The 144,179-nt window shown below is 40.4% G+C and overlaps 4 protein-coding genes across 8 annotated transcripts; 3 read left to right on the forward strand and 1 right to left on the reverse strand.

Annotated features, from left to right (window-relative positions):
* Positions 1-27,959: 27,959 nt before the first annotated feature.
* HABP2 (hyaluronan binding protein 2) lies at positions 27,960-52,195 on the forward strand. Of its 2 annotated transcripts, none has more exons than XM_079313090.1 (14): positions 27,960-28,116; positions 36,877-36,913; positions 41,846-41,974; positions 43,058-43,165; positions 43,647-43,763; positions 44,073-44,192; positions 44,800-44,971; positions 45,396-45,484; positions 45,614-45,845; positions 46,809-46,951; positions 47,281-47,415; positions 48,897-49,042; positions 49,977-50,177; positions 51,124-52,195. In XM_079313090.1, exons 1-13 carry the CDS (start codon positions 28,048-28,050, stop codon positions 50,151-50,153), a joined length of 1,674 nt encoding a protein of 557 aa, XP_079169216.1. In that variant the 5' UTR covers positions 27,960-28,047; the 3' UTR covers positions 50,154-50,177; positions 51,124-52,195. The 2 variants fall into 2 exon arrangements, with proteins under 2 accessions (XP_079169216.1, XP_079169215.1); XM_079313089.1 differs by having other exon boundaries at positions 51,616-52,195.
* On the reverse strand, positions 50,752-98,549 carry NRAP (nebulin related anchoring protein). The gene is made up of 42 exons (XM_079313085.1): positions 98,289-98,549; positions 97,926-98,020; positions 97,104-97,191; positions 94,082-94,186; positions 93,483-93,587; positions 92,692-92,799; positions 91,790-91,894; positions 91,151-91,258; positions 90,071-90,175; positions 87,238-87,342; positions 85,399-85,515; positions 83,941-84,045; positions 82,911-83,018; positions 82,103-82,207; positions 79,504-79,602; positions 78,893-78,997; positions 77,658-77,765; positions 76,744-76,845; positions 76,019-76,216; positions 75,694-75,798; positions 73,365-73,463; positions 72,236-72,340; positions 71,679-71,786; positions 70,765-71,076; positions 69,773-69,877; positions 67,845-67,943; positions 65,928-66,032; positions 65,426-65,533; positions 64,884-64,997; positions 63,369-63,566; positions 62,066-62,170; positions 60,947-61,045; positions 60,014-60,118; positions 59,539-59,646; positions 57,647-57,958; positions 56,788-56,892; positions 56,034-56,132; positions 55,815-55,919; positions 54,211-54,318; positions 53,236-53,547; positions 52,852-53,004; positions 50,752-51,675 (listed from the first exon to the last, which is right to left on the reverse strand). The coding sequence occupies exons 1-42, from the start codon at positions 98,358-98,360 to the stop codon at positions 51,574-51,576; spliced, it is 5,214 nt and encodes a 1,737-aa protein (XP_079169211.1). The 5' UTR covers positions 98,361-98,549; the 3' UTR covers positions 50,752-51,573.
* Positions 98,550-105,200: 6,651 nt separating this feature from the next.
* CASP7 (caspase 7) lies at positions 105,201-125,240 on the forward strand (the record flags this gene model as incomplete). Its single annotated transcript, XM_079313147.1, has 6 exons — positions 105,201-105,313; positions 119,747-119,895; positions 120,749-120,877; positions 121,356-121,531; positions 122,850-122,991; positions 123,694-125,240. The coding sequence occupies 6 exons, from the start codon at positions 105,201-105,203 to the stop codon at positions 123,915-123,917; spliced, it is 933 nt and encodes a 310-aa protein (XP_079169273.1). The 3' UTR covers positions 123,918-125,240.
* Positions 125,241-126,670: 1,430 nt separating this feature from the next.
* On the forward strand, positions 126,671-142,471 carry PLEKHS1 (pleckstrin homology domain containing S1). 4 transcript variants are annotated; one of them, XM_079313093.1, is made up of 15 exons: positions 126,696-126,846; positions 128,449-128,568; positions 128,992-129,083; positions 129,175-129,281; positions 130,574-130,708; positions 131,845-131,920; positions 132,559-132,666; positions 133,331-133,426; positions 136,478-136,591; positions 137,557-137,672; positions 138,973-139,176; positions 139,401-139,502; positions 139,869-140,004; positions 140,756-140,851; positions 142,460-142,471. In XM_079313093.1, exons 2-14 carry the CDS (start codon positions 128,538-128,540, stop codon positions 140,822-140,824), a joined length of 1,386 nt encoding a protein of 461 aa, XP_079169219.1. In that variant the 5' UTR covers positions 126,696-126,846; positions 128,449-128,537; the 3' UTR covers positions 140,825-140,851; positions 142,460-142,471. The 4 variants fall into 4 exon arrangements, with proteins under 4 accessions (XP_079169220.1, XP_079169219.1, XP_079169218.1 ...); XM_079313092.1 differs by having other exon boundaries at positions 140,756-140,847; XM_079313094.1 differs by lacking the exon at positions 142,460-142,471 and having other exon boundaries at positions 126,671-126,846; positions 136,481-136,591; positions 140,756-140,908.
* Positions 142,472-144,179: the final 1,708 nt, after the last annotated feature.

Here is a 144,179-nt window from a genome sequence, read left to right on the forward strand (position 1 = left end):
GGTAAAGTGCCGGCATCGCCGCTGAGGCCCGGGCCACCTCTTGCTGCATGTGTAGTAACCCCAAATCTTCCCAGACAAATGGCTGAAAGAAAAGAATTCTGTTATCTTTGGCTTGCAGGCAGAGAGCTGAAGTGGGGAGCAAGCAGGAGATCCATCCCAGTCCCTGGTAGCAGTGATCTGGGCTTCCCCCAGCCACAACCCCTTACCTCAAGCACGATTCCCTCCTCTCATCCAAAAGAAACTCTCCACCTGATGCCTTTATCTCACACAAAGAGAAACATTTCATCAGATTAAAATGAAGAAGGATGAGAGTCATAGGTAAGGAGATCTGAGAAGGACTTACTAGTAGAGAGCAGCTATTAAATGTGAAAAATCAAGATCTCACCAGTGTTTCATAGAAAGATGACCTTGCCCAGCCTGTGCCCACAAACACCATGTGGGAGATGAAAATAGTTGAATGCATCCTCTTCCTCAGTCTCCCAGCACTCTGGGTGCCTCCCTGGTGTTCATCATCCCATTCTGCTGTGCCCTGGAGCATCAGTGCTCAATGCTGTGTGGCCAGCCTCTGCTGAAGGACACACACCTGAATGCTGTTCTCCTGTGGGCCAGTGTGCAGCATGGCCAGCTGCTGGTTTACAGCCTGGGACTGCAAACACCCTCACCTCTCCTGCTGCACCTCATATAAAGGGCAGCTGGCTCATTCCATCCCCTCCCATCCTCTGTGGTGAAGCATCAGGATCCTGTTTGATCCTCCTTCCTCACTGGGATGGGATTGGGCAGCTCCTGAACCCTTTCTAACATCCTCCCTAACGAGAGCACACTGCAGATTCCTGCTGCTCCAGGGGGCTGGTGGCCCAGACTGGACATGTCTTTACGTCTCTGTGGAACACATTACTCATTCCTCTTTTGTAACAGTCATTCACATGTGAAAGATTTTGCCCTCTCTGCCTTTTTCTTTAGTTCTAGACTGAACAAACCCAAAGGGATTTTGCCTCTGGTATGTGTGGGGATTCTTGGAGCTCAAGTGCTTCCACCTGTCACCTCTCCATCACTGCAGAGCCCATGTCCCATCCATGTCCTTCCTGTACCTCCCAAAGAGGTTAGGCTCCCCCCACCCTTCCCATTTTGTAAATGCCACCAAGGACTTGTGGAGAGGTCAATGAAAATATTTCACAGTTTCTCTGGAAAACCAGAGAATAAGCAGCATTTGTCAATAAGAACAAAAGCAGAATGTCATGTTCCCTTTCCTATGGGTGTGGAAGTGTTAAAGGCATTTAAGCTCTGCTGAGGACAAGGTAAAAGAAGTCCCCAGCACGTCTCTAACAGTTGCACTGATGCCTGCAGGTACATGTGTTATCTGTAGCAACACAATACTTTTGCAGAGGGCTTTGGGAAGTGTGAGAATGAAACAGACTCTTTTTAATCTCGTTTATTTCCTCAGGCCATCTGGATTTAGTAAACACTCAAGACGACTGACAGGAAAAAGTTGAACCTTAGCACTAACAGGTTCATATGTGCATTAAAAGCCAGGACTTTCTGCACTCCAAACATTGGCTGGATCATTGGCTTGCTATGAAGCTTTAATAGCTTTTCTGCAGTTTATATGTCTTAAAGTGGGCCCAGCTCTGACTTCTTGCCTCATGGGGTGTTTGGGAATGTTTTTTACTTATTGCTGAGAGTGGACAGCATTCCTGAAAAAAGCTATGGGTCTCATCCAAGGCTCATTAAAACCTTGTGAATTTGGCTTGTGCAAAGTCATTCTCAGGAGTTACCTGTTGAAGTTGCTTTACACCTTCTTGTGTGAGAATGGCAGAGCTGAGCCTTTCAAATGGTTTCCAAATGAATCTGCTCTAACTGTGGTCAGGAGAATCTTAAACTGGTTTTGGTGGGATATGGTCCAAAGTAAAAGAATCAGCACTCTGGGAGTTTGAATGAAAACTAGTAACTAATAAATGGAAAGTACTTTTGTTTATCCCTGCTGGCAAGCAGCCTGTCTGTAGTGGGAGCAGCAGTGCCCAAGTATGTTCTTGATCCCTTTGGATTTATATGATGCTAAAACAGGAGCCTGGCCAAAGCAGGAGGTGCCCCTGCCACAAAAAGAGCCATTTATGAAATTAGTGTGAAAAAGAGCTCCAAACTCCATGAAATCTCTCTCTTTGCCTGTTCCTGTTTGTGTCTGCCCAGCACAGACTTCATTAAAGGTGCTGCTATGCTGCTGAGCTCTGTGCAATGCTGAGTATGGTGTGAGTATTTGGATGTAAATTGTGCAAAACATCAGCTAGAGGCCTGGATGCTTTTTTGTCTCATAGTCCTCTAAAGTTCCTTCACTGGGAGGATTCTCAGATGGTTTAGTCAGCTTAGCTCTTTTACTGCCTTGAAGTAGCACCAGGTGTCTAACCCACCAACACTTTTGTGACCCTGTACCTACCTCTCTACTCACTGGTGTCAGAAAGGGGATGAGTAAACCATAAGTTCACTTATGGTTTCTGGGGTTTAAAAGTAAACCTTAATTTATTTTGATGTGAAGGCAGCAGAAGGAAGGTTAGAGTGATATTTTTCCAGTATTGTCACCTATCTGATGCTTACCCTTATCTATAGTCCTGCTGTGAGTCTTGTGTAGTTTTATTGAAATTTGTGTTATGGTAGGTTTTATGAGAAGGGAGATATTCCTCTTTATTGTTCCTGATCCAGAAAACTGAGGATGCAACTGTTCTACTTAGACATCAAATTGTATTTTAACATTAAGAGAAAATGTTTTAACATTAGGAGAACATTAATTTAACATTTGGATAAAATGTTTTACAATTAGGAGAAAATTAGGAGCAAATTAGGAGCCTTTTCTTGGGGTTTACAGTCAAGATACTGGATTAAATTATAAAATTTGGTCCAAATACTGTATGAATGAAAAGCTGTTGGAGGGAGTTTTGAGGAATCATTCAGCTGAGCCACACCTTAAATATCTTCCTGATTTTTGTGCCTGGGCACACTAAATACAAACACTCCCCCTTCCCCTCTCCCACAGTTGAAACTTGTGTAGGACATTTTATTCAAGTCAGGATATCTTAATAGCTGCTACAGCATGACACAATGCAGTGATAAGACAATCTCTAGCTGCAACATCATGGAGGGGCTTTTTAAATTGCAGACAAAAACCTCCCACCTATTGCAAGGCATCTTGGTCACGTTCTCCACTGGAGGGGGAGTGGGTGGTTTCATGCAGGCTGGTAAATCTGAGCCCTGGTTTGACACCACCTTGTCTGAGGTTGAGCCATTTGAATTTCAGGGGTATGCAAAGTGATTGGGATGGAAGGTGTGGGGGAAGAGGCTTTCAGCTAGTTAGAGCCTTGCACTGCTCTTGGTATGATGCCTCCTGATGGGAAGCAGTCTAATAAAGCTTCCATTTTCAAGTTGAGATAAAAGCATTACCTATCCAATAGATCTGTGTGTAGAGACTAATGCCTCTCTGCTTTGTTTTCACGTATTATATGTACAACTGGCATTAATTGTTACATTTTCCTTATGTTTTTCCAGTATGTTTTTAATCTCTGCAGGCTGTATTGATTTTTTTCCTGTGTTGCTTCTACACTTGCCACCAGGACCTCCTTGTAGATAAGGTGTTTCAATTCAGTGTGTGATATTTCTTGGTAAAACACTCTAAAACACTTTTTCTTTTTCTTTTTTTTTTTTTTTTTTAATGTGTGTTTTTTTTTTCTTCTCTCCCCCCTTTTGCGATGTATTAAAAGGAAGATGCTGGAAAAGAATTCAGAGCACAAAGCAGGGACTTGCAATGCCCTTTCTCTTTCAGCAAACTCTTTTATTCTACTGTGAGGAATGAAACACTCCTGTTACAGCAAACACAGACTTGTGTTTTACAGCAAAAGCTTTTTAAAAGGTTATACACAGACTGTACACAGAGTTGAGCTTGGTAACAAGAGTGTTTCTGTGTTTCTAATATTGAGAAGAGACCACTTATTCTGAAGTCACAGTTGTTATGGAGGGAACCTTCCTTTTAGTGCTTCTGTCATGCCTTTAATTCAGAGCTGAGGGATTCTGGATGGAGAGCTAGGAGTTAAGGCAACATGTTGGGCTGTCACAGAACTAGGCTTGGGGGCTATGAAAAGGGTGTCCTTGGCTGCTCCTCTTGCCTGATGGATGATAATGTGGGATAAAGTTTGATGTGGGGTGGGTAAATCCAGCAGCCCCAGAGAGAGAAATCACAATATTTTGTAGGTTGTTAAGGTTCATGATGGATTCCTTAATAAGAATTAAATATTAAAATTCTTCATTTACCTCAGCACATACAAACAGCAGACATGAAACAGTCTGAAAACACTGTGGAGGTGGACTCAGCTGCCATCTCCAGGCAAGCAGAGCTGCCAGAGATGACTTGTGGTATATTGTGGTCACCAGTGCTGTGCAGATGTGATTTACATCCCTGTCACACATCTGCCACCACCCCACCATCCCAGGCAATCTGAGGGGTTCTCAGCTGTCCTCTCAAGCATGCTGCCTCTCTGCTGCCAGCCCCCACCTACACCCTCAGCTGCCCAACCCTCACCTGAGTTGTTGGAGTTTGGTATGAGCACAATTCACCTCAGCTCAGCACATCTAAAGAAATGTGTCATGAAGTCCAGCCCCAGCCACCCTGGCTGTGAAGGTCCCACAGAAGGGCAGTGCTGCTCCTGTTGCCCACCCTGCTTTCCCAGCCAGCTGCTGTGGCAGCCCTGATCCAGGGGAATGGGACTCACATCATTGACCAGTCCTGGGGAATCTCAACCACTGCTCAGTTATAAACTGAGTGGTCTCACTGGTGTCAGGAGTCAGGATTTTTCTGCTCTGTGCACTCCCCTGGACCCATGGCTGCTGCCCTCTCTCTTTCCTGGTGTGGACTGTGTGAGCCTGCTGGCTGGACAGTGTCCTGCTGCTTTCTGGATATGGTATAAACAGGCTAACCCACATTTAGCAGTTAGAAAACTGTGCTTGGAGCATCATGCTGTGCACTTCCCACAGCCTGTATGATGTGCAAGCCAGCAGCCTTGTCTGCCTCAGCCATGCATCATTATCTGGGCCCTTCAGATCCACTGCTCCTCATTAGGTCTCTTTCTTTAGCACAACAGTGCCCACCTGTGCACCCCCAAACTGTCAGGGACCCTCCTGGCTGGTGCTGCCATGGTGATGGCACACACACAAAACCAGTGCTCACCAGAGGTGGTTTTGGTAAACCACTGACTCCTAGCTCAGCTCCAGACTGATGCTGCTCTGGGGAATGGAGGGCAGGGAGACACAAGCTATTCTTGCTGCCAGGTGCAGTAAAACTCAAACCTGTTTCCCTCCTCTGTCTTTCTTTATTCATGCCCTGTGTTTGGATGTGTTTTGGCTGCTTATAGACCCCCCCAAAAAGTGTGCTGGTGGTGACTGCACTGCATCCACTACTTTTGCCAGTACTTATGTGGTGATCTCACTGCTCTGGCTAAGTTCTCAGTGCAAGATAGAGCAGAAGAAACTCCCCTTCAAAGCTCAGGGTTCAAAATCAGACCAGTAACTCCCACAGCACTTTATTGCCTGGGAAGCCAATCCCAGCTGTGCCTCATACACCATCAGCCTGAGATGCTCCAGCACCCAGCCTCCCACAGGCAGGAGAGGGAGAGGAGATGAAATTCCATCAGGCACCAGGACAAGGGAAAGAGCAGCAGCCAGAGCATCTCCCAGTGCTGCTCATTCTTTCATGTGCAGTGAAAGAAATTGCCAGAGTAGGTCAAAGAACCTATGCTCTGTTTTCACAGGCTGTACCTCAGGCAAAGCACTGCTGAAGGAAGAATCAGAAACCTTCCAACCCAGTCAACTTGGATCCTAAGCAGAGTGAACATTGTTACAGCAGAGCTACATTTCCATCTGATGTCCCTAAATGCAAGAGATCAATTTAGAAAATAATTTAATATTAAAAGTTCAGCCACCTTAATCAGAAATAAGCCCTGATTCAACACAGATGTGCAAAAAAATGAATTGAATTTTTAGGTCTACACCCCAACCCCAGAGAGCATAATACTGAATCATCACTGCTCTGAAATGCATGTTGTCTCCTGGAAAGTTCTCCAAAAGGTGAAATGTGCTGTGGTTTGTTTTGCTTCCAGACTGATCTAACTAACTACTCAAACTTTCAAAGAAACTGTGTAGGAGTCTGACATTTAAAGGGAAAAAAAAAAAAAACAAACCAAAAAAACCAAAACAAAACAAAAAACCAAAAAATAAAAACCCCAGCATGGGGGCAGAAGTTGAATTTTCCTTGTGAATTTGAAAAGATGTATTTTCTGCCCTCTCTGCTGGGCTGGCACTTGCTCCCAGGGCAGATTGCTCCATGTGTGTTCCCAGTGCTGTGTCAGGTTTGCCTGGCTGGGCACTCTGGAGGGAGGGAACCACTCAGGAGAGCTCTCCCTGCATCGTGAGACGCTGCTGGAACAACAGGAAATGTTTGCAAACACTTTATGGGCCATGGGAGATTCAAAGAAAACACAGAGCATGCTGCAGACTGGTCATCTGCCTGGGAGCCAGACGAGTCTTGTACTCCCTTGGTCAGTACAACCAGGAATTTACTAAACTAAACAATTTCCAGTGTGTTGTTCCCCCTCTGCAGTATGCAGAATTTCCATGTCTGCATGCACATGCAGATATACAATGGAATCATACAGAATATATACTGCTGTGACATATGCAAGTTGTTTTCCCCATCTCTTTAAGTATTTCTTCTATATTTTGAGACACGCTGTGGATGCAAATCAGTTGTTTGGAAGCACAATAAAAAATTTGCCAGAGCCGACATGTAAACCATGAAAAGGTGTCCCTAGGTAGAAGCTTTCTGAAATTTAGCATAAGAGAGAAAAACCTGCTTTTTCCTTAGGAAACCATCACCAGGCAGTACATATTCTTAGAGAAAGCTGGTTTTTTTTCTTACCATACTGGCATAGACAGACTCACATAAATGACCTTATTTAAATAAAAACTCCTGAGGTCTAAATGCTGGCATACAAATGGCAAAGTTCCCTGTAATGCTGTTGAGCAGGTGACCATGGGATACTCAGCACAGCTTCCCTCCCAGGACCCTTGCAGCTCCTGATGGAAGGTGCAGGTCCACACTGAGTGCCAGAACAATGCTGTTATGACTGGTGAGAATTTAGCTCTCAGAAACTGAAATAAATGCCTTGTTCAGGCAGAAAGTGTGGATGTTTCTGAGGCTCGTGGCCGTGAGGTGTGGAAACAAATTATTAAGGTAAAGTCCTCTCCCTTGTCAGCACTAGATGTGAGCTGCTGTCCTCCAAAACTGTACTCCCACTAATTCTTCTCACTTATGTCATGCTCCCCTGAAGTAAAAATCAAACAGTCCCCTTTACTGAAGTAAAATCAAACTCCAAAGCTATTCCTTTCTGTGAGCTTCCCTCTACATCCTGTCTCTTTTGTTTCTGACAGAGGTTGGGAATGCAGGCTGTTCAGGATCGCAGCTTTCAGCACCAAGATTGAACTGAAAATTGTGCCTTACTGGTGAGGTGAGAGACAAAAAATATCAGAGATTAAAAAACACATTTTCAGGGAGAGAGTATTAATTGATACAACTATCTGCAAAAATTGTTTTTTAACTAAGTTAATATTTTGATTTATTTAGAAATTCAGATCAAGATATCTCTTTCCTAAATAATTTCAATTTTAACATTTTTCTTTCATACAAGAAACCTGAAAAAATCTCCTGGTTTTTTTTCTTTGTTTTTCCTCACAGTAAGGTGAGCTAAGAAGCCTCAACAAAAATTTAAAAACAAACTTAATTTACATGAAGTAAAATAAAATGTGTTCTGTAAAAACAGGACAGTAGCAGACTCTCTTTTCATTCCTTTTTTTGACTTTTGGTTGTCTCTTGGAAATTTTAGGGGTGTATTTTGCAAAAATCATTTCAGTACTTACATCTTGCATATTCCAGTTCCATTTTAAAATATTTTATATTATCTTAGTGGCATATTTTCAGTTATCAAGAACGTCAGTCTTTCACTTCTGCTTGTTTTTAATGCTGGGGTTTCTTACATCTGGTTTATAGCTAGCAAAAAGGTGTGAACTGATTTGCACCAAATTCCCTCACAACAGCAATAGTTTATAATAAAAAGTGATTGTGAAAGTGAGGGAAGCATTAAATATAATGGCAGAACAATTCTTTTAATCATTCAGAATAGGATAAGCATGAAATGCAGTTATAATATGAATGATAATCTGAAGGGGGAAGTAACAGCTGAAAGACTGAAAGAATTTCAATTAAAATATATTAAGCTTAACTGATTGTGCAGATAAAGCCCACCGATACAGCAATGATGGGCACTCCACACATGCCAATGTAGATTCCCCGAACACACCAAACAGTTTAATTAAAAATGAATTTCGATACAATTATTATTTTAGCCTGACAAACAACCTCAACAGAAAGTCTCATTTCATCTTACGAGCTGCCGGCGCACAAAGCGTTTCATTGTCGGGTATTTACCCAGCCCGGTTTTGTTCCAGACCCCGTAAGGGACACTCGGAACGCGCCGCAATGACATATCCTTGTGTCGGTCCTTTGTTCTGGAATTTTATCTAAAGATATAATGAGGGGGAAGGCGGTGGCACAGCCGGAGCCCCGCTTGGCGCAGGAGCCGAACGCGCTCCATCCCTTCGGCTGTGTGTCAGTGCCCTCTCGTGGCTCGCTCCGCGGGGACAGGGGACACTGCCACCCGGGGATGTCCCACACGGGGACACTGCCACCCGGGGATGCTCCATGAGGGGACACTACCACTCGGGGATGCCACACACGGGGACACTGCCACCCGGGGATGCTCCATGAGGGGACACTGCCACTCGGGGATGCCACACACGGGGACACTGCCACCCGGGGATGTCCCACACGGGGACACTGCCACCCGGGGATGTCCCACACGGGGACACTGCCACCCGGGGATGCCACACACGGGGACACTGGCACCCGGGGATGCTCCATGAGGGAACACTGCCACCCGGGGATGCTCCATGAGGGGACACTGCCACCGAGGGATGCTCCACGTGGTGACACTGCCACCCGGGGATGCTCCACACGGACGGTGATTCAGCACACGCTGCAGGGCACAGGGAACCGGGAACCGGGCACAGGGCAGAGCCCGACACCGCAGCCGCGGGTTCGCTCGGTCCCGGTCCCGTTCCGGGGCTGGCTCCCCCTGTCCGGTCCCGGTTCCGTTCCGGGTCTGGCTCTCAGTGTCCGGTCCCGGTCCCGGTCCCGGTCCCGTTCCGGGGCTGGCTCCCCCTGTCCGGTCCCGGTCCCGTTCCGGGTCTGGCTCTCAGTGTCCGGTCCCGGTCCCGGTCCCGGTCCCGTTCCGGGGCCGGCTCCCCCTGTCCGGTCCCGGTCCCGTTCCGGGTCTGGCTCTCAGTGTCCGGTCCCGGTCCCGGTCCCGTTCCGGGGCTGGCTCTCCCTGTCCGGTCCCGGTCCCGTTTCGGGGCCGGCTCTCAGTGTCCGGTCCCGGTCCCGTTCCGGGGCTGGCTCTCCCTGTCCGGTCCCGGTCCCGTTCCGGGTCTGGCTCTCAGTGTCCGGTCCCGGTCCCGTTCCGGGGCCGGCTCGCCTGTCCGGTCCCTCTCGGCTCGGTGCCTTGCTCCTGCCGTGTCCTGCGCATCAAAGGATGCTCCATCCCGAGCGGTACCTGCCGGCACGGGGCTTCTGTAACACTCAGGGGTTATGGACTGTGTGATGGCTACTTCAATACTTAATCGAGCATTTCAAAGTTCCCCTGTGATCTATACATACGTGCCGTTTAAAACACCTTTCATGTCTGTTTTGTTCTCATAACATTTTTTTTTTCCCCCACCAGCTGCTGGTTTCTGCCCCTTGCTCTGCTCCCAAACCGAGCAGTTCTTCTCCATCTGCAGTGCTTAGTGCAGGGCTGGGGCTCAGGAGCAGCCCAGAGAGCACCCCACACACAGCACAACTTTCCCTCAGAAATTAACTTTCTGGTTCTCTCCTAGCCCCGATTGTGCTGCCAGTCACACTGATTTGTACCAAACTGTGCAGTACACGTGCTCTGATACAGAAAATTGTGCCTAATTCTGAATCTCAGTCACTCATCTAAGACTGGTTAGGAGTCAAGCTGTGACCATTACATTCAGATCACTTATGACACAAACTTGATTTAAACACGTATCTCAAGAAGCATAAACCTGTGTCTTCTGACTTTACCACAGTTTTAGATGATGGTAAAAGTCAAAACCACCACCATAATTACCCATCTATTTCTCATTGTGTTTTCTGTAGTGCCCATCACTGTAAAACCTAGGATATGATGTTTGAAAGTTAAATAAATGATGTGAAACTTAGATCTTTGTTTCAGCTAGGCATTTTTTACAGCTTCAGAGCTCGAGTGCAGACTGTAAGCCTTGTCTGTGCACCATGTCTTTTATTGCTTCCTTGCTTGTACAGTGCAGCTTGGGAATTTTAAAGCAGAGGAGGGTGTATGAATTGCACAGCTCTGTACCACAGATGGAACAGATCCCTGATGTAATTCTGCTGAAGGTAGGAGAGCTGTAAATGAGAAGGGGTTTTGCTCAGTGTTTAGTATATCCATTTCACCAAGCAGTGCTCTGCCCAGCCCCTGAAGCCTCGTGCTGAGAAAGAGACAGCTGGTGGAAAGCGCTTGTAGGTTTTAAAAAAAATTAACTGAGCAAGAGTCATATTTCCTTCTTCTATTTTTTGTGCCACTGTGAGACTATGTAGACATCACTTTTTATTTTCAAGGACACAGCAAATCAAAGCCATACCAGATCTGGGTAGAGTTTTTCCTCTGATGCCCTCCAAAGGTGTGGGAGTCTCCCCTTAAGATGTTGTTGAATCATTGGTTTTATCTTCTGCTGATACTGAACTGATACTCCAAGTGTCAGGAAGTTTCCTATAAATATGTTTTTGAAAAAAAAAAAAAAAAAAAAAAAAAAAAAAAAAGAGGCACTGTGACTCTCCATGTCTCTGTGGGGTTTTTACTGGACAGAAATTTTGTACCAGTGGAACTGAGGCAGCTCATGCAGGTAGCTGCTACTTCTGCCTACTTTCCCAACTTTTCCAGCCATGTTAAAAAGAAAAGTATCTGGTCTTTGAAAAGGGTGGAGGGAAGCAGATGGGGTCACAGGAGCAGTCAAAACTTCTACTGGAGCTATCCAACATATCTGGTCAGACAGCTCTGCTACATTATTAATATAAAAGTGTGCACACACAGTTCTTAATCTTGTGTTTTGTGAATCATTAAATGGTACCTTTCAGTACAAACTAGGATACCTTCTTTTCAGTCTTCAGTATCTCTAGAGACAGAGATACTGAGTCTAAAGATGTGGAAAGAAGAATTACTCATCTGCTTTGTAACTCAACTCCCAGAGCACCAAGGGCTAAGAGATGCTGAACACCATTTCACCAACTGCAGACCTGCAGTTCCTGCCACACAGATGTCAGGTGTGTGCCCAAGGGTGGGAAGAGTTGAGGGAATTTGTGGCTGCAGCCCCTTGCTGTGACTGTGAGCTGGAATGCAGCTCTCACTGCACAGACAAGGCAGTGAGAGGGAGTTTATTTGCCTGGACTGGGGTGAATTCTGTGTTGCCATGATTTTGCTTTTCTGTGATTCCTGTCCTAGTGAACTCTATTTTTTTCCTCACTGACATTTTCTTGAATGCAACTGTTACAGTCAGAACAAAAGGTGAATGCTCAGAGATGTTTTTGGAAGCTGGTTGCAAAGGCCAGGTTAATGGTTACTTGTGTGCTAACACAGACTCTGACCCATATGGTGCAGCCAGAGTGGAGGAGAGCATTGCTATCATCTGCTCACACAGCACAGGATGGCACAACACAGAGACGACCTGGAGTAGTGCTGTCTCCTCACTCTGCCTCATCTCTCATTAGCAGCAGCCTCTACAGCCAGAGATGCTTCTTTCAAAACTTAAAAAGTGAGCGTGAATGCTGTTCAAAAGCCTGCTTGTTAGAAGACTAGAAATGAGTGGCAGCCTGAGCCAGAGAGATATAGAAGACTTTAAATACATATATAAGAATCATATATACCAGCCTATGAGCAGGGGTGTATAGAGACTGACCTTTCTCTTTCATCACTGCAGAGTAAACAAACTGCATAATTTGCTCCATCCATGTGTACTTGTCCCCTCTATGCTGTCTGTCCCAATGTCACATGCTGCAGCTGCATTTGGCAGCTTGACTCCCTCCCTCTTCCCTCTGTTCCTTCTGTCAGCCAGCACAGCAGGGAGCCCATTCCTCTATCTTCCCTGTTTCTTCACCAAAAATGTGGTCCAGTCAGTTCAGGTGCAGGGGTTAGCCCTGATCAGAGGCAGTGTAGATCAAAAAACACAGGAACACCTCTTAGGAGAGCTGCCAAAGGAGTCTCAGTTTCACTGGGACAGACAGTATGTCTGTCTCAGATACAGAGGTTTAGGTGGCTGGATGCTCATCTGGGAAGACACAGATCCTGCTCTTGGTGGAGGAAAAAAAGTTATGGCCAAGGAGAGAGAGAACAATGTAAGTGCTCCACATGAGTGGAGCCCTCAGACCTGGTCTAATACATGTTCAGGTATCAAGATTTGAGCTCACACTCAATGTCAACACATTTCCACTGGCTTTTTTGAGGATGGATCTGCTCCAACTTGAAGAAATTCCTCAAGAGTAGGTATGGTTTTACATTGTACTCCCCAATGTTGGGGCACTTTAAGATTCAGCTGGAAAAGGTGCTGGGGCATGTTGTCTAGACTGTGTTTTTGCCAAACAAAGATGTCCCCTTCCATCATGGTATTAATGATTCTATGATTTCACGTTTTGCTAGCAAAATTGCACCAAAAGTTCATGTTCTCAAGGCTCAAGATCTACATTTATTTTTTCCTTGAGGTAAGCAATCTCCATCAGAAAAAAATATGTTTTTCACTCACAGAAGCAAACAAATATTCTACACAAAACTGATGCATAAAATAAGCAAAGAAAGCACCCTCCTGTGAGTGCAGCAGCCTGCTAGAAGTCCTGAGTAAGCAGCATTAGAAATCTATTACTTCATGGAGGCTGGAAAAGGTTTGCTTAATATTTTTAGCCCAGTTGACAGTTTTGCTAACCTCTCTCCCTTCAGACTATTTTTCGTGTAAATATTTTCAACAGTAAGTATACAGAAGCAGAGTGGTAAAGGAGGAGGGAGACACTAGAGGAGCACATGAAACTGGCAGTGCAGGAACTGAGACCTGTGAAATACCAACTCTGCAGCCTGATCTCCATCTGCTCTCTAGTGGATGCCTGCACAGCGAAACTTCAGGGTTCTCCTGCCTACAAATAAATCTGATTTCTGAGCTGCACACACACACTGCCTACACACAGCCCATCTCAGTGCATTCAGCTGGGAGCTCTGGCCCCTCAGTCTGAAACTCTGAGCCCTGCACATGGCTAAGAGGAGCCCATGTGTTGCACACACACACCTCAGTGGTGCCTCTGAGCACCAGATCCACGGTGCCTTTGTGGCCAGCTCCAAAGGGCCCAGGTGCCACTCAGGATAACTGGCTTCATTTCAGTGTAATGCTGAGATCTAGGCATAAAATAGGAGTGTGAGCTCTTTATTTGTTCTTGACTGCTGATTTCAGGTATTCACTGAGGGATAACAATCCCAGAAGGTGATAGGCAGTTATTTAATCAGCCTTTTTCTCGTTGTTCCAAATGAGATTATTTCCTATAAGTTTCCAGATAAAGGTGAAACCATAACCACTGAGAATTACAGATGATAGAAAGGTCAGGCTGCAGGATCACTCCCACCTGCATGCCCTGAATCCTGCACAAAATATTTCCTGAGACTAAAAAGCAGGAAGAATGGTAAAGACTCGCTGTAATGGAAATTCTGGACATGTATTAAACCACTGGGTGTTAAGGGAGGTTTAGGTGATGGGGCTGGGGAAAGGCAGTATTTGTGGGGAAGTGATGGAAAATTCATCTTTGTCCCTTCCTTTGTGCTGAGGTCCAGCCTTGCAGCAAGATCAATGCTGGAGGGGGCTGTGCCAGGAGGCTGTGACTCCTCCACTGTGAAATGTCTCACAGATCCAGCTAGAGAACATTCCAGCAGTGCTAGGGCAGGGGACAGCTTGATGAAAGTCACAGGAATTTGTGTTATTTGCTGTTTTCTGTCACACTGGGTTGTTGGATGATTCAGCTGTGTTTAAACCTCTGCCTCCTCCCTGTTGTAACATCAAATTACCTTCACTTCTCCTCTCTTCCTTCCTGTGCTGCTTATTTGGATGGAGGTTAGGTGACCTGCCATCCTTTATTCATGATAGGAGCCCTGTAATATATGTACATTTGTTCTATGTTCATGAGGTTAATTTATTTTTGGCAAAAAGTGCAAAGAAGCAGCCCTGAAGATAAAAATCCTGTATTTTCCTTCCCAGGAACAGAGGTGTTGTCCACGCTGCAGAGGTTGTCCTGCAGAATTTCTCCTGCCTCATCTTGAGCACCAAAGGGAATTTCAGCTGCTTGTACAGTCCTTGGCCTACTGAGATCAGGATAACAGTGCCAGCCTGTTATTCTAACCTGGTAGATTTTACAGCTTCCCCTACCTCTTCCAAGCTATAAATTGGATTGGAGGAATCAAATTTTTTTTCTCTGGGGAACCACAGAGAATCACAGTTGGTAACTGATGTCATCCCATTCTCACTACCCAGCTGTAACTATATGGGCAGAAGATTTGTTGGCTTCAGCAATTAAAAGGTCATTTAAAAACTGGTTATTTACCCCTCTTATAGCAGGAAGTATCTCCAGTTTAATTGTGAAACTTAACACTATCAGAAAACCTGTTTATCCACATGAGCTATTATAGAACTTCTGAGAAAGAAACTGCATTTGTCACCAGGAATAATAAGTCTTATTTATAGAGTAGCCCATGCATGAAATCCTCTGGGCAACTAACAAAATACAGTTTGGCTTTAAAAAAAACAGCAAGTAAAGTCTGAAAAAATACCCCCATGTAGTCCAATAAATGCCAAGAGGGGTGAAATAGTTTCTCAATGTTTTTATACCAAACGTGGTCAGCAGTAAATGAGTGCAAATGGATTTTTAACAGACATTTTCTGGAGTTGCTTGGCTATCCTCTTCCAAACAGTTGGTGGCTGTGTGGGATGATCAGAAAAAGAACAGAGAATACAGCTGAAGAGGTGATGATGTCTTGACCTTCAGCTCATCAGAGCACCCCTTCTGTCTCTCAGCAACTTTCATCTGAAACCACTGAAAAAAACTAATACAGGGATGGCTCTGCTGAACACCAAGTGACATTAATTTTACCCTCAGATGTGGCAAATTAGGAGAAGAGGCAGCCAGTTTAAAATATTTCCTGGTGAATCTTGAGGTCCCATCCCAAGGGATGAAATTTGGGGTTTTCCCTTCAGTTCATGTGAGCAGGGCAGGCCCATTCTCTGAAGGGCTGAAGGCACAAAGGGATCTGAGGGCTGCTGGGCCACCTTGAGCATCTGCTGGTCCCCATGCCAGGGCTGGCTGTCACTGAGCATTGCACTGAGACAGCACTGGGCAAAAGTGAGAGAAAGGACAATAACATCCACACCCTTTTCACCCCTGGCTGGAATATGTGTGAAAATCCAGAGAACAGGCTGGGGACCAGAGCCAGAGGTGCTCTCCATGTTAAGATTCTCATCTCTACTTGCTTTTTGAGGAGAATAAGAGTGAATTCAGGATGCTATCAAAAACCAGATGATAATTTATGCAGGTACAATACATCTCTTAATATCTTCCTTCCAACCACATTTCCTGTATGTTGCAGCTTTTATTTTAATTATTGCATTCCAAATGACTTGCCTTTCAGTCAGCAAGACCGAAAGATCTTGAAAGACCCCAGAAGTAATTTATGAGCAATTATCTGATTTTCATTTTTAGCAGCCTGTACTGTTCCCATTTCTGTCACCTTGGAATATTCTTCGTTGCAGTGTAGATAATTTAACTAATAGGAGGGACACCCATTTAAAAGGGGGCTTTCTAATGACAGGCCCTGCTGAGCCTGCTGACACTGGTGCTGGTAGTTGGAATTATTATGGTGATTCTCAGCATTTTCATTAATCTCTTCTGCATTCTCTGGGGTTTTTGAGTTGAAATTTGCCAGGCAAGGTCTTAGCAAAGTAACAACTTTTATTCTCTGTCCTTAGGGCCTTTTTTCCTATTGTGGGAGTCTATTAAATAAGTTAAAAGTAGTTCACAAAACTACAAATGGAGATGGTGACAACAAGCTGAAGGCCTATACAGGGAGCAGTGAATTCCCCCTTTCTCATACCCTCCACTTGAACATCTGGGTCAAGGAGAGCACAGTCACATCCTTTGTTCACTCTCTCTGTCCACCAAGTGGCCACTAAGTGCTGGAAATTGTCTGGTCTGACAATGTTTGACCAGCCCTGGAAGCCTTTTCCCATTCTCCTGGAAGAGCTGGTGGAACCAAAGCTCTTGCACTCCTGAAGCACAGGGGCTCCAAAGGGTTCCCTCTTGGACAGGGACCCCCATGGAGGGGGTGGCACCCAGGCACCATCACACCACCACTGGGGAGGGGCTGCCCACAGCTCTTACAAACTGAGTTAGGAGAGATGTCCTGGCAAAATTAGCATTTCCTTATTCTGGTCACTAACAGAAATAATCTGTTTTCATCCCCCTTGGGTTAAATTTGCTTGTTGAGACTGCTGGTGATTCAGAAGACAGGAAAATTCCACTTTTTGCCTGTACAGCATTGACTGCAGGAGGCCCCATTTTTGTGTGGAGCATTTGGGCACTACCACAATCCAAATCACAAATAACATTTTTGTGTTTATCTCGTCTTTCCTTTGATCTTTCCCACACTGTGATTGCTGATAGATTCAGCTAGCTTAGAAACAAATATTTATTGCAGCTATGCTCTTCCATAAATAGAAATTGTATACTTTATTTTTTTTTTAAGTGTATCTGGAAGCTAAAGGGAAGGAAATCACAAGCATTTAGAGAGGCATGTAGGCATGTGCACGTGTCCCATGTCTGCACTAGAGCTGAGCACAAATATCACTGCTGTTCTCAGCAAACATCAGAGTCTTTAGACATTTAAACATTCAGCATGCAGAGGAAGAAAAGGCATGGCAGCCACCAGCTAACTGGGAGATTTTGTTTTATTTCTCTCTCTGTTCCTCTTGAACGCCCTTAGAGGGGGTGGCTCACAGGATTCAAACTTCCTTGCTTGCTTGTAGGGAAAAAAAATCCATCCCTGCTTTAGGAACCCAACTTCTCTAGCCAAGTAGGGAGTCACAGATGTAACACATCAGTAGGTAAGAGAAATGCTCACCTCGCCCCCACCCTGGCACATCAGAAGTGAAACCTAGGTCAAATCTTTTCATGTGTTGCTCATAGTTTCTTTAAAATAGTGTTTCCACTGATGCACACCAATGTGATGAACATTTTTTTCATGTATTATTAATGCATTTCTTTGTACCATGTTCCAAAAAAAAAAAAAAAAAAGTTTTGATTTATTCCACACCTTAAACCCAATGTGACAAACTAGTGAGATGGCAGCAGGCTGCCTCTTTCTTTCTCCAAGATTTGAAAACTGAACTTAAAAGTCTGGAATTATACTCAAATGCATTCCACTCTTGTAATATTAACATTTTTTTTATTACCTGAACTATTTTCCCTGTCTCCCTTGACTCCCACAGCAGGGACTCTCATATTATTTCCTGCAGTGTTCCACCCCCACTTTCAGAGACCTGGATTTGAGGAGCTGCCCTACCGTTTATCAAAGCTTTTCCCTTGGTCATCAGAGAGACTCTTGTCTGGTTTGGGCTCTATGAAATTGTCTGCTTCTACTTTTTTCCTTGCTTTTTCTTCCTCTTCTTTGTATCGAGTTATCTGTTCACAGCTGAGTAATCTCAGTAGAACTGCGGGGATGGAGATCTTCTCGCCTCACGTCAAAGATACAGAACCTTTTTCAGCTGAGCCAGGGATTGGAGATGCAGACAGGTATTTATAAGTGCTCACACAAAGTGGGCATGAGGTGTCTGCTGTGGCAATTCCTGTGCAATATTGTATTGATCATATACACCTCTGACCTCCTTTCCTGCCCTCAAACCGTGCAGTTCACCTCCACCAAGACTAACTGCTTTCAGTCTTCTTTACTGCTTGGTGCCTCTCAAGCAGCAACTGTCTTTCTGGGAAAAACAAAAGGAAAGAAAATAAAACCCAAACAATACACATAAATCAGAAAAAGAGGGTCTTTGTTTCTTTTCTTCAAGATGTAGGATTTTCTCCCAAGTCGGGGTTGTAAAATATATAATATCCATTCCTAGGTGAGCTGATATATTTAAATCTCAGTGGATTGTAAAACACATTAAATCACTGTATTTATCCCACAGAGATTTGGAAAGCATTTGTTTGACAAGAGAGGAAAAAAAAATTAAGATGGAGGTAGGTTATGAGATAATAGACTTGAAATTGCCAGTATTGTGGTACAGAGAAAAATCACAAATCATTTATCAGTGAAACCATTGCTACTAAATTTGTGGAAAGAGTCCATCATCAGTAAATATTTTAAGGATACAATATTATTTTAGGTGATCCAACTGCAGAGTGGTGTGATATGACTCAAAGGAAACACTTTGGTTAAACTTGCTTGGGGGCTAAATTCTTTGTGAGCTTTCAGCTCTCCTGCTGGTGATCTTTTCCTCACAATGCAAAGCCCCTTCCCTGCCTGTGCTTTACTTCTGAAACATTTCTCCCTGCCAGCCTTTCTGTGGTGCAGGGAGTTCACAGAGGTGGAAATTTCGGCTGTCCCTAATCTCTGTCCATTTGTGTGATGGTTCCCTGCATGGGAGCTTCTCAGAATAGAAATGAGTCTCTCCTTCCTGAGAGTTTGGAAATCATCTATCTAGCCCAAATCAGCACCTGTGATAGAGATGCTGACACCAGTGTTGCAATGCCTATTATTTATTTATGTTCTTGTAGCAGGGTAATAGAGTGCTCTCACCTAATATTAATAGAAATATTTTCTTACAGCAAATATATATATATATATATATATATATATGAATACAGATAATGAGAGCATTATAAACTTCACTATCACGTCCTCAAATATTTGCTTGAACAGAAATCTGAATCTACTTTATCTCTATTTGTTTTTCAGCTATATGGGGAAAGAAAATAATTTCCCCCCCCCCCCCAAATATGTTTGCTTGAGGTCCTGAGGTATAGAAAGTAAATTCAGAATGCTAAACGGAATGCAAGGAAAAAAATCTCATTCTGAGAGTAACACTCAGTCTGCTGACCTGACAATAACAAGGAAACCCACATGAGCTGTATATTCCTAACCAAGATTTACCAGCCTGGCTGGCTCAGTGCACCCCTACCAGAGGGTAGCAGGAGACTGTTTTGCTAATGGTTACAGAACACAGAATTTGCAAGGTATTAGTGCACGTTTTGTAAGTGTAAAAAGTGGGTGAATCTATAGAATAATTTATGCTTTTCCCCACTTCTTTTTTCTGACAGCGTAACTCTGCCCATACTGTGCTGAAAAAAGGGTTTTCACAGATTTGTGATGTTAACTGTTGAATCTATATTTATGAGTTTCCATGATGTTTCTGCAATAATAAGATTATTAACGTCCTTTTTACTTAGTATGAAGCACTAAGGCAATCAATGCATGAAACTCACCCGCCTATAACTGTGGCTGCTTCATTAGCCAGGGACTGCTGTAAAGACTGGGGTGAACATTAAGGAGTCTGCATTTATTTTTAGCAGGGACTCGATATTCTGTGCAAATCCAGCATGAGAAAGGGGAGTGGATTTCTCACTGGCAAAGAATCCTTTCCAGAATGGCCTCATTCAAACTCTTTTTATCTTTCCTTTCTGGCCCTGCACCCTAAGGTGCTGGTGAAAAAGCATGAAAAGCACAGAGAGAGTTTTTTGGTGGAACTGTCTTCTGTTTTGAGTATTATCCTCTGAGTGTGGTTCCACCAACAGCTGTGCCCATTTAATGCTTTGTCTAGTTTCCATTTTGGGCAATCAGCTCACAAGAACATCATGTAGGGTCCTTTCAAAAGACTCACATGGTCTTCAGACATCCTTGCTCGTGTTGAATTCTGTTCTGCCCTTAGTATCTCTGCCCTTTTCAAGTGAGACCAGGTTAGATGTGAAGGCAGCTCCCAAAACCTGGATCTTGCACCCTCTTGAGAATCCCAGACCCCTTGGTGGGCATTGAGTGGATGTGTGGCCAAAAATGCCCTGATTCAGCACAGGGATCCCTCCCTGCCACTGCACACACCGACAGCTCAGGGCTGAGAACATCACTGACAAAAACAGGTTGTGAACATATCCAGTTCTCAAGCTTTAATTAATCTGATTGGAAGTCCACGTGCTCAACTGAAGAGCTTGCAGCAGCATGTGAAAGTGACAGCTATGGAAAATGCCATCATTAGGAGGATTTCCATAGTGTTCATGGCTCTCCATCAGCAGGCAGGCATCCCAAAGCAATGCACACACTATTTGCAAATTAATATAAAGTGTGTATGAGTGGCCTTTATAAGTTTGCTATATATTCAGGGGAAGCTCAAACTGAGGCTCTGACCTGAATTTGGAATTGAGTGCTACTTTCAGTTAAGTAAAAGCTCATTTTTCATGACTAGAATCCATTTATTAGGTGAACCAAAAACCCCATAAGCAGACAGTTTTAGGATTTCAAAGTGCCTTCACACAGGTTCTAGGAAACAACTTGCAAAACATGCAGGAATTTATACAGAGATGTTTAATAAATCAAAGAGACACTTACAACAATGAACATCACTCAGTTTAGGTGATTAGTTCTTTACAGTCATTAGGATTGGAGACCAGAGTGTGTGGACTAGTCTCTTTTTATGGATGATTGATGGGATGAGAGAGATCAGAAACAATATTGTAGACAACAGATGAACAGAGAATATTAAAAAAGCAATGGGGGGAGGATTGAAGCCCTGCTGAAAGATTAAAGAATAGAAAGAAGTACAAATGAGCAAATCAATTATTGTGTGAAGATTTCTAGGATGTTGTTTAATTCATATTGGCCTGTTCTATATTTAGTTTCCTCACAGTTTCTTTTTTTATTGATGTTTCTTTTAGTTCCCTCTCTGGAATCTGATTCTAAGATGCATCATTGAATCATCCTTTGAGGGGAAATGTTACAAAATGAGACCCAATCTAGCAAACATTTTCTGACATGAGCCGTCCTGCCTTAACTAAGCAAAATTCAATGATGCTGTTCCAGGGTGTGAAAATCACTCAAAGAATCAAAAAGTTTGGAAATATGGCCCATCTTCTTTGGGAGGGAAGGGCAGAGAAAGAAGGGGAAGGGGTAACTTCAGGCATGCTTTTCATTCCTCTGGAATTTACTTGAGAATCCAATATATGGGGCAGGTTAGCGGAAGGATGGACCAAAAAATGTCCAGTGCAAAGGGGATTTATGTGCAGTGTCTGCCTGTCAGACAGACTGTCTGTCTGTCATCCCCTTGCTGGATGCAATGTCAGGAGCTGGGCAGCCCCCCCATGGGAACAGCTCTTCAGGAACAGCTTCAGAAAACAGGGAAAATGGGTTTTCCTGCTTCTTCTCCTGCCTGAAGCCTTCTTTTCCAAAGCATCCTGTACACAATGTGAAAAACTCTTCCCTCAAAGGTCTTGTTTGCTTTGGTTTTTGGGGTCCCACTCACGTGCACAAATGAGGATATCAGAGAGGAGAAATCATTGTACTAGGGAGTCATCACTGTAGAGAGAAAAGGGAAAATAAATACGGATTTAAAAAATTATATAGTGTTATAACAAATCACAGACTTTAAAATAATGTAACCATATTACTTTGCTGTTCTCAACAAGTCACTAAGGAGCTGAGATCAGGCTGTTCAGGAATCAGTTCTACTTTGGAGCACACTTGCACTAGTTGTAACAATAAATTATTCAGTTTTTCAATGCCTGGCTTAGGAATGATTATAACATCACTGTAACTACTTTTAATGTAAACACTGATGAATACTGCCACCCATACCAGCACCTCCACATTCAAAATTTACAGTGAAAACTTGGGGGCCTGTCTAAAACTACTGCAAGAAAAGTGCTGCTTTACACACAAAATATCAACTTTTTCTCAAAGAGTTCTTTTTAACAGCAGCCAAAAGAATTCACTGATATCCTTCTTGTGAAAAAATTCATAGGAATATGGTGACTCCAGCCTCTTCTCTTCTTTCTGGAAGACTATGGTATATTACAGGAAGATTGTCAACCAGGATGTTCAGGTTTTTACCAACAGTTAGGAAAGAAGGAACTTGTCAGCTGCAATGAGAACAGAAAATGGAGATGGAAAAGGTAAAAAAAAGGATATCTGGTAGGTGCTTGGTCAAAGAAAGGCTGGTTGAAGAGGAAGCAGGCAAACTGTGTTGAATGTAGTGAACTAGGGGGAAGAGCAGTGGTTGAAGATTTCAGAGTATGGTAAGGATGAATTAAGTGGAAATGGGATACAAAATCCCTTAGGATCTGTTCACAATTCCAGTGACTAGTTTACAAACTATTACCCCTGCAGTTACTGATCTGGTGCTCACATTTAGCACTGCAGCTCAAGAGACAACTTTCTCATCCAAAAATCTGATAAAAACCATAATCAGTTTTCCTTGTGGTTGCCACTGCTACATGGAGAAAAGTGCAAACCATGTTGTGCTGCTTCTTTTACAAGTTTCAGAATCTTAAATTAAAAAAAAAAAAAAAAAAGTGTGACTCCAACTATGTTAAAAATGAGCTTGAATACTAGATCAGTGTCTACAGAAAAAACAGGTTTTCAGAAAGAAAATCCAGGTCAAAGTATAGATCTGAGATGAGGGAACAAAAAGACGAATTGTAACCTGGGGAAACTGAGCTTGAAATTAATCAACATCTTCATGTTCAATCAAATTGGCCCTGATTATCACACCAGGCTAGCCACGTTGAACTTGAAACCAAGATAAACATGACACAAGGCTGCTCATGTCACCTCCTCCACAGGGAGAACAAGAATCTTAGACAGGCTCTACCACCATGTACAACTTTCCAGCTGGCCATTCAAATGAATGATTTTGTTCCTATGCATTAATGACCATTACACAATATACGAAAATTTAAAATCTGCCTTATTTAGTGTGCTGCACAAGGAAGCCTAAACATTTTAAGAGGATGAAATACTTGTATAGTTCTTACTGAAAATCCTTTGGCTCTGTCAGAACTGCATAGCTGTGCTCATGACACTTGTGCATCTTTGCACCTGAAGTTACTTGTCTCTGTTATTGCAGTCATTCAGAAAATTCATTGAACACCATATTAAATTATTCTGCCAAAGAATTCACAGATATGCAGTATGTGTATTACTGTATGATTACGTGTTGGAATTCTTTCCTGAAAATAAATGGTGACTTGATATATGTATGACTCCTCTTTAAAGTAACAACATTACAGCAAAAAGGAAGAAAAAATAATTTTTAAAAATTCAGTAATTATTATTTAATGATGTAAGTTGGAGGCACTTTTTGGAGTTTTTAAAAACTGAGGTGTTTTCTAATTTGGGATTACCTCTAAATGCATGCAAAATAACATATTTTGGAGGTCATATTTTATTACATCTTTGCTTGTAGGAGTTCTGTCAGATTAACGTTCCTGCTCTCCACTTTGTCTGGAGAATGGGTTTGTGGAAAAGGTAACTGGAGCAGAGAGACTATAATTGCTCTACCTTTGCAGTCTAAAAATATCTCTGTTTTAGGATGGTTGGACAGAATTTGGCCCTTGGGATTTGTAGCCTAGGCAGGTTAAGTGAGTGGTGTGCACATTAAATGCAGACTTTGAGGTAGGCCATCGCATCTCTCCTAAAATGATGTTACCCTACGGTCAGATTTTGTTTGTTTTTAATACTCTGTAAATTTACTACAGGGGCTTTGATGCATGTTTTTCAGCTTGAAAGCAAAACTGTCTTCCTTCATCCAGCAGTTTACAATTTTAATGCTTTTAGCAGGCAGCTCCAAGACACAGAAACAAGCTCAGAAAGCAGCACAGTTAACAGAATATCTGGAGCTGTTCTAGGAAAGATTTAAAAGAACACCCAAGAGGCCAGAGGAGGACTGAAAATCTTTTAGCCAGGTGTCTGTCAATCTTTGCCTGAGCACAAGGACAGAGCTCCACTGTGGCAGGCTGCTTTTCCAGGTGATGTTTATGCACCTTCAGAGGAAGAGTTTGGTACCAATTCAGTGTCAGGGAGAGGCTGCTGGTCCTGCTGAGCATCCCTGGGGTGGGATTGCCTCCCTCCAGCCAGCTCAGCTTTGTGCACCAGCTTTGAGCTTGCAAAAAGCCTTTGATGGGTGATCTCTGGGTTACAGCAGGATGGACAAGGCAAGAGCCCTCTTGCAAGTCCAACAGAACCTTCTGCTGCCTGCACTCATTCTGGGTTTTGTTTGCTTGATTGCATTGAAATTTTTAATTGTGCTTTGATCTGAACCCAAGAATTGAAACCATTGCTGGGAACGTGCTGCTAGAGAGAATTATGAAGCAAAATGAAACCACAACACTTTAAATGTTGATTTAAGGGATGTCTAGACCTCATGCTGGCTCTCTGCACCAAGATGAATTTCTCATAGAGAATACCCCTCCTACACTTTCCAGATTTTATATTAAAAGTCAATTCCCTCTACTCTTTCTCAACTCCAGTTCTTCTATATAAAGAGGAATAATAAGGCTTCTGCTTTCTCATTTTTTTTTTGCAGCTTGGAAAGGGTTTGTACTTAATGGAAGCGGAGGGAACACTAAAGAGGAAGCAAGAACATGTATAGGGTGTTTGAGTTATTGGGTTAATTAAAGAAAGCCACAAAATGGTAGCAGTGTAAAAGACCAAGGTCAAAGCATCCATGCATGGCCCATGGCATTGCTATAGAATCTGGAAAAATATGTTCTTACCCTTGAAGGGTCTGGCTTGTGCTCCTGTGGGCTGATGCTAGCAAGTATTTCTAGAACTTCTACTTTTGTTAGATTCACATAGTAGATGTTTTTATCTTGTTTTTATCTTTGGAATTTTCCTCTCTTCCCTCACAGCTGCGGTGATTTGTTTATTCTGGTGTTAATGACTAGATCTGCAGTTAGTGCATCTAACAGCACAATAATCCACATACACCAGACACAGAGAGGTAGATCCAGCACAGAATATTCATTTGTGTTGGAGGATGGAGAAGAGTTATCAGCCAGGAAGGATTTGAAATGCCTCCCAGGATCAGAATTCAAGTGATCTGTACAGTGGCAGAAAAAATATCCAAGAGTAATATTTTTCAGTGGAAATTCCCATTTTAGGGGGGAAAAAAAGGAGCAAGTAATGTTTCTGCTGTTTATTCTGGCAATCAAAGCTGCTCAAGCATTATAGAGTATAATACTCAGTAGTAATTCCAAATAAATCATTTGAGACTACAGTCTTTTAGCTTATTTTTTCCTTCCTTTGTAGTAGACATCACAGCTAGGACAGGGCATGTCTTTTGCCTGGAGCTGCTCATTAATACAAGAAAAAATACTGAGCCAGAAGAGTTTATTATCTAAACAGACAGGAAAGTAGAAGTTCCTAGCCACACTCTTGTAATGGGAATGAAGGATTATTTAGAGAAATGATTTGTTCAAGGCAGTATTGACAGTGATGCAAGAAACCCCAGCCCACAATAGTCCTGATTCAATATTTTTAATTTTTTTTTCATCTATTTTTTCTCAATTTAAAAGGATTTGATGGCTTTTATCTTTTTTTTTTCTCCAGGTTTACTGTTGCACGACACTGAAATTATCACAGAGAAGTGTTTTGTGTATGGTGTGCAAGCCAGGATCACTAGGATGGGCTTGGAGATGTAAGAAATAGTCAATTACAAAAAAAAAAGAACACCTGTACTAAGTCCTGTACCACCCTTGAAGCCTTCTGCCATGAACAGCAATATATATACTTTATGCATTCCCATGCCCAGGAGGGTGTGACCATATTCTGATGGTCAAGGAAAGCAAGCTGTGCTGTGGGCTCACAACTTTGAAATATCAGAATGGTTCCAAAGCCTATTTTCAGTTTTTTGAAGCTTCTTCTTACTGATAAAATACTTCTGTATATAGGAAAGCAAAAGAAAGATTTTCACTTGTTTAAACTTCTTGTATAAACTTTGTCTAAACAACTCCCAAGACCAGAAGTTGCAGGGAGGTTTGCCTTCCCATTGGGTCTGACATGAGGATCACTTTGCCACAGGGAGCAGAATAAAATCAGATCCACTGGACATTCTCACTGGTCAAAATCCTCCTGGCAACAAAGAGAGATCAGCAACCTTGTGTCTTGCATCTTATTGTGTAGATTTATGTGGCATAAGAGGACCATGAGCACTGTCCCAGCTCTCTGCACATGGCAGGATTTCACTCAGCAGCTTGAGAAGGTCAATTAAGTATTAAATAGCACCCAGGATAACAGGGTAAGATCACTAGGTGCCATGTAACATTTTTTTTACATATCATGAGCTGTGCACAAGGGCATATCTAAATAAAATGCACAGGAAATAGCATCACACAAATATGATCTACATTTTTTCTTGATCAAAGAGGCTGAGGGAAAAAATAATTAAAAAGTAAAAGCCTTATGCAATGAGATTTAAAAGAAAACTTTGGAGGCTGATAAGACGCATCTGGCACAACTTCAAAGTCCATCAAAGTACATATAATCAATGTTTGTCAATAGCAGTTTTGCATCCTTTAATTTATCTTTCATGGATATAAAGCATGATGTTATTAGGATCCAGTCCATACCTTAATTCTGTTTGAGATTTGATGAATCAGGCCTCTATTAAAATTCAGTGCAAATCAGCTTACTCAAGGACACATTACATAAAGTCGTGTGCTGTCCAACTCCTTTTATCTTGCTGTCTTTCTAACTAGTTAAAGAATCTGGAATTTCATAAACTTGTATTTGTGGCTGGCCCCCAACTTACTGTCCCAAACACATATTGTTTGTAGGCACCTGTTTAAGGTATGCAAACGTGGCATAGTCAGGATACCAAAATTCTTTGTGCATTTTTTTGGTGTATGAAATCTCCTTTAGGAATGTTCATGTGTCAGAGTAAGGAATCGCCAGAAATAAGGTCCCCTGGCATCCAAATTTCAGCACCTGTCACTGTAATCAAGTGCTCACAACTTGATTTTTTTCACCACAAAATCACATTCAGAGTGGGAAATTTTGAAGATCTTGGGATTTCACTGTTTTCTTCCTCATATTTCAATATGTGGACACTATTTCTATCACCTTCTTCCTTTTCAGGTTCTAAACTGTCTCAAAGACAGAATGGTCATTTCCTTCGTTATTGTAACATACAGCACATACAATATCCAGGAAAAGTTTGTCAGCATTTCCGCAACAGAAGGTTGTTTATTTTTGCAGTAATACTCTGATTTCCTGAGTTGCTACTGTTGTTACAAATGCTTCAGCCTCAGGAGAATTGAGGTTACTCAAGAATTTGGATTTTTTATTTAAAAAAAGAATAAATCCTGGTTCTCACATTAATGGACAAAAGCTTGAGAACATGAACTCTGATTCATGTCTGACATTTAGGAAATAATCAAATAACACAGTTTGATACTTCTAAAAGTCATATGTTATATAACAAGAACTCACTGTTTTTCAGGTGGGAGAGAAGTATGATTTATACCTTTTTTCCTATTTGAAATAATAGTTGAAAGATAATTCCAATACAAGGTAAAAGCTTGTTTTTATTGTTAATTTATACAGTTCCCATCCTTGTTACTTACTGAATTGAAACATTTGCCACTGGTCAATGCAGTGACTATCTGGACAGGATGCATTTATTTGATCAGGGCAATCTGTTGAACATTAAACAATATTTGAAGCACGGTTAATTATTTGCACTGAATTAGTTGGCCTCGAAAGATTGTGGCTTGTCTGAAAAAACATAGGCAAGAAGAAAAAGCTGATTTCAAGAAAAAAACCAAGGATGGTTAACAGTGCTTTGAAGCTTCAGGTTCTTCCACTGGTTATTGTCCTAGGGACCACATGTCTGGGCGTGAGTATGTTTTCATTCTCCTTTTATTCCATGTGCCAGCTTGGTGACCAAGTTAATGCAACATAAAAGGGAAACCCCATGGGTTTTTTTGAAGGAGATATCTACAGTGTCAAGGAATGGCTCTTCTGGGTACAATGAGTGGCCACATCACTCCTGGTGGTCTGTGGTGGGGACTGGGATACCTCTCCTAGCCCTGGGCACTAGGAAATGCCCCAAAACCCTGGGCTGCAGCATGGCAACACATCATAAAATCATTGAATGCTTTAAAGATCATCTTGTTCAACCCCCTTGCCATGGACAGGGACATGTTCCACTAGAGCAGGCTGCTCAGAGCTCCATCCAGCCTGGATTTCAGTATCTCCATGGATGGGGCATCCACCCTCTCCCTGGGCAACCTGTGCAGTGCCTCACCACCCTCACCATAAAAACCTTGTTTCCAGTCTTTATTCTGAAGGGGCTAAATATCAGATTAAACAGGTCAGGTAGGCTCTCCCTTGGCAGTTTTGAAACCTCTTCTGTAAAAGGTAAAAATTCCCCCAGCCATATGTTTTGATTGACTGAATTATGGGTGTTGTTAATGTGGGAGGAAGGTTAATGGCAAAATATTCAACACAGCTAGGGGTGACCAGAGCTCTGCTCTGGCAGAGCTTGATATACTTACCTACATCTATTCATCTCCTCTTTAAAGAAGAATGGAAGAATGACTTGTAATCAAAGGAAAGTTAAAAGTCAGTTTTAAAAAAATTTCTTTTGTTCTTCCAAGCAATCAAGTAGATTTTCTCAAGAAAGAATCTGAGGTTCTTTTAAACATCTGCTTTCCTAGTGACTTTTCCTGTGTGTACAGGCTCATATTTACTGAAATGCATTGCAAAAATTCAGATGTTGACATGACTAAATTGAATGCATTGGGAAAAAATATATAGTGAAGGGACTTAATGTGGCATAGATTTTTTAAGAAGTCTGAAATTTGAGATCAGTGATTTTCACAACTCAATAGAGTGATTATTAATTAGTGTATCACCAGGAACCATACCACACTTGGTCCAGTAGTACATGTAGCATCTTACTGAGGGGATCACCTCTAGGGTACTTAAATGCCAATTTTACAGACTTTGTGGGAACACAATCTAATACCAATAAGCTCATCATGAATTTGGCAGTGTTAATTCATGCTCAGTTAGGAAGGTGTGAGGATAGCCTTAGACAACATGAAGCCTTGCTCAGTTTTTTTCTAACTACTTTTAAGTTTAGATTGACTCAATGCTTTGACAGTCCTAATCTGACTTTGCTTTAAAAATTGCTATGGAAAATGTAGACCATATCTCCCCCCACCCCTGAAAATTCATTAACATTGCTAAAATGCAAAAGCAATTCTGCTGTCACTGAAAAGCAGCACGACAGAATATTCAGCAGGCTAGTTTTTAATAAAACATGCTTTTTCTTCATAATTAATATAACAAGGCTTTCTGGCTTAGCATTTGGCATGGATCCCAGGAAAAAGAAAAAAAAAAAAGAGGTGAATGAGTTGCCATGATGTGACCATGGCATGACAAACAAGTTATGAGAGGATATTTTTGTCTTAATGATTTGTCCTGAAGAAAAAGTTGAACTAAAATAGTTGAAATGAGAAAATAATAGATGCTGTGCTTTGCTGAAACCACAGAAAACTCCCTTAAATTCCAATTTCATCCCCTTCTAGAACTAACTATCTTCATAATTTTTATTTGAATCTGGTTTGAGAAGTTTTTGTAAGTAGTTTTAGCTGATGAAGAGATATTATTGGTGAAATATATCAGAAGCCAAACATAGGTTTAAGCAGTAGTTAGTTCATGTTGAGTCAGTCACAAAAGAACAAGAAAATACTTGGACATTCATGGATCTGGCAGGTTTGGAGCAGAACCCTAAGACAAAAATTCTCATTCAGTTCCTGAAAAGAAACTGATTCCATCTGCATGAATCCAAAATATTTCCATAAAAGACATAAAGCTGCATGGTAAGCACTGAATTTGGTCCTTTACTTTATGTGATATACATATGTGATGCAACTGCACCAAAGATTGTCTTGAGATATGGCAGGTCTTCTTGGGTTGGGGCTTTTCCCCCCTGCTTTTCATTTCTGCTTAGCAAGATACTGTAGTAGAAATGTGTCTGCCATCAAGGTATTGTGTTAATTATTCCTTAATTAGTAAAAGAGAAATCCAAATAACTCTGCTGCAACTGAGCTGTGTATCCTTAGTTATCCAGACTTGCAAATTTTCTGGAATGCACTCAGATTTAAATGATATGCTAAAATGTTGTTCTGGGTTGGGCTACAGAAATCTGGAACAGGACAATAGAAATTTGCATCCCACAACACTCTAGTGACAGACAGCTCTTACTGTACACCAGGCTGCAGCTCCCATTAACACTGCTCTAAAGTTCACAGGAAAAAAAGGTTATTTTTAAATCTACAGGTGTTCAGGTCAGGCCTTTTCCTTGTATCAGATATCCCTGCAAATTCAATGTCCCTGGCAGCAGGCAGAAAGACTTGCAAGGGTGAGAGCAGCAGAAGTGGCTCTTCACTGAATATTCTGGATCTTCAGAAAATTGATGTCTGCTTAGTTGTGATGGAAAGTGTTTTGAAATCACAAGCCCTGCCCAATCCAATAACAAAGTGCACTTAGTAGTGGAAAGGGAAGGATAAAAGTATCACATTAAGATCAAACAAATGCAAAAAAAGAAACTCTTATCATAAGGGCCAATCTCCCTCCTGGCTCACAGAGAACAGGATACCGTGCCAGCAGTGCAGGTCTTTCCTTGCCTCAGGCACTTGGAGACCAACATTTTAGGGTGTTCCAAAGTCAAGCCTGACATCTTTTTCTAACCCAAATGGATCCAGTCCCGGTGTAAACTCCCAGTTCTGCTTCCCCTCCCTCACTGCAGTGCTGCACCGTGCACACAGGGGCTTCACACTCCCTGTGCTGCACACCCACCACTGAAGAGAAGGGAATGCTGCCAAGCCCTCCTGGACCTGTGGCCCGTGGGGTGTCAAACCCTTCTGCAGAGCTCGCCTAAATTTGCCTGATGCAGCAGGAAGGCAGCGAAGCGCTGGGAGCGCCCCCAGCTAATTTTGCGCGGCGCTGCCGGCGCGGGAGGCGCTCCTGGCCGACCCCCGGAGGCGATCAGCTCATGCCCTGCAGCGTGCAGGTTGAGATCCCCTGTAACTAAAGGGACTTAATGACTTTGCATAAGCTTTAAGTCTAGCAGTATAACCTGCATTCCCAGGCTGCAGGAGTGTTTGATAGCACAGGCACTCTTGTTAGTGTGACTGGCTGGCTCTTGCAGCCCCCTGGAACATGTTTGGCAGCTTCCCTGTGCTGTGGCATCCAAGGCTGACCCCATTTTTCACCTGAGTACACTTCAACCACCAGTGAGCTTTAAAAACATGCAGCTGCTACCAGGCCACCTCTTACAGAGCAAAGATTAGTTTGGAAACTTTGATTACTTGGAAAACAGGAGGAAGTAACTTCTGAGCAGAGGACCAAGCCAGTTCAGCATCTCCTCTGAAGGATCTTCTTTTTTTCCTGGATTCCTGTGAGTTTTGTATCAGGAGCCACCACTAAATGATCAGCAAAATAAAGATTTTAAGTATGAACTTCTCTGGGTACTCTGGGACTGGTTGATAAGGAACCCATTTATTCTGATGCACACATAGCAGTTTAGTGGGGAGGCAGATGTCTTGTTAGCAGAGAAATGAAGAACTCAGAGGTTTTGGTGGAATCCTTTCAGAAAATGATTTCCCAGGCTAAAAACACAACATGTGTTGCATGTGTGCTCCAGATGATAATATGCCCTGCTTTCATTATACTGCAACCATGGCCTTGGCTGAGAAACACAATGTCATTGCTGGAAAAGCCACTTTCCCTTGAAGTTCAAAGACTGTCGCTACCCAAGATGGTTGCAGGCAAAAATCTGGCCGATTGTGAGAGCATCAGAACTGTCGATTCCCTCCTCCTTTGGCAAGCAGCCCAGACAAAGGTTCCTACTGAGAGCTGTCAGCAGGATCAAGGGGTTCACTATGAGAAGGCAGTAGCTGTGTCTGCCCTCGTGGCTCCTTCATGGCTTGTGTCACTTGTGGATGGAAGTTGATCAAATATCCATCTTCATCCTCCAGTTCTACCCCATCCCACCTCCTTCGTGGCTGCAAAGTTGTGGCTGTACAGATGAACAAATGAAAGCATGATCTTTGTTTTTCTGCCACAGAGGCCACTTGGTGACAAGCTGCAGGAGAATTTGCAGGACTTAACACAATTGAGTGAATAAGCCAATTCCTACCAATGCAGTTTAACACTGGAATTCCTGCAGTGCTTTGTTGCAGTGTGTGTGCATGTATAGAACTAATTTTCATCTCTCTTGCTGCTCTGTTATGCCAGCTTGAGTGATTACACTCTTTTCTCTGGAAGTCAGTTTTGCACACATGTAAATTCACAACATAACCCTGGGCTGTCACCTCTTTGCTCTTTTTCTCCACCTGCTTTTTGTGTTTCAGTGATTGATTTTTATTGTAATAGAGGTAGAAATGTACCCAAGACACAATAAGGAGTTCAATTGCAAAATGCCCTTGACAGCTGTAAATAATTTCCCTTGAATTTGGGGTCAAATTTTCCTGACTTTATTCAGAAAGAATTGCTAGAGTTTAACTGGACATTTTTGTCTGAGAAAGAGCCATAGGATTCCATCCTGAAATAAAGAAAGCTCATGGTTCTGTCATTCTTGTTTGAAATCTATTACATTTCATTAGTCTCTCTTTCTAAAGGAGTTGAAATGGAAAAATTAAGTGTATTGTGTATCTGCAATGTTTAATATTAGTACAAATTGCGTTTAACAGAATTTGAAGATTCTTTGGAGGAATTAAGTTTTAGTGAAGTGCTAATCATTGAAGTGACAAAAGACAAGAGAGGTCAGGTGAAATTAGGACATCTGAATTTCCAAATTTTTTTGGGGAGTTCAATAAATGTAGTTGTCTCCACAGTCAGCAGTGCATTGGTACCCTTGTAAAATGTCCCTCCAGCTTTCTTATTACCTTTTTTTTTTTTTTTTTTTTTGGTGGGGTTACTTTTTTATGAGCTTTAAGTAGTAAAATTTAAAATTGCTCTCTGCAAATTCTTCCAGTTCTGTCCCTCATCACAGCAGAATGATCAGAACCCAGTGATTTTATTCCCTCTTGAGAGAGCGCACAAAGTACCAGTGTCGAGCTGCAGCAAGGAGAGCGTTTGGTGAAGCCAGCCCCAGAGTGTCATTTCTTGTCCCCCAGCCCCCCTTCCTTTTGTTCAAGCCCTGCTCCTCGCTGGGCTCAGCGCTGCACCTCGTCGGAAGGACAAGATCCTCCTCTGCTGGCCACGAGCAATACGGCACTGCCGGCAGGAGGCCCTGCCTCCCCTGCCCCTGCCGGCACTGCCTCCTGGACCCCAGCCCTGTGCACTCCTCCTGCAGCCTTCTGCATCCACGGCCATCATCCCACATCCTGCATCCTGAATCCCTCATCCTGCATTCTACATCCTGCATCCTGAATCCCTCATCCTGCATCCCGCATCCCACATTCCACTTCCTGCATCCCACATCCTGCATCCCTCATTTCGCATCCTGCATCCCACATCCCACATCCCGCATCCTGCATCCTGCATCCCTCATGCTGCATCCTGCATTCCATATCCCGTATCCTGCATCCCTCATTTCGCATCCTGCATCCCACATCCCGCATCCTGCATCCTGCATCCCTCATGCTGCATCCTGCATCCCACATCCCGCATCCTGCATCCCACATTCCGCATCCTGCATCCTGAATCCTGAATCCTGCATTCCACATCCTGCATCCTGCATCCTGCATCCCGCATCCTGCATCCCGCATACTGCATCCTGCATTCCATATCCTGCATCCTGCATCCCACATCCCACATCCCGCATGCTGCATCCTGAATCCCTCATCCTGCATTTCACATCCTGCATCCTGCATCCTGCATCCTGAATCCCGCATCCCGCATTCCACATCCTGCATCCCACATCCTGCATCCCGTATCCTGTATCCCACTTCCTGCATCCTGCATCCCGCATCCTGCATCCCGCATCCTGCCATATCCCTCATACTGCATCCTGCATTCCATATCCTGCATCCCGCATTCCACATCCTGCACCCCTCATCCTACATCCTGCATCCTGCACCCCACATCCTGCATTCCTCATCCTGCATCCCGCATCCCCTGCAGGAGGGATGAAGGGAGAGCTCCAGCACACAGGAGGGAAGTAAAGAGCTCTTCTTCCTCTTCTGCTGCACAGCACCATGGCAAGCTTCATGCCAGGAGTCAAAAAGCTAAAGTTTGGCCCTCTGCTGGCTAGCAGGGGTGAAAATGCTTCAAAACCAGTGTGGTCTGGTGAGGGGTCCAGGGGACATCAGGACAGAGGAGAACACTCTCCCTGCTGAGAAGTCAGCTCTGCCAGAGGTCTTGTCCCCTGTGGCTCTGCTGCTGCAGCTTGTGACAGGCACACAAGGAGGGAGAGCTGCAGCACAAAATGAGATACAGGAGCCTTACAGTAAAGATTGTGTTTAACTCCTGGGCTCTCTATGCTTGGTACACCAGAAACCTTTGTTCCCAGTAATATTTATACTTTGGCAGCAGGCAGAGGCTTTCATCCAAAAGCAGGAATCAAAATCTGGGACTCAGTCACCAGCCACCAATCCATTGGTTGCTCTGAAGGATGATACTGTAAACCTGCACATTGCTGAGGGTACCACCTCATTTTCAAGAGGGAGTTGAGGGTAGCTGCCTTTCTGTGGTCAGCTCTCCCCATGTTTGGACAGAGCAGCAGGTGGATAACCTGGGAAAGAAAGTAGTGTAGCACAATGCTGCATCTCTCATCTTTCCTATTTCCTTGGGGTATGAGCATTGTGAGACTCTCATCTCCACCCTACAGCTGGGGAAACTGAGGCACAGAACAGCCTGGTGCATTTCACTCAGCCTGAGCTGAAATCCTCCATCATTTCCTGGGGTGCCAAGGGCTGCCTCGAGTACAGGGGCAAGATCACTAAATCAAACCTTTCAGACTTAAACCCTTTCCAAGCCCATAAGGCAAACACCATAACAGGGCAGCACAGAGAGCTGGAGAGTGAGATGAAATGCTTCTTGCATCATCCTGCTCCCAGTGCTGCTTCCTTGTTCTTTTGTTTCATCTGCTCCTCCAAAGGAAAGGAGTACATTTGCAGGGTTTGTTTTGGTCTGTGTTTATGGATGAACGCTATCACTAATTGTAAATGGAGCAATTAGACCTTTGCTTTATATAGTCTCTGTTGGGGTCTGGCAAAGGATCTGACAAATGCTGTACCTGCACTCAAGAAACATGTACACCAAGGACAGAGCTTTTACAGTCTTCTCATTTACCATCATCTCTGCACTCATTCAGGAAGGGCAATTGTGTGAGGATGTGTGTCCTTCCAGCTGCAAAGGATTTAGTTCTGTATGTGTGTGGCTCACTCAAATGCACCTGGGAAGGGGCTCTACTGAGTGGTTCAGGGGACATTGCTCTCATTAAAGTCAGTGGGGAAGGGGAGAACTGAAGTGTCTGTTCTCCCTGGCTCAAACACAAGAGGGATGCAAACATGCCTGAAGCAAAAGCTCATTTATATATTCCAGATAATATTCACAGACGTGAATTCTGAGCTTTTCATTTTGTCCTGTTTCTTATTCATTGCTTCTCATTCATTTGTTCTTAGTCTCAACCAGCATTATCTGAGAATGTCTTTCCTCTATAGATAATGTGAGACTAAACAGGGCATATATTTACAGTCAATTGTATCTGTAGCAATGCATAGGTGCACATAATAATTGTGTGTCTATGTATGCTGTCCTTACTATGTCTATTAAATTGTTTGGAAATGCATTTTATTCCCTAAAGTTATGTGAGGGATGAAGAACAGCAACTTCAAATCTCTTTTATGCCCACTTTTAGCATGTGTATCCTCACTGCAGGTGGGTAATCCTGTCCTCAGCTGGGATTTAGAGCAAGAAGGAAAGCAAACGGAAATTGTCACGCTGGGGATGCGTCCTGGTGTAGAGTCAGTGCCTTTCCTTTCAGACAAACCTCACTCACATTCTTCAAAGGCTAAGAGCTGTTTTCCTTCTTCTTCTGTTCCCTTTTGTTGCTTGCCCTTGATCATGAGCCAAACAGGAAAGGCTGGAGCCCCACGTTGGAGGTGGGACACATGGCATTTCCTCCTGGAGAGTGCCAGAAATATTCTTCCACAGACAAAGATTGTTGACAGTCTTCTAGCTCAGGGGTCCAGGTCCCACTGGGTGCACCAGGTGTAAGGTCCTGGCCATGCTGCACTGCCCAACATCCACTCTGCTGTGCCTGGGCACCTCCCAGCCCCTGGATTTGGCAGCCAGCTGGAGCACAGCCTCTGTCACCATCTCAGAGAAGACGTACAAACAGCCAGTGTGTCATCACTTCATAAGCAAAGAGACAACTTAACTCATTCAGGGCAGGTTTGCCCCAAATCAGATCAGCACAGCTTGGAAAAGCCAGACCTCTCCCATGGGTCATTGATGTTTTGTTACTCTTTTCAAAGAGCTCTTAAAACCTAGATGAGTTAGCTCCAAAGTGAGGAACAGCCTTATCTGGATGTCCAGCACTAGGGGCAAACATAATCTTTGTACTGTAAGCAAAGCTTTGTGTTGACTTTGGTTTTTATCCAGAAAATGACTCTCTGACTTTCATTATCTCATGCAGGCTTCCCATTTTTCCTTCTGGGCCAACCTGATGAATGGTAAGTGGTTTCAGTTTCTTCATTTAAACTTCTGGCTGCCACAAATCTCAAAGTCTGGCAACCTGGTTCATCAAGACCCTTCACTAGTACCCAGTGCTGAATTATATTAACTTCATGGAGAGTCTTGCTGACCTTAAAATACAGCCTATGGTAAAGTAGAAGGTCTGTTTGACTTTGGACAAGTAATATGGTGAGTGCTTTCAGACCTTCACATGTGCTGTGTCAGTGCAGGAGACAATGTCCCAGCCAGGAGTGTGTCTGACACACTGAGCCAAAAACAGAGCAGCAGCACCAACGTGGAGCTGATCACAGGGTTCTCCTGGACCACGCCTGGAACTCTCAATCCTGTCCCAAACCAGGACTTTTCTGCTACTCACACAGTGGGTCATGGTCTAGAGGAAAGATCATGGTGATGGGCTGCAGACCTCACAGAAGGATAAGCAAAGAACTTAGCTGGGGATGAAAACTGGAGGCCAAATAAATGAAGGCTGACTTTCCCCAGCAGCATGCAGCCAACTGTGGAACCTGTTTCTGCAGGGCTTTGTCCCAAGTGCTAGAAGATTCACAAACAAGCCCATGCAAGTAAGAAATCATTAAAGGCTGTGTCGCATTAAGATGTTGATAAGGGAAAAGCTGTGATGAATATTGTGTGGGGATGTGTAAGATGTGTGAGGATTTGTATATCCTTTCACAGCCTACGTGGTTTTATTGATAAGTTTAGTATTTTTGCAGGTAAGCCCTGCTCTTTCTTTTCTTGATTTCAATGGCTCTTACACCTGAGTTTATAATGCATATCTAATGAAATATTACAATAATTTTGCTCATTTTTCTGAAAAAAAAGTAAGGTGATATGCACTTATTATTCATCTGCATTCCTGTTCATTCCAGTGGTATTTGGGTTTTCAGGTCAAACCAGAAATCTTGTTACTCATACAGCAGTGCCCTAATCAATGTTGCTGTGCTAACAACATGGGTGTAGAAAACAAATTTCTAAATCATTTTTGTGTCTGAGCTCAGTATTTGGGTTCTGCAAATATTTGGCCATAGTCATGCACTTGATTCAGGGTTTACATACCTGTTTACACAGCCTTGTGCAAACTGGTTGGTCTGCCACTTTCACAATTTCTGAATTCATTCTCTGCCTTATGGTGTATGGTCCTTACATCTGTCCTTCCACTGTTCCTACAATCTCCTACTTCCCTTCCCCCTTAAATTCTCCACTCCTTCAGCCATCAAAATTCCCCTTCACCCAGCATCCATCCCTCTGAGGAAAAAAGTGCTGCAAAACTACTTTTAAGTAACAACCACAAAACTATTTGAAAGGCTTTCTGGCTTTGTTGTTAGCTGGTCTCCCTTCTTTCTGAAGCTGGAGCTACTCCCAGCCACAGCCTGCTTGGAAGGGAGGAAATACTGTGAGGTCTCATCTCTGCAGAAGTAAATGGGGAATATCTCATTATTTAAAATACAGTCAGGATTTCAGCCTCATAAAAATAACACTGCAATAATCTGAGAGCTGGGGACAAAAAGTATTTAGGGGGATGGTAGGAAAACTCATCCTGCTTAAATTAGGCCAGATTTCAGTCAGCCTCCAGAGGTTGAGAGAGCTGGAATAAATGCTGGGTACTTTCTGACACCCTTGATGTGTGTTGGCAATAGGCTTTAACTCTGCACATCACTCATCCTGACAACTGCAGTCCAACAAAGTTACCTGGCAATTCAGGTCACCCGATGGCATGGCAATGCATCACTTTCCCACTTGGAACATTAGTCATCACTTGATCCAGGGAAGGTTTTGAAAACAGTGTGACTGTTGGCATTGGGGTATCTGTTCTCTCTGCAACAGAGAGCCAGTGCAAGCTAATGAACAAGGGGATATTGATCAGAAATCCATTGCTTGATTGACAGCTCTTGGCAATGTGAAAAACTGCAGATGAAAGCTCGTGCAGTTTAAAAGATCACCCAGACCTCAAAGCTGATTTGAAGCTTTAAAAGTCAATCTCTGTCTATCAATTATGGGGGGATTTTTTGTACTACACAGAGGAAAGTTATTCTTTGAAAATTTGCATGCAGGATGTCTAATTTAATTTCATGTAATAGTCACATTTCAGTGACAAATGTCAGATCACTGCTTTTTTAAAGCATGTTAAGGTTTTCCAGCACTTACAAAGAACGAACACTCTGATTTAATAATATGTTTAAATCAACCAGTGTATCAGACTTTGTGCTTTAATTATGTGCTCAGATAAAAAAAAGTGTTGTTTTTGCTTTACTAAACCTATGGCTTGTTTTGAATAATTTAAAAAAATGGAATGGGAGCACTTCTTAAATAAGAGATGTGGAAGCCAAATAGTTATTTAGTGTCAAAACAGTGATAAATAAGATGACATATTTCAGTTTGATATCATAAGCCCCAGTGAGGGTTTTCTGGTCTTTGTTTTTCACTGCTTCATGCAGCTGGAGATGACACAGAATAGCTGGGAGATGGGAAACATCACTCCTGTGACCTGTAGGAGCTATGTCAGTTTTTCAGTTTTGTGAAGAGGGATAGCAATGGGGAAAGCAGGACACTGATCATTTCTCACATCTGTTGCACTCTTGCATCACCTTGGCTGGTCTCCTGGCCAGTAACCTCAGCTTCCTGACTCCCATATCCTCATGGGCTTTGCTGATATCTTCTGACCCCTTTCCACACACCCCCATAACTCCATGCCTTGGCCTTTAAATTCCTTGAAATGGAAATTGCCAACCCTTGAGGGGGTTGCTCAGGGTTGCTTGCTTCACTTCAGCCCTGACCACCTGAAGTTTCCCTCTTGGAGGGCTGCTGGGTGCCAAACTGGCCTCAGGTGTGCCATGGCCTCTTCCAAAACTGCCCCATCAGTGCACATGGGGGATTGTGCCCCAAAACCTCTCAGAGACACCAGGAGCAGGTCTTGCAAAACGTGAATTACATTTTGGCCATCTTGTTTACAGAAGAGCTGAACTTAAAAATAGTTCATAACGCACCAAGTAATTACATAAGTGTTCTTAACAAATGATTAATCTGTTGCTGAGAAATCATGCCAGACAAAAATCAAGTGACAGTAGCACCATTTCTTAACAACATGCATTAAGCAGCTCATTTAAAAACTAGATGATTATACAATGGCTGAGCTATTTGTGCTCATTCAGGGCACTTCTATTTCCTCTGTTGGCTCAGGAGAGTCCTCACCAGCCTCTGTAAAGCATGCTGGCATGTTTGCAGTCTGCCTTTCACTGCCATCACTCCCCTCTTCATCCTTCATAACTTTAAGCAGCTACATTTTTCCATAAAAAGGGATACCCCATCCTTCAGACTGCATTGGTGGAATAAAAGCCAGCATGTCCCTCTAAGACTCTAGAAATAAACAGGGGATACAAAATCAGACTACTTCAGACAGTTCCCTCAACCTAAAGTCATTTGCAAAATCTCCTCTCCAACAAAGTGAACTTGGAGGCTGCATTTCAGGCAAAACTTCCTTTTTGTTTTTCTTCCTTAACTACACCACATTAAATTTAATTTTGTTCAGTGTAGACAATGTCCTTATCTTTCAGCAAGATCCTTCTGTTCCTCAGCAAGGCGTACACTTCTGCAACACTTGCACATAGTCGAGACTCAGCTCCTCTGGAAATAATGAGCTGAGGAAAAGGAGTCTTGACTTGACATAGCAATAAATGAGGTGAAACTTTCCTCTATTTTTTTTTTTATGAGAAACGAGAGTTGTCATGTAGGAAAAAAAAAAAAAAAAAAAAAAAGAAAAAAGATGGTTCTATTTTAATATGAAATATAAAACACCCATTGTATAAACGTGGAATTTCTTTCTTTTTTTCAGAAGCAAAGAAAGAATAAAGATAAAGGCTGCAAGTGAATGAATGAGGAGAGAAAACTAAGATAATGCAGTCGATAATCAGTTCAAGGCAGAGCATTATCCATGGGGCCATCGGTCCGGCCCTAGGGGAGAGCTTTTTAAAAAGTCTCTGTGCATAGCTTAGCTTTGCTCATTACCATAGCTTGTCTTTGAAACACTGGAGTGGCTTCCACTGGCAAGGGCTGTACCTGTGCAAGGAGCCCCCAGTTCACTTTAATCAAAACCCCAGCATGGCTGGCCAAGGCACGGTCCCCTGGGCTCCATGGGACACTGGCTCCTGCCAGGGGAGGACACTGGTGACACTGGCTCCTGATGGGGAGGACACTGGTTCATGCTGGGGAGGACACTGGTGACACTGGCTCCTGCTGGGGAGGCCATGGGCTGGCAGAGGCAGGGATGGGCTCCTCAGCAGTGTCTGCAGTGCTGGGCTCTTGCTCCTCAAAGGCTGTTTTGTGGGTGAGAAGACACAAAATCCTGCAGGTGCCTGGCACTCTCTGCTCCCCACAACTGCTCTCAAGATGGGTGTTGGTGTCCCCACACAGAGCAGGGTCCCTGTGCTGGGAGGGCCCTGCCTCATTCTGCAGCACTGCTGGGGATGGTCAGCAAAGTAGCTGGGCAAAGAAAATCCCTTCTTCTTATAGGAACCTGAATCTATTGTAGTGCAGGTACCAGCCTCAGTGTCTGCCCTGGCTGTGGTACCACACAGGGGGCTCCTCATGCCTGGAGAGCCCTGACCTGCAGCCCCTCTGGGGCATCCTGACCATCACAGCACCCAGCTGGGCAGCCACAGCCCCAGGGCCCTTCAGGAGCATCCTCCAGGGCCAGCTGTGCCCAGGGTGCCCATGCTGAGCAGAGCTGAGCTCTGTCTATGCCAAGGAAGAGATGAATAACATCTTTGGTCCTCAAGATGGTCACTAAACCCATTGATATCCCAAATGAGCTGAAAGAGAAAAGTACTGTCCATCTCAGGAATAACTTCTTTCATAACTTGTCTCCTTCCAGTTTTAATTCCTCTGTTCCTTCACTCTCTTCTCACCCCTCCCTGCAGATGAGGCTGATGACAATGAGAATTACTACTACGACACAGAACTGAAGCAGGACACCAACCCTGAGCAGGAACTCTGGGAGGAAATTAACTGGTTCGAGACATCTTTAGGCGACTTCTTTGTCAGGAAAGGTACCTCTCAGGGGTGGGCAGGAAGGCAAGGAAGGGGTAAAATCCCAGCCATGTGCCTGAAGCATGAGTGTGGCAGACCTGGCTGCCAGTCTGCTCTCAAAATGCCTGCATCAAAGGCATGAGTTAGGAGGACTGTTTGCAGTGTTCTTCTTTGTATTTCTCTTGTAAGGATCTTGTGTTTTATCTCCAGGTTTCACAGGATGGATTCTGATCATGCAGAACATTTCTGATTGCTACTACAAAAAAGCACAGGCTTATTTGTCTATAGACACTGTAAGATGTAATTGCTGTTTTCACAGGATATATGTTCTGTATTTATGCTAGGAACCAAATGTAGAGCAGGTTTCTTTTTTTTTTAATTTTTTTTATTTTGTCCTTCTTTTATCAGTTGCAAGGGTTTTATTTCCTTTTCTCTTTTGTGTTTTGCTAAACTTCAGGAGAGCAGGAAAGGATCCTTGAGATTGCTCAGGGGACTCAAAAGGAGAGGCAGGGCAGTTACCTGTAACATTCCCTGAGTTATCCCCTGGTACAAAGCCAGCAGAGCTGACTTGGGGCTGTCTCCAACACCAATTGCTCCTGGCAGCCTGGACTGCAGGGGAGATGTTGAGCACAGTGTAAGGAGCAGCACACGAGTGACTTCCAGCAGGTGCCAGCTCTCTTGAGGCACCCAGGGGTTTAGTAGAGTCTATAGGTAGGGGATGGCTTTTCCAGGAGAGGTTTCATGCTATGTTCCAAACAGGACAATGCCAAATCCACATCACTCCAGACTCAGTGAATGTAGACAGACAGCCAGAGTCAATGCCACAGAAGCAAATCTATCTCTGGTCAAAGGAAGAGACCTCATTACTACTCTGTAACAGGGCAAGGGGAGTAGAGGATCTCCAGACTCAAAGCTGCAGCTTGGAATAAACTCTGCAGCAACTCACACTGCTCCTGTGGGTGCTGAGTTGGTGCATTAGCACAGCACTTGTTACACAGGATGCTGTGCCCAGGAAGAGAGACTCCTGCAACCACAGAATGCAAAAAGAAAAACCAGGTGCTGAAGGTTGAGAGGTTGAAAGATCTCCATCCTTACCTCTGCAGGCTCATGCTCCTCTAAGCCCTGCAAGAATGATGGCATTTGTGAAGCCAAAGGAAGTGGCTTCATCTGTCACTGCCCCAAGCCATACAGTGGGACTACATGTGAAAAAGGTAATGGCTCTTCTGCTAACCTACACTCCTTATTTTGGCAGTTAGTGCTACTGTTGCAACTTTATAAACCCACTGTTTGCTGAGCTGAGTGTTCTGACTGCCTACAGCAGTCACATCCACAGTTCTTAGGATCTTACCCACGCCAAAGTCTGGCTAAAGAGCATCCAATAAAATAAACTGCAGGAGTGCAGAGTGCTCTTCTATGCCCTGCAAGGTGGGCAGTGGGGAGCTGCTCATTGGTACCACAGATTTTTTGCCACAGATACTGTGAACAAGAAGTGAGATCCCAAGTCCACACCTGCCAAATGAAAGCATTCTTGGAATGTCAATGGAAGGCATGTTCCCATGATCTCTGCAAAGGCACAGCTCTTGTGCACACAGAAATGTGGGTGATGCACTTCATGTTGCGATGATCCCTGCAAGGCACAGCTCTTGTGCACACACAAAAGTTGATGATGTACTTTATGTGTGTTTTCCACAGTGGAGGACATGTGTCTGGAGAAGAAGTGCCACTTTGGTGACTGTCTGATTACATTATACCCACCCTATTTTAAGTGCAGCTGCAAGCCTCCCTACAAGAGACCCTTCTGCCAGCGTGGTGAGCATTCAGCTGGGCACAAATTGTGGTGGGGACAGCACCATGGCCAGCCTGCAGTGGGAAATCACCATGTCCTAGTCATGCTACAGCTGCCATACATGGGCCTGGAAGTGATGGGTTATGCTTGATTTGCAGGGTGGTGGTTCAGTCACTGGTAAAACCCCCAGAGATATTGATTTTATGAGATTTCATGAGAACTCAAAGCCAACAGGCTGAGTGGGAGCTCTCCCCAGTTTCCATTGGGCGTGTGGGTGGCTGTGTAGTGTTCAGCACATTGACAAGGCTGTTCTGTGTTTCCCACATTGACAGCATCCAAACAGTGCAGTCCAAACCCTTGCAGAAATGGAGGCAGCTGCATACGGAACAGATACAGATCAAAGTTCAGCTGCGAGTGCCCTGAGCCTTTCAGAGGGAGATTCTGTGAGATCGGTACGTCCCAGCCCTCGGGGAGAGCTGATCCTCCAGAGAGCCAGGGGCTGCCCCTGCAGCCAGACTGTCTGATGCTGCCCCTGTGGCATCCTGTGATGCTCCTGTCACTGCTCCAAGAGCCTGACTACACCACGAGAGAGGGTCAGAGAAGAGCCTGACTGCTGGAAAAGGGGCTTGAACTGTTCCCATCTTGAAGTTTTCTTGGGGTTTTCTAAGTGTGCTTTGGCTAGGTCCCACTGGTATATAATAAGGGAGCATATATTTCCTATAGGTCACACATGTCACAAGGGGAAAAATGTCAGGTTTTCCTCGAACATTCAAAATCTGATGTAGTAAAGATTCCTGCCCAGTCACCTGTGTCTCCCCAGACTGAAGGGACTGCTTCTGATGGGTGACACTTGAAATCAATCAAGCTCAAAGGTGGAAAGATGTTGGGACATTATTTTAATTTCTGGCCTGTGTACAAAAGAAACATAATTACTTGGCCCAGTAGGTTCTTCTGATCCTCCATAAAATGAATGTAGGACAAGGAAGAGAAGGAAGAGGAACCACTTTGAACAAGGAACAACACAAAAGTCATTTTCCTATGAGCATTGTCTCTCTGCAGGACCAGATGATTGTTATGAAGAGGACTCCTCTATGTATAGAGGAAGAGTGAACCAAGCAGAAAACGGCAGGACCTGCCTGCACTGGAATTCCCACCATCTCTTGGACCACCCTTTCAATGCCTTTATGGAGGATGCTGATTCACATGGCATTGGTGAACACAACTTCTGCAGGTAATATTTTGAAAAAGCAGCTGTAGAGGTCTGTATCAAAGACATCCCTGAGGACAAACTGCTCATGAATTTGAGAAACTGATGGTGTTAAGATCTCACATCTTTCTAGGCACTGCCTGCCCATAAAACACCAGAATGTTAGAGATGCCTTCTCTAACCATGCTGATGTGGGGCTTCCAGAAGCTGCCTTCTTTGTTTTGAACCAGTCCCACATTTTTCTCATGGCTAAGATAGGTATGGGAATAGTAATATGGAAGTACTGTATGCCTCACTCAGTCACTTCTTTGTCAAATCTTATGAAATATTGTCTTTGTTCATTTCCCAGTTAGAAGCATGAGGCTTCTCCTTAAGAAGGAGAAGGGTCCTCCTTCCCTAGTTTCCTGGAGATTTCCCCATTCCTGATTCTTTTAACTGTTCCCTTTAGGAATCCTGATGATGATGAAAAACCCTGGTGCTACATCATGAAAAATAAGGAGGTTGATTGGGAATACTGTGATGTTTCACCCTGCTCAGGTAAAGAATTAGGAGCAAGTGATTTGGCAGCATGTAGGTGGTCTAGAGCAGCAGGTGACTCCCTGTTGCTTCACTCTTCCAGTCTGATATTAACTCTGCGTTATACACCTGCTGCCTCTTCCAATGCAGATGAAGAGACCCCAACAGAACCTCCTACAGAGCCCCCTGAAACATTCCAAACATGTGGGCAGCCAGAAGTTCGTAGGACACTCAAGAAGATCTATGGTGGATCCAAGGCTACAGCTGGAAAACATCCCTGGATGGCATTTCTGGATATTCACACTAGAGATGGGAAGGAACACTTCTGTGGTGGAGTGCTAATCAAATCATGCTGGGTTCTTACTGCTGCACACTGCCTTGAGTAGGTGCATGTCTTATCATTAGGGTAGATAAATGTGTAAAAATCAGGATGGTTAGGAAAGGCAGCTTGGTATCCAAATTATCTGCAATCAAAATGATTGCTGGGTATCCAATTGAAAGAAAAACATATAAGTGGACAGAATAAAAAAAGGCTGCATACGTAAAAATATTTATATACTTGAAAATGGTGCTTGCTGAAATAGCAAACTTAGGCCCCACTCAAAATGACCTTAAGAAGTTGTGTGAGAGGAAAAAAGAAGGCAAGTAGCAAGATTTTGCCATGTGTAAAAGAACTCTATTAAAAACTCAGGGAATATTGGGATGCCATAAGCAATATCACATATTCCAGCAGAATTAAATTCTTCAAAACAGTCAAAATATGCACTTATCTATAATTTTTTTTCTGTGTCAGCTAGCTTAGAATATTACATTTCCTCCAATATTTGTATTGAATCAGTTGGAAACCACCACTCTAGGAAAAGGTAAATTACACACTGGAAATCATTTCAACATGGATGATTTTAAATATGCTCAGACAATGGCACGCAGCTCTAGTCCCATGGCTACATCAGCTGCCACCCATCATCACTGCCCCAGCAATAGACTGTGTGCACACTGCTACTCTGCCCTAAAATGCAGAGAAAACCATGTACATGCAGCTTTAAATCCCTTTATTTCACCATTGCAACAAGGTAAGAGCACATGTATTTTCCAGCACCACTGCTTTCCTATGCAAGCCTTCCTAGAATAGTTTTAGGAAATCTTCTGGCCAAGCTCTACAACAGGAGGAAATACCTTGACTTCTTGTTACTGAAAGTGCAGGTTTGCTCCACCACTGATAAAAAATGTTTATAAATGTATATAAAAAATTCTATAAATGTATATTAAAATGTCTATATATGTATATGAAAATGTCTATAAATGTATAAAATTGTCTATAAATGACTTTTTTCTTTTTCTCCAGAGAACCAGTAAAAAAGATCCAAGTATCCCTTGGAAAGCAAAATCTTCAGGAGAAAGAGGATCATGAGCAAATATTCGATGCAGTGGAAATAATTTTACATGACAAATACAAAGACAAGGGTGATGTCCTATACAATGATATTGGTAAATTATTTGATATTCTCGTGGCTCAGCTCCAACCTTTGTTGTTTGAAGTGACTCTCTCCCACTAAAGTCAATGTAAAAATCTCATTGAGATTATACTCTGGAGATATTAAGGCCCAATTGTGATCTAGACCCATTTGAATCCTGGGATGTAAATTGTGGTGGCAGCAGAAGTCACTGTGTAGGAGAAGCCAAACAATGGGAACAGGTCCAGCACAGGGAGGCAAATGGAATGTTGGGGTCACACAGCTTGGCATGATAACAACTGCTAAAAATAGGGATCAAAATTAGCTCCGAATAAATTTTGTTATTGTTTATCTCCTCTCCAGCACTCCTTAAACTGCAGTCTGTTGATGGTTACTGTGCAGTGGAAACAAAGTATGTGAAAACAGCATGTCTCCCTGACTTCTTCCTTCCTGCTGGGACATCCTGCTTCATTTCTGGATGGGGAGAGACAGAGACAGGTACCTGTGGGCTAGCTGGATTTTGCTGGGCTGCCACTTCCAGGAGCAATTGCCAGACCCAAATGAGGACCTAGGTACTAGTGAAACCAAGACATGGAATTCAAAAATAAGGTCAGCTAAAACATGTCATGCAAATTACTCATTAGAAGAATTCTCCAACTGCTAAACCAACCAAACTGTCAGAGTTCTGATAAGATGCCTGATGCATTTTTTTGCCTGCTATCTGACTCTCCATGTCATGTTCTCATGCAAAGCCAGCTGCAGAAGGAAGTATCAAGAGAGGTTATTGTATAGCTTGTGTGTTTTAAGACAGGCCCAACAAAGACAGGAATTTTCACATGGTTTTCCAGCCCATTGGGTCAGATAAAGCTTTTCAGAAACAGCATCTGGACCTTCAGATATACTGAAAAATAAAAAAACAAACAAACAAAAAAAACAAATCCCAAGCTTTTCAAGTTCAACCAGCTCCATCCAAAAATCTTTCTTGCCCATGGTAAATCCTAAGGGGAGAAATTATTATATTTAAAAAGAGATAATGGTAGTTTTCTGAAAAATGCATTTTCTCATGTTCTGGTTGGTGTGTTGTTGTAAAGCAGCAGAAAGAAAACCTGTCACTGAGGCTGCAGTAGGTGCCCTAGTGCTTTGTGACTGATACAACCTGATCTGATACATGGGACCAAATTCTCTCTTTTGACATAAATCCCATTGAAGTCCACAAGAGACAAGTGTGTTCATTTGATCAGAATGAGCCAACAGAAGTTAATGGACACTTTTTTAAAAGTTCCAAATAAAAATTCTCCCTTAAAGATGGTCAGGGGGATTCTATTGGTTTTTCCCCCCAATAAAGAATATCAAGTACCCTGTACGTGTTCAAACAAGATGACTCCTTCTTTGAGCAGAGCTATTATTAGCATTTCAGGAAATCACTGCAGAAATGGAATATTTCCTGAAACTCTAGCAGAACCAAACTTATAAACCACCTTTAATTATCTACAGATGTAGTACTTTGAAACTAAGGCTATTGCCTTTAGATGTCAAGTTATGTCTTTAGATTCACTGTAATTAATCATTGCCCTTAAATATTGTATGATTTTCAGTTTTCATCTGTTTCATTAGCTTGCATGTTAAATCATCTAATAGTACCAGTCTGAGAAGTGCTGAGCAGCTCAAAGTCCCGTGGGGACCTCTGGGAACTGCAGACAACCAGCAGCTTGGAAAAGCAGGATTACACAGGCAGAGCTGATTGCAACAAAATTCTGAATACCTGACTTCACTTTTATTCAGGCAGCAACTCTTTCCTGAGCGAAACCCTGGGCTCCTGGTCATTGGAAACTTATTTCAGGATAGTTCTTTCAATCCCAGACTAGCACATGCATCCCCCTGCTCTTCTCCCATCCCATCTGTTTGTCAAGCAATAAAAGACAATGCGTAACAGGAATGGGAAGAAAGTGACTCCATTTTTTTTGGTGCACATCCCATAGATGACTCATCCCATCAGCTGTTAGATGCCAATGTCAAGCTGATTTCCCAGAAGAAGTGCAATGAACCCAAACTCCACGATAACTCACTGGATGACAGCATGTTTTGTGCAGGAAAACTTCGGAAACCCGGAATAGATTCTTGTTCGGTCTGTTGATTTTTCTGTACTTGGACTAATTTTTTGTGTAAAGAGTCAGGCTGTGCAGGGATTTTGCAATGTGCTGCACGTGTATCTGCTCTCACATCAGTGTATTTCAACACCTGTCTGCAGCACACTTTGAGCTGTACATCCTTAGAGCTAATATTGCCACTGTCACCTGCAGGCAGGTCTGTGGAATCAAGAGACCAGTCTGGAAAGCTTGGCTTCTCAGGCAGTGTGTCACAATAACCTGAAAAATTGCTCTTTTCCCCATCAGTTTTGTTATGGCCTCTACCTTGAGTGCCAATTCTAATCTTATTTTCACTATTAGAGCTAAGACTTACAGGGAGTCAGTATTGATGTTTTTTTCATTACAGCTAACACAAATGTGAAACAAGTTCATACTGTTACCATTGAAAGGTAGGAAACAGTTTGAACAACACTTTCTAAGGTGCAAATTACCACTGTAAAGCATATTTTGCAATGGAAATCAGAAATAAAACAAAAAACAAAAAAACGAAACAAAACAAAAAAAAAAAAAAAAAAAAAAAAAAAAGAGACCTAGCAACTCAGAATGAGGCTGTTTTGAGGAGTGTGAGACAGCTTAAGTTTTCATTTATGCCAGGGATCACATCTTTATCTTTGTGAGTTCAGGCTGTGAATCCCTGGTACTTTCATGCCTGGGAAATTTCATGTGACCTTGTCAGATTTATGTCACAGACTGGAAAAAAAAAAAAAAGAAAACTTACAATCCAAATAGTCTGATATCATTTGACCTGGTGACAGAACTGCAAGTCCACTTAGGGGCTAAGCAGCATCTGATGGTACATCTGTTAGGAAAAAAACACCATTACAGCTTCAAAGTCTTGTAGTGAGAGAGATCATTCTGATTTTGGTTGTTATTTTGCTTCACACTTTGATCATGTGTGCTTTCCTTCATCAGGGAGACTCTGGGGGCCCACTGACCTGTGTAGAAAATGGTTCCTACTACGTGTATGGCCTTGTGAGCTGGGGTGAAGGATGTGGGTTAAAAAACAAGCCAGGAGTTTACACCCAGGTGACAAAATTCACCAGCTGGATTAAAGATGTGATTCAGTCTTCATCAAAGTCACGTCATTAGGAGACAGCTTTGGAATGACAAATGGTAAGATTGAGAGTTTTATTATTTTTATTGATTCCCTAAATGCCTCATCTTTGACCAAAAATATTACTGAAATTTTCTCATGGCCTATATAGAGCATCCTTCATTACTATCTTGAAAATAGCTTTAAGAGTGTTAGCTGGAATGTCAGTAAGAGCTTTTCTGTAATGGGCTCTGAAATAAGCCCACATTTGCAAGATAAGCAGATCACAAAGAAAAGCTACTCCACTTCTTCCCCAAACAAATCAGGTTTCTAGATCTGCTTTTCAAGCCATGAAAATTCTCCCAGCTCAGCTGCTGCCAGACATTTCCTCTTTCCCTTCTGCTCCTGTCTAAGGTATTTTTTTTTCTGCACTCATTGGACCCTGACACCTCAAAGCTATTGGTGTGGGCTCTAAAGTACTATTTTTTACACACATAAGAATCACTACTGGTTGAGTTTGCAAGATTGCAGCCATTGGAATTTCATGAGGGGGGAGGATCAGGTAGGATAATTATTTTTTAAAGCACTTCTGTGCGTAAATAACTAAAAATTTTATTAATGATGCATCCAGATTGAAAAAACAAACTTTCAGTAACTAGAATTATCCACTTTATTGCTGACTAGAGAATAATTACATGTTATGCTCCAGATCTACAATGGTTTATATGTGCTTAACCAGTGAGACCTAATGGTACCAAATGTGATTAAAAAAATCTGTCTAAAGCCATTGGATAATTTGGGGGTTCTCATAAGATGTACCTGTCAAGTTGTGTAACTTTTGCCCAATGATTCTGCACAGAAATTTGAAAAATAAGGGATTGGTACTCAATCAGGGTATAAAGAATAGATTGGTTTGTGAAGAGTTAACTTCTTAAAACAGTAACGTTGCTCTCACTTGAATTCCAGGGTTTACAACCTTCTCTAAGCAGCAACCTTAAACCACCTGAACTTTTTTTACTCTCTTAGGTCAATGATGCCAATATTCCAGGAACATAAAAATCTCCAAAAATTACAAACACGGAATAAGAGTCACCTGATTTATTCATTACAAATTATTTCTTATTTTACCATCTGTGGTACAAAGCTGAGCCTGCCAGTTATCTAGTACTAATTTCATTTACAGCTTTAAATAAATAGCAGATAAATGGATAAATCACAAAGTATCCACACGAAAATAAAATGATGGGTTATGAATTGCAATGTTTGGGTTGCTTTTAAAAACAAAAAATTCTTAAATGCCATCTATTGTGTTTCCCAGAAAACTGGGAAAGCTACAGGATTTGCAGGATAAGATGAAAATCTAGTTATGTTATGTTATGTTATGTTATGTTATGTTATGTTATGTTATGTTATGTTATGTTATGTTATGTTATGTTATGTTATGTTTGTTATGTTATGTTAATGTCATGTTTCTGTTTACTTCTGATAGAGCTGCATTTGCCTTCTCTTGACTTGCAGAATTTCTGAAGCATCAGGGTTGACTCCAGCTTGCTGAGATCCTTCTGCCTCCAACTGGTCCTGTAAAATCACGCCCAAAAAACTTGTGAAACCAGTGGGTAAGGGAGGAATATTGTTCTATAACAATATTTTCATATTAAATTCATATTATGCAGCTGGCAAAAAAATGAGGAAAATCTAAATCACTGTTCTGCACTGAGCAAATTTCTGCAGTGGAGAAGTGCAAAAAATGGACCTGTTCACTTAAGTTAGATACCTCACATACCAAAGGACTAAATGTGCTCAAATCCTAGTTCCTGTTTTGAACCCTAAATAAAAGCAAACCAGCAATCACCTGAGTTCCACATGGATTGTACACCTGTAAATTTCCTTGGGACCATCAGATCATTATCATTCCTTTGACTTAAGAAGATATTGCCTGTAGTTCCCACTGCCTCTGTTACTCAACCATAGTTTTCACTTATTTCCCAGTAACTTTCCAGATGGGAATGAAAATCATGGATGTGCACCGTTTCTTTTGGTCTGGATTATTGCTTGACTTCTTACCAGAGTTACAAATTAAATGATAGAAACACCTGAAGTGCAGTGCTTCTCTTTTACTGTAGCTGTATGCTTCCTAACTCTAAGGGCTGCAAGATTCCTGTATGGATTTCTGTTCTCTTATGCTGGGACACTGTAGACTGGGAGTCATCCCTGAGGAGGCAGGCAGAAGAAAATCCTGGAAAACCCCTGCTTGTAATATCTCTAACCTTGAGCTGGACAGAGGCAGAGGAGGCTGGAGCATTGCCTCTTTGCACAAAGTGTCCCAGAGCACATTTTAAGCTGTTAGAGCCACACTCAGCCTGTCAATACAGCTGCCAGTGGCGATTACATGGCAGCATGGAATTGCATGGCAACACGTGGCTCCAGATGAAAATGGAAAAAGAGAATGGGAGCTGCATTGGGAGTCCCTTCTACCTCTGCTTTCCTCAGAGATACTAGGACACTTGGAGACCTGGCATCATCCACAGGCTGGGGAAAGCACATCCTGACATGACACTGCTGGCACTGCTGAATTCCCTCCAATGGTTCCCTCAAATGAAGATGTACACTAAGGCACAAAGGTAGTGCACATATCCTGTTCAGATAATAGGGAGAACTGTAGACTCCAGGGAGCATTCAAAAGTATTAGACAGGTGTGTGCAGGTAAGGAGCAGAGCTGTTGGGACTAGTGAGGAGAATGGTTGCTCTACTTACAGCTGCAGGTCTGTAGTGAGCAGAAGCACGCAGCAATCCCATTTCCCGAAGGTATGCCAGCTCAGCAGCTCTCCTTGCCATTTCAACTTTGTGAGAACCTGGGGGAGTCCAGCCAATGCCTCTGAGCCAGTTCAAGTCAGACTTGTATGCCACCTGAGAGAAGGAAATATGCACCAGGGTGTTTTATTTTGCTGAGCTCTAACCAAATCTCATGCCCTGGGTATTCAAGAAAGAGCAAATAAAGGAGCAGCAGAGTCAATAATAAAAAAAATTATTCATTTTTGGCAAGCAGACTGTGGTCTTTTCCAGGTGATTTTGTTGCAAAGGAGTTTGCACAGACAGCCCCCAGCCCAGGGAAGGACAGTGTCACTCAGCCACACTTACATCACTCTGCAGCTTGTAGGCTTGCTTTGCATGTTTCACATTGAGCTGCTCAGGGTCACAAGTGTATTGGTGCAAGGGCTGCCTGTAGTTAACATTGCTTGCAAGCTGCTGGCTTCTCTTGGCATGAAGGAATCCTGGCTGGTTGAGGTGACTCTGGAACTGTGCCATGTTTAGGGCATAATCATTCTTGTACTGGAGGTCGCTCTGGAGTTTCCCCACTCTGAGGACATGTCTGATTTTGGGATCATCATTTGCACTGAGGAATCCAATTTGCTGGCCTCTGTCTCTCAGGAAGGCTTCTCTGTATTTGTACTGCAGGAAGTGCAGAGGAAATCTCATTTTCACATTTAAATTACCTTCAAATTCTGCCATAAAATAACTCATCCTCCCCTAGCTATCAATCATGTTTCCTGTAGTGCACAAAGAACAAGGGTTTGTTTGATATCAAACTACATCTCCTAATCTAACAAGACACTTTAGAAGAATTACCTTTGTGTTCATTTTTAAAGGAGTGGAAAGACTTAGGGGGCCCAAAATGCTCGTCTCTCAAAAGTAATCAGAGATCCTCCTACTGTTGCACTCTTGGGTACACACAATACACAGCTCAACCAATGAATCTCCTCCATCTTTAGCTTTCTTGCCAGCTGTGGTCTTCTGTGTTCAAAGATAACCCACTTTATCCTAGACCATGTTTTAACTATTCATAGCCTAGTACCTATTTTATTTCATTAAATCATAATATGTCTTCTCCCCAAGAAAAACTCTTGGGAGGTAAGACAGAACAGCCTTGTATTGGACAGAACTAATGATAGCCCTTAGCTGGAAATCTTTGCACTTAACCAGCACTTCGTTCTGTTGGATCATCAATTTTCCACTCCAGAAAAAAGTTCACTTGTGTCAGACTTCACCCATTTTCACAGGATGGGGTGGCATGGAAGGAGGGTTGGGAAGTGTTTGAAACAGAACAATTCTTACATCACTAGCAATCTCTCTTGAAGCCTTTGCTGTCTGGAATGGGATAGCATCAATCCTGAAATCATAGCCAGATGCCCTTGTCTGCTCCCAAGATGTTTTATACAATTTCTGTGTTGAAAAGAAAAGAACAAAACAGTCATTTCCCCCTGCAGTTTCTTAAATGCAGTCCCATAACTGCAATAATAAATGTTTTATCCTACTGGGCTTATTTGTATCAAGAGTCATCAGTACCATCTCCAAGGTTTTGATCCAGTTCTGTAGCACTTCAACTTCTTTTCTATTCACCATAATGATAAAATGCCTCATCTGAAAAGTGCCACCAGGGTTTCCTTTTGTACTTGAATGTGGTTGTTTTTGATGTGATTTAATTTCTATTAGAAACTGTGATGCATCAGTCACATCAATATTGCATTGATATTGCCCTTATTCTCTCTTTTGATGCATCCACTCACAGTGTCTTGGGTTTCCTGGCATCCTAATTTCAATACCAGTTATTTCAAGCTTTTCAAATGATCCTCGTCTCTATCCCCAGCCACATGTGGCTTCATTAACTCATGTGGAATAACAGCCAGTTCTAATGTGACTTTGAGGATGTGAATCACATTTACATCCTGAAGAGAAATTGCTCTAGATTTGGTTCTTCTTCCATTAGTAGCTTTCTTAAAATAGCTTCCAGTCTGCAGGTCCTGTTACACAGCCATGGTATCTTAGCTGACACTTTTGGCTGTCCCTTTCTGATTTTATTCATTTGCTTTCTATAAGTCTTTGATTTACCCCTTCTAGGGTTTGTGACCATATGAAAAAAAGCACAAAATCCACTCCACAGTTTAAGATAATCTTCTGTTTCACCAGTGAATGTAGTTCTAGGTGTTGATAAATTTAAAAGTAAACTGAGATGCCAGAAATCCTGCAAGACAGCCAGGGCAGAAACAATCACTGTATACCCTGCTAACAGGGCTGACCTTTCACTTGTGTGTAATCCTTGCCTTTTAAAATTTTTCTCTATTGCTTCAAAAATGTAATTTCTATTTGTTTCTTTCACCTGTCTTAAAGCTCCTTACAAACTAAGGTCATTGTGACCCTACAAGTAAAGACAACAGCTTTTTAGCCAGGGAACAGGACATTAGGAGTAGACTGAGTTCCTCTGTATGAGATAATGTGGAAACAAATTCTCTTTAAACTACTTCCACTCACTGATTCAGTCACATCCAGATTGATGACAACTATACCTAAGGGATCAGTTCAACACAGTGTTACAGCTTCAGAAAGGTAGAATACACAGTCCAGGAAAGAGGATTCTCCTCCTCCCTCACCCAAACAAAACCAACAAGATTTTAATTTGTAAACTAATCATATCTGTAATGAAGATTTGAAATCCTTAATAATGGTTTACTGCCCTAGAAAATTGAATGAATGCTCAAAAGGAAAGTTAGCAGACTCTTCCCAATTCCTCAGTCCAAACCTAGCAACACATTGGCAGTTCACTTCCTCTGGCTTCTTTTAGCTCTGGTCAGGCTCAGAGAACTTGGCTTCTACATACATGAAAGTTTTTATTCCCAAACAAGTTTACCAAGTCAGGTGCCCAAAGGAGAGGGTTTGCTTACATCGCTGATGTAAAGTGCATTCTGGCGGGCTCGGATGAAATCCGGATGATCAGGAGGGAGGGTGAACCTGTGCCTGTCTTCAGAGCCTGCAGCCTTGTACAGCCTCTGTGGGGACAAAGACACTGAATGCAGATGATGCTGGAAGCAATCTCAAGATCAATTCTATTATGCATTATGCAGCAGAAGTTAAGATCACTTATGCATTAGAATGTAACCTACATCATTGCACTGGAGGTAGCTGTTTTTGGCATGAATCAAACTTGGAGAGTCAACCACAGCAGTGAACTTCAGACTTTCTGGCTTCTGACGGTACTTTATCTGAGAGGGGCAGGAGGCAACAAAACCAAACAAAGGGAAAAAACACAAGATGTTTCTGTTAATGATATATAAGAATTCCAAGAGTGTGATAACTGGGGTAAAACATAAAAGACTCTCTTCTGAAGCTGCTGTTCTGCTTTAGTCTCAGTTGTTCTTTCAGCTAGGGACTGGGGGTGCCTTTGTACCAGGCACAGAACTTTTTTTGTGCGTGTGTCTATGCAAAGGACTTCCCACTAAAAATTCACATGCAAAAAGCTTTTGAACACTACACTTTTGACAGCTCATAATTTTTCTCCATTAATGCATGATACTGAGCAGGCAAATGCCCCTTCAGTGTGGTTGTCAGTACTGTATCTTTCTATGCAACTTCCATAACCACCTGCTTAGAATTTCATAATGGAGTTTCCTGCATCTATTTATTACTACATGTTTTGCTTATACTCTTGTGTTTCATTTGGAATGGAAAATATTCAGCAGGTGTCACACAGTGGACTTGCATCTCCCATACTGCTTCTTGGTAACTTACACCTTGTATAAACAGGCTCCCACATCAAAAGGAAATGATAAGCTACATTCGTAAGTGTCATGTAACGAGGAGCCTTGATGGTAAACAATTCCTACAGACTTGCTATCCCATGAAAGATTTATCAGTTACCTCACTGATGAGCTCTCCAGCCTTCTTTACACTTTCTATCTGCGGAGATCTCAGAGCCATCCAACCAACTCCTTTCATGAAGTTCAGGTCTGATTTATAGCGATGCTGTTAAAAATGAAAATCATTAACTATCAGTTTTGTATCCACAGCTATTAAGGTTTTTTAAAAAACTCCCTGGTTCATATTCACATTTTGAGGTTTTTCATTTGCCATGCACATATCAGATCGTAAAGCCAAACTGTTTGCATTTGTTCGTTCCACCAGGAATTAAATAATGTATCATATGCAAGTTACAAGAGAAGGCCCCACGAGTGAATTAGTATGACTCAAAGCAGTAAGTAATAACCTGTTTGTACTGGGCGTAAAAGAACCTCTTTTGAAATAATTTTATGAGGTGAGTTCAAGTCAGGAATACTAATTATTTTATCTGGTTCATGGTTCCTCGTTAACCCCATTTCTAGGAGGACACATTACTTTCTTTACTCACATTAAAGGCTTGCTTTTATATCCTAATCTATTAAAGAAAATCAGGCAGACCCAATAAAAAGTGAGAGTCGGCAAAGTGCCTGCAATTCCAACAATCCTGGCTTCACTTCAGAGTCTCACTGTCTGACTTTAATCCAGCCACCCATTCTTCCTTTTTGTTCTCCCCTACATGTTAAAAGGACGTGACAATCAGCTAGCTCATGTGTGCTGTGCATTACCAGGCAGTGAGGGCATGAGGCAAAACCATCATCACCATTTGCCTGCACTGCTGGCTTGGGGCTCTAAAGGCAAGAGCCAGGTGCTGAGGTTCTCCCTGTCCCTCTCTAGGCAGGCTCAGCAGTACATGCTGGTAGGTCCAAAATATAGATTTTACCTCACTCTGTAGCATGTGGGCTCTTTTGGCCCACTTCATCTTCATGTCTTCTGGGAGTGCTGTAAATTCATGGAGTCTCTTTCTGTAATCTTGGTCACTCACTAAGGCCTGGGCTCTCCTGGCATGGACAAGATTGACCATGTCCATGGGCAGATGAAACTGAGACCACACGTCCTGGGATCCCTTCTTGTACTCCTGCTCACTCTGTAATTTGGCAGCGTGCAAGCAGTGCAGCAGCCTGGCATCATCCAGAACACTCCTGGCACCAATGCATCTTCCTCTCTCCATCACAAAATTGTGTTTATATTGGTACTAGAATTTTTAGGAAAAGGGAAAATGTGAAAATGGGCCAAACTTAGACTGGCTATTACAGACAAATAACTGAGGATAAATTACTGAAACATCTATGTTTTCTGTAAAACCAGTATGTATGTAGCACTACAAAGCAATTGTTTGAATATCTCATTGCTCTCAAATTTAAATACCACAGGAAGTGCGACATAGAAGTTAAGTGCATCTCATTGCATTTTCTGAATACACCCAAAAATTGATCATATTTAACCTCAAATCACGTACTCCTATTATGTCTCTGAAAATTCTATTCCCATTGTTAGGATTGAGAATGTGAGAGAAACAAACAAAAGACAGAAGGAAAAAAAAATCTGTACAAAAGCAAAACACCATGCACTCTGTAGCCTTCAGATTTGCAAATGCCACCCAGCTATTTTAAAGAGTAAATTCAGTTTTCCTGGAAAGAATAAGAACCAGCAACCCCTCATTCTCATCTTAGCTGGGACTATGACTCTCCCTGTGATCTTGCATTTATCCTCTCTGTGAAATAGTGATGATGATGATAATGCTTATTTATACAGCATCAACAGGGTGCTTAGAACTTTAAAGGAAAGGCCTGGGCCCTGAAGAGTTCATAATGCAGTTGAAATGGGATAATAACACTTATCTACCACACAAGAGAGTTGTGGGGATTAAATTACAGCATCTAATGTTTATAAAGTGCTGTGAAGATGAAGGGCCAAATTCAGATCTGCTGTAAGTGGATGTAATTCTATTATGGGCTTGTACCCTCTAGAGTAGATCTGAAGCTGCAACCAAAAGCACTCTGCAAAACATGGTTAAGTATATATTATAAATTACAGCTAGAAATGGTTGCTTCATTAAACACACGTGAAATATATACATGCTTTTTCACATTAGAGACAAAGTATGCAACTAAATACTACACAAAATGAAGACTTTCTCCATCTTCCTAGAATTTATTACATATCTTGTGAAGAAGGGATGAACTTAGGCATTCTGAGAAATGGGTACCATCATGTACATGAAAATCCAAATGATAGGATATTTATAAAGATAAGATGACTTGTTTCCTCTATTTTAGAAGTTAAGGGGATACATAGTTACAGGAACTTGCACTGATTTTTGCTTCCTAACCAGACAGGTAACTCCAGATTTTTGGGGATTCAAAGAACTCTCAGCTTTTTATGACTTCATTTCAATTTGAAAACATTAAACACTTCCAAAAGTCAGTTCAAAACAGAGTGGACAGAGTTACTGGGCACTTTATAATATAGGGAGCCAAAAGCCTGAAAAAGAGCAGAATTTCTGTTTTTTCTGTTTGCAAATACTTTAATTCATTTGCTATTTCCCACTGGAAGATGTTTAACCTGGCTTGGTTCCCTATTAGCAGCAATTCTTCCTCTTCTTTTTTTTCCTAATTCACATAAAGAATCTCATTCATAAGTAATATATTCTGTCTCACACTTGTCTCACATGGTTATGGAGTTGCTTTAATTCAGTAAAATCTGCTTTAGACATTGTTTTACATGAAGTTAACAGAAATTAGGCAAGAAGGGAGGTTGAATCATTCAACTCACATCACTGGCAATTTCTCTGGAGGCCCTGGCAGTCTGGAATGGGAGTGCTTCCATTGTCAGCTTGTAGCCTTGAGCACGTAGGTTATGCCAAGATTCTCTGTATTTTGCCTAAAGTGGGAAAGGCGCATGTAGAGTGCTGCTTTACTTTTAAATGCACAAAGGAACAAACAAAGGAACCTTCTTTCATTTGTTATTCTGTGTTACAGTCTCATTCTTTATAATCAAAGGCTTTTTTTTTTTAAATTATCTTTGGGAAATCCTACTAACTCAGACAAAACAAGTCTCGTTCTTTATGTAGATTTAATTTCCTCACAACCGTACATATGCTAATGGAGATAAATATCATTATAATCAAATCAGGCAAAGCATAAATAGAATAGGCCTCAAATTTCCTCTACTTATCCATCTTCCTTGCCACTGCACAATTCATCCTGCATCTGAGATCAATTGTAAGGAATACAGAACAAATTCTTACATCGCTGAGGTTGGCTGCATTTATTCTTGCCCGTGTAAACTCTGGCAGACCCAGGGTTGGTGTGTAGTGGTGCTGACTGTCCTCTCCTGCTGCTTTATACAGGCGCTGGCAAACGGATCAAAGAGACAACTGAAATTAATTTTCTCTCTTGTTTCAGTAATACAACAGCAGTACTTAAGTTGTTAATGGTTGTGACAGCTGTAGTCAGCCATCATTGAGAAGAGCTGAGTGTATCATTGAAATGGCAAAGTTTTTTTCTGGGCATAAAGATGTGGGGCTTCTGCAAGGCATAAAGGACATTTACACTAATTCCTATAAATATATGATGATGCCAAACCTCTACATTCTCAGCCTTGCTCTGTTATGTTCCCAGCAGGGCAAAAGTAGACCTAAGAATGTCAAGGGCATTATGAATGTGTGGGAAATAATAAGGCAACCATTTCTGTGAGACTGGGCTTATTTTCTAAGTTGAAAATTTTTTTTCAAGCTATTATATATGATTTTCATAATTTTCTATAGGTTTTGTTGTGTTTTTTTCAGAATTTAGAAAAGTGATTCTTTTCTAGAAAAGAAAAGGCTTCTTGAGGAGCCCTCAAAGGTGAATCATACTATGCAAATGAGATCCCTTTAGAACACCCCACAGTCTTGATTTTTGAGTCTGTTTCATGCAAAAAACTTGATAATACAACTCTGTTGTATGGATACTATGTGAGCTTTTTGAAAGAGATTGGATTGAAAATGGAATTAAATATTTGAAAACCAAAAAAAGAAAAAAAACAGTGATCTAACTGTGAAAAAGCACCAATCAATGATGAATTTGCTTATTTCGATGCATTTTGCTTTCAGAACAGGGTTGTCTCTTTGCCAGTTCTCCATCCCCAGCTTGCTGCATTTTGAAAAGCGTGTTTTGTGAGCCCTGTTAGGAGAGCCTACCTCATTAGCAATCATATTGCTGAATTTTGCATGAAGGAGGCCAGGAGAGTCTGTCACCGACGTGTACTTGAAGGAATGCGGCTGCTGACGATATTTACTCTGAGTTCACACACAAAGGAAAACGAGCAGAATAAGGAAATTGCCTTGTCAGATAAGGGATTTTTTGCAATTCCACTGGTCTAGTACTGCTTCTTGTGTTTAAAACTCTAGTTTGTCTATTAATCCTTTGACTAATTTATCTTTTGCTGTTCTGAGTTAGGTGCATTCAAGCCTCACAGGGGAAATTAAAAGTAAGTAGGGAATAGTGGAAGAAAATTGCTGCTGTGCTGAATATGCTGAAAACAGTAATGAGGTTATTTCATCCATTGGTGTCATTAACCCAGGGTAGTGGAATTACAGCATAGGGAATCCAGTCCAAAGAGAGAAGGAGCTGAACATGCCCATTGGATTTTTTTGTGAGGAAAAAAAAAAGGTTTCACCTGGCCTGTGGCCCAATGTCAATTGTGAACAAAACAATTGCAAGGCTACTGCAAGCAGGGATTTGTTCCCTAGAACATTCCTACTTTTCCTTGTTTCACATCTATGTGAATATGGGCAAAAGATACAAGATTTGAAACTAGGAGAGACTGCACGAAGAGTACATAACAGATGAAATAAAAGTCCAGCTCCAGAGGGAGAAAAACAATAGCACACAAAAGCAGCAGGTGAAAAACAGACTGACTGTAAAGGAGGAGCAGAGATGAGGACCCTCTAATATTCTGGGCACTGCAGAGCTCATTCTAATTTCAGACAAATAGTACCAGGTACTTACTACAGATAGGCACAGCTTTATTTTTAGCTTAAAAAGCCCATTTAAAATCCTAAATAAGTTACATAAAATAACCACCTGCTGGGTCTGAAACACAGGATAAAAGATCTGCAAAATAAGTTAGCAAAGTTTGCAAAGCCTAAAACTCCATCAGCTTCACCCATCTGCAGTTAGGACACGAGCAGAATGATCAAACGCAAGGGGAGGGAGTCTGGCATTATCCTGTGAGTCACTTTGCCGGCCCAGTCTAATAGAAAGACATCTGGCAAACTCTTGTTCATAGTGGAGAAATCAAAACCCTCTTTTGTTACCTCGCTGATGAGTTCAGAAGCTTTCTTCTTCCCTTCAATCTCCAGGGCCCCCGGGGTAATGCAGCCAACACCTCGCATCAAGTTCATGTCAGACCGATACAAATTCTAAGGAAAACCAAGCAGAGGTAATTACGAGTTTGAAGCTGAGATACTCTATATTTATTCACCCAAAAATATACAATAAATCCATTAAAATGAGTATTTACCACAGAGAGTTCATGCACATTGCCCTAAGATTTTGTGTTTATGAATGTGTCTGTGTGGATACAGCCCTGACAGGATTCTGAGGACTACTGAGCCTCATGAGCACCAAATGCTGCTTCAACTCTTGTCTTGCACTTGTAACCTTGAAAAAACCCTTTCTAGGTACATAAATTTTCTTCATATATAACACATAAATCACAGGTAGATATTATTGATTTATAAATATACATAAAACCAGTTTATAAAAACATAAGAAAATATGTTTTTTTCTTTCTCTTTCAAGTAAGGGAAACTGCAGACAAACTAGCCTTGATTTTTAAGAGTTCTGAATGATCATAATACAAGCAAGGAACACTAAGGAAAAATAGCACTGCATATACTTCATTAAAACATTTTCTGGACCACCAAACCTAGCAGTGACTCCCTGTAAATACTAATTTTTCAAAAGTTACCCATAGGTTCCTGATAAATACATTACAATACAATACAATTACATTTCATTTGATAATGGGAAGGGTGAGGAGTAGGATGGATGGAAACCTGCCTCAGAATCTCTGATTATGTGTGTTCACCCAAATTGGGGTAACACAACTGGCATCTGATGTTACACTTCTTTGGACACTGTCATCTCCAAGTCTGTTGGCTAAAAGTGTTAAGGTGATAAACAGTAGCATTTTGAGCATTTTGTGGACAGGTATGTTTTTAAGATTCAGCCCCTCCTAAGGTCTGCAGAGGAATGTGATCTATGAAAAACACTTTGTTCAAGGCTCTGCCTACAGATTTGTAAGGCATTCTTTTGTTAATTTTACTCAAGAATACATAAGGAGTTAAGCTTATCCTTAGAATGTCAGTGGATATGTCTTGGGCCAGAGCTTATAATGTACTACAAATCAAATCTTTCTTGTGAAAGTACACATAAAATTTCACCCAGATCCAAACCAAACTACAAACACCAGTTGGTAAAGGGTTTTCACTGTTAGAAAGACCTTAAAAAGAATATTTTTGCCAACTGTCCAATCATCCTCACCTGAAAACCCTTCTCTACCCAATGATTAATACTTTATCTCTCTAACATCCGAGGTGGGCACTTTGTCATTACCTCACTCTGCAGTTTGTAGGCGTTCTTGGCACACTGCAGCCTCAAATCATCAGCCAGGGCAGTGTACTGGTGCAGCAGCTGCCTGTACTCCTGCTCACTGACCAGTGACTGGGCTTTCCTGGCGTGCACCAAGTGCATCATGTCCAGGGGCAGGTGGAACTGAGACTTGGTGTCCTCAAAACCTTGCTTGTATTTCACCTATCAAATGAGATCACATAGATATCGCAGCAAAGGAATTAAAATTCAGGTTTTGATCAGAAGAGATGTTCCTCATATTTCTTCCATTTTGCAGTATAAATTATTAACACAAATTCCCTAATTTGTTTAACCATACTGTGAAAGATCAATAATTATAACTAGAATATGTGGCAGCCTATTCTTCATCAAAAAGTAGCCATCTATATTACATTCAATTAAGCTGAGATAATTTATTTAGTTAGTTTTTGTTAAAACTTGATATATTAAACCTATAAAATCAACCAAACTGGCAAGAGGAGTGCTAATTCACTGCATGTTTAGAAAGTTCCACAAAAAGAAGCAGCTACTGCCTGAGTAAAACATGCAAGTAGCCTTATCTATATTATAATTAGAACAAAGCCTCAGGTCAAAATATTTGTTGATTTGTCGAGTTTAGCTTCATAATTTTAGACAAATATTTAGTGCTGGGTTGGTTTATTTCACTTCTTGTCTCTGTCCAAGAGAAGAAAGATGCTGAAATCTTTAAAGAACTTTTTTCACATGACAGATCTTAATTAGATTATGCAAATTGAGATGTTCAGGCTGTTCATTGGGATGATGAACAATCCAGAGTTATTGGTGGTCATCAAATGACTTAGAGTAACCTGACAGATGGATGAATTCTTCAGACACTATCTGTTACCTGTTTGTCTAAGCCTGCCATCACTACAAGACCAGCACTTTTGAGAACCATGAGCACACTCTCATATATTTCATTGCTTTCTGCATCAAGCCACAGCCTTCAAAATGCACTGAAGAGTTACAATTCTTATAAACAAACAACAAATTATGTGTTTTTTAGCACAGGTCAAGACCAGGTAGGAACCATTCTCCAACTAAAAAAGTCCAACTCGAAATTCTATAGACTCATTCATCCTTTGGTCTTTCAGAAAAACAACAAATTGAAAATAAACACTGAATAACTAATTCAATTTACTTCTGTACAAAGACCAGTGCTGATTCTCAGTTGGACATGCATCTGAGTGATGCTTTCACAGAGTAAAATATTCTGTGATAGCACTGGTGGTGTGAAGCGGAGGAGTATGCCAAAACACAGGCTTCTTTTACTGTCAAATTAATGTTACTGTAAATAGTGTAGAAGAATGGCAAGAATATCATGATTATATTAAAATATCTGGAAATTGGGACAGAAAGCCTTTAGTTTAAAATAATAGGCTATTCCACAGCTAGTCCACAGCTAAGTGCATCTTCCTTGAGGAACTACTCATGGTTAGGAAACCTATTCAAGGATGCCCCCCTCTTCTTCCTTGTACTTACATCACTCTGCAGAGATGTTGCATGGACTGAATGAGCAATATGAATGTCACCATCCAGGCCACACGAGCCAGCCATCTGCCCTTTCATTTTCTGGAATGCCTCCTTATATTTGTGCTAAAAAGGAAATAGGCAGAGAAATGTGGATAGGAGTAAACAGAAGTATTCGTCTGGCTGTTAAAACTTGAATAAAAGGGTTTTCATAATACATGCATTTTTCATAATACAGTAAATTCTAACAATATTGAGTATGATAATAAGTCTGAATGAAGCTTAGTGGGTTCTAGGAAGACCTCACCCAGCTGCAATCCCTGTGACTGACCAGTCTGCAGCAGGCAAACTGCTCAGCTTTGCTTTCTCCAACCTTTGCTTATTTGCCAATAACACCTCACTGTGGCTGCTCCTCCAAAAGCAGCACTAACTAGTCTGAGGCCAGATGTCTCCCAGGTGCAGAGCTGGCTGGACATGCTGTTTCCATCAGGAGTCACTGAGCAGGGCAGGTGACTGACAGGTCACTGGACAATATCAGCAGGGCGCTCACGTACATCACTGATGATTTCACCCCAAGCCTTGGCTGCCTTGAAGGGGATGGCATCCAGTTTCAGCTGATAGCCACCACCTTGCATCCTTCTCCAGGACTCCTTGTAACGACTCTAGGGAATATGGAACAGAAATAAAGAAGGTTTGCTGTTCAGGGGGTTGGCATCACTGCATTATTGATATCCCAGAAGTGTTACCACATGAGTTTCGTTCTGTTCTAATGCAGAGGGAAAACACAAATGAAACTATCAATGCACAACAGGAATTAATGCAAGACAAATGTCCATTATAAAAGACTATTTGTTTGTTCATTGCTAATCTTTCCAATATAGGTGAAGTTGGGTAAGAAGTTTGATTTCCTGCATTACTTCAGAAATATTTAGACCACAGGATCATCATGTACTGGGGAAAGGAATGAAATCTAGTATGATTTCCTGTTTAGAACAAACAGCAAAGCACTATCAACATTTTCACTTTCCTTTAAAATATTAAAGGTCAGGTTTATACCTCACTGATATTCATAGCATTTAATTTGGCTTGAAGGATTTCAGGAAGATCTGTTGTTGGTGTATACTGATGCTTTATACTCTCTCCATGTTCCTTGTACAGCCTCTGAAAAGAGAGATGAATTTCAGTGGTAAGTACTCTACATGTTCAATCATTAGTTCAAACAAAAACATTAACAATTAAGTTTATGGAAAGCAAACACTACAGAAAAGCAGCAGAGGCATAAATAAATACAGGTAATTGTATCTGTCAAAATGGATTCAAAAGGCTTTGGGAGTCTGATACACTTATCAGCTGGAGTATGCTAGAGAGGAGCTCCTTGAAGTTCTGAGTGTGTAAATCAATGTATATGAAAATTCAGATGTTTGAATATTAATTTGATAAATCTTCTAACATATGTGAGTGGGGAGAAGAAAAATAAACAGTAGTAATTGAGAGTGTGCAGCAATGAGTAGCCCATTAACACTCTGAAATTCCACAAAAATACAGGGAGTTGAAGATCAGAACAAACACCTCTCCAAAGGTGTTCAGTTTTAGCAGATAAACGGGATGGTAGCTCTCTGTGCAATTGCTCCAAAATATTTTCTAGAATTAATTGCAAAGGGATCCTCAATAGCCAAGGAGAAGAGATTTAAACACTCTCAGAAGGTGAATTATCCCATCATAGAGGAGGTGTCTGTGTGTGCCACTCACATCAACCCTTGGAGGAAGAACACAGAGCTGGCCCAGGACAACTTTCAGATGTCTGCAGACAGGTAAGAGGAGTTCTATGCAATTCACTGGAACTGGAGCTTCCCCTGCAATGGCTATGCAGAGTTCTCCTTCTCTTATTATCTTTCTTTGCCAGCCTAGTTTTCTTCTTACATGGGCACCATAACTTTGTGTGTGGGTACAGACAAACACCTTTTCTTGGCCTCAGATATGACCCATGTCTGCAGCCCCTTCCCCAGGCTGTTATTTCTGCAGGAGAGCTCAAGACCCTCTAGGTTATGATTTACCCCTCCATTCCACCCATCTGACACTTTATAGCAGCTGGCCCCACTTGTGTTGCAGCCCCATGAGAGGAAAATTAATGAGAGCTCCATGTGTGAAGAAGTAGAACACCAGACTGATTTTGACTGTGGCTCAGTGGAACAAAATGACTTATTTTATCCTGCCTGAGATGTAAGCCTTTTGGATCTTATTAATTAAACCAAAGGCACAGACACCAAAAGTATTACAATAGCATGTGTTTTACACAAAGTCTTTCATCTTCTCCTTCACTTTAAAAATATCTATTTTCACAATAAAACATCCTCTCATGTTTGAAACTTGTCTTTTTTGAGTGACTTTTGCTTATTATTCACTTCTGTATTATCCCAGTTAAGTCTACAATATTTTTAAATCGCTCTTCTATTAAAAATAAACATGTTTAAACACCAAACAGCCTCAATTCTTCCCTTTAAGGTTTCCCCTCCTGGATTTCTCTCTCAGCAGGATGACAGCTTGAAATAATTTATTTTTCCTTCCTTGTCAAGCTGCCTTACATTTTGTTTCCAAAGAATATGCAGAAACTGAAATTTGAAAGATCTGTTTGAAAAGGGGAAAGAACCCCAAACATGTTCTTCCATAATAAATATTAAAAGTCCAAAATCCTTTTAAGGTCAAAGGCCAGTCTTATTCCTAAATTTTACTTCTGGAAATAAATGGAACAGAAAGTGCTTTCTATATGAAAATCCCATTCACTTCTGTGGGATCTCTTTCCAGTCCAAGTTAGAAAGATGCTCTTTGTGGGATGCACCACACCAGAATACAGAAGTTTCATGGTTCCCAAGGATAATCTCAGAGAAAGAGAGAGAGAGAAAGCCAGTGCTTCAATCAGGTCGTTCAAAGAGGATACCACTCTTATAATCATAATGTATATACATTATAACTTACATCCACAGCCTGGTTATAACTAATTCTAGCCTGGATCATCTCAGGAGTGTCTTTAATACTGGTAAACTTCAAAGCATATGGATGCTGACGGTACTTCTTCTGTTGAGCAGAAAAAGATCAAAGCTGTGAATTTTGTGCTGCTCTTTCATGCTATTTGAAAGAGAAAAATCATAGGTTGCTGGAGATTAGAGTGAATTTGTGAACATAATTATTATTCCTCTTTCCTCATCTTTATGTCCTAGGTACTTTCAGATTAATATTTGTTTCAATTTAACAATAACCTTTTGCCAATTAATATTAATCTTTAAATATAAGAAAAATATTTCAAAATCAGGTTCTGCTTATCTAAATACTCCAGAACTCAGGATTTTAAAATATTTTCCACGTTATTTCAAATAGACTATGACCAATTGTATTTTTAATTTATAGTTCCTTTAAGCAAGAAATGATAGACAATTATCTATCTATTTAACTTATTGTTTAGGGTTTGGGTTACCTCCTTAAACCTGCAACAAATCTGTTCAGTCATTGACACTGTACCTAATTGTTATGTCATATCTTCTAGATAATTATATTCATTTTGCTTGCTGCTAAGGACTCATAGCAGCTTCTGAGAGCTTCTTGGTCTTGTTATATATACATAATTAAGGTGTAGGCAGCTCAATGAAAAAATGACACTTTTTCCATTTGGCCAGGTCATAAAAGCTTCCCTTCATGCAGGAGTTGTCTTAAATCCATCAATACCCTTATCACTTCTCCAAATAGCACATACTAAATTTTCCAAATGCAAATTCCAAAATTTCCAAATGAGATAATCTCATGGCTTCTCATTTTCCTTTAAACTGAGCTGTGACTTACAGAAGTTTATTTGAAGCAACATCTTGACCCTTCAAAGACTAAAAATACCAATGTAAGCACTTCAAAGTATTATAAGCTTATAAGTAATATTTTGGCTTCCAAAAGTAATATCTTTAAAATGAGTAATTTTACTGAGTTTAATAGGGAACAAAACTGGTTTATGCTTTGTCTTAATCAGATTTGATTACTGTACCAGCTTTTATAAAGCCACCTTGCTTGACACTAGCTAAAGATCTCATTTATGGTGTCTAAAAAAAATGCTTGTTCATAATGGATGATTATATGGGGAAAAATAATGTTACCAATCAGACAGTTGTGAAAGGATGACTGGTGTTTTTCTGAGACACCACAGACTGAATAGACACATTATTTCTGCATCATAGTTATTGAAAAATCACAGGATTCAATCCCTCACAGCAATAGATTTGGCCAGCAGGACTAATTCTGAAATAACAAAAACAGAATACTATGAACCTTTTAACCATTTCCAGCAGAACTTCATTTGAAGGCCTGATGGGACAGGCACAAAGTATTCTGGAGTTTGCCTTCTCCTGATATTGGTTATGGGGAGAAATAAGGATGAAAACTGCTTAGATAGATAGATAGATAGACAGACAGATGGATAGGTGATAGATATCTCTACAGACAGATATATCTATATGAATTTCCATAGCTAACATGAATATATTTGAAAAACGAGCAAGAAGGAAACGTGTATCTGTTACAAAAGAAGGTTCTGGGTCCAGTGTCTCCATCTTTTCATCATCTCTCCTGTTTTGGTTCATTAAAAAGGTAGGCTAGTGGGTAGCAATTGAGCACTGTTTGATTGCCATTATTATTCATAATATCATTTGTCACCTACTTTGTTTTTGCAAAGGCTATATGGACTCCTACTGGCATGTGTTTGGTATCTGGTTTCCCTCTAATTACCAGTCCTATCCCTGGTTTTGAGGGCTTTCATGTAGTATGCCTTTTTCTTTCCCCTTTGAGTGGAAATTATTTTAATTTTATACAGACATTTTGCACACATTATGCAGCAAATTCTGTTACATGCTGTCATGAAATCTCACCTCACTAATGAGTTCTCCTGCCTTCTTAGCCTGTTCCACATTTAATGACCCAGTGGCTATCCATCCAGCTCCTTTCATCCAGTTCAAATCTGCTCTGTATCGGTTCTGACAAAGGAAAGAAAATGTCCTATTGTTGGTATTCATACACTTAAAATGCCATTAAAGGGCTCAGACATCTCTGGAACAACAATGAAGTCAAATTAGCTCCTGCTTTTGTTTTATTCACTATTGCATAGTTGCAAGGAAATCAAATAAAAACAAAAAAAAACACCAAAAAACCAAAAACAGAATGAAATAGAAATATAAGGACACACCAGCATTTGTGCAATATGCCTTGCAAGGTAATTTTTAAAGGTGGTCTACACCTTACTGTTGCTTGCAATTTTTACTCTAACTTCAGTTTTATTGTATAGGAGCACTCTTTAAAAGATCATCCATGACTAGCAATGAAAAGAAAATTATACTTAGCATTTCACAAAACTGATTTCTCAAAGATTCACAAAGCCATACCTCAACAAGGCCTGTACACATTTCTATTCAGTCTCCTTGAAAAGGTCTGACTTACAACTTCAGAATGGAAACTCTAACTTGACTGAGTACAGTATCAGACAGTTCATCTGATGGTTACAGCTGAACATGTGGTCTTCATATGGAATTTTACCACCAATTTTATCACCATACATTATTTAACCTCCCTGCACATTAGGAAACAAAAATGAATGTACATCATATAGGAATCCTAGTGCTTTATTAGCACCTGAAGTAGGCTTTGAAGAAGCCATGCTCATAAGTGGAGTTATAACCCTCCTCCAAAACACTGCACAGCTTAAACATAACCCTTGAGGAAATAAGTGGTTAATATTTACAGTTAATATTCACTGTTTAATAGCTGGAAAACCAGGTGCATCAGGATGTCATGGCCTTACAAGCATGAATGCCTGGAGCAAGCCTGCCCTAGGTGGGGCAGAGGATGGGCTGAGCTCTGCACTTACATCACTTTGCAATCCATACGCCCACTTGGCCCATGCCACCCTCCTGTCAGAGGGCAGGGCTGTGTACTGGTGGAGAGATGTCTTGTATCCTACATCTGTGGCCAGGTTCTGAGCCTTTTTGGCATGAACAAGGTTAACCATATCCATGGGGATCTGGAACTGACTCTTTGTGCCCTCAAAGGCCTTCTTGTACTCCAGATCACTCTGCAGCTTTGACATCTGCAGGGAATGAGCCATCTGGGAATCCTCCTCCACAGCTTTCACTCCAATGAGCTTACCCTTCATCTTCTCATAACCTTCCTTATATTTAACCTGTGAAGAAGAAAACAGACCAAGAGTGAATGATTTCAGCTGCCAAACTGACAGCTCTGCTGGGAGTAAAGCAATGGTCTGTCAGTGGTGTGGCATGCTGGTCCTCATACAAGCAAGATCATTTGCAAAATAGAAAGGAATGCCTTAGAAATCAGTGTCTATAAAGAATAAGCTCTTTCTTGATAATAATATGTTCACATAAACTGTAAGAAATATTTTCTTTTTGGTTCTCTCTAGGAAAAACAACATTCTTTAGGAGGTCAGAAGATTCTTTCAGGAATTTTCTGGCCAGGCAGATGTATTAAGTATGATGTTTCACAGGAGATTTCCACTTCATTTTGAGTTCTAAAATTTCCCTCAGGTCAAAATGAGAATAGGAAAACACAGTCAGCATGTGGGGAAAAGCTCTGAATTGCTCAGAGCAAACCTTCTGACTAATTACAGAATGCCAATCACCCAGACAACTCCTCCATCACTCCTTAGCATGAATCCAGTGAGGGTGGCTCAGGGCACAGAGACATATGTGACACATCCCAACACTAGCAGCAGCCTGGACTGTCAGCTGTCCTAAGGAAAAGAAGGCTGATGGAGTCCATACTCACATCACTTGCCAGATCCCTCTTTGCCTTAGCTGTCAAGAATGACAGAGCATCCAAACGAAGCACAAATCCTTTTTCCTTCTGCTTCTCCCAGCTACTCCTGTAGAGTTTCTAAAGAGATGACAACAGCACAGTTTCTTTATTACTATCAATGCATTCTATTTGTTCTGTAGTCACAGTGAAAGCTCTCAAGTAATGAGTCCCTCCTACACCCCATGCTCAGAAACCACATGGCTACAGATCAGATCCTGGTGTCATCCTTTACATCCTGCAACTGTGGATGCTCTGAGTACTGCAACCCCAACATCTCACTGGCTCCAGTGAAACTGTCAGTGTGCTGCTTGCCTGGGAGCATGGGAAAATGCACAGCTTCCAACTCCAGAAGTGGCAAGCAGAACAGCAGATGTGATTACTATTTATTAGGAGCGTGGAATTAAATTTCAAATTTTTATAGGTAAAACATGAGGATGTTCTCTGAGAAAGAACATATGTTTTACCTACAGAACAAGAATTTCACAGCAGCTGTAACTATTCACAGGAGTGAGGGAATCACACAGTACCTCACTGATGTTGGCAGCATTTGCTTTGGCCAGCATGAAGACAGGGTCATCTTTACTGATGGTGTACTGATGAAGAAACTGCTCTTTCCCTGACCTGTAGGCAACCTGTCCACAGGAAGCAAAGCAGGGTCAAAAAGCAGTAGTCCACATTTGATGTTGAAGGAATACTGGTTAAAACACCCCAAATATTCAAGGGTTTGTAACAGTTAATTTATTTGGGCAAGTTATTCTTTAGCATCTTGAGCTTTTATGTTAAATATGGAGTTAAAAACTGACCTACAAACTACTCCAGGTCAAATTTACAGGAAGCTTTGAAACAGCACATATATCAGGATACTTTAATTTTATCTCTCAAAGTTAGCTACTTATCTTTATAGCTGACAGCAATTCATACTCTACAAAATGCATGCAAGGACATATTTCCCCCAATGTTAAACTGCTGCTACTTGTTGGGTAGAATGAAAGCCTTTTATAGGACATAGAAACAGAGAATTCTAGGCATTAAATGAAGGACACAAAGCAATTGAATCTGCAGAGAACATTTGTGACCTAAATGTAATTGCTGACACAATATTCCAGTGAGGACTAACATTACAACTTGGAATGAAAACATCAAGGACCTTTTTATAATCCGAGTAGAAATCATCCCCATTTTATATCCCAGGGCTTCAACAGCAGAGAAATTAACTGCTCTGTTTCAGCCCATGAATTTCTTGGAGGAGCTGTTGAAAAAACTATAAAATATGCCCCATTTCACAAAGTGCTATGTTTCTTACCTCCTACAGAAAGAGAAGTCCCTACTATAAATCTCTAAATCTGTGGTTACTATTCTGATTTCAGCACACACAGAAAGGCAGCTTGTCCAGCACACAAATGCTAAGTAACAAGAGTCAGGAGCCCATTCCCAATGGGCTTGATGCTTCTTGCTGTTGCTCTAGTTCAAGAATTCCAGGAAAAAATTAATCAAATAAACAAATAAAATCCCTTAGAATGAATCTGAAGAAACTTTATATATTGAAATGCTTCATGGCTGGGATCTCTCTTACCATCACACTGGTGTACAAATGTCAGGAATGACCACATTATGCCTAAGTTGGTTGCAAAGAGACAAATTCAGTCAAGGACTCACATCACTTTGAAGTTCCTGGCTTTTCTTGGCATGCTTGATCTGAGAGCTGTCAGCCACACTGGTGAACTTCAGAGCATCAGCCTTCTGCCTGTACTTTTTCTACAGCAAATTAAAGCAAGTTACACAAAATTTTCTACGGTACTTGCCCTCCCCCAAAAATGTATCACTTTTTGAAAAATACATGAGTGATAGAGCCAGAAGTGGCCTGTAAATTCCCAAAAATGGTTTTAGCACAGGTATCAACAAGATAAGCTTCCAGGTACTGCCCACTGCTGATATTTTGGGGTGAGGAGGGCACTGCACAATGTGTGCCAAATGCACTGTTGCAGTCACTACAGGCAGGGGTATCTTTGGTGCCAGATGTGCTGTCTATATATCTTACAGGACCTAGGTGTCTCACCAACCTGATGTATGATTTTAGTCAGGACCCAAGAGAGCTGATAAACCACAGTCAGGGTTATTATCTCATTTCCTTACAAGAGACTTCTCAAGCACATGCATGGGTGATTCAAATCACTGAACTTGTGTTACTGAGATATTTTTAAATTATTAGGATGATAATTAAATTAGAGTGAACAATTTCAGAGTTCTGAAAGTAACTTGAATTCAAAATCTTCCCAATCTTCCTCTTTTCAAAGCAGAGCAAGGCATAGACATTGCAGTCAAGCCTTTCTGGGATGAACAGCTATCAGAGGCCTCCACAAGGCTCAAGTGTCAGACATGGGAAAAAATATTGTTCTTAATTCATCCTCTGGTGCCAGTACTTCTATAAAATCCATTTGAATTGACAAATGTGTTAAAAATCTAGTATTTTCAATTTGGTAAATAAGACTGTCCATAATTTCATTTCATTTTACATTTTGTTTTACATCTGAAACACACTGAAGTGAATGAAAAACTTTAATTGACTTCATAAGGCTTTAGAACCTGTTTTTAGTTAATGTCTTTGTCTCAACCTTTTGCACCACTTATTTGAGAGTGAGCTAAGCATCCTTTCTTTCTTTGAGATAGTACAAAGAAATGCAGGACTCTGTTTCAAGACCACAGGTGACAGGGGAGACCAAGCAAACACTTGTTTACTTTAATTGAATTCTTATTCTGCCAGTTCAGTCATGAAGTGGGGCATTCAACCTAGAAAGGGTGTAAATGCATTTTTTTCATTATCTGGCATTTCAGGAGAAAAATTCTTCTGTTTGAACTGATGGGTGAACAGATCAGTTTACACTGTGTCTCTGCTAGGAGAACACAAAATAGAAGTTAAAAAAGCATGCAGCACTTCAAAGAGATGCTCATTGCTTTATTTTAGAAACCTGGAAGGGAGGGAGGCAGATTAAAACCAGCATGTTTTGTCACATTGCAGGGAACACAATGTAGTGACATCCTGCAAAGAAATGACAAAACACCAGCCTTTCTATGGCAATAGAGATCTCTGAAATAATATCCACCAGTCTCCAGGTGACTGTCAGCCATCTCCTGGCCTTGCACAGCCCTGGAATGAAAAGGCAGATCATTGTGGATTAAATATTTGTGGAAGTGATTATTACTACAGCACTCCCCAGAAGCAGATGTCAGTCTGCCCATAGCAAAACACCAGATCTGAGGTAGCTGCTCTTGTTTTGTTTCTAAGATGTATTTTTCCCCTTGTAGGAGTAGTGAGAGGATGTCAGAGACCCAAGTGTGATCACCAGTAACTAACTGGCTTCTGTTCCTCCTTCCAGAACTAAGTGGGATTTTGTCCTTCTTGTCAAACTTCCCCTAATTTATTCTTCTCTCTGGTCTCTAGTTTTCCTAGCTCTAGTGAGACTGCTCTGCCATAGCTAAGAAGCTGAGGAAGTTTACTTCCATAAGGTTAATGGCAGTGCAAAGCCATGAATTAATAAAACAAAAGCAAGGAAAAGCAGGGAAAGCTGAAGCTGCCAGTGAAGTCACAGCCCCTACTTGCCAAGGAGCAAGGAAATTTTCAACCATGGCTAACAAAGATCTAATTTTTCTACTGCTCCTTAAAGCCCCTTTGTACTTCATGCAGCACATGAAAGTCAATGGAATTTCAATGCTGCTCTGCAAAATGGACAGGAGAATGAAAAGAGATGGAAACACAACCACAGGGATCTCACCTCACAGATTATTTTGGTAATTACATAAAGGGAAAACATAATTTTAATCTCTAACCCAGAATCTTCTAAACTATAGAATAACTAAATTATGCCCATCAGTTTTTCCATTTCTCAGGTATTCCTTGTTAGGAATCCCTTACCTATTCCACACAATGAAATAAGTATGCATGACCCTTTGAACAAACAAGAGGCAGAAGCCTGAGAACTTTGCTTACCTCACTGACTAAATCTCCTGCCTTTTTGGCCTGTTGTATATTGAGACTTCCTTCTGTGATACATCCAGCTCCTTTCATCCATGTCAGATCTGCTCTATATTGGAGCTGCAGGGGAAAATTACATTTATTGGCACAGGGAACACAAGTTTAATATTTGCAACTGAACACGTGCACTCTTTCCAGTTTCAAAGCCATTGCAAATGGCATTTTAAAAGCCATAGTAGAATCTGACAGCGCTCATACAAAACAAGAATTAACCCCAAATGGAAAAATTATAATCTCTTGTACTGCTTTTAGCAGTGAAGCTGGGTGAACACCATCTTACATCACTCTGGAGATCATAGGCCCTCTTTGCCCACTTGGTCTTCATGTCTTCTGGAAGCACTGTGTACTCATGGAGCCTTGTTCTGTAATCCAAGTCACTGGCAAGTGCCTGAGCCCTCTTAGCATGCCTCAGGTTTATCATATCCATGGGCAGATGGAAATGGGCCTTGCTCTCCTCAAAACCTTTTTTGTAGGCAATCTAGAAATAGCAATGAAAACAGATTGTCTGTGTCAGATATCACAAAGCTATCAAAGTTACCTCTCTTGTTTGGGCCCTTACACAGATTAGGCAAAAAAACCCCAAACACATGTAGAAATCAGGTCCTATAAGGGACAAAACAGATGCCAGGATAAATTTTCTAGATTCTAGAGACATTTTCTCTACTACACTACATCTTTCTTTTAAACATACCTTTACAGACTTGAAAGTTCTATGCAGAAGTGTTTATATGGAGTTTTTAATATGATATTTTATTCATGATTTATGATATTTTGTTGTATTTCATATTAAGGTTTTAACCGGATGTTATTTTCCTGCCCCAAAATAAGGACACTATTGCCCAAAATCCCCTGCTGTGCAATCATTGCAGATTAACAGATGGTGAAGGAAACAAATTTTGTTAAATGCTTCCAAGAATTTCTTACAGTGAGAGCAGTAACAGTTATAAATTGCATAGGGTTGCTCAAAGTTACATAACTATGAAAAACATAAGAGAAATAATTTACCTCACTACTCATCTTGGCCACCTTCAGAGAGTGCAAAAGTCTTGAATCCTTGGTTTCAGTTGCTTTTCCTTTTGTTTTTTCATATTCTTCTTTATATTTAATCTGTCCAAAATACAGCATAAATCTAAGAATATTTCTGATTACCCATGAGACAAGAAATATGTTTTCACTGGTGATTTGGATGGTCAAAATTTAGAAGAGCTCAGTCTGATTCCCTCATAGTGACCTCAAATTTCCCAGATTTTCTCAGAAATTCCAAAGATGCAAGGTCAGTCTCATTTATGAGGTCTTTAACCTCATTGTCTAAGGCTCAGCCCTCTGAGGTGCATATGCTTATGAACTTTAATTCTTTTGATTAGCTAAATTATCTGGCTATTAGAGGCAAGGTAAGGAATCAATCCAAGCAAGGAATTCAAGACTTTATTTTTTTAATGAGGTGGGATTTTAGAATCCCCACTACTGCTAAACACTTTCCAGCTGCAGAAAATGTGTCTCACTTTTCTGCCTTTCCACAGGTTAAAAATTTTTACATAAGTTGCTTAGAAAGATTTTGTTTGGAATTTTTTTATGTGCATGTGTTTATGTTAAGGCAACAGACTAAAGAAATATTCCCTTTGTACTAGATGATAATACTATTTTTGAGGCTATAAACAATTTAAAACACTGAATTTGACTATGGGTCTATTGTGTAAATTTTGCTTCATACTGTACACGTGATTTTAAAAAAATAGTTTTTGGAGAGTGAAATTTCACAGCAGAATCTGAGAAAATTTCCAACTGCTCATTAGCCATTGAGAAACATGGACAGCCAAATGCAGGATTTAAAAAACTGGATGAAGTGAGCTCTGCTTTATTTCCCTGTGTTGCAGGTACTTATATAAAGAATAATTCCCATGTAGTCAAATGTAACTTACATCACTGGCAAGATCCCTTGAAGCTTTGGCAGCAAGTAAAGGCAGAGAATCAAGTTTCATTTCAAAACCCTGGCCCTTACTCCTCTCCCAGCCTTCTTTGTACTTAATCTGAGAAAGGAAAGGCAGCAACATGTCACTAACACATAAACACACAGGGTTTTCAAACAAAGATGGAAATGGCTCACAGGAAAATAAATATGCTCAGTCCACAAACTGGGACCTTCTCAAGTCACAGTTGTCATTTTGAGCTAATTGATTGTCTAGGATTGAGTCAAAATTTTATTCTTGAAGTTTACAGGCACCTAATGTCCCAGAACATCCACCAGTAATTCTCAATTTCAGACAGATATGGAGGAGGGAGGGGTTTTAAGCTATTTTTCAAGATTCTACTTGAAATTCCATTAAAGCAAGATCAAGTTTGCCTTCATCCACACTATGCATGCACCTGATGAAGGCAGAAGGTTTCCAGGAGTCCCAGTTTGTGGATATGGCTCTTGCATTTTTATATTTTGCCAGAATCTAATAATGAGCATGCATCCCAACATGCAAAGAATGTTCTTTCACAACACTGCCAATGCAACTGAAATAAAACGTAGGGGAAGAACACAAGACACAAACAAACTTGCAGCAATGGCAACTAAAACCCATGAAAAATCATGAAACTGGTTGAAAAATAAAAGTCACACCAATAATATCTGGAGATTTTTTTCCTCATTTTGCACTTATCTTGGGTTTTTTTCCTCTGAAATTATCAACGACTTAAAAAATTAAATAGAAATTCAACTTTTCCTGAAAGTACTTGGATTTTACCCGTAATACTCTAAATTAATCACTATTGCCAGGAATTATAAATGGAACAACAGTGGGCTTGAGCCAAGTTAGCCAAAGTCACTTTTTCTTTCCATTGACTTCAGTGGACTTTGAATTACTAGAACTGTGCAAATGTTGGTTCTTCATACAAATGTCACCTCAGAAGCAGTTAGTTTTGTGGATACTGATTTACTGATTTACCGATTTAAAGAAATTCAGATCTGAAAACATCTTGGAAAAAAAAAGTCCAGAGGTTTCACTGTCCTTGAAATTGGATCCCTGTCTATTCTGGGCACCATATTTCATGTTGTGTATTATGAAAGATAAGTGCTAAATGCTTCCAGAAAGAATGTCATCATCTTTATAATAATTTCAGTCTATTAACAGCATCATGAATGGCAGCATTTCCCCAAGGCTTGCCTTACCTCACTGTACAACTCAGCATTGGCTTTTGCTTTCACTAGCAGTGGCACATCCTGAGGTAGAGTGTAATTTGTTTTTGTCTTCTCATACTCAGCTCGGTAGTTCAACTGCATGTGTTGAAAAGGTCAGCAAGAAACTCAGTTATTTTTAAATTGATAAAAATAGAACCATTATACTGATTGATTGCTGTTAAATTTCAGGTTATTGGTGTCATAAATCATAAACACACTCATAGGAATTTGTGATGCAAGTATTAAGGCAATAAGCAAACTTTTACTTAAGCACTAGGAAGCAGAAATTTATTCTGTAAATAAAAGAGGTACTGATTATCCTTAAGTACAAAAGATGTAATTCAAAATCTTGTCTTAATAAATACACAGAAAATTTCTTCAAAAAGCACATTGATACAAATCTTAAAAGTGGAGACAAATATTTTATCTACTGCATACTTGCCACATTTTTGAAAGTTATTTCATTCAATATATATTCTTGGTGTGGCTATGAATCTGCTGAAGGATTGTCAAGAATAAAACACATAAAGCTACAAATGCTAGGAAGTTTAATTATCTCATTATTCTAATTAACAGCACTGGCTAATGATGGCAGAACTTACATCACTGAGCTGCTGTGCATTTATTTTGGCTTGAGCAATTTGTGGAGTGTTGGCTACAGAGCTGTACTTCAGCTTGTCTATGCTTTGCCTGTAGTTTACCTAATTTAAAAAAAAAAAAAATTAGTAAGGAAGAAATGGTCAGACTGGAAAATGAGAGATTGAAGTTTTGCTAACTAATACTATGGATAAAATATTACTTAAACCATAATAAATAGAGTTGAGGAAAAATGCCAGGATCTCTTGGATGAAGTTTGATTTAGTGCTCTGAAAATTTCCCTGTCTGTGATCACGGGTTTTATCTCACTTTTAAAATTACTTCACTTATAATCCCTTCCTGTCAAACCCACAAATTCTTACAAAGATGCAGAACCAGCTGCAAATCATTGCTATAAAATCCCCCCAATCATTGTTATAGAACTCATATTCTTAACCATCACTTAGTCCATTTTTATCTTTATCAGACAAGAATTATTATTACTGTCTATGAAAAGATCTGAAGTGTACCAATGGGTAGAGCAAATGAACTTTCTTATACTTGGTCATTACTGAGTTTTAATGCAATAAATTAACCACAGAATTTCCCTGTTTGCTCAGAATTTTGTGCATATGTTGAGAAAAGAAAAATATATAGTTATAATACAAAAATAATCGATTCTAATGTCAGCCATCAAGAGGAGTGGAGCCCACTAAATTGCTAATACATTAATATGGTAGCAGCAACAATTATAAAATAAATATGTAAAAGCCCCAACTTATGCATGATTTTAAAAAATCATATGATGCCTCCTTTCAAACCTGTTGCTGCAAAAGAACTCATTGTTATACTACAAAACACAACTATTATTCTCTGTAGGCTCTCATTAATATTCACTATAGTTAATCACCACTTTGTAAACATTGCAAATCACATTGCTTAAAACTAGTTTCTTAAGAGCACCTCTTTCCAGTAAAGTGGAGCATATTTCTAGAGACTTTGAGTTACTGAAACTATTTCAATGCAAACCCTCTTATCTCCCATATCCTCACATAAACTTCCTCATTCTGCCAGAATGATAAAAGCTAGGAAAAAAGGCCTGAATTATCTCACAGGTCCAAAGTGATTAAGGTACTTAAAACAGTGCATTTGCTTCCTCAGAGGCAGAGAGAATTTTAATTCCATGGAAAGGGATCATTTCTTTTTAACTGAAACTGTGTATTTATTGCTACTTGTGATTTCTTAGTGTATGAGAGAGTTGTATTCCTGATAGAGTTCAGAGTAAGCAAGTTGGTTATTTGGGAGCACACAAGTCCTGGGGCTAATTGAAAATCCTGCATCAGTACTGGTGCAATTGAATCTCTGTGGCCAGTGGAATTAAGTGTTTCAAACCCTTGTGCTGACTATCAGTTGTAGAGCCACTGGAATTGCTGAAATGTTTTGTACATTTTTGGACATGAACGTGGGAGCACTATGCTTACCTTGAGCCTTTTAGGAACACAGCTCTCTCACACATTAAGAAGTCAAAAACTGAATTTTACTGTTCTCAGCAAAGCTGAAGCCACTGCTGTAGAGGCAATAGTTCATCTTAGAGTTGAAGTACACCCAATACTTCCTCAAAAATATCATAGTTCTCAATTCTAGCTCTTCATGCTATCATCCTTGACCTCTCTAAGGCATATTGCTCCTGGTTTATTGCCATTTCAGTGGTGTACATCCTTTGAGTCAGAAATGCCCTGCAGAGCTGCTGCTCCCTTGCAGTTGGTTATATAAGCAATGCCTGGTGACTGTGCTCCTAACTGAGGCAAGCTGCCAGCAGCAGAGATCAGTGAAGCTTTTAATGCTTGTGAGAGGTGGCAGAACCCCAAGCTGTGCAGAATGCCATCCTTCATTTACCAGGTTACACACACAGAGCTCCCCATTGCTCCATCAACCCCAGCCCAGGCACAGGGGCTCCTCCTCTGCATGGCTGGAGGAGGATATGTGACCACCCAGCCCCCCTCCAAGGGAGCCCCTCTCCTCAGGGAGTCACCAAGGGGTCACAAAGGCTGCTCCAGCCTCCCTGTCCTTGCTGTGCTTCACAGCTCAATGCTGCTGTTGAAGCTGCCCCAAGATGGTGAGAATTTGCAGCACAGAGCTGGGATAGGGCAGGAGTCACTGATCTCCCATCAGGAGTCACTGATTTCACTCAGGAGTCACCAATCTCCCATCAGGAGTCACTGATTTCACATCAGGAGTCACTGATCTCACATCAGGAGTCACCAATCTCCCATCAGGAGTCACTGATCTCACATCAGGAGTCACCAATCTCACATCAGGAGTCACTGATTTCACTCAGGAGTCACCAATCTCCCACAGGAATCACTGATTTCACATCAGGAGTCACTGATTTCACCTCACTCTACAATCTGTGCTGAGCTGAAGCCAACAACACTCAATGGCAGCACTTTCTACTGTTCTGAGACCTCTGGACCCTGCACTGTTCTGCTTTAACTTAGTTAGCAATGGGTGTTTGCTCCTACCATTAAATCATCATTTGACACATGCAATTTATCACAATTGCAGAGATAATGAGCTATACGAGTCATAGAGGGGGAAAACCCCCAAAAACATAAAATTATTTACATCTTTCAGAGGGACCAGCTTTCTTGTTGTCTGGTAAGAAGGAGTGAGAGTAGCTGGGTAATTGTAGTCAACACCATCATGTTTGTAATCAGACTTATAGGCTATCTGAAACACAAGGAGAACAAAAAAAAAAATCACTCTTTTTCTTTTTTTTTTTCAGCTGTCATTTGTTTGAATAATTATCAGTCAAGAGGAAAGGAGAAACAATAATATTAATATTAAATGCAAGAAACAAAGTAAGTTCAATGTCAGGAGTGACAAAGAAAATGAAATTATTTGCATAGTTTAGCCACTAATTGATTCTTTTTCAGCTTCTCAATTAATCCAATGCCAACAGTGGGAGCATTAACTTAACTTCCACCTATGACACATCTCTTTTATCTTTCTGCTTAGTTCTCAAGCTTCTTACAGATTTGTAAATAATGTACTTGAAGGAATGGTATGTAATGAAATAGCTTGACTAACCCAGTAAATTAAATTGGAATCCAGAAATCTCCATTAAAGACTGTTTTTTTCAGCAAAGGTCTGACCCTGGGGGTGGTGGCAAACAACCTTCAGCATCCTACTGATGTCAAAGAAAACTGAAGGATCTCAGTATGTTGCCAGAACACTGAAATTTTTTATTTTAACTTCTTCCACACAGTGTGCCATAAAGCAGTACAAAAGGGTTTCCAGAATTTCCCCTCTTCTCAACATATCTATCCATCAGATCCCCAGTATGATCTAAAGTTTTCTATCAACTTAATTCTGGAAAAAACTGAAAGACAAGGAGGCAACAAGCCTACAAGTGTGATTAAAAGGGACTCACATTGCTTGCCAAGCTGCCAACTTTCATGGCATGGAGCATCCTCTTGTCCATGCCAATACCCACATAGTGACCTTTCATTTCATTCTGGTAGGTTTCTTTGTATTTAAGCTGTGCCAAAAAGAAAGATAAAAATACTCTGAGAAAATGCATTCAACTTTTCTACTGAAGAGTTTCAGCTTTTTTTTTTTTTCCATTTTTTACAGTAGGGAGACAAATTGTTAACAGCTCTGGTCTCTTAGTGTTGCTCCAATACAGGAACTCATTAGAACACAACAGCCCTGGTATTTTAAAAAACAAAAGCTAAAACCCTCTGTGAGTTTCTTTTTCTACAAGACATCATTTACTTGCTCTTCACATCACCTAAGTGCAACAAGGAGAAAATACATCTGCATTTCATCAGAAATAAACACTAGAACAAAATTCCAGGGAGACAATATTTGTATATTAAGAAATGAACAAAATTGGGTTGTTTTGGTGCATCTTTCACCAATCCCGGAGTGGGGGATCTGACAAGAAAAACTGATCTTCTGCCATCTCAAGTGTATGGCAAAATATTTAGCCCTCTGGGATTTCAGTGAATGGTAAGAGGCAGAATGAAACAAAGTTGTATTTAATGAGATTCAAGAGATATAGTTATTAACACTGATTATTTTCACACAAGAATTATGTTCCTTTCTGGAATAAACTCTGTGAAGTATCTTCTGCTAGTCAGGAAATGGACATGCACAATGAAATAAATGACAATTATGGCAGACAACAGTTACAACTGACTGCTACATCTCTAGATCAGTAGTACATGGTGAGTAAACTCTCTTGCAAATACCATAATAGTTTTTTTCATGATCCTAAATAAAATAAGCCCCAGCTATACATCAGGACACACTAGGATAAGTGTTGTACAAAAACAGGCTAAGATCAGTTATAACCACATTCCCAGCACACATTTATCTGAAAGACACACACACAGATGACCTTTGATTCCAGCAGCTCCCAAAGCAAGGGAGCCACAAGGGTGGCACTGAAAACTTACATCACTGGTGAATTTTGAGATCTTGCTCACATTCTTGAATTGTGGAGTGTCACAGTAGTTCATGCTGTAGCCTTTGTTGTTTCCAAGATCCTTCTTGTATTCCACCTTAGTGACAAAAATACACAATGGGAAGCATGGTAAAACCTTAATATGCTCTATCAAGCTCCTTCACACACTCTTTATTAGGCAGACCCACTGCTTGGAGATTTTGATACATGGTTTTCATCAGATGGCATACAATGAAAATTAATATGAAGAGAATCCTCACATACTCAGTTCTCATTTTACAGGCACACAGTTTCATTCTCTGCAAGGTATATGAGACAGGCAACAGGAGGAAAACTATCACCAAAACAATGATATGCAAAGAAATTCTGAGGTGAGTGTGGAGCAAATGAACATGTACAAATGTGCCATGTACCAGACTCCAGCAAGACCTCAGCAAGAGCTTTTGTTCTCTTAGAGTCTTTCCTGTTTAAGGAACATGTACTCAGCCTGTAACAGCTGCAGTGAAAGACTGAGAGATAAGAAGAGCTCAGCTTGCTCAGTGGAGGAATCAAAGGCAGAGAGAAGAAAATGATATATTTGTAAACCTCTCAAAAAAGTAACCATGCAGGGAGAAGAACTTTTTAAACTAAAGGGCAATGCTAGCACAAAACACAGTGGCAATAAAGTGGACAGGAATAAATGTAGGCTAGAAATTGGAATAGGAGGATTATGTGATGCTGTGTCAAACCAGCAGGAGCCAGGAATCGTTGGCCCAGGAGGCCCCTTCCAGCTCTACTTCCAGGGGTTTTTCATTATTGAAGATTTTGTACTTTGACATCTCAAGAGTATAAGTTTTTAAACTGCCATGGGGAAGTTCTAGAAACTCACATTTATTAATAGTTTTATAGCTGATATGACACTATAAATAAATTAATAATTCAGAATCTACTGAGAATTCTGCTGCAATCCTCCCTTACCAAGCGGAAAAAGAATCAATTATCAGTGACTCACAGTCTTTCACATGATGGGAGAAAATAGAAATCTGCATAACCAGAACAGGATAAATTTTATCTCTGTTGTTCTTTTTTTTTTGATTATTAGAATGCCCTTTGAGACATTCTAAGGTACACACCTAATTCATCCTAAACCATTATATCTTAACATCATATTGAAAGCACAATTCAGGTTTGGGCTGGGTTTTTGTCAGATTTAGGTTCTTTATGTGGTCAGAACTAGAACCATTCCCCTGGGGTTAATTTCCACACTTTCATACAGGTTGGAAAGGCCAGAATGAAGCACCTGAAGATCTGTTCTTGAGCTTTTCTCTCCAGCTACAAACAGATTATTTTTGTTATGTACAGTGTAGTAAGAACAACAGCTTTTTTTTAAACTTGCAGTCCTTACTCATCAAACAGAAATGTTTGTACAAGCTGCTCCCAAACTTGTTAAGAGATTGATTCAAGCCCTTACCTCACTGACAAGCTTGTTAACACTTTGGGCTTGTTTAAGGACCAAGTTGTCTTCAGCTGTTAGGGAGTGAAAGTGAGCTGCACCTTTCATCTTGGAAAGATCTTTCTTGTATTTTATCTGAAAAGAAGTAGGGAGAATTACAAAATAGATGTGCACCTTTTCATCCTTACTATTTAGACTGCCTTCATGAGTCAGGATAATATCTTCCCTGTGCTGGCTTTGATAAGTAAATGGAACTTGCCAAGCTAAAAAACTCTATTTACTACCTTGAATAAGCCAAATATAACCCCAAAGCCCTTCACAGTCCCTCTCAAGACATATTACTAGATAACATTTTTTGTAAATTTTTTACATAGACTGAGCAGCCCTGGCTGTTCATAGCTTGAACAGATTACTGGCAGATTCTTGGCTGGAGCTTGTGTGCTTTTCTATTAATGAAGTTAATCTTCGATATTTAATTTTAGTCAGAGATTAACAGATATTCATCAAGTTCTCTGCAAGCTTTTCCTTTTGTAGAAAGCAGATTTTTTAATAAAAGCTGTATCTTTTTGTACTTTAAGCATGTTTAAGGGAATTATATTTCTCTATAAAATCAAGATTGAAATAAGGAATTTTTAAATTTAATTTAGACATCAGGTTATTGACATAAATTGGGTGGGTGAGGAGAGGTAGTACTTGGCCTCTTATAAATTACTTTACATGAACTGAAATGCAAAGTGTTTTGTTTTTTTTTATTTTCCAAGTCTGCACACATTTCCTCAGGCTCTAAAACTATAAGGCAGGTTGGTAAGTACTGTGGTGTGCAAATTTAATTGCCATGAACCAGTCGTTCTCTTCACTCTATGTATTATAAATTAATGAGGAAACTACTGACCAATAGAATTTCTAAAACCTATAAAACTGTGATCTTTATCTGGAAAGGTTAAATATTTCATGTTTAAACAGGGGATCACTGAGTTTGTCATCAGACTGGGATTGGTCACAGAGGATTTGATGTTTTATATTCTCCCAGTGATCATCTCAGGTAACAGAACATGACTGATCCTTCCACTCCAGATTAGTGCTAATGTCTAATCCAGAATAATAGAGGTTGAAGGACTCAACCATCTGTTAAGTCCCCAGAAAACAGACTGAGCTCATCAGCTCAGCCAGCCCCACTGGGGACAGGTGTCCACAGCACAAAGTTGTCACTCACAGGAATCCTTCAGAGCAGCCATGGGGCACTGACCTACAGGCTGGCCCACTTCTTGTCACTGCCAGAAATGGTCTCCCCAAACAGGGCTGAAGCCCCCTAATGGAAGGGCTGGATGCAGGAATCACACACCACCACCTCCTTTACGTTACCCCCAAAAGCCAAAATCACATCCCAGAAATAAGCTCACTTTTGTGATGTGGCAGTGTCACACTCTATGCTTCTTTCCCTCCATGTGACTTGCTTTGTGCTGGAGGCATGATACATCAAAATATCAAAACCAGTACAGTTCATTCATCCTCCATTTATTCACTACTGGGAATACCACAGTAGTCCACAGGATGATTAAGGCAGTTGAAGGTTTCATTAATAATACAGGTGCAGATTTGCCAGGAGGGTTAACCTAGCAGTAGGGATCCCCATTAGTTGCTACATCCATCTCCTCCCTCATGCAAGTTGGAGCTGTGCCCCCTTCTATTAATGGATATTATTAATCCCCTGAGCCATCCACTTCCCAGCAATGCAGCAAAATGTCACTTTTGTTTACTTCTCAAGTGCAGTCTTAGCATTCTCCTCCCAGGCACTGCTCTGACAAACTGCTGGTTTTAATTGTTTATGAATTGTATTGATTCAGGTTTCATACTTACATCACTTGCCAATTCATTCGCTTTCTTGGCATTTTGATAAGCTGGAGTGATCATAGCAGGAAAGCTTCCTTTCCCTCTGTGCTCCTCAAACTCATCCACATATCCCTGAAGAAAATTCAGAGTGTTTACAAATCACACATGAGCAGGTGGGGCCATGGGTTATTTCACAAAGACCCACAGTCCTTGTTAGTAGGAAGGTTCATGGCCTCACAACTGTAATTTTTTTAAATGAAAAAATGACCAAAATATATGAATAAATTGACCTATTAAATCACCTATGCCTCTGAAGCTGCCTGTGCTGCATTCTGAGAGAAATTTAGGAAGCTATTAGATGTGGTGAAGAGACCATTCAAGTGTACAATGACATACACCCTTCTGATGTCTCCTCATTTCTTACAGAAATATCTGCTTTCCTCTCTGTTTGTCAATACATTTCCCTGGAATATTATAAAAATAGCTCATGGTTTGGTTAGCCAGGAGACTTGCTTAAAGTCAACAAGTTTAACATAGGAGCAACCTTCCTTTGTGGTATTACAGAAGCTACTTGATCTTTCCATGGTCATTTTGCACATTATAATTGACCAAAAATAATATTTCTCTAGTGCAGTGATGTATTTTGAAGAGATAGTAATAAATAAAGTAGAGATACCCAGATATCCAAATGCCAAACTCCTTAGTGAGCAAACCCACAAAATTCTATTGGTCAGATTAAAAAAACCCCCAATAGTTGTGAAAGTAACACCATTAAATCCTTTACAGATAAGTTTATGTGAAAATATATGAGAAGTTGAAAGTCAATTAGATAGTTAAACAGCAAAATACTGGAGATTTCTTTTTCAATTGTAATGGACAATAATAACCCCAAAGCCTTCTGTACTAAGATCTGGGGAGAATAAGAAGTAAAAACAAGAATACAAACAAGTGAGATATAGTGTAATGTATCTTCTCTGCAATATTTTGTACATCTTTTGTACAAAGAGACAGCTTGAGTGAAAATAGAATGTGCCATGAATAGAATGTATGTCAAGAATGCCATGGAGAGCACAGATAGGAAGGACTACAAATATCTGGGATGTCTCTTTTGTGTGTTCTCAATGCAAAACCATCCACTGTAGGTAATTTTGTGCACTATCAATGTCATGTTTTAAAATAGGTCATGCCACAAGTTTGTGAACAATATTATGCCATTGTTACAATGGGATTAAATTCTTCTATAAACAGGCAAAGAAAATAAAAAATAGAGTTGATTAATCAGATGAGTTATTTTCTTAAAATACCATTAATGAGTTTGAATTCTCCAGACCAACTTGTCTTTTGCTTCTAACTTTCTTAAATACATTTTATTATCCTTTCTAATATTGTGCATATATTCAAAGTTTCAGAAAACTACTTTGGCCACTCTTAAGGTTTTTAAACATGAATAAAACATTATCAGCACAGGAATTTTACAGTAGAACTCCTTAAATTGCCTCATGTTATATATAAAAATATGCACTTGCATATATATATATATGTATATCTATGTATATCTGTCTAATGCACACTCAATTCATTGTTGATGATCTCAACAGTTAGAAATCTAATCCCTGAACCCATGTTAAGTCACAATTTACTCAGAAAGATCCATTAATTTCAGTGACTCTGTGTTATTTGACTAATAATATCAGTATCCAATCTATAAAGATTAAAACTCAAATCGAATTTAAAGTCCATGACTGAAGTTTCAAAGACACTTTCAAAGAAAGAAAACTTAAATTAATTCTAAAACAGAAGCATTCTAATGCTTGGAAATGTAATTAGGGCTTTTTCAAATTCATTTTTTTGTTTATTCCTATTAAAACTTGTAGCAGTTCAAAAGACAGAACTAATTGAAGGATTCATTAGTACAATTCTAAACTCATATTCTTCAAGGATGGTTTGCTTTTCACAGAATACTAAATGTAGATTTGGACAGAAGAAGTGAAGAAATGTAAAGTACCAAAGGTTTTAGGAAAATACAGCCCCTGTTCCTTCATCTCTCCAAAGTATAGGGACCTGCTTAGGAGCAGGACAAAAATTCCTGAGATTAACCATACAGTTTTTTTTTGTACAACACCACTATTCAATTCCTTTCAAATTCCATTTAGCTGCATTCAGTTCTATTTAGCTGTGCTATTTCCCTAACCTAATTGGAATAGAATTTTAGGTGCATTTTGGACAACCACAAAACCAATTGCATTCCCCAAAAAATTGCACAAGCAAAACAAATGTCATTGACCAAAACATAATTAAAACCTGTTTAGTTCCACAAACACAGAACTACAGTGTGTCAGGTTTGTAATTCCCTTTTGTAGAGGAGGTGAAATCTAAGAGATTCAATGCTGTTCACACATATTTAGAGCTGCAAATCTCCTAAGATTTGTGAAAATACCCACTGGAAAAAGGCACCTAACTATCTGCCAACCCTTTCACTTTTCTCCTGACTGTATTTCCTTATTCATGGAATGGGAATATTTCCTCGAGTAAACACATTTCAGTGTGACACATAACAACACCACAAGAGAAGTGTAGAGTACATGAACACAGATAAAATTTGCCAAAGTCAGTTTTAGGAATGGCCCTGCCATAAGGGTCATGCAGTGACAGTGCAGTCACCTTGTAGTCACATCTTTAATGACAGACACATTGCACTTTAGGAGCACAGTGCTCTTTGCACACCATCCTTTCCCCTGAGACCTTGTTTTCTCACATAGGAAAACAAAATGAGAATAGATGTCACCAGTTTCTAAAGCCTTGAGCAATCAGCTGTAGCAATGATCAACATCAGCATGTCTGTCTCTTGGATGTTGCTTACCTGCCCATATTGATCTGCATTTTCTCTTGCAAAAGCAACATCTGCTCCAGCTGTATGGCTGGCTTTTCCCTTGATCTCCTTCTCATACCTTTGATGATACTTTACCTAACAGGAAAAGAAGGAGATGAATAATCTGGGTGAGTTTAGTCTGGTACACAGATGCTGCACAATAAATAACAACCAATGACATGCACATATTGTTGATAAATGATTGTCAAAATTTCCATTGCCACCAACCTGCACAAGTCAAATATGTCACTTGAAGATATAAAACCAGAAGTAGCAGTGTACTTTTTAATAATGCAGTAGGAACACAGGACTTGCCACTTCAACTCAGACCATTGGTTCTGTGTGTTCAGCACCACCTGCTTGACAGTGGTTAATCCCTGATGCTCCAGCAGTTTAAAAAAATAAAACTGATTGTAATGTAAATTCAAAGTTACCACAGAACATTTATTATTACCATAAGGTCACCTGAACCTCATCAATAAATGGGTTTGTTTCTGAAAGATGCTTTATCCCCAGTGATAAAGGGAATTTTAGGCAATCAACCTTCAAGTTTAGACCAAGATTTGTACTACACTTGCTGAAGTCAAAACAATGCCTGTAACCTGATGCTGCCCTTTAATCACCATGTGTGTTTGCTGACAAAAGTGAAGGGTTTTCCACAGATCAAAGGCAAACAAAAACATGTAATTGTTTTAGAGTCAGTTGCTTTTACCTTCTAAATTATGGATCTCTTATTTTCCTCAATGACTCTTAACAATGCTTTAAATTTACTTCCTTTGAGTTATATGCTATGTTATATGATATGTTATCTTCTCCAACAAAAAGAGCTTTTCTTTCAGTTTCCAATAACAAAGCACAATTAACTGCACATTTTGAAGGAATACTGATATCCTTTTAGGGTGCTTATAAAGAGTACAAAGGTGTTGTGGTTTTGTTATGTTTGGAAAGGAAAGCCAGTAAGGATCAGTATGCCATGCTCATGGAATTTCTGCCAGTAAATGTTTTAGTTCGAAATTTGTGTGACATTTAAATATTTTCTTTCCCAAAAGAGACTTTGCTTTGGACACTTACATCACTGGCTAATTCATTTGCTTTCTTGGCAATTTGATAAGCTGGGGTGATCATAGCAGGAAAACTTCCTTTCCCCTTCTGTCCTTCAAAGTCCTCTGTGTATTTCAGCTGTAAAATTTCAAGACAGTTCAGGAGCAATTAGAGCAAACGTATCTTGATTGCACACATAATCAATCCTTAAATTTGCAAATTCAGATGTTCAATGGCTGTCATCTGCCAAAAGTGAGATGAACCATGAAGTCTGCATCTTTTCAATTTGGTCTTTACACAGTCACACACCTTCTGCATGGCCTCTTTGTCTTGTTCAGGGTGTAGGATGCAAACAGTTGCTTAAAGAAAATATTCCAGGTGTCTGCAAGATGCCTGCCCTACTGACATTAGAGTCAGGCAGCTTCTTTCTTTACTTTGCATGGCAGCCAGTTGCTGGGTATGGAACAGACTGTTCCCCAGCTTCTGCTCTGCCAGCCTAAAATGGCCTCAAATTAAATGTGGCCTTTGTAACTGAAATGATAATACAGGTCTGCCTTTAAAACATTTTTATTTTACTTTGTGTTCATATTTTCTAGTAATTTATAAATGCCCTAGGAACCACTTGCTGAGCTAAAAAGGAAGTAGATCAATCTATTTTGTTTTACTTACATCACTTGCAAGATGTGCTCCAGCCTTTGCATGAAGTATATCTGGAGTGTCAACAACAGAGGTGAACTTTGAAACTCTCTCTTCATGTCCACGCTTATATTCCACCTGGAAAGGAAAAGATACCCATATTAGAAACAGCCATCAGCAAAAGTGCATTTCCTGTCAGAAGGATTCCAGAGAAAATGAGCAAGAGCAGTTGGAACACTCTTCACTCTCCACAGTCAAACTATCCAAATATTAAGGCCCAATTTCCTTAAAGTGAATTCCAGAAACAGACAGAAATGGACACAGATATTCAAATTATCACTTGATATATGTGAGCCATACGTGGGATTAAAATACCATGAGAATAGCCATTAATGTGCCAAGTTCATACTGCAGTGACAATGCAGATAGAATCTGTAGATAACAATACAATACTTTAAAATTATTTTTATCTTTCTCATGTGAATTGTTCTTTTCATAAATAAGTAATTTTCTCTGCACAAATTTAAAGTAGCCTATATATTAATTACTTAATTACAGCTATTTGATTTCAAATAATAAAGTGAAAAATGTAAAATGTAAATAATTAGATTAATAATACAATAATGTGAAAGCAACGGTAATGAATAAAATGAACATTTCAGGGCAAGTCCCAGTCTTTTCCAGATTGTGATAAATTACATCAAAAGTTGCTACATTTCCCAGGAAATATCTACATTGTCATTTAATCTATATGATTGTCTTCCATGGTCAAGTGGTTTGTTAACTCTGTTTTCTGCATCGTGTTAACATTTTCTCACTTTGTGAGAGTATAACAAATATTCACCATAGAATCTGACATCTCAAGAGAATGGCCTGAATCCAGCATTCTCCAAACCCAGAAGTGTAAAGTGTAATTAAACACCCCTGTGACTTACATTGCTGCTTAGCTGGGTGGCTCTCTTGGCAACCTGATAACCTGGAGTGATCATAGCAGGGAAGCTGCCTTTGCCTCTTCGTGGCTCATATTCTTCTGTGTATTGAAACTGGAAGATTAATTTGTTTATTAGAGAAGAATCCACTGTAGTTTCATGTGGTTCCTCTTTTCATGCCTGCCTCCTAAAGGTATGTATAATTTTATTTAAAAGTAAGCAAATTAAAGAATGTACACTTTATCAGTTTGTTAGTTACAACTATTTCCTACATACAATAGAAAATATTTCTCATTCGTGTCAATTATCCACTGTTAATTGCCTGTGTTGATTAGATCACTGACCCATTGCAAGGACACAATCATAATTCAGAAGTGATTTTCACCAGTCATGGAAATTCAGTCAACAAAAAGTCTGTCTGTGGAAATTACAGCACATTTTCCATCATGAGTTCTGCTGCACTGAGAGAAAGAGCACTGCCTGCTGGAGCAGACCACCTCAGTTTGGTGAGCAATTGAAGTGTTTCTGAGTTACATAAATATATAAATGTATGATGGCAATAGAACTCTTATGTGACTTTAATCACTTACATGGCTAATTATTGTTATTGGCAGAAATAAAAATGTCAGTGTCTCCTTTGGCAACATCTTAACAAAGATCAGAGCGTAGACAGACCCTTCAGATATTCTTCCTGCAAAGCCTGGAGGTGACATCTTACCAAAGACTGACTTTGATGCATTTGTAAGTCTTCAGAATATGAGACACCATGAAAAAAAGTCAAACACCAGTTCACTTACATCAGCCAGAGCCTTCTGTGCCTGTGTAATCTTGACCATCTCAGGATCTGGGATTGTTCCTGGGTACCACGATCTTCCTTCTTCATAGGCAGCATAGTAAGCATTCTACAAAACAGGAACTAAATAACTACCTATCTTCACCCTGGTTTTAACACTCAAACAACTGATCTGACAGGGAGGAAAAAAAGGAAACACACAGTGCTGTGGAAGTGAAACCGTGCAGCACAATCCCACATCCCTTCAGAGAGCCAAGGCAGAACTTGTACAGCAAGAACTGACATCAAGATGACAGGATCCAGGATCCTGGAGTGAAACTCAAATAACAGCCCCTGGGAATCAGATCCCCTGCTGTGAAACTCCAGTGCCAGTAGAGAGAAGACACAGAGAATGGCTGTACCTGCACTGTAGACACACTTCCTTCCTCGCTTTCTGGTTCTTCTGTCCTAAGCTTTCATTGAGCTATTTCACCTTGAAAAGTTTAGCCAAATGAGAAGCAAAGGCTGGTTTTGGGGGTTTTTTTAGCACTGAAATGTCGTGGTTAAAGCCCTAAAAATCAGGACCAATCCTTGGTGTCCTGCAGGCTCAGGGATATTTCTTACCTGGGTAGCCAGCTGCTGGGCTTTATAGACACTTTCAATTTCTCTGGACCTTACATCCCACTGAAAGACTGACTTCAGTTGTTCACTCTCTTCTCGATATTTTATCTTAAAAAAAAAAAAAAAGAAGAAGAAGATGAAGAAAGTAAAAAAGATAATTACTCATTTTAGTAATTTGTTAGTACATACTAACATACACCCCCTTTGGAGAAAAATAAGAGGAGAGACAAATAAGGTGATTGCTTTTAGCCCTAAGGCCAAAACTCTGCTTTCCAATCCACACCCAGCTTCTAAGATTTCTGCGAGTATAGGAGCTGCACATATGTAAAGGAGCAGCATATTACACCTGAAAACTGGCATGACATTCTGAAAGAATAATTTTGATCTTTAAATACTTTTGCGGGAAATAATCTATGAGAATTGAAATCCCTAAGAAATTTTAAGCAGGATATGGCAATGCATTAGATGAAAACACTGTTACCAAGTGAGCATTATTCTACTCTCTGCACACTGTTCACAAAGTATCATGTCCTCACTGTGCATATGTAAATGACTTCTGTATTTAGTCCTGGGTCATTGTGTTCCTACTGCTACTTTTATTATGATAGCATGTAGAAATACTACTGAAATCACAGCTCTGTTATACAACTCACCCTTCAGATGTAAAAATCCAGAGCAGGAAATTTAAACTGACTGGACAGAAATGTTACTGAGCGGATGTACCATTATTCCCAGTTATAAACTAAGCACAGAGGTGCAGAGAGCTGAATGATTTGCCTGCTAACACAGAAATTCTGTATAGAGAGACCTAATTTTTATCTTTGCATTCCAGTTGTTATATCAACATGAGACTTAAGTGAGAACATCATGTTGAGATTGAAGAAACATTCTATTTTCTGCATCAGAAATAAACTTAAATATAAAAACAACAAACTTCCATAGTAACAAGTGAAACCTTTTCCCAAGTTATCATTATTTTATACATTTACTGGTGAAAAATTTTCCAGCTCTCAAAATTTCTGTACTTCATACAGAAGTACTCCCTTTAAGCAGGTACTGCAAAAACAGCTTCTTTAATACCCTTAGCAATTTTCTCTCTGGAACAGAACCTTATTATGTGATTGAAAAGGACAGAAGGTGTTTAAGGTGTGTAAAACAAGGGAAAGTGATCTTTGAGCTGTAGCTTCTCTGGCTTGTGTACTCACATGCACTGGAAGTATCAGTCTCATATCGCTGCTTAAACCAGAAATAGAATCTGCAGTAATCCCAAACTCATTCCTGAGCAGATCCGTCACACACAGTTTAAAGTAAGTGACAGTCATTGCTGAAATAGTTACAGCCCATGATACTGCAAAAATTGAGGCACAAGAATATTGTACAAAATGATAAATGATGCAGTGTCTGATGAAGGCTGTTCTTGTGCATCAAGTTTTTACAGCCAATACAGGACATCAGAATGAATTTTGTGTGCCATAATCCAAGAAATGCAACTTTGTTAATTTTGCTGACGGCTAATCACATCGAAACACACTGCTTTGCCTGGGAAATATATTCACAATGACTAAAGTTATTTCAGAATATGGAAAGAGGTGGCATTCAAGGAGACAGCACTGAGCAGAGAAGTGAGGTGCCCATCGATTATGGGGCGTTGCTGTGTTTTTATTCCAAGTTTGAGGATGTCTGGAGGGAGCAATGCGGGATATCCCGGGACGGCGCTGGGAATGACGGCGGGCCCGAGCGCCCCTGGCGGCCGCGGGGGGCACAGCAGCGCCCGCAGGGCCGGGGCGCCTCCATCCCAAAAATACATCCATCCCCAAAAACACCTCCATCCCCAAAAACACCTCCATCCCAAAAAACACCTCCATCCCCAAAAATACAACCATCCCAAAAAACACCTCCATCCCAAAAAACACCTCCATCCCCAAAAATACAACCATCCCAAAAAACACCTCCATCCCCAAAAATGCCTCCATCCCCAAAATTACATCCATCCTCAAAAATGCCTCCATCCCAAAAAACGCCTCCATCCCCAAAAACACCTCCATCCCCAAAAACACCTCTATCCCCAAAAATACACCCATCCCAAAAAACACCTCCATCCCCAAAAATACATCCATCCCCAAAAACACCCCCAATCCCAAAAAACGCCGCCATCCCCAAAAACACCTCCATCCCCAAAAACGCCTCCATCCCCAAAAATACACCCATCCCAAAAACGCCTCCATCCCCAAAAATACAACCATTCCAAAAAAACACCTCCATCCCCAAAAATGCCTCCATCCCCAAAATTACATCCATCCTCAAAAATGCCTCCATCCCAAAAAATGCCTCCATCCCCAAAACCGCCTCCATCCCCAAAAATGCCTCCATCCCCAAAAATACATCCATCCCCAAAAACGCCTCTATCCCAAAAAACGCCTCCATCCCAAAAAACACCTCCATCCCCAAATACGCCTCTGTCCCCAAAAATACATCCATCGCCAAAAATACCTTCATTCCCCCAAAAATGCCTCCATCCCCGAAAAAATGCCTCCAGCAAAAAGCCCTTCAAAACTCTCAGGCATGGCTCTTTCCCACCTCAGGTTAGGCAGAAATGCCCCACACAGTATTTCTGGGAGCCCCTGCCTGCCTCCCACCCCGTTATAATTTATCTGTTGTTTCGTGGCACTTTCTGATGAGATCACAAAGCAAGTTGTTCTCACTTCCAGAGGTTGTGCTACCCTGCTTAGTCACTAAGTTTACACAGCTCTGGGCGAACTGTGCTTCTCTATAGATTATCAGATATACAGGTGAGGAGATACAATCAATTTTTACTTCTGAGAGCAGAAGCAAATCTAGATCTAAGATTTCTTTCACATGAGTAATCACATTGAAAAAAGTTATGATTCAAACCCAGCTGAGATCTTACTGATCTAAAAGGACACAAGAATGTAAGTACAAAGCACATATTTATACTTACAAAAGTAGAGACATAAATATGTTATCAAAATGTACAACAAACACATTTGACCCTAAAGCTTCTTACCTCACTCACCACTTCTGACAGTTTTTTTGCATTCATATTTATTGGTGTCTCAAATACACTTGTGAATGCATTGTTTTTTGGATTGTGCCTAGAAAAGGGAAAGTGTAAAAGATATCAGGAATGTACCAGACAGCCCATCAGAAAGGTTCTCTTGAGCACTCAAAAACAAAATACAAGCCTCCACCCCTCTATACACAAATTTTCCTCCACTCACAAAGAGATCTTAGATTACATTCAAGTTATTATTGTAGGGAGAAGGTGCCTAGAGCAAAATTAATTTTAATGATCATCATATCAATGCTGTGTTTCTAATAACAAAAGAGAATAATAGAATAAAAGACAACTGTCATCTCTCCTTTTTCTGCTGACAAATTTGACAGGAATTGATCATTATAAAATAAAAACTTCCTAGAACAAACCAACTCTGAAATCTGCATTTTATACATTTTCCTTATGATTAACTCCACCTTGTTAACTCTTAACCATGGATCTGGAAAGCACTGAATTTTGTGGTTGGTTTTATCTTCTTCCCACAATACTGAAATGGAACTTAATTTGGTTATCTTTTAACACAATGGCAAAATGAGAAAGCTTTATGTGTGGTAAAAAGAGTTTCCCATTGTTTGATTCACATAAATCCAAAGATACAGATGAAGGCACCAACAATACCTAATTTCACATCACACATGGGACAGACTGAGTCCAAATGGTGATCTTCCATTCTATTAATATGACTAACCAAATTAAACCTTTGCTTAAAATTTAATTTAAAAAAAAAAAAAAAAAAAAAGAAGAAGAAGGAAATAAAGGGAATACACTTACACTTGACAGTAAGGTTTTTTCTCATGGCTAACAAAGTTGTTTACAGTTAACATCATCTTGCATACTTCACAGTGAAAACAGGCTTTATGCCATGTCTGGAAATGCCAGAAAAGAGAAACCAAACAGACAAAATTTGTATTTCATTACGATTCTGCTAAGTTTAAAATCTCACTATTGATCCTTACTATTCATTTAATGAATTTGATTATTTTTTTTCTTCTAATATATGCATGTTATTTATTTGTTTCAGTTCTGAACCCAGTTATGAGCAAAGAACTTTTGGAACCGAGAGATTTGCACAGCTTTAGAAGTGCCAATCTGTACATTTATAATAGTCCAAAATGATAAAGAAAGAGAACTGACCTGATCTATACAGTTAATCTTCTCAGCAGGGTAAACCCCATAGCCACATCTAGCACACGGCTGCACATTCATCTTGAAATCCACAGAGTGAAAAATATATAGGTTTATACAAAAGGTTCAAAGAATATGAAAGTGACTTTTTGGCCTGTGCAAAGCACACTCTAGACACTCCAGTCAAGGCCTTTTGCTGTGGTCAATGGCTCCCATTAAAGCTCTGAATTGAAGTCTGTTGCTCCCTTTGCTGACCTTCTGTTTCAAAGTCAGCTGCAGGCTGGCTTTTAAAGCTGCCAGTTAGTAAGAGTGGTTATTTTGGCAACTGTGTCAGTGCAGAAGGGAGGGCAGCAATATCTTTCTCTAAATAGAAAAATGAACTCAGAGAAACGAATCACATCCATGTGAATGTTAGGGCCTGATCATTTTGTATTTCGGTTTTGCTGTCAAACCCAGGATGAAGAGAAAAGTACATTCAGCAGCAGCATTTTACCATGAGTTTCTCCTCATCCTGGTGAGCAAGTGGCCTCATGGGGGAGTATTGTGTTTTTAGGACCAGCCTCATAGCAGGAGGGACCACCAGAGATACAGATGGGTTTAACTGATGGGTTTGAAGCTTCCTAGCCCTTGGGTGGATGTAGAAGTTCACTGCCATAGTCCCAGATAAGTTATTTACTTTTTTCCTTGGTGCCAGCTCAGTTTTACCTAGTATGTTATGTCAGCAGAGCAGAGCACACTCTTTTCTCATTATCTTCCTGTTTCATCCACCTGTCACTCCATCTCCAGGTGTAGGAGGATGCACAGTGAAACAGGCAGAGCCTCTTATCTCAAAGAGTTCTAAACATGATGGGTACAAATCCAAACTTCTATCTGCTACAGGAAAAACTTCAGAAAGGAGCCATTTACTTTGTATGGAATGAACAAAGCAGCTATTTAGCAGTGTTGACCAAAAGCAGATTGGAATAGATCGGAATATAAAAATTCCTTCACCAAAAAATGATAAGGTATGTCTGATATTAGGATTCAAGCAAGCAATTAGAGTTGCAAAGTCTGCTCTGTACAAAAGCAGCTATTAAATTCTACCAGCTACAAATGGTCAGGATTTAAGATTTACATCTCACCTAATCATAAAACCTCCAGCTGCAGGGCTCCATAACCCTGGGACACAGCTAAGAGTTATCTCAATCTGAGTAAAAGTCTACTTAGTCATCCATGCATCTACCCCACTGCCTGCAGCAGTCCTGGGATATTGCTAAGCACTTCCCTTTTCTATAAATTGCAGACAATTCCGTCACAGTAATTTCTGTCTAAGCCTTCTGGGTATGCTTAGAGAGCTTCCTATTCATCTCTCTATTGAGATATGCAGTTCTGCTTAACTTATTATTGCTACTTTTACTGAATGCTGACAATGTACTGGCACAATGTAATGTCAGCAACTGGTGTGCTGAAAATAGAGTCTCTAATCTGAAGAGCAGTGGCACAAAGTCCTGAAAACACTTAAGACCTTTCAAAGCAACTAATATCAGTATATAAACAGATGTATTTTCATTTTTTAAAAATGTCCCCAGAACATAATTTCTTATATTAAAATAACTGCTGAGTTACCTCATGTTATTGTTTTTGGGATCAAGAAAGATTTATGTTGACCAAGTTGCATCACAAGAATTATCCCACTCACACTTGTGAACCAAAAGAGTTTGGAAGGCTTCCAGTTCCCTTCTCACACAGCTTTGCATCTTGTCCCAGATTGCCATTCTGTTTATGCAAGTGACCTGTATCAGGATCACAGTGGCCAGGCTGTCCCCTCCTTTTTTTAGCACTTGGCACACTACCAGTTGTCCCCTCTTTGTGTTCATCTACTCCAAGAGTCACATACTATATATTTTCTGGACAGTCCTAGTTGTCTCCATGCTGTCTGAAGCTCCATGCTGGAGCCCTTGTCTCACATTTTAGCAAGAATAAGGGTCATGACCTGTTCCTGTCCCTGCATTGGTAAAGACCCACATGAAATGAGTTCAGAGAGGTGGTGAAAGCAGGACATCCCTGAACCACACAAAACCATAAAGACTTGGCAATTACAGAACAAATAATTCACCCAGGAGTCTCCCAGGAGTCACCTGAGCACTGGTAATCTGAGAGGACTCCAGCATGGATTATCATGCTCTTCCTGTGCCCTGGGTACCCACAGAGCATACAGACACTCCTAAAGGGAAGGAGACTGTGTGCTCCTTCCAAGACAGATAAAGCCCTTTATTTCACAGATAACTCCCACTTCATTTCAAGATATACAAAGCCTGTTTTTCCTCTTCCCACAGTGACAGATACTACCAGCTTGGCTGGAATTCAGCAAATGCATTTCCCAAGTTCTCCTGCTTCTCCCAAGTCACAGCATGTTCAGGAGGAGAATTATGGTAAGACATAGTGTGCTCTACAGCTGCTGTCTTTCCCAGCCACACTACTTCCCTCACATCCATTGTGTATCAGTTCTGCTGGAATTTCTTAAAGATTTTCCCATTTCTGAGGACCCCAAAACTGTCCTGTCCTTCAGCACCCCGGATTAAAGCTGACTTGCTAATAGAAAAGGGAATTTATCAAAAAATAAACATGGAATGGTCTCATTACAAAGCATGCACTGCATTTGATCATGCAAGGAATTAAATCACAAAACCAGTGCAAGTTTGTTATCTTGACAAATCTTAGCAAGACATTTTCTCTTCAGTTAAAAGCTCATTGTGGCTTTTTTCCTCCTTTAGTAAGGCCTCATAAAGGCTTTTTGATATCAATGAAAATCTTAAAAGGCTTTACTTAACAGTAGAACCTTAATCAATGTGCTTTAAAAGTACTGTGGTTACACGTAAAGTACAAGAACGCAGTATCTTGAAAGTGCAAATTAGTGGGAAGAAACATTGTTACCTCTCCAGCCTCCTTAAATTCTTTGAATTAACTGCACAGGAAACTTGAAGCACATCTGCATGCTCAATCTCATTGTAAAAAAAGCACATATTAGTTACACAAAGTAACCTCTCAAGAGACATTCAAGTCAGGGTCACCTCCTCTGTCACTCCTGAATTCAAGCTGTGCCCTTCCAACCACATGAAGAACAGGAAGTCAGGCAGCACAAATTATGGCAACCCTATCTTCCCTCTGTTGGCAAAAAACCCCAAAGATGCTGGTTCACTCCACAAATTGGGAGTTTTATTTACTGGTAAAAGCTGCCTATAAAATTTCAAGCACTCAACCAGCCTTGTCTATGTTCACCTTCTCTGAACCTGAGGTTAATTAGTTACCTGGGCCTTTTGCCTCATACAGCCTCTGTATGCTAATCAAATTTAGCATAGTAGCAAATCCAGCTTGGAAAAAAGTTGTTATTTTCCCCAACGCAAATATTCAGTCAAAGGCTCCATTATAAATGTTTTTAAGGAGGAGAGTGGGTCTCCAGTGCAAAGGAGAGGAATGCTACAGGTTCTGCCCCCTGCCCAGTAAGGTATATGGTCAGCTGTGCCATATTCTCTACGAGATTTTTTTTCCTTCCTGACCCTTTCCTAGGTGGCAGTCACTCCATGCCCTGAAACAAGATACTTCCTTCTATTTCTACTATATTTCTAATTTTCCCCTTACTCCACACTGAAAGCAAGCAAGATTTTCTGAAAAAGAAATCTATCACCCTGTACTGCATTAAAATTAACATGTATTTAAGAAAGGTATTGCATTATACTGAGGAATCAGACTTGCTCTTTGTGAATGTCAGCAACCAACATAAAAAGAAAATAGAAATAGAAGTTTCATCAACAGTTTGAATCAGAAATTCCCCATAACCAATTATAATACTAAACACTTGAAAATTGGCAAACATTTATCAGACAACTTTTTTGATAACAATACAATGATGTTTAGGGAAAAAAGCCACTTTTAGTTCTGCTAATTTGGCTGTGGTGACAAGATGGCAATAGACAAACATTTTCATCAAGATAGAGAAGTAAAGTTTCTGTATTTCCGGGGTAACACCCATACACATAATCAAAAAAACATATTTGGGTGTTCTGAATTTTAGGTGCCGCTGCCAGTCACTGCTGGTGATTAAAGAGTATGTCCTCTCCTCTCCTCTCCTCTCCTCTCCTCTCCTCTCCTCTCCTCTCCTCTCCTCTCCTCTCCTCTCCTCTCCTCTCCTCTCCTCTCCTCTCCTCTCCTCTCCTCTCCTCTCCTCTCCTCTCCTCTCCTCTCCTCTCCTCTCCTCTCCTCTCCTCTCCTCTCCTCTCCTCTCCTCTCCTCTCCTCTCCTCTCCTCTCCTCTCCTCTCCATGATCTGCACATTTCCAGTGTCTCTGCTGTCCGTGGTGATCCATTATGGATTTGGAAGCAATGCTGTCTTCTTGAAAAGAAGCAGCTAACAGATGGCATGAGAGGAACCATGGGATCCTGTTAGTTTGATTTTCAGGAGAAAACTTTGGTTTTGCATCCAGCCAGGAGCCACAGGCATAATCCCAGGAAGCAGGGAGCAGTCCCAGCAGCAGTGTGCAGACACACGGCGAGAGCTCCTCCATCACATCGAGCCACTGACCTGTGGGGAAGCAAAAGCCTGTTTGTTACCATGCCTGTGTTTTGTGCCAATTAGGAGGCAGTTACACTGAAAAATGTCTCTTTGATGTAAATCTCTTCAGGTAGTGAATGTTAAACACCAGGCACTGCTGGGTAGGTGTATGATTTTGCAGGATCGGAGCCCGCATCCAGGAGTAATTAGCAATCCTGTGCCAATCTTCAGTCCATGTACTGGACTGCTGGGCCTGATGCTACTGCTACTCAGTGGGATATCGTAATTAGCAGAGATGCAACACACAGAATAATTGGGAGGATAAGGAAATGCCACTGAAGTTTATATAAGGGGAAAATTTCCTTAGATCTAGACAGCCTCGTGTCACCATGAAACTTTCGGCTCTTCTTTGGTGGGGTGTGCCAGAGCACACCTATTAAAAGGTGACAATTTCAGTGTCACTGTGAGGAGGCTGGCATTGCCTGGGGAGCCAGGAGAGCCCGGGAGCTGTGCCCGAGACCTCTGCCAGGGGAAAGGGCTGGAGATGGGAACAGGGGTGGGGACAGGGATGGAGATGGGGATGGAGTCAGGGATGGGGATGAGAACAGGGGTGGGGACAGGGATGGAGACAGAGATGAGAACAGGGATGGGGCTGGGGATAAGGGTCAGGGATGGGGACGAGGACAGGGATGGGGTCAGGGTTGGGGATGTGGATAAGGATCAGGGATGGGGACAGGGACAGGGATGAGAACAGAGATGGGGATGGGAACAAGGATCAGGGATGGGGACAAGGATGGGGACAAGGATTGGGGATGGGGATGGGGATGGGGATGGGGATGGGGGGTGAGGACAGGGATGGGAACAGGAATGGGGCCAGGAACAAGGGACAGGGATGGGGGCCAGGAACGGAGCCAGGAACGGGGATGGAGATGGAGACAAGGGTCAGGGACGGGGACAGGGAAGAACAGAGATGGGGACGGTAACAAGGGTCAGGGATGGGGATGGGGACGGGGACAGAGATGGGAACAGAGATGGGGCTGGGGACAAGGGTCAGGATGGGGACAGGAATAGGGTCAGGGATGGGGTCAGGAATAGGGATAAGGACAAGGGTGAGGGATGGGGCCACGCCAGGGGAGCCCGCCCCGCCCCGGCACCGCCCCGCTTTCAGTTTCACTTTAAGTTTCGCTTTCGCTCCCGGCCGGCCGGACCAGCAGCAAGGCAAGCCCTGGTCCCTGGCCAGCCCTTTCCTTTCTCCCTGTCCCCCCTGTCCCCCCTGTCCCCCTGCCCGGCCCCTGTCCCTGCCCCGCTCTCCCCGCTCGGGTCGCGTTCCTCGCCGCGGCTCCGCTCCGGGCAGCGCCCGCTGCTCCCCGCGCTGCCCGCGGCCTGGCTTTGCTTCCTCCGTGTGTGTGTGTGTGCTTCCTCCGTGTGTGTGTGTGTGCTTCCTCCGTGTGTCTGTGTGTGCTGGTCAGAGCCCAGGCTAGACCCAGCTCTGGGAGCTGCTCTGCCTCTCGGCGAGTTCCCAACCCTCTCCTGGCCAGGTGGTGCAGCCGCGGCGCCGCTGGGGTCTGTGCGCTGCTGCTGCTGCCGGGTGTCCGCGGTGGTTTTCCATGTAAACGCGTGCTCTTTTCATTAAATGGATCTGCCTAACCATGGGGAAGGGGCAGGAGTCACTGTTAATGTCCTGGTGAAATGTGGGAGCAGAGAGCAGGTGTTTGAGTGCATCCCACCCTGGCTGAGGTCCTGCATCCTGCATCTCTCTGCTGAGCTGGTGCAGATCCGTCTGCTGCCCCTTCTCGGAGCTTCCCAACTGCTTAATGGTCTAGATTATATTAAAACCACGCGTAGAAAATACACAGGACTCTTTCCCTTATACGTGTGGCTGTGTATATGCAAATGAAAACACAGGAGCCCTTACTTTCATCCCAGCGTATTTTGGAAAACTTTCTGGGAATTACTTCTGTGATGTGGACAGTACACTCAGGCACATGGCAGGATTCTTGGGTCTACCTTGTGTAGGACTTTGACGATCCCAGAGGTCCCTTACCACTCAGAATATCCTATTTTATGATTGTATTCTATAATTCTGTGATCTTTCACCATAAAATTATTTTTAATTCTACTGTAATCTGCGGTGTTGAGAGTGGTATTAGATGAGTTCCTTTAAGTAGCTGCCGCAAGAAATTAGAGATGGCTGAGCTTGTGCAATGCCACAGCAATTCAGGACCAGAAATCTGTAGCCAGTTTTTCTTGAGGAAATATTATACAATGAAACTGACTAAAACCCTCACATGTGTCTTCTATAAACCAGACCATAAACAATCTCATTCATAGCAGTATTTCTAAAATGTCAGTGCTCACTGAGGGACACTTACATTTCTGTACTTTTATTTGCAGATGTCAGAGGATCAGCTTGGTGGTCTCCCTGCTGGAGAGGGAGGGGATGGAGATGTCTCTGATGTAGTTGATGCAAGGCCCGACAGAAGCAGCAGGTTCTCAGTTTTTAGAACGTAAGTTCCTATTGTACTCCTGTTCTTGTTGTTGTATCAGCTGCCATGATACCCTTTTAATCAAAGAAACACAAAAAAAAGCTTGATTTGATGTTCAGTTTGCCATGTCCACAATGTTATTGATGGTCTGGATAGAAAGGTGGTTTATGTCATATAAATTTAATGTATCTAGTTTGTACCTTAAAGCATTTCTTTCTAGTATCTCCCTACAGGGAAATCTATAATATCTCCTGTAAGTTTTATTTAGCAGCTAAGAGACCACCAAGTTCATTTAGCATCAATTATAGTCCCACATCTTAAACATTGACCTTTGCTGGAGCTGGGAGTTGAATATGGCATTAATTATCTATTTCACTGCACTCAGCTCAGCTAATCTCCAGCATCACTGGAATCCCCTGCTGACTGTGTCTAAGTTGCTTTAAAGCCTGGATGTGCCATCTAGATTGCAGCACAAAGAAGCCTCACCAAGTCTAGAGATGTAACCCCTTGCAGAACACATGAAAAGCCTTTAGTTTTAAAGCATAGTAGTCTCACTGGAGCAAAAGCTTACTTTCATTAAATCAGTGGGAAGCAAGAATTGTTTACTGCTCATTGCACTCCTGAAAGCACTGGATAAATGTGATTGGAAATGCAAAAGATGAAAAATGAACACGCAAAGTTTATAAATACTGTTGGATGTCAGCAAATGGTTATTTCATGTTGGATTTAAAAAGATTTTTGCAAGAGATATATATTGCAAAGTCTAATGCATTTACAGAGAGATTTTGATTTTTTTACTGTTAGAAATTTACATTAAAGTGAGCAATATAATTCAGAGAGTACATGGCTAATATACTTTTATTTTTGCTGTTTATTCTACGAGTTTAATAGGGGTAACAAATCTGTGAGAGAAGTGGAGATGCTTTAGTCTTAGAAGACTTTTGATGTGCTGTTAAGCAAATCACTGTTCTTCGTCAATTTATCATTCCTCAAATATGTTTCAAGATATGTATGTGTATTACTGATTTTAACAAATAGAGAAATGTAACATTTGTTTCTAAATCTTGTCAAATATTTTTCAAAGGTTTATTTTCAGCTTTATAAAATGTGTGTTTTGATATTTGATTTGGTCCTCTTTATAAGAGGTGATATGCTAATGCTATTATTAAATTATGCAACTCAAAGTTAATTTCCAAAGAAAAGGAAATAATCAGCATTTTTATGACTTTTTTCTACAAGAAATTTTCAAATAATTTGGCTATTCATCAGTTTGAGGCATTCATCTTTTGGGAACTCCTTGAAGATGCATTTTGCAACATTTTTCTTCAGAAGTAAAAAATTGCTCATTAATATGAAGTAATTGAGCGAATTCAGATTTTGTAAAAAAATACTTTTGAGAAATCTAACTGAGTTTCTTGAAGCAAGTAGTGGTTGCTTAAAGAGGAATGAGGTGCTTGACAATTAAGGTATTTGTCTTTATCCTACAGAAACTAAAAGTCTTTGGTCTGAAAGAAAATAGGAGAGGAATATGGGAGGATAAAGGAAGATGGGACATGATCTAAAACTATGATTGTAATAAAGAAGAGATAATGATCATTCTTTGTGCCTCACAGGGAATCTAGGGGCACATCCAATGAAAAATTCAGGCAGTTGGTTTAAAACAAATGTTAAGGTGTAATTTTAACATAGAGCAGAATGTCTCTCTAGGGCTTAAAGCCAGGGGATATGCAGATATCAAGATTTTAGGTAAATTCAGGAGAGATTAGAAAATTCCAGATGTTAACAACTTTGGTGAAGATGTTCTAAGTCACATCTCTGTGAGAATATATTCTGTATCCAGTTTCTTTTGTTTGTTTCCTTCTAGTCAGTACAGATACCAGGCTGGATGTACTTTTACTTGAACCAATGTGGCTCTGTCTTGATTGCCAAAGCTCCATTTTGGCAGCATGAAGTTACACACCTTAAATAAGGTGTCTAGAGAGCTTTGGAGTGACTATGATTTTATTGTCCCTTTTTTTTTGTTTTTTGTTTTATCAACCCAAGTCTTTACCAGCTGTGCAGTACTCTCAGTGAAATTCTTCACTGCATTTCATGTACTATTGCTTAACATATGTAAGTTCAATAGAAAAACAAGTAACTTGTGATGTTAAATAAGCACATTAATTTTAATTTGAGAGAACAGAGCAGTGAAAAGCTAAATTCAAAGCTGTGCAAAAAGACCAGCTGTTTCCAGTAGTTTCACATCTTCAATTTGCCACTCTCTGGCTGTGACAGGAGATCTACCTTGTCAGAGCAGTAACAATTAAATTAAAATCTTGCTCACTATATATTTCTGTCTGGCAAGTCTGAGGCTGCTTTACCAAGGGGACCACGAGGTTCAGAACAAGCCAGGATGGGCAGATTCTTCTGACATCTCAACTATTTAGGGAAACTGTCTTCTACATATTTCCTTCTCTTTGGAAAAGTGCTAATACTTAGCTAATGTTGGTGAGAAAAACACTATGGTAGGGAAAAGTGTTTGAAGAAGTTTTAGATTAAATCTGCCAGCCGTGTTTCAGTCTGGGATTTTTTTTGGTTTTTAGCCACTAGATGGCAGGAAGGTATTAATTTTGTGTACTGCAAAAAGAACAAAAAATGGGCTGTGTTGCAGTTGAACAGAAAGTTGAGTTTTAGAAAGCAAAAGTATCAGGACACATTCTGGTAAGGATGTGCACCAAAAAAAGTTTAAAACATGTTTAAAGAAAGATTCAGTTAAGGATTTCAAATGCATATTTTCTTTTTTTAGCTAAGTAATAGAATTTTTCCCCTACAAGTTTGAGGGTTTTTTTTACTGTGCTATGTGTACTTTTGTACTTTCAAGGCTTTAAATTACCCTGTGCTTCTCCACAGGGTAATTTAATATCTTCATTTGGCATAATTTGTGTTTTACTGGGGACCTCCATTAGGGAGATTGATAGCAGCAAATGCTTTTTAGCATCCAGGAAAGTTAATGTAACATGAAATGGAATAAAATTGCAGTTGCACTGTGGTAAGTAGAGCTAAGATTTTTCTTAATCCTAATTAAAGTAGGGTTTTTTTGAAAGATGCATCCAGAAATTCCCAAGGCTTGGTAGATTTGCATTTGCACTGTCAAAAATCCTGACTGCTCATGGGCTTCAGTGAAGAAACAATGAAGAAGTGTTTTGTTATTAGTAGTATCTAGGTACCAGTTTTATCCTAATTTAATTGTACAGAACTATTTGTCTTCTGGTTACTTTTATCTGCTCCAGCCCTACTGTCTTGTTTTACAGTTAATATTCCCTTTCTCATCTGGAAACAGAAAACACAATTTAAATAGCAATTTAAAAATCTTTACAAATACTTAGTTACAAATGAAAGTGTGTGATTCTATAGTGCCCTCAATGCAAACACATGGAATAGATTGTAAGAAAATCCCTCTGAGGAATTTGACAGGTTTTTTGGTGCATGTAGTCACCAAGAATATTTTAGCTGTTTAACACTGCAAATCCAAAATATCTGTAAGATATTTATTTCTGTCAAGTCACACCACTTTAAACTTTGAGACTTTTGAGTAATTTGAAAGTTTCCTGGAAATGCCAGTGTGCATCTTCCTTCTGAAGTTCAGTGGTTGTGATAGTTACATGGTTAAGATACCTACCAGGTTTGTAAATTAGTATTTAGATGAAAAAGTTTCATGGATATATACCTTTTCTTTTCATGTGTGCAATGTTTGAGTTGTAGGACATCAAAGTGGGGAACCAAAGATGTTACCAAAGGCTGTCAATTTTAACCTCATAACCCTTGCCTCAAATAACCTTGTCCTTCAAAGAATAAATATTCATTTTTGAGATTCATCCTCAGCTGAACCTCAGGTCTGGAGTTGTAAGAGGTGTAGAAAGTTGTCTTTGTTTCAGCTGAGCTTTTTTGTTGTTCTCTGTCTTTGGGGGATCTATTTTTCTTCCACTTTTCACAAAATTACATTAATTCTGAATTGGAAGGGACCCACAAGGATCATTGAATCTGGCTCATAAGTGCCTGTATGGGGATTACCAACAGCTTATTTTTATACTGATTTGTAAGAAAAACTGCTTTTCAGGTAGAACTTTTATGAAGAACAACTTCACAGTGATGCAGATACATAAGTTTTTTCAGAGTTTCCATTCTGTTACACGTTTTTCAGTGTCAGAATATTATAGACCTTTCAAAGTAAATATTGCTAAAAAAAGTATCTCTTTTATCCTTAGATAGACTAAAAATAGCAAGCTACTTAAAAGCAAATAACAGCTGATGAATCATTATCTGAAGTTATGTTCTGGGCTGCAACTCAGATGTCTGAGCTGACCTCCTGTTTCAGCCTCATGCTTCCTTAATGTCTCTAAGGAAGTCACTGTGTGCCTTAGTTTGTCCTGTAAATGGGTGATGATCTTTCCTTTTACTGTCACAGCTCCAAAATCTGTCACAATATAATTTTAATTTTGTTTGGAGTTTGTTTGTTCTGCTTAGCACATGGGAAAAAATCAATTGTTTATGTTCACCTGAAAGCACCAAACATAACATTTCAGAAGGACAATTAAGAGATTTAACAAGGAACAACAGGGATATTTCATTTTTATTACTCTCTTAAAGTCTGAGTTGGTTTTGCTTTGTTTTGGCTTGTTTGTTTGGGGGGGGGTGTTGGTGGGTTTTTTGTGTGTGTTTCTGGTGGGGATTTTGTTGTTGTTTGTTGTTGTTGTTTTTTTAAAGCAATTTTAGTTAGATCTGGAACTCAACTTCTGGAGAGCACTGCAGGAGTATTCAACAATGAGTGGAAACTGTGGTCAGTGCTTGTGCTTTCCCTTGGATGCTTACTGGATGTACCTCGTAGGAAAAGCCCAAGTATCTTGAAATAAGATCTAGTCTATATTACAAGAACTCATTGATTCACAGTCAATATTTGTTTCCAGTCTCCTTAGAGACTTCTTAATGTGAAGTACAGCAAACACTGGGTTATCCAGGAACTGCATCTGAAGTAATCACAGTCAAGTATCCTGATTACTTTTCAGTGCAGTGATTTATTTCCTTCATTACCACAAACTCTGGGCTGTATCATGCAGAATTTGGAGGACAGTTCTTTTCTAGTGTGACATTTAAGCTTTCAGAACAATCCAAACAAATTTAAGACAAATTTATAATAAACCAAAACTGTTTGTGGGTGAATATGTAGGCAGTAGTTGTATTAATTAAAATACAGAGAGGCTTTGTAAAGTATGCCTGTTAATTTGCAGTATTTTTCTGGACACATTGGTTGTGTAACTGTTGTAGCAATGGTAGGAGTGATGGTGGAGCAGGTGTTGACAGAAGGAAGAGGGATGTATCACCAGGTGAAGCCTGCTGTCCCTCCTGCATCTCCAAGTCAGTTTTTTGTGCTCTTACAGGGGAGCAGGGCTGGAATGAGTGCTGGGAGCAGTTTCCCTCTGTCAGCAGAGGTGCTCAGGCTGCATGACCTCAGCTGGCAGGGCTGGCTCTGAATGGCCCCACAGAACAGTCCAGGCGCCCCACTGCTGACACAGCAGGGCTGGGCTGGGCACACAGAGCATCCTGCCTCTCCTGCAATGTGACCCCGAGCATGGTGGGCTCCTGGCACTGCAGGGAACAGCAGACTTGCTCCTGAGCACAGGCTGAAGCTGTTTGCAGATGCAGTGTGGAGTACCATTTGATGACGAGCCAAGGTACTGTACAGTGTTATTCACCTCCTCCCTTCTCTCTGCCACCTGTTTGGAAAAATCATGAGTTTGTACCCTAAAACAGTTTAGTTCAGCTAATCCTAGCTCCACATTGCTAATCCTTGCCAGAGTGTTCTCTGAGCATCACTGTTTGAAGAGCTTGCTTTATTTTGAGCCATTTTCCAAGCAATCCATATGTACCTGTTAATGCCTCTTAGTACCTAGCAAAGGTAAAAGAAGATTCACCTTTTTGTTTTGTATATAATTGTCAGTTGTCTATGTACATTGTACTGCCTAGGTATGATCATGCAAGATTTCAGTTTCCAGAACACCCATGGAAGGTATGGATGTGCAGGTTTTCTAGAAATGAGCAGAAAGCCTTTCAGCAAGCAAAAATCTTTATTTGTAAAAATTTACCTTTTGAATGTTTTTTGGCTATTATGTTGCATCCAATATTGTGAGGCCTGCGTGGCAGATATCATCCAGCTAGTTGGGAAGCTGAATCTCAATTACAAAGTGATGATTGAGAGTTTAGAACTCTGTTTTGTAGCCATCACACCACACAATTGTCATGTGGGTTGTAAGTGATCCCTGAAATACTAAGTGAACAAAACTAGGGCACTGCTACCTGTTTATTTTCTTTTTAATTTTGTCTTTTTTAAACTGAAATGTGAACAATATTGAATTTTTTTGTCCAAAGTGCAGCTGCCTTAGTCCCAATGCACTTGGTCTTCTTCATTTGTATATAATAAATTAAACTGCAGACGTGGTTTTGATTAGAATTAGTTAAGGCCATCACTAACACATACTTTAAAAGGCAGGAAGGCATATTTAGATTAACCATCAGAACTTCAAAAGACATTTACAAAGTATGCCAGAAGTTGTAGTCTGAGGCTTGTTTTTCAAACAGCTCTGTTCTTTCATTATACCCTGAGTTGTCTTGGACTGGGTTTCTCAGGTTTTTAGAGAAGATTCTTTCTCCTAATTGGAGATGGATCTGAAACTAAAATGGAACAAAAAAGCTACAAGAGCAGCTTAGGGACTGAAAAATGTCTTATTTTAAAAATGTCTTTATTTATGAGGTATTTTAAATGTATTTAGCATTTCAGTTGATGTTAAATGGTCATATGCAGGTACTGGCAGTTTTCTCTCTTCAGGGAAACTGATGTGCAGTAATCAAAGTTAGGAATTTGTTTCTGGACTGAGAGCCACTGTGAACCTCCATAGTGGAGTTATACAATAAAAATGTAAACAATAACTTTACAGTAAGAATGGCTTTGAAAATAAGAATTTTAAAACTATTCTCTACTTTACTGGACAGAATCCCATAGTGGGTCAGGTTGGAAGGAGCACAGTGGGTCATCTGGTCCAACCTCCCTGCTCGAGCAGGGTCACCCCAGAGCACAGGCACAGGATTGCCACTGGGGTTGCTCAGTTGGTCAGAACATGGAGCATCACACCCTCCCCCTGGAAAGAAGCCACATGATCTGCAATTGCTTTATTGAATAACTTTGTTTAGACTTCATTTTGTAATGGAAAAACTAAGACCAAGAGATATGGAGTTACTTTCCTGAAGTTGTTCAACAGCAGAAACATAACTCATTTTGGTTTGTTTAATACTTTTCATCAAGTTAATTGGGCAAAGCATAGCTAGCATATGGTCTTAATAAATATATTTTATTCTGTGTTGTACTCTCGAAAGTGGTATTAGGAAACTTAGGGAAATGCCAGGATTTCTTTAAATAAATTGAAGTGGTTTATTTTGCAAATTTTCTGTGAAATCTGTTACAGTACTTTTACATATGTCTTATCAAGAACAAAAGTGTGTTTGTAGTATGATATTTTTTCTTTGGATAAATGAACTCTGTCCAGTCTTGGAAAGAATTTTTTAATGATAGCTTAGGTCCTTCCCAGCACTAGTATTATCTTGATAAGTTCAAGGAAATAATCTCATTGTTTACCTAACTCCTTTCTTTTGATACTGCTTCAGCAATATTTTCTGTTCAAAATTACTGTGTTTACAATTATTTGAAGAGCCTGTGACATGACTTTCCAAATGAACAAGAGGTGCTGTCCTAGTAGGTTCCTAATTTCAGGTCCATTCAAGGAAATGGCTTTGCGTCTGTTGATTTTCAAACTGGCTTTGTTTAGTCAGCTGACAATCTGATTCCAAAGATGTCCTTAAGAAGTCATGAACTAATTTCAAAAAGAAACTGAAGGCTCATTAATTCCTTCAGCCCTGTTCTTGAGAATTATTTTATTGCCTGAGCAATCCTGTTGCTCCCAAGGTGAAAGTGGAGTGTGTTCATTGGGGGCTGTGGTGTTCCAGGAAGCACACTGGCCATTTCCCTTTATTCCACCCATTCCCAAAAATGACTTTCCAAGTTTAGACATCTCAGCAAAGCAATACATCAATAGGCAAGGGCAGCACAGACTTTATACATCATCAATAAATATGAACTTCAGACACCAGTATTATCAGTTTAACATGTTTCACTGAAATTTTGAGTTTCTTTAACAGATGAAACAAGATCCTGGTAGAAATCTGGGAACAGTGTTGTTTGTGTGTGTGTTATTGTGTTGTTTATGTTTGCTATTCTAAACTGCAGCTGTCAGTTTTCATGCCTTTTGTGTAAGACATCTGCGTGTCATGGTAAGCAATGTAGGTGAAATAATGTTAAAATGCTTTTTGGAGAACTCCTATGTGCAGTTTTGTAAGACCACTTTTCTTCTCTCTGCTAAATGAAGACTTTCTATTGTGTGGAAAATATCCTGACTTTAGTATGAGATTTTTTTTAGTTTTCTTTTGACATCTATCTGGAATATATTTTAAAATAACCTTCTAAGGACTGGTGGTTTTGTTGGTGCTCATCTATCAAAGTCAGCAGTCCTTTGCTAATGTTTGCTAAAGGGAAATTGAAAATGTGCAATGCTTGCTTGAACTTCCTTCTATACAATTAGTGTTGTCCCATTTTCCTCAGGGGACTTTTGTTTCAACTATTAATGTTTTTCTTTCAGTTTCTCTACTGGAATATAATTTGCAAACCTGAGTATACACATTCAACTGCATTCTAATACAGTTTTATTATTTGGTCTAGACCTTGTGGTTTAGTCTTTGTCCCATATAGTTTATGCTTTCTGATTTTTAGCAGTAAAGGAATATTCATTTTTATAAAAGACAGTTCCAGTAATGACACATTCTTCTTGTCCAGAAATGTTGCTGTTCTGCCAAGCTGATGCAATATTAATGGGAAAAGGCAACAGGATAATCTGTTATTTGCATGCAGTTCTAAATCTGTGTGACACTACCAAAACAGATCTGACAAAGAACAAAGAGTCTGGCTTAGAAAACTTAAGATCTAAAAAGCTCCAGTCAGGTTTAACAAGTGTCTTTTGCTTGATACTGCCAGCAGGGTTCAAGATTAAAAAAAATTCCAAGTAGGGAGAGTGTACAATAATTAGAGGTGTATTAAATACAGTGAAATTAGACTGAATAAAGATATTAAAGCTGAATTAAAGTATTAAAGCTGGTAATTTGAAGAGAAGATTATGTAAAAGCTAGAGATCTTAATGCATGATCATCAGAAAGCATCAAACATATCAATTATGGAGCCCACATCATGGAGCCCTAGTTATTGAGGCTAAGGTAGAAACATAGAATAAAATACTGAACCTTCTTGTGGCTAATTTATAAATTCTGTTTCCTGTTCAGTTATTTTTTTTTATGAATAACTCTAAATTGATCTCCTGCACACTCAGTTTTACTACACATAGCTTAGTGATGCCTTGTAAATTCAAAAACAATCTTATTTGCATTTTCTTTGTTTTCTATCTATTCTTTCACTATCTTTTTAAATAAATAAATACAGGACAGGATTTTCCCCAAAAAATCAAACAACATTTGTGATGAGCAGTAGTCACAAACTGAATTTGTACTGTGCATTCAGCAATGGAAGGAGTGGGGTTTAGACAGAAAGAGCAACAGAAAGCCACACAAACTGCATAAAAATAAATCAGCAATATAGGCTGTGTAAGTTTCTTTAGGGGCCTTAGAACTAATACACTGTCCCATACAATCCACAATACTGTAACTGATTGGGAAACTAATTCAAATGAAGAATGGAAAGAGATTCCTAAATGTCAGAAGTCCTAAGAGAAACATCTCAGTTGTTTGTAATAGATTAAAGAGCATTGCAATTCAAGACACCTTGCATCCCACATTTAAGTGTATGAAAGTTCTGGTGGGTGTTCATGGATTACCTGAGAATATTTGTACTGTCCTCTGTTGTAATCTTACTTAGACTCAACAGAAAGGTTGAGAATGTGACAGAAACTACAATAAAACTATTCACCAATGCAAAAAAAAAAAAAAAGTGGACTTCAGAAGGAATCCCGAAGTGATGTGTTTTGCAAAGACACAATGTTTTTAAGGGCAAATTTTCTTTTTAACAGAAACATGTTATCAGTTATTCAAAAATTACACTCCACATTGTATAAAAGAATGAAGTCAGAGTAAAACTGTCTTAATGTTTTGAGTTATTCCTTATCAAGGAAAGGTGAAATATACTGAACTGCACAGAGCAGAGTAAGACACAGTTCTCTCCTTTTGTGGGTTTACTTCAAATAGAAATGAATTGAAGCAGTGTGGCCTTTTCCACCCAACTCTGAATGTCAGCTCCCTTAAATAATGTAGAATTGTAGAATTTTTTTTTTTATCTGCTTACATTTTTCAGTAGAGCAACGAAGTTCCCCAATTTTCCTGGGAGAGAAGGGGACTGCAGATTTTTGTAAAACCTAGATATCCCTCTATAATATCATTTTAGAGTTTATTTTGAGCACCTGTCCCTGGAAAAAAACAGTCAAATAGCCAGGTAGAAGAGTAGATGAATATTAGATGAATAAAGATAATGCTCAAGGAAACCTTTGTCCTGCACATGGATTATTGATATGTTGGTATGTCACACTAATATATGGCAGCAACAGGAATTGAGGGAGGTGCCAGTATAAAGGAAGTCAAAGGAGAGAAAATCACAGCTGCTAAAAGAGACTGCTTTATTTTTTTCTGAATAATTTTAAGGTATTGTTGATATTTTTATCCTTAAATCTTGAACCATGTTGAAACAATAATTTATTCCAAGTATAAAAGAAGGTTTGTTGTGATAAGTGGCAGTCCTTCATAATCCCATCCACTACTTGTGTGTGTTTCTCCATGGACTTTGACAGAATTTCAGCCACTCATGTTGATAAAACATTTGACTACTTCTATTTAAAAGTTTAGTTTAAAAATGGTAAACAGAATAGATAACTTTAGCTTTAAAGTTAAGAAAAGTGGGAAGTTGATAATAATGATTTTCACAGGGTTGATACTGACTGAGTCTAGACTTGATGAAATCACATTCCCACATGCTGCTGGCAAGCCTAAGGCCTGGATTTAGAGACACTGGATTTAGAGGTGAAAGCATGCAAGCTGTATGAGAGGAGTGGAGTTTCAGTTTTGCTGAACTTTTGACCAAAGGGAGAGAACATGAAATACGTGACAGCAATAATGGAGAGAATATTTCTGTGTAAGGGAAGGATCAGTGACCACTAATGGAGTGAGGAGTAATGGCACAGCTGTAATTAAGACATGAAGAATGAATAAACAGTCATGAAATTCAGCTTTCTGTTTAGTCCAAGAAAGTTTGAATCCCATAAGAGGGAAATTAAAGAGAAGCAGGAAGAAATCAAGCAGAGGGCACATAGCTTAAAACATTTTATAACATCATATAACTAATCTGTGGAATATACAAAACTAATCTGTGGAAAATACAGTAATTAAAAAGATTAGTAAGAACAGCAGTAAACATTTATATTAGCAGGTGTTCAGTTCAAAGTTCAGAAAAAAATATTTAGACTTTCATTCATAAGCCAGCCTGTCACTGACAGGAGTTCTCCTTTAAGGCCTGGTTATTACTTATTTACAACTTTATTAGTTATCATTACAAGGTCTGATTTAGCTTGTTGAATCTGAAAAGTTGGACTTGGACATTATACTGTGAGTGTAGTCCAGTCAGGCCACATTGCTATGCTACATTGGCACAGGAACCAGAATTTTTGAAAAAGGATTTCTGTCGGGGCTGCAGGTCTAGCCTAAGTAAATCCATGGCCTTTGCTTCCTTATTCATTCAGTTTGGGCTGATGCCAAAAGATTTTTGGAACTTTTTATTGTCTGCCAGGAAAGAAGTGATAGGTGTAACCACACTGTGGTTTTTAGTATCTCATTAACCTGTTCATCCAGGAGGAGTCATTGGAGTAAAACCATAGTCCTCTGTGAAGGAATGGGGAAATGTGCTGCCAGGGCTTGCTGGGGCACTGGGCAGGCTCAGAGCTTCTGGCTGCCTGTGAGAATTCCAGCAGCAGGAATTACATCCCTGAAACTCCCGAGTGTTTCTGCATGAATGAGTGCAAACCATTGAGCTTGGAGTGAATGGTTTCAGAGGAGTTGCATGGCTGCACTGCTGTGCCACTTAACCCTTGCTGCTGTGTTCAGTGAGGCTTTTTGGGGTAATGTGGCTGCCTGGTTTCTGGGCTAGGCTTAGCTCACTCCCAGCACTATAGGAGAGAAAACTGTGCAAACGTGGTGCTGCTCAAATGGGTCCATCCCTGAGGGTTGGACATAAACAGAAATGTGTGCACAATCCCCTTGAAAATATCCTATTGTCCATAACAGCCACTGTAGGTGGAACTTATTCAGGAGATCACTGAAGCCAGATAAATCTGTAGAAACTGGAATCTGTGGGCTGAAGAAATTCCTCTTCATGGACCTGAGTGGTTATTTGTTCTTCGGAAATTTCTTTTTCTCTCTTTGACAAAAAACTGTTTGGTGATGGAGGATCAGGGGAAATTTTAGGTTAAAATAAGAATCCAAGATCCCTTTGAAAGTCAAAAGTAATATAAGCATCATACAGCTCTGACTAATTCTTTAAAAAAATTAGTTAAGAATTGGTTAAGTCTTTTTCTTGAGGCAAAGCATATTTAATTATTACTTCCAGAGCCCTCAAGAAGCCTATGCAAGAATCTCCATACTTGAAATTTGTCAGAAAAAAAATCCTGTATTTCCAGACATAATCCTCAAGTAGGTATGGTTAAATATCTTATTTTTTAGTCTCTAAGGGAAGTCTGAAAGAGAACATGATATTAAGATGGTCACATGCAAAAAGAGTATAATGAAAACCTGCCAGGTGCAGCTATTTAATTTGGCCCTTTATAATAGAGCGTGACAGCACTCAAAGATAAGAAAAAGCTGTTTTGAAATTGAATTGCAGTAGCATTTATACATGATGAATCATTTAAAGAAGGTTTGATTTAGATTCCAATTAGTCTTGTCCTTTAGTAATAAAAAAGAGGACACTTAAAGCAAAAAGATGACCATTGTTAAATCAGGAAGGTAAGAAAATAGATTACCTAAACAACATTTAATCAATTCATAGCAACCTCATGTCTGCAGGTTACTATTGAAGTAAATAAATTAATAATTCTTTAGGAAGATGTCAGAATGAGAATAGTGAAAGAACTTAAATTAATTGTGATTATAGGAAAAATCTAATTTTGTTATAACCAAACTGTATTATACAGTTCTTTGTGCTGTGCAAGTAGTTTATGTTTTCCTCTCAGACATCAGTAATAAATACTATTGGAAGCTGGATGCTGGAACAAGTAAGAGTGACAATAACTTCTTCTGCCCTTTCCTGAGCATTGTTTTAAGTTGGCTGGCTCCAAAGCTTGCTTTGATTCTGAGGTTGAATCAAACTCCTTATAGGCTCTTACTGGCTTCAGTTCTGCTTGAGGAAATCTTAACCACACCTGAAGCCAACCTGCTTGGACCAAAAAGTCCACCTCTAAAAGCAAGTACTGAGTTCCTCATGCTTGTCCATCAGGTGTGAATGCTGGCTGCAATTGGTTTGGTATTAATACTTTATTTAGATTAAATCTGTGAGTAATGTCTGTGCTGTCCCTTGGCATCTCTTTCTAATCCAATCTAAGACTCCTGTACATAGCAAAAACATCAGTACACAGTCACATAAACAGAGAAGATTTGTTGATATAACCTATTAACATCATTATTGTAATAACTTGATTTGTTTTTTCTTAGTTTTATTTGACAAGAAGTTCAGGTATCAATGATTACATTGAAATGTGTAGGGTTTTTGCATAGGTTCAGACTCCTGTTTGGCAGACCAAATTAACACGTGACTTGTTCACATCTATAACCTTTACCAGTAGAAACTGCCTACTGCTTAGTCTTAGTCTGCACAGAATTTAGGGATGATGGTGATTCAGTAAGCAAATCTCATCACACAGTTGGGTAAACTGCATATCTTCATGTTCCTGGAGTAGCTGTTCAGGGAAATCTGTCTTTTCTTACATTAATTGCTTATAGTAAAAGTAAAATATGTCCAGAAACAGTTTGTAAAATGTTCCTGCCAGCCTGACTTCATGTAGGCAGTTTGTTTTATCTCTGGGTCAGGATCTGTGTGTGCTGCTGCTGGCTGCAGTTCACTCCAGTTATTTCACCTCATCACAATCCATCCACACACAACAATCCCTTCATGGAAATCACAAGATCTCTATGCCTTGATCCAAAATGTAAATGGAGAAAGCAAATATTAGAGAAGGAGAAACACTGGGCAGGGCTGCAGGAATGGTTTGAATTACAGTAAATAGGCCATGCATGTGACTGGTCACTAACAATAATTTCATTTGGTTCACCTAGAAAAAAGAAGAATGGAGAAGAAGAGCAGCCAAAGCCCTCTCTCAGTAATCAATACCGAATTGTTACACCCACATTCCAGTACAATATGGATTACAAGAAAGTTGGCAAATGTATTATTATAAACAACAAAAATTTTGAAGACAAAACAGGTAATGCTCTTTCTTTGAGGATACTCATTACAGAGCATAGAATTTTTATACTTCCTTTAATCAATAAGTATTCTATTTTTAGGGCATGGAATTTTAATGAATGCTTTTTCTTTTTTGATAAATAGTTGTTCCTAAAACTTTTCCTGTTCTCTAACACTTCTGTTAGAGTGACTCTTTTCAACATCTTTTCAGTATATGTCTCAAAGACCATGTCTCCTTGCTGTACCAACTTCAAACTAACCCTTTGTTCCAAAGTTAAAAACTATGTTGTTAAAATTCGAACTTTGGCATCTGAAACCCATGTTATAAATTCTCTTCCCTGAGCTACAGCTGTGAGCTACAAAAGCTAATAGCTGTAGGTGTGCTGTGTTCACACTCCTGCATTTAACTTTCCAGACCACATGTGGTTTCAAGGTAGATAAATACCTGTGTTATAATCAGGCTTGTAGGATTTTTCCTGTACACTTGTAAATTGTTTTCCCCGGAGATTCTTTTGCAGTTTATTTTAGTGGGTATAATTGGGACACTTTTCAACAGGTTTTCCATGGGGGGCTTTGTGCCTGTGTGGGACTGCATAGCCAAAATGAGAAGGATCATCCTTGATGACCTGTGTTGCAAGATGCTGAGGGCACACCAGCATTTTTCAGAATAAAATATGTGATAACAGTGATCATTGCATTTTTCAAGAAATCTCACAGTTTGTTCTCAGTGCTGCTAGAGGATTGTTTTTAAAACATGTCACCGAGATATTGCTGAAGTTTATCAATTATAAACTTAAACATTTGCCTTTGAACATGTGAATCATTTTGGGTTGTGTAATGTGCAGTCAACCATGTTCTTTGTTTTCCAGCAGGAATGGGCACACGCAATGGCACTGACAAAGATGCTGGAGATCTTGCCAAGAGTTTTAAAAACTTGGGGTTTGAGGTCCTAATATACAATGACCGAAGCCGTGATGATATGGAAAAATTACTGAAGCAAGGTAAAAATTCAGATAGTAGAATAAATCAGAGGGGAGCAGACATTTGAAATTCACTGAATCTACTCCCTGCTCACAACAGGTTAAAGTAGAGCAGATTGCTTAGACCCCTCACATACAATTTTCTGTATGGAGGGATTTGTCTTCTTAATAAACTGGGCTTAATTCCCCACCTCATCCCCCACCATCAATTCAGAAATGCACAGTGTTCTTGTGAAGTATTTGTCCTGTGTATTAGGTGAAGGGTCTTGTTATATTAGATAAGGAGCTCAGCCTGTTCATTCCAGTGGGCTGAACTCAGAGTCCAGTGAAGGAAGCATCCACATACTCAACGAGCTCATCACATTGTAAAAGATGAGCCACTCCTTCTCATGCCTGGCAGTACTAGCCCAGTGTATATTTAGCCTCAGAAAAATGTGTTTACTAAATATAATTCTCTTTCAAGCCCAGCTTCCTTTTGACTCAGTTGTTTGCCTTGTAGCTGCTGAGGAGAACCACAGTGATGCTGCCTGCTTTGCCTGTATCCTCCTGAGCCATGGAGAGGAAGGGCTCATCTATGGCACAGATGGGCCCATGGCTATCAAGAGCCTGACTGCACTCTTCAGGGGAGACAAGTGTAAAAGCCTCATAGGCAAACCCAAACTGTTTTTCATTCAGGTAATAGCCCTAAGGTAAATAGAGCATCCTATCCTCTGCTGGTTGTCTGCCCTAGAAAAACCCTGTGGCTTCACTTACTGAATGTTGGTGGAGGTTTTGTGAAAAAATGTGCTGAGAGAAATTGTCTGTGGGCAAAATTATTGTTTGTTTTTAAAAGATAATTTATATATGAGGTTCACAGGTGTGAAGAATATTATAATTGTAATTTTCTACATAGTTTCTCTTGGTAATATATCAACTTCAAAGCAGAAAGATAAACTCACTTCTGTGCAGGCAGAGCTAAGGAGAGTACATGATTTTCAATAGGAATAATACTGTCCAAGTCTCTTTGAATGAAGGCTGCCTCTACAAATTACTGCTAAAAGAAACATTTTTCTTTTCCTCAGTAGCCTAAAAATTTATATTGCATTTTAAAATTTACATATAATTAATTGGATATTAGTTAAACTTTTAAAGATAACTGTTTCAAACAGCATTAACTGACATATGAATGAATTCTGAATTATGTCTGAATTATCTTTTTTTACATAATACATAGTATTATTTGCATATAAGAGTTGCAGCAGGTGTGGTTTTCCCTAGGCTATTCCATCAATTAATCCTCATCCTCAAAGTGAAAACTGTTTTAGAGTCTTCATACAACTAAAGTGATGTTTTTTCTAATTACACTTTTGAAATGGTTACTTTATAGACTTCTAAATTGCCTCAATAAAGGCAACCAGCCCTCTTATATAAGCCAGTCAGGCTTGTTCTTTTGCAAGAGCTGTCAGTCCAAGCTGCTGATCAAGAGCTGAAAATTACCCACATGGAGCATTGTCCCAGTGTGCCCTTTAGCTAAACCCATGATTAAGAGAAAATTAAGAATCAAAGAGATAAATGGAAAAGTATTAAAAACACAATATACTTGCACTGGGTGGTCAAACACTAGAACAGGTTGCCCACACTGTAGAATCTCCACCTGTGGAGCCCACTGTCAATAAATTGTCCAGGGGTCACACTGCATGTGGCATTATAATGTTATAAATAATTTTGAGTGCTGAGAATTACTCTAACCTGGTAAAATCAACCATGGTTAGAATAAACCAAAGCTGACATGGCACTTGCTGACAAACAGCTGAGATGCACAGCCTCAACACATTTGCTCCCTCTGCTTACAGGATGTATATTTTTAAAAGGGAAAACTCACTGAACAATGAGATATCCCCCAGAATTGCATCTCTGCTTTTAATACATGCAAAGTACTGCTTAGAACTTAAAAAAAATGGATGAATGCTAATTGTTATAACACCCTATTTCTGTTTATATTCTCTGCTTTCAGGCCTGCAGAGGCTCTGAATTTGATGAAGGTATACAGACTGACTCTGGACCTGCCAATGACAGGTGCCTGGAGACAGATGCCAACCCGAGATACAAAATCCCAGTAGAAGCAGATTTTCTGTTTGCTTATTCCACAGTGCCAGGTAAGGAAAAGAGGGTCAGGATGGGGGCAGGAGCCTGAAAACTCAGCATCCCTACAGAATTGGAGATGGACCCCCAGTGATGATACACTGCACACTGATGGACAAAACACAAAGGCTCAGTGAGCATTGGGTGTCCATCCCTTCTACACTGGCTGTAGAGGAGAAGGGAGATTACAGGTGGAAAAGGCAGAGCTGTTTTCTGGGAATTCTGTCCTTCCTGTGGTGTGTTGAATGCATGATGAAGGCAGGGCATGTCTTGGGTTTGTAATACTGTATTTCTGTTTTAATTTTCCTAATAAAAAACTGTTATTCCTAATTCCCATATCTTTGCCCGAGAGCCCCTTAATTTCAAAAGTATAATAATTTGGAGAGAGGGAGTTTACATTCTCCATTTCAAAGAAAAGCCCCTACCTTTATTAGCAAATACCTGTCCTTCAAACTAAAACAAAGGGCAGTAGAAAACTAATTCTCAGAAAGGAAACCTGTTGAAATTTACGTCTTGCAGATTCCCAAATGCCAAAATGTAAAAGCAATGTGAGGTTTGGAGAGTTAATATATTTTATTCTCAACTTTAATGAAGTAGGATATGTGACACAACTGTTAGAAGTTCAGCACTCTGTGTGTGCATTGTTAATCTTTGCCCACAATCTTTCCCACAAAAGTGCACAAATAACTCCGTGTATTTTCTTCCTTTCCTGTCAGGTTATTACTCCTGGAGGAATCCTGGAAGGGGCTCCTGGTTTGTGCAGTCTTTGTGCTCTGTGCTGAATGAGCATGGGAAGCAGCTGGAGATCATGCAGATCCTCACTCGGGTCAACTACGTGGTGGCCACGAATTTCGAGTCGCAGTCGGACGATCCGCGCTTCAGCGAGAAGAAGCAAATCCCCTGCGTGGTCTCCATGCTCACCAAGGAGCTCTACTTCTGAAAGTGCCTTCTGGGGCAGCCCCTGGGGAGAGGTCAGGGCCTGCCTTTGAGTGGAGATGTGGTTGTGAGCAGGAGTAGCACATCTGTAATGACAGAGATGTAATGATACTGAATTTTTGTGTTGTATGAGCTGGGGCGTCTGGTGGATGGACAACATGCAATATTTTAAAGGAGCTGTGGGCCAGCCTGACAGCTATTACTAATTACTGTATCTTGGTCATGATTTATGGCTACTGAAGATGTTATGAGTCAGCTACCTGACCCATAAAGTTTTTCCCAGAAAGCAGATTGTAAATTAAGAATAAAAACAAAAAATCTTGAGACTCCTTGTTTACTGCTAGGTCTGGCACCATAGCATCCTTGGAAATTTCCAAAGATCATATTATGGGTATGTCCAGTTTGTAGCTATTTAAAAGGGTGTTTCTTGTCTAATATATTAATTTCCTTTTAATGGACATTATTATTGAAGGTTAAATGGTTGCTCTGTGCTCAATCTGGAAGTCATTTTAGTTAATCATCATTCTAGCATAAGATGAATGTATAAAAAATCTCTATTTTTAGATTATTTACCTGAATAGTGTAGAAATTTAACAAATAGAACAATCAAAATTAAAATCTTTGCAAAAGATTGGCAAATTTGACCTGGATGATACCATATTAAAGTGCCATTGTAAAGATATTTTGCCTTATAGATGACAATTGACTGGGAGAACAACCTGAAACAGTGGTATTGCAATTCTGCTTGCAGAAATAAAAACATCTGCTTATTGAATCAGAACTTTTTATCCATCAGAAAGTAAAGGACAAGGCTTTATTATCAAACATTAAAATTTAATGTTAAAAAGGTAGAATTATATGTTCCAGTAACAAATGTATGTTTAGATTTAACTTCTAGTTGTGAGGAGTTTTGCCAAAACTGGAAATGCTTACTTGAATCAGGAATCAGAAAAGCCTTCTTAGTTACTGTACGGTCTTGATTTTGTGTTTTAGAGTTATGTTGGTGATGTTTATATTTCTACTTTTTATATTCACTTTAGTTAGTAGCTAGGTCAAAAAAGTAAATTTAATGATATGGTTAAACTGATAAAGAATGAGTTGTTCACCCTTTTCCCACTTAATGTATTCTATACTCCTTGCAATCTTCTGAGAAAATAAGTGCATAGTATTAAAGTTACCAAATTGTTAAGTTTATTTTCTTACAAATACTGTGACATAATGAGACATATATTTTTTCCATAAGTCAAATTTACAGTTGTTAGAATTAAATAAATGGTGCTTTATGGATGTGTTGAGCATGACATCAATAAAGACCTTTTTTTAAAAATTTCTTTTGTATATATGCATGTTTGTCACTCCATCTGGTAAAGTAAAAACCAACCAAGATATATCCCAGTCCTTTTTTCATTAAAGAGTGCAAGTGGTCTCTGTCACCTTTTCAGGAGGAGGTTTACAGTGTCAGTGGAAAGGTAGATTAGAAAAGTAATTTGGCATTGGGTGACTTGTGTTGGACAGGCCACATCCTCTCTTGGAGTAAACCAAAGGTTACTCCAAGGGGAAGTATTTTATTGGAAATACCATATTCTAGCAGTGCTTAGTCTTGCCCTGTATGCAGTAAATTGTGCAGTGCTCTAGCAGTGTATGTGAAATTGTTCTCCCTGTTGCTTCTGCCTAATAGCTCCATCTTTAGCTGTTTTCTGGCATTAAGGATATTCCTGGTTTACCATGGCCAGGCAACATTTGAGTATTTATTACTTCTCTGGAAGCTCTTTCATGTCTTTATAGTTCCTTAGTGTTTATTTGCTTGAGGTTTAGCTTGTTTTTGAATTTCTGTGAACAATATTCCCCTGTCTCCAGAACTATCCTTCAGGCCAGTTCCAATATATGAGATAAAGAAGTATCAGCATAAAATACCTGAACACACTGCCACAGAGGAAAATAACATGGAAATATTAACTTAGAGTAGAAGTGAAAGACAGAGAGAGAAAAACATCCCCTTGCATCAGGACCAGGATCTCTGCTGGATGAGAATTACTTTAGATCATGTCCAGAAAAAAATTGCTATTATTTCAAAAGAAGATTGTGTACCATCAGACATCACCCCTGAGTGGTGATGGTGACATAGCTGAGAGTTGTGCCAGCCCATGAGCCTGAAGAAGAAGAAGCCTCAGAGTGAGGAAGCTTGACCCTTTTACTAGAGCAGAGCCAGGCTGCTGAATTTAAGAGCTGCAGAGTGTTTTAGCTCTTTCCCCTGATCAAATTTATGACTGTTTTCTATCTGAAAGCAATTCCCTTGCCACCTGCAGGATTAGCCAGATGGTTTAGTGTGTAAATCCACTTTCATTATTGATACATTGAATGTTTCTGGAGAGAATCCCAAAAATTCACTTACAGCCAAGACTAACACTGAAATTACCTTGTCTTGACATAGGCAGCATAAGAAACCCTGGCATTGTATGTTTAACTAAATGCTGTTTAAATCTGAAATTAGTTTCACTTTATGGTACCTTTATGATTTTTTAGAGTTCTTACTGTTGCTTTATATTCCAGCCTAGAACAGGAAATGAAGGGACTGTTCAGAAAGCTGTACCAACAAAACCTAAACAATCTATCTCCAGGCTTTTTTTCTGTATAGGAGACATTTATCACTGCCCCTAATGTGCATATTTTTCATTGCTTCTAAGTGAGTATTAATCTTCTGGATTTCCCCTTTTCCAGAGCAGTCTTTAGTTTGCTTCCCATGCAGAAAGAGGAATTTCCTTGTGGGTCATATTTCAGGGTGTTTTATTTATAAGAGGGCAGTCACAATTCAGGGCAAGGACACACCGTGTTTTGCTGCAGGAGGCAGTGCAGGAAATCTGGATTTACTTGAAGGTGTATTTCTCTAAACTCTTCTTCACCATGGAGACTTTTTTTTTGTAAGTATTAACACAGTTTGTTTTCCTTATCTTGGAAATTTTTGAAGGTTTGTAATAGCTTACATCATAATGATTTGAGGCATTTTATTTGCGTTTTGAATGAAGTGTCTCATTGCATTTCAAAAGGTTTGGAGCAATCAAATCCCTGAATGCCTGGCATACAAAAATCTGAGGGGATATAAACACAGAATCGGCATTTTTGAATTAGACATAACTTGTTTACAATGTTGCTTTCTGTTGAAAAGACAATTAAATGTAACAATTAAAAACTTTTTCCCAAAAGACAGAGTGAGATAGCACAACTAATCTCACAGGTATTTGTCTTCCCACATGCAAATCTTGACTTTTACTGACATCCAGAAGAGACTTTCATCCTGCCAGAGACTCTTGGAGCATTGTTTTGTAGTAATTGCATCGTTTGCCAGTGGAGGTGACTGCCAGTCACACTGAACAGAACAATACATTGCCTTTCATTGCAACCCCAGGTGTGCCCCTACTATTGACTCTGTGTACAGTCATTTTTAGTTTTGGAAATTGCTTTTTTGTCCTTTTATTTTTCTGGCAAGCAACAGATGAAAACTCTAGAAGGATATTTTATAACAGTTTGTCACAGCATTTGTACAACAAGCCTTTCTCCCCAAAAGGCAAAAATTGCAAAATTTCCCTGAAAAAAACCTCAAATAATAAGGACAGAAATGTCCTTAAGATGGACTTAAGTTTACAGTGGGTCATTCCCATTTGCAGCCTGGAACAGGAGGAATGAAAGGCTATAGTTTTAGTTGTGTCTCAGGGGTAAAATTCCATGTATAACCCACCCAATTCCTGACCACCCTACTCCTGACTCTACCATGTTTACTTTTGGCACCATGGAGTGAATCACTGAAGAAACAGAAACAGAGGAAAGCCCTTAAATCTCTCACTGCAACCAGGGATCAGTAAAGAACCAGAGAACAGCACTTGTGATCCTCCAGGTTTTCCCAGGAGAGGCTCTGTGGCTTCAGGTGGCACAAGAGGGTCTGTGCAACCTCCTTGTAGGTAAAACAACTTCCAGCCAAGATCTGAGTTTGCAGGGAATGAGAGTTTTGAGGTAAGACAAGGGGAAACTTTTGAAAAGACATTGTTTTAATATGAAAAATTTGTGAATTATTAAAATTGCCATAGTATTATAACTGTATTTTCTACATATTTTTTTAAACTCTTTGGGCCAAGTTATGCCAATTTTATATAGGACTGATCATACTGGTAAAGCAGTGTCAAAACCATACATGGATGCAGTATTCCAGATTACAGGTGTTGTGACCAGTGCAAAAGAAGGGGCCAAAATAAGTTCTTTTGGCAGCTCTCATCACTTCTAGGCAAATCATCTTTTTGACCTATAAAAATGGACAATATTTGTTATTTGTAATTTCGCGATTGTAAAATAACAAATATAGCATATAGGGTATATTGTAAAATACCAAATATAGCATATCGTGTTTAATTTATTATGATATAAAATTATTTATAAATATATTTAAATTAATAGTTACTGTGGCTATTTTATGTGTTTTGATCATCAGTATGAAAATGAACAGTTGTAAGATTTTTTGTTGTTTTCTCAACAGCAATTGTGTGTAGTGAAATGCTGCTCAGCAGCAGGCAAACTGAAAGGAATTAGCTTCAACATTTTTGCTCTTTTTCTTATCTGAGTTGAAGAAATAATCAGGATGGCTTCTACAAGTAAAAGAAATTCTGCAGGTACAAAATTTCTTGTACTAAAATTTGTCAGTAGTAAAGTTGGGAGATGATCTATCCTTAGCTGATTGAATGCCACTTATTAATTTCTTTAGGGGTGCATTTCCTATCACTAATTATGGAGCTAAATAAGACCAGAGCCCAAAAGTTAAATAAGATCAATTAAATAAGGCAGCAGCTCATGGCATCTTCTGAGCTCCTGTGTTTTCACTACCATTATTTTGCAGTTTGGGCCAGTTGTCAGCACTAACATCAGGAAAGCAGGGGCTGGTTCTATGTTTTATAACTTTGATTTGTGTTTGTCTTATGGTCATTTAAGCACAGAAACCCAGTGCTAAGCAACAATTCCCAGTTCAAACAGGTCTTTTAAAAGAGATTAATTGGCAGCAAGTTAAGTAATGGTGCTGTTCATTTCTCTTTGATTAGTGAGAATTCAAAATACATTTTGCCCTGAAGGTGGAGTCTGCAAGCACGGATTCCTCATCAAATCACCACCTCTTCAACTCTTCAGCTCCCAGGTATACTAGCACAGATTAGTCATATTTCAGCAATCCCTCATAACTGCTCTCCTGAATCTTAATGAGAGACAAATTGCTTTTTCTTTGGCAGAATTCCTGGAAAAGGCGTCTTTTTGTCCTGTCCAAGTCCAGCACAGGGAATTACATCCTGAAGTATCTAAAAGGCCAACATGTGAAAGGCTCCATAGCTGTTGATCAGTATGTAGCTCAAATGCATCATCTTTTTTTGTTTTAAGTCATGTACCAGCACTCTTCAATGGCCACTGATTGTACAAGCACTTGCTGCTGACTGAACAAATCAGGATTGGGTCCTTAATTCAAACCAAATGAATTGCACACAAGAGTCCCTTGGGATTTGCAGGCTTTGGGTGCAATTATGATATGTAGAAGTGAAAATCCTGAATTGATCTGTTGTAATTTACTTTTGTGTGAGTGATGGCTGTGATGTATCTGCCAAAGAGATACCTGGCTTGGCTCCAGGATCCCAGGCTGTGTTCCTGCAGCAGAGCACATTTCACCTCGTGTGAGGACAGGCTGTGGCACCCTTTCCCAGCTTACAGCTTCACAAAGTGCCTTGCAGGTTTGTGCAAAGGTCTCCTGGCTTTCTCATAAACCTGATTGTGGTTACTCTCTGCCTCTTATTCCTCCAAGAAGTTGCTCTGCTTGTCTTGTTTGGGTTGGTCATTCATTCCTAGTGCAAGGCTGAGTGTCACTGGCTTTGGACTGGCACCCTTTGCCATGTCATGGGTGGTATGACATTTGTGCAAGGGAAACAGGAAATGCAATGGGAAATGTAAACATTTTTCTGTCAGGTCTAGAGGTTAATACTCCAGCCTTCTGGAATTGTTAGGCATGGAGGTCACTAACCACATTGCTATTGTGCTTCCTCCATTAAAAGGATTTACATTGTGAGGCTTTCAAAAGTATTGCATCTTGCTCAGTGGTCTGTGGTTACATTATTACCATAATTATTGTTGTTATTACTTTTATTAATTTGACTTCTTGGAAGTTAATGGAAGTAGTGCTTCAAGTGTTTCAAGTATCCATTAAGAGTACTTCTGTTCCTCTTCCCCTCCATTAAAACACTATTAATATAAAATTAGTTTTTAATCAAATCTATTGTTTTATAGTGGTTAAAAAACTTCCACAATATTTTTTTTTTTTTAATATTGCTTCTTTTCAGGACTCTGAATTAAAACAAAAGCCCCCTTTTCCAGAAATGAGCATCCATAGTCTGGGCACTTTGCAAAAACTAATTTTATATTTTTGCCTGGAGATTTTCTTCATTGCAAGACCATCTCTTTTGAATGTGTCCATTTATTTTCTTGAGCACTTTTTTTCTGTGGAAAAATGTTGAACTTTTCCCTTGTAGACTTCATAATTTTATTCTGTGCTTGAAGTATAGTATGGACATGCGCATACATATGTGTGTCTATTTGTATGTAACTGTATATAGTCATATGGGATGTTTCATGTGGTTATCTTCACAGAATGATAAGTATTGAAGTTGGCATACGTAATGCTGAAATTATGGAAACGGTGAGGAAGATGTTCAAATGCCTTCCTGAGCAGGTGATGTCCCTCAGCACTGGAAACAGATGTTACTACTTCATAGGGGACAGCAGGTGGGCAGAGCAAGATGCCAGTGTGACAGTTCTGTTAAACTAGTGTTTAAACTAATGTTAGCAGCACTAAGCTGCTGCCCCAGGTAGGACCTTGCTCCTTCACAGACACTCCCTTCCCTTCTGTGTCTCAGCTGGTGATGGCACAGCTCTGGGATGAGGGCATTCAGCTGCCTGATCCAATGGAAAACAGATTTTTTTCTGTGGCATTTCCTCCCCTTACTCGTGGGTGGGTTAATTTTCTGCTGTTTCAGGCAGGTGAGCTCCTGTTCCCTGTGGGGCACAGAGCTGGCAGTGGGGATGGCAGGGGCAGTGTCTCAGCATGGCAGTGCCATTTCAGACTGTGCTGCTTAGAGAACAGGAAAGAGCAGAGACCTTTGCTTTCTCAGCCTGCAGCTCCTGGGAGTTAGAAAAGGTTCTGCTCCTCATGGATAAACCACAGGGAATAATATTGCCTGAGAACTAGGTTATTAATTAAGGGTAAAATTCTCCCAAAGGAAAACAGATCCCATAAGTTCTGACTGGGGCTTTTGCTGCAGCAGGGAGGTGCAGTCCCTGCTTTTTCAGGCTGGAATTGAGCAGGGGGGTTTCTGTGGAGGTGATCAGCCAAGGCTCAGTCAGGTGAGGGAGGAGGATGTTTGTCACAGTGCTCCTGTACTGCAGGTTCCCAGCATCTCTTCAGTTTCCCAGTCACGAGGGTGTCAGGGGAATTTTTACCTTTTTGCAGAAGAGCAGCTGATGTGTGAAATTCTGATAAGAAGAAAAACACATACCTGAGTGCTACTTGAGCGTGCCACCCAATGCCCTCCCCCTGGGCACAGCCCACACTCAGTGGGAAACATTCCAGCATTAATCCAACTAAATCCACTGCAAGCATGAAAAACAGCTTCCACCATCCTTTCATGGCATGTTTCTCATCCTGATGGCCCAAATGTATTCCCAAGCCTTGTTAGCTCTCTGAGTCAGACTTTCCATCTGGCTATGACCACAAAGCACTCTTTCCTGAAAGGCAGGTGCAGGGTTTTCCCCTTGATCTCTGGAATTTTTTGGTTTTGGCCCCACAGGATGAAGTAGGTAGGCAAAAGGATTGCCCTTGTGTGTTACATGTCAGTAAGTTTTCATTCTTCTTCCAACTTCAGGCAGGAAATAGAGGACTGGGTCACTCTGATATCTTCAATCTGCAGGGAGGACAAAAGAAGTGGATGCTGCCCTCAGGTGACATGTTACTGTACTTTTTTTTAGATAAAAAAGGTATTTCTTTTTTCATTACAAAACTGTGCAAAGGAATTTTCCTGATCTTTGCCTTGCAAGTTGCCTCTGACCTTGGTTATTCAGAAATTCATTTTCATATAAATGCTGTACCCTGGCTTTATGCATCAAGCAGGCATTGTACAGTCTGCCTGCACTGGGACTGATTTTACATAGAAGAAATCTCTTTGAAGAATAAGCCATATGGAAATGAGGGGAGGATGGATATTATGCTGCAAAGAACAGCACCTTTGATACATCAGAGTGAAAACTTGTGTATTATACTTAGTGGGTGCATTTCAGATATATTTACATGTTGCTTTGCATCAGTCTGTCAGTGTTATAAATCATCTGGAAGCCCTGGTGGTTCAAGCTCAGGCCCAAGTTTCTTCACCTTGCCCACCAGTTTAGGCTCAGCACTAAGTACTCACATCCCTGCAGCTTCCAGACAGCTCAAAATGCAAGCAGGGTCAATTTATGTCTGCCTGAAAAATGCCATGCAGACAATGCCTCTGAGCCACTGGAAATAAAATTTCCTCTAGTGAGATGTGTCACACACATCAACAAGTGCCTGTTTTCTTATGCTGCTTTTCCCTTATTTCTAGAACCAAGATCTTTTAAATCCAGAAGTCAGAAGCCGTCCTTCCTCTTTGCCACTGTCCTTTAATTCTGTAGATGTGACCAACTTTCCAGACAGGCAAAGCTACCAGAAGGTAAACAAATTAACTGTCCTTAATGAGTCTGTGCCTGGGCATGACTGTGAAATTTCTTTTGCATGGCTGTTTTTTCTCATCAGAAGTTGTTCAGAGTTTCTGCAGTGGGTACCTGGGTGGTTGTTCTGGTGGGGATCCTGAGTAGGATCTGGATGGTAACACCACAAAATCCTCACAAGGGAAAAACTTTTGAGGCAAGTCTGCATGTGAGCAAGAGCAAAGAGACAATTCTCACTGGTTGTCTCACCTGACTGGCAAATGTTAGTGCACATTAAATAAATTCTTCAAGATTTGCTTTGACATGCCTTGGCAGAGGCATGTGATGATTGTTTTGGCAGCTTCTAGCCACATTCCTCCTGATTTGTGAGTGTGCTTTTATTTATCACTCTCTTTTTAGGCTGTAAAGCTTAGAGCAGAGTTCAGATCCAATTCCTCTCTGCCTTACTGACTTTCCCCTCAATATTTAAATAGAATGGAGGGGAAGCATTGCTGCTGTCCCACAGCAATTTTAGTCCAGGTATCAGGGTGAAATAGCAGCCAAGGAATTGCTGGGTTTCTGTATCCACAAAACTCTCTGCAAATGGCCTGGCAGAGAAAGCTGAATGTGGGTCAAGCACCTCCAGTGTATCTTTATGAGGAGTCAACTTTTTTCCTTTCTATACAGGAGAATGGTTCCTCAGAAGACAAGAACAGGCCTTATTCAGATCCTGGCCCCCATCAGACTCAGTGTGACTCACCAAGAGAAGTTTTTCCAAGCCTGGTGAGCAGAACAAATCAAACAGCTCTTGCCTTGTTCCATCTGCAGAAGTGAATATTGGCTTTTATCTCACCTGGATATCTGTGGCTGCAGATTATCCACCTACTTTCCTAGCACATCAAGTTGATTTCCACTGTGAAAGTTTCCTAAATATTTAGCCTGTTTTCTTGTTTACCACTGAAAATTATCTAAAATCCTGCTTGAAAAACCTGTGTTTGTTTGGGGGTTTTGGAGTCAGAGCCTCAGGGCCTCTGTGCAGCAGCTGGAACTTGTGGCTGCTCTCTCAAACTTGATGAAGAAAGCTCTGCATTTGCACTGACTGGGGATTTGTCCCTCTCTGCACATTTCTCAGCTGTGCCTCAGTTCTTCTTAAGTGGTTTGTTTCTTCAGCCTTTGCCAGTAGCAATCGAGTCGATGTAACTAAATTACAGAACAAGAGCTTGTTAAATTGAGGCACATCTTAGAACTGACCTTCTGTCAGCATTAATATGTCTTCAAGTCATTTCACTTCCATATCTAGCAGGAGTGATTTGGAAAGATAAAAAGATGAATGTTATCTTGTATTACTGGCTAAGTGTTCTGACCTGTGTTCCCTGAGCTAGTGCCTGCAGCAATTTTCCCCTGCCATGGATTTCTGCCTTTGCAGCAGAGTCAAGAGGACAGAAGGCATGGCCAAGGCTCTACCACACCACTCTGCAGCTTAAACCCATCTGTATTGACAATTTATGCATTGAGCTATGACCTGGAGTGGCTGAGATACAGGGCAAAGGATCTGTTCTGCTATCACAGCTAACAGGGTGGTAAATCACATGCTGCAATCACCATCCTTGTATAGAGGCTGACAGCAAGTATGAGATAATACAGCTAAATTTGGTGGAAAGAAGTGAATAGTTGAAACTACATTGCAATGCCATGGGCAGTCAGCATAGCTCAGCTGGTGCACAGTACTTTATAAAGTTGCAGTAATTCAGTTGTGAGTCTGAGCTCTGAAATGCACTGACTTAACCCTTGGTCTGATTTTAACCAGTCCTGCTCTGGGTGTATGGCAAGAATTTCTTTGTGTCTGTTCCTTGTGCATGCCTTTTATGTCTTATTCATTAATTCTCCTCATACCTATGATGCCTCAGAGGGCAGGTATTATATGCAGCTGTTCAGGCTAGGACAGGCTGACCATGAGGGTTAAAAGATAAGGAATTTGGATTTTAGCTTTTTAGCCTGAAGCAGAGGGAATAGCACAAAGCTCATGTTTCTGTTTTGGCATGTGTGAAAATAAATAACCTTGCCGTATAGAGAACAAGAACCAACAATGTTTGTTCATGGGATAAAAATATTTCTCTTGCCTCATAAGTTTAACATCTGCTAACATCTCCAGACCTATTCTCTGCTCAGTGACATGTAGACAACTGACTTCCTAGATAATTCCTTGTATTTACTTCTTTTTAGCAGTGTGACTCCCCATTTCCCCATCTGATGTGTTTTGCTTTTTATTGGTGGTTCCCTCATCCAGGCCCAGACTTGGAAAACTCTTTGTGAAGTTTCTGTCACTCATGCAAACAGGATTCTCCATGTCAGTGAGTCTTGTCATGCTGGCAGGGACCCAGGAGGGATCTGGGGGCCTGGCTCCTTTTCAACCCACCCTTTGGAGCTACCAAACCTCATCTGACTCAGCAAATTCAGTACCAGATGTTTTGATACACAGCTTTCAACATCTGAAATGCATCAAATTAGAAGCCCTGCCTTGCATCACCCTCTAATATGCATTACTGTATTGCAGGCAACAGGGCATCCCTGGGATGTGTTCCACACCTGATTTTTTGAAAGAGGGATTCCTCTCTCTAAGGGGAACACATAATTTTCCTTAAGGAGTTTATAGGTAACAATGGCTCAGTTGTTCTCCAGGTTTCATTTCTATCTTTTGCTACAGCAAATTTTCTCCATAGTCTATTTTCTCTCCAATATAAATCCATATTGATTCAACAGACATTTGAAGTTTGTCCTGATTCCCATGACATGAGTTGATCTTAATGCCATCTATACCAAGAAGGAAAAAAATACAGTAATCATCCTTAATTAATATTCATTGCCAGTTTCTTCTTGTAACATGTAAGAAAGTAATTACTTTAATTTACTTTACCTTGAAAACAGTAATATATTCATGGCATATTTAGCAATTATTCCAATTATCACCATGGAAATCAAGGATGTAGGTGTAGAGATAAAAAACAGTTGCATCACAAGCATGGCTCAGAGAATTTAACTGGGAGGCAGCTAAATACTAATTACCATACTCTTCACTACAGTGAAGTCAACAACGAGGCAGAAAAATAAATAATTCATCTTTGTGACTTGAAAAGGTAAATTTGGTGGAGGCATTAATTTCTCCTTGGCTTACCAAATTGCTTCAAACTTAATGTTTCAGGTATTTATGAAGGCAGAATTTCACTCAGGACACAAAGGATTCTATGTCAGAGCTCCAGCCTTCTGCAGTACCTTTTTGTTCCAGAGAAGTATGAGACAATAAATTTCTCATTAGTCAGGGAAATCCCAAATTCATTCTTTATGACAACAGTTAAAAGCTGCTTTAAAACGACAAAAATATCCTAATTCACCCCTAGATTTCCTACAGATTTTCTTTCTAATGTAAGGACTTCAGAACTGATTGCAAAAAGGATATCTTTTCCACAGAAGGGACCCTAAATTCATGCAGATTAAACACAAAGTGTTTAAAACAGTTGATTTTTAGACAAAATAACAGGTTGTGATAATGAAATCAAGTGCAACAGCCTGGTGACCACTAATCCATCTATCAGAAATACTAATAGCTGTGGCTGGTTCTTTCTCTGTGCAACGAATTTCAAAATTACAGGCAGGAGCACAGATATAGAAACATTGTTATTAAAACAGGCTGGCTCTGAGCATATCTCACTTCAAGGACAAATGTATTTTACCAAGTTTTCTGTGAATATTTGCTGATTCTGTTGCTTCTCCACAAAAAGGAAAAATGCATGTTAATCCGTATAACTGAGCCTGCTAAATACAAACCCATTCTTTCAGCAGGATAAAATTCTGGGAAGAAGTGAGGAAAATCTGCTGCTGTCAGATGCAGAGGAAAGCATCAAAAAGGATGAGGAAGATTATTACCAAACTCCCAGCAATGTTTTGGCACAGGTAGTTTATCAGCTGTGAGTTCTGCTGGTCTGTTAAGAGCTCCAAGGACACAGGAGACATTTAATGAGCCTGGTAGGAGGAACCACCTGTACCTTGCAAAAGGAATATATAGATAAAGCAATAGCTAATAGAGCTTTCATTTATACAAGAAAAAAAATATGCTAAAATATGCTAAAGTGGCATTTTGACAAAAACATTGCTGATTTTGTTGAAATTCCCCAAATTGACTGTTTCATTGTAAATTACTTTTGCCTATTGTATAATGGGGTAGAGTTGTTTTTTTTTCTGAAAGTGAAAACTGCATTTAGAGAATGTAACAGTACATTAGCTTTATATCTGTTGAAATGTAATTCTGTTGGAGCACCAGTAAGCTGCATAAAAGCAGCACTTTTAAAACACTGCAGTACATTTTGGTATCTACACTTCACTGTGAAACAAGGCAGCAGGGGAAATTGTGCTGTTAATTTGATACAAATTTTGACACCCAGTTTGGAAGGCTAATTTCTCTAGGCTTCCCATGCAATTAGTGGTCAGGAGAATATAAGTGGTCAGTTTTCTGCAGAAGTCACAGACTCTACATCTGACTAAAGGACATTAACAATGGCCATATGGTCATGCAATCTAAGTGCCCTAAGTCAAGCACACCCAGAGAGCAACTCTCCTTTTTCAGCCTGCTTAAATATAAAGGCAACATTTTTGTTGTTATTGTTGTTTTTTATTTTTTCTGTGGCAGTACTTGAGAGTATAGCTGGTCATGTCCCAGTCTGGCAGTGCCAATAATTCCAGCATTAACTTGCAAGTTTCAAGCACCCTTCTAGCTCCCAGTTTCTGGGAATTGACTGATTTAAGGAAACCCAGGCTATATTAGCCAATATGTTTAAACAGCATGAGCACTGAACAAAATAAAGAAATTAATGGGGGTTTCTTTTGTAGGCAATGACATTACTTCTGTCTGTTTCTGACAGTGCACTACTGAAGTATCAAAGCCTGACCCTACAGCTGAATCTGATGTCTCTGTGCAAGAGATGCCAGTGCAGAGCAACCCAGTAAAGGAGAACATTTACATGTCAATGAAATCACTGTAAGTAACAACTTCATTAAGGTTTTGGAAATTAAAACTGACATAGCAATAGAGATAGAGCTGACATCTCTGGTATTTGCATAACAAGATCTAGAGGCTGCATCTTGTTTCAATGTTGGATCTTCACAAAGTTCAGCACTCATGGGACCACTGGAGTCAAATTCAAACTCATCAACATGGAATTTTAGCTCACACTGCAGACTTCTGCACTTACACAGGCTCTGACTATACAATGCAGCACCTTTTGTTGACTCATACTTTTTCTGAGTTTTCATGACACAACATCTCACCACTTTATTGAGTCACAGCGGCCAAACTCCAGCAACCTTTCAGACAGGTGCTCTCCAAAGCAGGCAGCATTATCCAGAGGTTAAAAGAGAAAGGTAGAGATGGGGCATTAGCTCCCAAATTTCCCATTAAGAAGTTATATGAGTGAGGACATGTCCTGCCTTTCATTTTGCCATCCAAAGAACAGCTCTGTCTGTCACTGTGTGTTTTGAAGAAAGTGTTTGCCACGACACAAAGAAGGACCTGAACTTTATGTAACAGTTTTAGGGCCACAAGAAAACTTTACAACCTCCACAATATAGCACTGAACACTGAAGAGAATTATGCCAGCAGGATAAAGCTCCTCCTGAGCCAGATGAGTGGTCAGCAGCTGTTAACTGTGGTCTGACACCTATGGCCAGTCAGATCTTAGGCTACATGGAGGGAGGCAACTGGAAATGCAGACCCACTAACCAGTCAAGCCCAATAGATTAATTCAAGCTTGTCTGTGTCTTTGGGACTCCCCCCAAATGGGATTACTATAAAAACCCCACAGGGTTATGCCATCTGAGTTAAAATATGCCAAGAGCAGCTTTTGCTACTAACCCCAGTCTTGTTTGGGGCACAGTGGGGAGTCAGCTTTAAGTAATATTAAGCTTATCAAATAAAACTGAAAGGAGTTCAAGTAGTTCTGAGTTATCACATCTCCCAAGAGATAGCTTTACATCCCTGCAGAACCCAGTACAGCCAAGTCCAACAATCTGTACTCAGTTTCTTTGTCAAGGCATGCTGTGAGCTAAAATGTTTCCAGACTTAATAAATAGTTTTTGCATACTGAAAACGTTTATTTTGAGATTTATGGTACATTTTTAGAAGGGCTGTTTATTTTACTTAGATTTTATTTTGTCCACTGGATATTCTACAAGAACTTGTTATTCTTTGCTTTATTGAGGGCTGCTTGATCCATCTTCAAAAACAGCAAGAGTGCCTGGAATTGTCAAACCCCTTAATTTTTATCATTATTCCTCTTTAGTACACTGCTGGATGAGAGATGCCAGCTCACGTGCAGACATGATGGGCTCCCATCCCCTCCCAACTGCCAGAACAACAGCCCAAAATACTTGGAAGCAGACAAAGACACAAAATTACCAGAAAGCAGCACTAGCCTGCAGCCAACCCTCCAGAGAAGACAAAACTCTTTACCCCTCTCAGTGGTTCACTTGTCTATCCTGCTCAGGTAAGTGTCTTCTCCAGCTGGTTGCAGAGAAGACAAATGTGTTCATGGGTTCCATCTTGCCAAGCCTGCCAGCATTCCAGGAGCACTTGGATGATGCTCTTAGTCATAGCAATTAGTTTTAAGGAGTCTGCAAGGAGCAGGGAGTTGGACTCAATAATCCTTATGGGTCCCTTCCAGTTTGAGCTGTTCTGTGATTTCTGTGGTCTCTGATGTTTTTCTTGCAGTCAAGTTACAGATGAGATGCAGCTGCAGAAACTGGATATTTTTGTACCCCTGGCTGATATTAACAATTACCTAAAACTTACTGAAGCAGCAGGACGAATATGGTAAGTCTGGATGTCTTGTGACAGTGCCTGTGAGATGGGAACAAGTGACAGGCACAGAAGTGTTCAACTATAGACACCCATGTGCAGTTTTGGCAGGGCAGAACAGAGCAGGGGCAGTGCTTGTTGACACTTCAGGGATTCCCCCTGCTCTCTCAGATTCTTTGTGCACTTGAGTTTATATTTCAAATGCTGTTGTAAAGGTCTCTACAGAATCCAGCATGCTGTGTAATAATTAGTGATGGTTTCAATCAGAATCAGATCAGAAAGTCAAAGTCATTGGAAGCAGGTGTCATTTCCAGAGGGCAGCCCCTCAGTGCACTGCACTGACTGAATATCTGTGTGTTTCCTTTCCTCTGCCCTCCACAGCGTTTCCCAGTGGGCTGGTCCTTGCAGGCTGGGCTGTTTGTTTAACCACGGGGACCATGTGGTGGCTGTGAATGATCTGCAGCCCCAGGGTGTGGAGGAGGCTTACTTCTTCATCAGCAGGTCCACAAGAAAGGAGGTGAGCTTGACTTAAATGTATCAAGCCAAATGAGAAAGAAAATTCCCTTTTTGCATTTCAAGAGGCTCAATTCAAAGCAGTTTACTCTGGTCTAGGTTTGGCATGAATAACTCCAGCACCAAATATCTGCTCAGCATCATTCTGATGTGGTGTCTTGTATTCCTGAGCTGTGGGGAATGCAAGGCCAGCACTGCAGAGCTTGAAGGAGAGTTTGAGCAACACCAAGAGATGTTACTAGGAAACCATAACCTAGAGTAACTTGGGATTTTTTTGCCTAAGGCATATAAATTGCAAGTTTTCGGAAATAAATCATTGCCTCCAGTAGATGTGTGGTTGCTTACAGTGGTTTGGGGTATTGAGGGCAGAGCCCTGGACTATTACTACATCCTATTGCTTATCAAGCAGTACATATTTTGTGTCAGACTGTATTCTTTGAAAAACGTGGGACATTTCTAAGATATTCTTTAACCCAACTCTGATCTCCAGTGTGTTTCTGAATTCATATTTCAGTATTCAGGTTCATGACCCATATTCAAACACATTCATTTTTGAATTCTGCTGAGAAAGTTGAGGTCATGAGATGCTATTGCCATCCAAAGAAACGAAAGCCAGTCTCAGCAAGAAAAAAAATATTCATCTCTCTTAATGGGGAATTTTTATTTAGCTGCTTCAAATACAAGTCATATAGTTGCACAAATGTTGATCAGATATAACAAGCTATAAAAATGTCCTTTTTTTTTCTTTTTTTAAGGTGAAACTTACTGTATGTAGGATTCCACATTCAGACATCTTCCATGCTAAAGGCTGCTCATGTTCCTGAGAAAAAAAGACCTCAATGATTAAGTAAGTGCCAAAACTCAAGGGAGAAGATCAGGGAGGAGAAGGTGATGTATGGAATATAGAGATAATCATCTTTCATCATCATTCATCATTCTAGAGAATGCAGATTTCCTTTTATGTCCTAATAACTTGTTTGGTGGCATGAATGGCATGCATTTGTCTTATATTTCATGTTGGCATGTATTTCTGTAACATGAGAGAAAATTATTGTCAGATAATTTACGTGATCTTTGCACTGTGTATACTTTTCATTTCAGCAGAAAATGCTGGTTTGTGCCTCTGCTCACCTCTTTACACTGAGTTACAATGATTTATTACTGAACTTCTGATCAGTTAGAGGTGAGCAGACAATGAGCATTTGGACTAAAGCTGTGTTTTCCCTGGATTCTCCTTAGCTACAAAAAGGCTCAAGTGAGCTAAAAGCTGCAGTGTTGGAGGAAAGGCTTGTGTATAAAATATTGTGTAGTGATTCAGTGGGGCCTCCTTTTGTGTTATGTCCCTCTTATGATACAGCCACAAAAATATGTGTCTGGAGCACCTTTGTGTTCACCGACATCAAAATAAGCCCTAAGTGAAAAGGAATGAATGGATTTGGGAGGGAGAAGGGCTGGCCTGCTCTGTGAAAGGGTTCCTGGTAAAGACAGCTGGGAGAACCACAGAGAGAAATGATGTAGCTGAAGGCATGTGCTCTCCCCCCAGTGCAAACAGAATTCACTGTTTCCCACAGAGAATGTTTGGATGCTACCAGGTAGTACCACAGAGATGTCAGTGGTGCAGCAGCATTTCCAGAGCAAGTGCTTATTTTTTCCCCAAACAAGAATATTTCCTGTAAATATTTATTTGTGGACATGCCTTCCTCACATCGCTACCATAGAAATATGACTAATTTTCAGCTGATAGCACACCAAAAGGAAATTGATGAGGAACTGCCTTCAGGAGAGCTCCAGTGGATGCCAAAAGGGAGCTTTGTCCTGTCCTCTTTTGCTTACAGCACCGTGCTGGGACATGGCAGGACACATCCCTGTGCCCTGGATGAACATGGACATTGTGTGGAAATTTGTACACACACACATTGCTGTAAAATAGAGACTGTCAATATACAGTGATGTGGAAACAAACAGAATCACTGGGTTTGAGTACTGATAATTTTATCTTGCCAGATACAACCAAAATAACTACTAGGTTTACCAGACACAGGATTACTGAGATTAAAAGCTTTATATCAGCTTTGATTAAGGTGGATTTGGCTCAAATGAGGCATTTATCCAGCCTCCAATTAAATAAGGCCAAGTTGGCTACTACAGAAAGGAACTACACTCTCTAAAAATCACCATTGCTGCAACTTACTTCAATAGTAAATTTAACAAATGTGCTGAACTTTTAAAAAAATCATTATAAAATTTTATTCAGCTGAAGATGAAAACAGTATAGTGTAACTCAAAACAGGCAAACACAAATATGTATGCAATCTATTCAGACTCAGCTCCTGTTCAAAAGATTAATTTCCTGACTGAATGTTTCCACAGCCTGTCACTTCTGCTTTTGAGATAAGAGTGTTTGGGACATGCTTGTTTCTCAAGGTGGAAAAGACCACAATTTGATTTTGCTGTTTCAGGGGTGTTCAAAGACCTGTTTGTGCTGAATTCTGCATAAATACAGAGGAAACTCCCAGTTCTGGAACTACAGAGGCTGAAAATGAAGAAAACACATTCCTTGGGAGCTCTTCTCCAAAGCTGCTATGGGAGTGCTTTGCTCTGCACTGCTGCTTTGAGCACAACAAATCCATTTCTGCCCAAGGAGCCCCAGGGGGATGGGATGGGATGGGATGGGATGGGATGGGATGGGATGGGATGGGATGGGATGGGATGGGATGGGATGGGATGGGATGGGATGGGATGGGATGGGATGGGATGGGATGGGATGGGATGGGATGGGATGGCTGGCTACCACTGCACTGTAACTCTCTCAGTTTGCTAGCACAGTCCCCATGGCTGAATTCTGAAATCACACATCACCTACTTCAAGAGCATCTACTCAGGATGTCATCCTCAGCCTTTCCTGGCCAAAGTTTGCATCAACTCTTCTTCTGAACTTTGGAAAAGTAAAGTCCAAACTTTCCTGTGTTGTTCCAAGACTCGTATCTCTGTAAAATTAGGATTTTTTTTTCCTAATATTTATCCTAGACATTTTTTTCATAAAATTACATTACTTTTTCTTGCCCTCTTTTCAGTGGGCATAGAGAACATTTGGATTGCCACTGTCTACAGAGAAATCTTATGGAAGGTATTTTTTCTACCTGTTCTCCCTTCTCTCTTCTTAGAACAAACATCCTGCATTCTTCCATCATATTTTTAAGCAGTTCCTGAAGATGGCCACATGACACTGAACTGAGAGACAAATACCATATGTTTCCAGTTATGGATGAACAAAGCAGATGAAAAAATTGAAATTAAAATAAAATTCAAAAGCCATGAAGCAATTTCCTAGAACTTCAAAGAGAAACATTTCTCAAAAGATGTGAATTAGTGAAGAAGATGCCCCATGCTGGTGGGAGAAAAGGTTCCTCCATGGAACCTGCTGCTGAAGCAGATGCTGAGCACTGCATGCTGCACCTCTTACCATGGAAGAATGCTACTTTTGGAAAAAATCAGGATTTGGTTAGATATAGCATGTACAGAATAATTCCAGAATATTTTAGAGAACTGGGGGATTACTTCTGTACTTCATTAAACAGTTACAGATGTGTTACTCCATAATAGATCATTATGTCACTTTGCACAATGCTAAATGCAGATAATTAATGTCACATATTGGCTGATTCATTACAGAGACACAATATGGAAATTACACTGGTACAGTAAATTCTGGTAGGTTGTGTGAAGTTGTCCACCCACATGTGATAAATAAATGTGCTAACACTTTACAACACATTTTATGCTGCAAAACACCTCATTTTCTCCTAACATGGCCCCTATTTGTCCTGCAAAGATTACCTGTAACTTCCCAGTAATCTGCAGCTGGGACAATGGACTGTTTTTAAAAAACTACACTTAAATAAAGATTTAGATTGTTTCCCTGGCTGTTAATTTGAGGCATGTTCCTATGCTGCATTCACTCATTAGTGGCTGCTAATATTTCCCCTTGGATTCCCAAACATGAATTATGCTCTTTCTACCAGCATCTAGCTAGGAAGATGGCAATTGCCCAGGAGAAAAGAGAGTCCTGGAAGAGTCAGAAAGTGATGGTAAGGGAAGTCTCTATATTGATGTGAGGTCACTGAAGTTAAGAAAAATAAAAAGCCCATTGAGCAGAAAGCACAAGCCAGACCACACAAC

The sequence above is a fragment of the Erithacus rubecula genome, assembly GCF_903797595.1.
Source record: "Erithacus rubecula genome assembly, chromosome: 9".
NCBI lineage: Eukaryota > Metazoa > Chordata > Aves > Passeriformes > Muscicapidae > Erithacus > Erithacus rubecula.

Coding starts and splice junctions, on each gene's coding strand:
- HABP2 (XM_079313090.1), top strand. CDS start 28,048: ATGGTTAACAGTGCTTTGAAGCTTCAGGTTCTTCCACTGGTTATTGTC. Junction 46,952..47,280: donor TGTCCTATACAATGATATTG/GTAAATTATTTG, acceptor TCTCCTCTCCAG/CACTCCTTAAACTGCAGTCT. Junction 47,416..48,896: donor ATGGGGAGAGACAGAGACAG/GTACCTGTGGGC, acceptor CACATCCCATAG/ATGACTCATCCCATCAGCTG.
- NRAP (XM_079313085.1), bottom strand. CDS start 98,360: ATGAATGTGCAGCCGTGTGCTAGATGTGGCTATGGGGTTTACCCTGCT. Junction 62,171..63,368: donor CCTACAAACTGCAGAGTGAG/GTAATGACAAAG, acceptor GGTTTTCCTTAG/AATTTGTATCGGTCTGACAT. Junction 51,676..52,851: donor CTCACTACAGACCTGCAGCT/GTAAGTAGAGCA, acceptor GTGATTTTACAG/GACCAGTTGGAGGCAGAAGG.
- PLEKHS1 (XM_079313093.1), top strand. CDS start 128,538: ATGGCTTCTACAAGTAAAAGAAATTCTGCAG. Junction 131,921..132,558: donor GAAGTGGATGCTGCCCTCAG/GTGACATGTTAC, acceptor CCTTATTTCTAG/AACCAAGATCTTTTAAATCC. Junction 132,667..133,330: donor ACAGGCAAAGCTACCAGAAG/GTAAACAAATTA, acceptor CTTTCTATACAG/GAGAATGGTTCCTCAGAAGA.